This window comes from Armigeres subalbatus, chromosome 1, assembly GCF_024139115.2.
Source record: "Armigeres subalbatus isolate Guangzhou_Male chromosome 1, GZ_Asu_2, whole genome shotgun sequence".
NCBI lineage: Eukaryota > Metazoa > Arthropoda > Insecta > Diptera > Culicidae > Armigeres > Armigeres subalbatus.
The window spans coordinates 158,523,791-158,652,919 of NC_085139.1; the positions used below are offsets into that span (position 1 = coordinate 158,523,791).

At 42.2% G+C, this 129,129-nt stretch overlaps 3 protein-coding genes and 1 long non-coding RNA gene across 5 annotated transcripts; 2 read left to right on the top strand and 2 right to left on the bottom strand.

The window, feature by feature from the left end:
• Positions 1 to 15,504: 15,504 nt before the first annotated feature.
• On the top strand, positions 15,505 to 37,282 carry LOC134205407 (uncharacterized). Its single transcript, XM_062680636.1, has 8 exons — positions 15,505 to 15,688; positions 15,755 to 16,034; positions 16,100 to 16,511; positions 16,574 to 16,679; positions 21,621 to 22,105; positions 22,169 to 22,459; positions 36,875 to 36,948; positions 37,010 to 37,282. The coding sequence occupies exons 4-8, from the start codon at positions 16,593 to 16,595 to the stop codon at positions 37,075 to 37,077; spliced, it is 1,005 nt and encodes a 334-aa protein (XP_062536620.1). The 5' UTR covers positions 15,505 to 15,688; positions 15,755 to 16,034; positions 16,100 to 16,511; positions 16,574 to 16,592; the 3' UTR covers positions 37,078 to 37,282.
• A 54-nt stretch (positions 37,283 to 37,336) lies between these two features.
• Positions 37,337 to 75,686, bottom strand: LOC134205406 (excitatory amino acid transporter 3-like). Its single transcript, XM_062680635.1, has 4 exons — positions 74,836 to 75,686; positions 38,286 to 38,643; positions 38,019 to 38,224; positions 37,337 to 37,487 (listed from the first exon to the last, which is right to left on the bottom strand). Exons 1-4 carry the CDS (start codon positions 75,549 to 75,551, stop codon positions 37,337 to 37,339), a joined length of 1,431 nt encoding a protein of 476 aa, XP_062536619.1. The 5' UTR covers positions 75,552 to 75,686.
• A 10,367-nt stretch (positions 75,687 to 86,053) lies between these two features.
• On the bottom strand, positions 86,054 to 112,946 carry LOC134205409 (excitatory amino acid transporter 3-like). 2 transcript variants are annotated; one of them, XM_062680639.1, is made up of 5 exons: positions 112,799 to 112,946; positions 88,790 to 89,540; positions 88,342 to 88,733; positions 86,723 to 86,894; positions 86,054 to 86,650 (listed from the first exon to the last, which is right to left on the bottom strand). In XM_062680639.1, exons 2-5 carry the CDS (start codon positions 89,494 to 89,496, stop codon positions 86,476 to 86,478), a joined length of 1,446 nt encoding a protein of 481 aa, XP_062536623.1. In that variant the 5' UTR covers positions 89,497 to 89,540; positions 112,799 to 112,946; the 3' UTR covers positions 86,054 to 86,475. The 2 variants fall into 2 exon arrangements, with proteins under 2 accessions (XP_062536623.1, XP_062536624.1); XM_062680640.1 differs by lacking the exon at positions 112,799 to 112,946 and adding an exon at positions 112,304 to 112,688.
• An 8,899-nt stretch (positions 112,947 to 121,845) lies between these two features.
• Positions 121,846 to 122,905, top strand: LOC134205412 (uncharacterized). The gene is made up of 3 exons (XR_009978133.1): positions 121,846 to 121,964; positions 122,582 to 122,694; positions 122,769 to 122,905. It is a non-coding gene; the product is annotated as an uncharacterized LOC134205412 (long non-coding RNA).
• Positions 122,906 to 129,129: the final 6,224 nt, after the last annotated feature.

Below are 129,129 nucleotides of genomic sequence, written 5' to 3' on the forward strand. Positions count from 1 at the left end.
GAAACCCACGTCAAATGTGGAGGATTTTGTAAAGCGATATTTCACCCTAAATGCACCGGTCTTTTCTGCCGACGCGCTTGAGATGGTGAAGGATATCAATCAAGTTTTTGGTTCTGTCCATCGTGCACCTCGTTGATGAAGGATATGCGTTTCCGGAATACCGTTCAAGCTGCCCAGGAGGCTGGACATGAACAAGCTTCTAATTATCATGGGGATATTTTGGCGCAGCTTAGAGTCTGAGATACTGACGGAGCTGAAATCTGAAATCCAGACGAATTTTACCAAATTATTGAATTCTAACTTGCTCACCCTGAAGGCAACAAACAGAGTTATACTGGAACCCCGGTTTACGAAGAAACGGCGCCTTTTCAGTATGACTAACGATTCTGTCCCAGTTACGAAACCTAATCTCCTGCTCGGAACCGGCAGCACTCTTTCGCCCTCATCAGAAATCAAGACAGTCCCTAAGCCCCAGCCTAAATTCTGGCTTTATTTGTCGCGGATTGCACCAGACGTTTCAGCTGATCAAATTGGCGAATTGACAAAAAAGCGTCTTGAAACCAATGACGTTCAAGTAGCTCGTTTGGTGCCTAAGGGGAGAGACATAAGTTCGCTATCTTTTGTCTCATTCAAAATTGGAATAAATGCCGAATTGAAATCGAGAGCGCTTTTGAGTTCGACATGGCCTAAAGGAATTCTTTACCGAGAATTTTGCGACGACAACTCCAGAGAAAATTTTTGGCGACCAAAGCCTCCACCTGCGACCAACGATCCGCTAGGCATTCCGGCGGAAACAGAAATGGTGATAATCGAGTGATCCTAGCAACTTCCTTCAGCATTTCACCGGGACGCATTTTTGCCGCTAGTTTCATGGAAGACCCCAATCCCCTCAACACAGTCGAGCCCCTCCTGCCAGCGACCTGCAGCCGTCCCGGTCCTGTGTTTGAGACCGGAGAGGGGGTCCTCCAAAATCGTCCTTCAGGCAAGTACGCTCCTATTCAAAACATTTTGCTTCCTGAAAAAATCCTTGTTTCCAGTCGACTATCAACTGAACAACCGCCTTCAATTCTAACCGTTTCGACAACTGCACGCAAGCGTACTACAAGTTCTATGGATCAACTGTATCCTTTGGACACTGTATGCAATCACGTGAACCGCGAAATCTCTACGACCGAACCCACTGCTGTGTGCGAATCTATGGAGTCATCTGACAAAAGAAGTTGTCTTGGACAACTGAGCAATCAACGACCGTTATTCTGCTGTACATCGGGATGCACTCTTGCCCCTAGCTACGAGGAAGCCCCTATCTCTCTCATCGCAGTCGAGCCCCACCCGCCAGCGACCATCAGCCATCCCGGTCCTGCGTTTGAGTTGAGAGACGGGGTCTTCCGAACTCCTCCTGCAGGCAATGGAACTTCGTCAAGCCGAACCAAGTCTGCTGCTAACGGAACACCGGGACGCTTCAGTGTCACAAGTCCTAAGGAAGCCCCTATTCCTCCCATCGCAGTCGAGCCCCTCCTGCCAGCGTCCAGCAGCCGTTCCGGTCCTGCGCATGGGAAGGGAGACGGGGTCTTCCGAATTCCTATTACCGGCAAGTACGATCAATCAACCACCGCCTCTCTTCCTGATATTATCCCGATTTCCAGAGCAACAACCCCCCGTCCGAAATCGCATGTTACTATGTACTACCAGAACGTTGGCGGAATGAATGGTCTAGTGGAAGATTATCGACTAGCAGTCATGGATCATTGTTACGATATCGTAGTTCTGACCGAAACTTGGCTAGACTCTCGCGCAATTTCAAGCTATATGTTCGGCACCGGGTACGAGGTTTTTCGATGTGATCGCAACTCGAATAACAGCAGGAAATCGACAGGAGGTGGCATCATAATCGCTGTAAGTTCTAGGCTGAAGGCATCAGTAATCGAAGAAGATTCGTTCAACACCGTGGAGCAGGTTTGGGTATCTATTCAGCTCGGAGGCCGTAAACTATTTGTTTGTGCGGTGTACATTTCTCCAGACCGAACTCAAGACTTGGAACTCATCGACACGCACTGCCGATCAGTCTTCTTTGCGTCGGAAATAGCGTCTCCCAACGATGAAATCATCGTTCTGGGCGACTTCAACCTCGCAGGAGTCGCGTGGGTTCCAACTCACAACGGTTTCCTACGCCCTGATCAGGAGCATTCCTCGTTTCACCCGGGAGCTCTCAGGTTGCTGGATAATTACAGTACTGCAACGTTATCTCAAGTTAATTGCATCCTGAATGAGAATAATCGCTTGCTGGATCTGTGCTTCGTCGGCGGTCGTTACACCGCTCCATTTATTTCCACTGCACCATGATGACGTCTGTGACTATGTTGGTACTTCAACGGCTGTGTCATATGTTTTCGCAAGGCGAATTATTGCAGTATTGCCGAAGTGCTGTCTAACTTGGATTGGCAGAGTATCCTCGACCCGGCTGATGCAAATATCGCTGCACAGACTTTTTCTCATGTCTTGGCATATGTCATTGACAGACATGTTCCAAAAGAAGATTGCCCATACCGACTCTAAGGTTCCGTGGATGACAAATGACCTCCGTTCGTTGAAAAGGACAAAAAAGGCCGTCCTGAAAAGGTTCACAAGGTTCCACACTCTTCCCTTGAAGCACCATTAAGCTAGGCTGAACAACGAATACAAACGGTTAAGTCGTTTCTATTTTAAACGTTACCAGCGGAGGATACAGCAACGGCTTAAAACCCATCCGAAATCCTTTTAGAACTACGTAAACGAGCAGCGTAAGGAAGTAGGTCTCCCATCGTCCATGGTCTACAATGGAGACATGGCCTCAACTCAACAAGAGATTTGTAACCTATTCTCGGCCAAGTTTGCTAGCGTGTTTGTCAATGAGCGCCTCTCCAATGACTCCATAACCAGCGCAGCGGGTAATGTACTCTTAACGAATCAAACGCTAAACGCTGTCGATGTAAGTACAGATGCCATAGCGAGAGCAGCCACGCGACTAAAAACGTCGTACAAATCGGGACCTGACGGTGTTCCGTCGGTTTTCCTAAAAACGAACATTTCCTGCCTTCTGGATCCACTTCATCGAATCTTCCAGCTCTCCCTCTCTAATAGTGTATTTCCGTCCTGCTGGAAGACAGCTGAAATGTTTCCTGTGTACAAAAAGGGAAGCAAGCGCGATATAAATAATTATCGAGGAATCACGTCGCTATGCGCTGTATCGAAGTTGTTTGAGCTGGTCATCATGGATTCTCTAAATGGTCACTGTAAACATTATATCAGTACCGATCAACATGGCTTTATGGAAAAACGTTCTACAGGTACGAATCTACTGTGTCTTACATCATACGTTACAGACAGTATGCTGGCTTGTAATCAAACAGATGTAATTTATACGGATCTAACTGCAGCATTTGATAAGTTGAACCACAGCATTGCGATCGCCAAGCTTGACAGATTGGGAATTGGAGGCAGCCTACTTGCATGGTTTGGTTCGTACCTTACTGAGCGCCAGCTGACAGTTGCTCTAGGCGATTGTCGCTCGGAAAGTTTCTTTGCGATGTCTGGCATACCGCAGGGTAGTCATCTGGGACCGTTGATATTCCTTCTCTACTTCAACGACGTGCATCTAGTTCTTAAAGGACCGCGATTATCATTTGCTGATGATCTTAAAATGTTTTTGCGCATATGCTCAATAGCCGATTGTCACTTACTACAAGACCAGATCGATGCTTTCGCTCATTGGTGCGATCTAAATCGACTTGTAGTTAACCCGAAAAAGTGCTCGATCATAACTTTTTCTCGGAAGAAACAACCGATTACCTTCAACTACTGCCTGTTCGGGACGACTATTGAAAGAGTGCACTGTGTGAAAGATCTCGGTGTTCTATTGGACTCCAAACTGACATACTCGGATCACATTTCATATGTTGTTGATAGAGCATCCAGGTCTCTTGGATTTGTGATCAAAGTGACAAAGACTTTCACAGACATCTACTGTTTGAAAACACTGTATTGCTCTCTTGTGCGATCTACGTTAGAATACTGCTCTGCGGTCTGGAGTCCAAACTATAATAATGGTGTCGAACGCATCGAATCCGTTCAACGTCGATTTATACGGTACGCACTCCGCAACCTTCCCTGGAGAGATCCGCTACGACTTCCTCGCTACGAGAGCCGTTGTCAGCTGATCAGCTTAGAACCTCTGTGTATCCGAAGGGATGTATGCAGAGCATTAACCGTCGCCGATATTTTGCAAGGAAGAATAGATTGTGACACTCTTCTGCGGCAAATAAACATCAACGCACAACCCAGACAACTGCGGAGTAACCTAATGCTAAGACTTCCTTTTCGTCGCACAAACTATGGGCTGCGTAGTGCTCTCCATGGTTTGCAGCGTGTTTTCAATAGAGTGGCGTCGGTGTTTGATTTCCACTTGACGCGAGATGTCCTCCGCCGGTTCTTCACATCATTTTTCACCGACCAGAACAATTGACGCACATAGACTATAGTTAATGTATTTGTGATTGTATTGTATTTTAATCCTTGACAATGTTTTTAATGTAGTGATGTGATATTGTATTTATATATATTTTTTTTAAACCATCATTGGGGCTGTATCAAGTCTGTTGATGTAATAATAATAAATAAATAAATAAAAAGTCCATTTTACACTATTTCGAGAAAACAACAAAAAACTGTTTTTTGAACAAATTTGCACCAAATCTTACATTTTCTTCGATACAGATCAATAGTTTTTGGCAAATCTCAACAGCCTGGGGCATTTTCAGTTCAAAAAATCTAGGCAGTATTCCACAATTGCTCTTCAAAGTACGTGGACATATGTAGTTTCTCAAACAAACGAAAAAAAATTCATAAATTCCTGAACGAAATTTTTTTTTTCGTTTTTTTTGCCAGAATACGTATTTTTGGACGAGGATTCAGAATATATCAAAATCTCATTTTGGCCAAAAATGTTACATATGCAGTTTCTCAAACAAACGGTTCAAATGTAAAAAGCAGCAGCAGCAGCAATAGAATGCCAAAAGATTCATTTGTCATTTGTGCTAAAAACTTGCCATTTTGGTCATTTTCACTGCTTTCAGTACAGTACAGGAATAAAAATGCAAAAAATGTCTTTTTTTAACTTTATTTGAGTGATAAAAAAATGTCTCATTCAACAACGGAAAAATGTATTCACTGTTAATTAACATATATATTCTGGTGACAAGTTGTTTTAATATTTCGATTTAAGCTTGAAACCCATTCTATAAAAAAAATAATTGCAATATGCGCAGAGTTAGAAGCTGCACACAGGTAGGTGCGTGCACGGTATCATATCACATTAGGATCCCTTTATTGCGTCTGTAATGATTCACAGTGACTCGGCTGCTTGGCAGACTGAGCACCCGATCGTATTCGGTGACATATTTAAAAGGCTAAGCTCTATAAACATGGATGAACTGACGTGGCTCAGGTCCTCCGTGATTTCATATCCACTGGGAATAAGGCAGAATTATAACAACTGTATTTTTGTGTCTGTTGTGTGATTAATTACTAATGCTTTTTGGGCCGGCGAGTGAGAGCGGCCCAATTATTTTATCTACCTCTTTCCAGACGGCCGATGATGAAGAAATAACTTCAAAGAAAGCTCATAGTTCCGGTATATGCAATGGTATTCATAGGTAACAACTAGCAACCCTATAAGCAGAGACCAGCGGAGTGAAAAACCGTCGGAATGGCAACGTATGAAAATGCATGAAATCGCGAAAATGATAATGGCAGCACTTGAACTTTTTGCTTGCTTCTTATGGGTGCAAAAAGTAAACAAGTCGAAATGGAACCGCTTTTGACGGTTCGATTGGAAACAAGATGGTGTCTTTGCCGATCTCTTATTCTAGTATTTCTAGTAACAACCACCCACATACTCTGTGAATTCTCGGGTACTTATTCAAAAGGACGTATGTGATTTTGTAAACAAGATTCAAACGTCCATTTGTCCGATCTGAGAGCCCTTCCACGCACACCATCACCATAGACAGATAGGGGGAGGCTTCGGCTATCTTTTGGTGGTGTTGGTTTGCGTGGGTGTGCCATCAGTTCAGACAAATCGACGTTTGAAACTTTGTTTACAAACTCACATACGTCCTTTTGAATAAGTACCTGAATTACAGATAAGTGTACCGTTTATATTTTAATTGCACTGAGCTTGTTCTAATCTGATCAGTGATTGAATTGACTTGCCACATATTTAGACACATCGTTAATAATCAATATCAATAATACGATAGAATATTCCAGTGGATTACCAAGTGCAAGAGTGAGTGTATAAATTATGATTTTATGGCAACATATCACTACGAAACGGGACCTTTCGGAGCCTAAAATAGATCTCGGTCCGGTTGCATCTAAGAAGATCTTAGTACAGTGCCCATCGGACATGTTGCCCAGTAGACGTATCGCTCAACCAATATTACCACACGCAGAAAAATATATTGTAAACTGAAAAGGATTTCGTATCGATTCAACAAATTTTATTGTTGACTCACGGCTTACCAGTAATTCTTATTGATTTGAAAAAATATGATCAGTTACTACGAAAATAAATTTTGTTGTTTCTAAAAATGATTCACCTTAGCTACATGCCAGAAACAAAATTAAATTTTGTAGAAACAAATATTGTTTTTTGTCGGCGCAAAAATTCTATTTGTTGTTTCAAAAATATTGTATTTTTCATTTCTAAGCCTGGATTTTTTTACATTTCAGTTGTCATTGTTTTCTTATAAAAACATAAATTGTTTTACTGCATTTTTTGTCCTGAATTGCATTATATGTCATACTTCTGTTGTAGTATTTTTGCCTCCATCCTTCACACTTAGAATAAATTCCCGACTTCGGTAATTCGATTACCGAATTCTCAACAGGTCGGTAATGTCTTCGGTAAAAATGAAAATCACCGAAAGATTTGTAAACTGCGAAAGACGACATGGTTGCCAAATTTACTGACGGTTCGGTAACATTTACCGAAAAACTGAATCAGATCTGTAAATTGCATTGAGCGATAATTTTCCAAATTTTACTGACAAAAATATTGACTTTGTGGATAGTTTTGTTTTATTATCAATAAAGAAATCATTTTATTGATCTATTTTCTTCATACAAACATAAATTTGGTAATTTTTGTAATATGGAAAAAAGTTGCTCCAGTTGTTTGCTACACATTGGTAACGGCTCCATTGGTGAGACAGAAAACATATGTATATCAATACAATCCAGAACTTTGTAATATGGAGAAGCATTGGTACAAGCTCCCGAATGCCGCTTGCAAGTTCCTACGACGAGAATAACTGCAGACGCGCAAATTTTCCGTCCACGAGTCACTTGTATCAGGTCCATCGGAGCGCTTCCCAGCGCTAGCCGGAAATATCCTGCAGGATGTAAAACCATGCAACTCAGAGTACCAATGTAAAACATAAAGAAATCAATATCTTACCAGCATAAAGTTTAACACACCGGTCAATGGATTATGCTATGCCATAAACTTTTCATTTCTTTAGGTTGTCCCAGAATGTTTTCCAAATGTTTTACACTTTGATTTTTCCCGCACGACCGAGCGCGGACAACGAACAACGCGAAACAAAATATCGATTCTGACATTTTATGCTTTGATGAGCAGATCAACAGCTCCAATTATCGAAACTCAGTTAAATATATCACCGACTTTGGTGCTCCAGCAAATTCGCAGAATTATTGGTAATTTTGTTTACCGAACTCGTTAAATCAAAACCAATTCACAGTAATTCGGTAATTTTGATTACAGATACGAATAATTGAATCTGAAATTACCGAAAATAATGTGAACTTCCAAATTACCGTTCGAATCTGTGAAAAAAATCACCGAACTCAGAGCATCTGTTTAAGTGTGTTCGTTCTAAAAAGAAAGCAATAATTCGTTAGACGAATTAGCTATTGTGCTATAAATTTACCTTTTAAGCGAACAGGAATGCGAGAAAATGTTTTCATCTTCAACCATTTATTTTTATGAGTTTCACCTAAGCACGAATCTGAAGGAAATATGAGAATAAAATTATGAAAATTCTGAAAAGGTACAAAGTTGAAAGCACAATAATTTATTAACTTACCTCGGAAACTTACACACTTGTGTTGCATCATTATTTCTATTTGTCAATTTTTATTATAAATAATAGTAAAACAGATTTTTTCTTAACGTCTCACATTAATATATGATTCTTTTGTTCAAACATGGCGGAGGCCTTTTTTTTGTTCAAACAGGCAGATTTAAAAGTAAAATATCCTTAAGTTGACAATGTAAATTATTGTTTCTACAAAATTGATTATTTGAATCAACCTTAGTCGAAAATAGAAATAGCGACGGATAGCAAATTTTGTTTTCGATTTCAAATTTTGTTGATTCAACAAGTTTGGTGAATAAATGTAAAAAAATATGTTTATTAGTTTTATGCATTAACAGTTTGTTGATTCTACTCATTGTAATTTTAGTTTCAATGAAGCTATATTTCTCTGCGTGCAGGTTACTGAGGAGATTTGAAGCCAATTTTGTTACCGTAAGAAGGAAAGTCCGAAATCCGAACATTGACTCTGATCACTACCTCGTTGTCTGTAAAATTCACGATCACGGTTGTCAACTGTATCGAACGTAAGGTCACAACGAACGATGCGTTACAATATCCAGCGATTGTCGGCGTAAGGAGTATCGGCTGAGTACCGCCAGAAGCTCGACGAACGGATAAGTGCAATCAACGTTAACGACAACATCAACGATCTATGGGAGTCGATCCATGGAGCGGTGAGCACAACAGCACGAGAAGTGGTAGGCACAGAAGTGGAATGTCACAGAGTGACAGACGAGAAGAACGTTGCCAGAAGCCGGATTTTGGTGTCGGGTACCCGATCGAATAGAAATCGGTACCCACCGCAGGAAGAAAAAAAGAGTATGATGAACAAGTGATTAGCGAGGCGCAGTAATGAATGGAGCAGAATGATATGCGGAGGTTTTGTGAGACGACCATGTGCAACGACCAAGAAGGGAATTTGCTAACAGATAAAACAGAAGTGGCTGCCAGGTGGAAGCAACACTTCGAGACTTTGTTGAATAGTGGAAGTGACTGTGCATCGGTTCTTTCGTAACACTGGTTAGACAGACTGGGTGGGTGTGTTACGGTGTAATATCTACCATGGTCACATTGTCAGCTACAGGCAAGTCCTGACCCAACGAATACCTTCCACAATATCCAACTCCGTGATACTTATGAGGGTGTCGCTGAGTCGGGGGCCTCTCGTTAAGTAAGTACTACATCAACACTTCCTTCCCCTCATGCTTTTGTGATTTTAATCTTAGATTGAAATCGAGGAACACACCCACCTTGATTTCAGATAGCAATCTGGATTAAGAATAAGGATTTCAAAAGAAAAACATGAGTATCACTAGTGTCCAATCTACGTAGTACACCGTAACTATGCTATGCTAGTGGAAGTGACGGTGCATCGGTGAACAGAATAAATATTAGCGAAAATGGACAAGCTGTGGAGTCGCCTACACTAGATGAGGTTAGGAAAGCTATTAAAGAGCTGAAAAAACAACAAGGCTGCGGGGAAGGACCAGCTTCCGGCTGAACTTCTCACACATGGCAGTAAGCAGCTTTATGAAGTTCTGCACAATATTATGTCGAAAATATGGAAAGACGAGGAATTGCCTGCTAGCTGTTTTTTTTTCAACAGACATCCTGGGTTGACCAGGAAGTGTGGGGTTAGGGATCACCGAGGGCGGCAGCAGGACTGTGCACAACGCCAGTGCACAACGCACCCTCGAGGTTAGCTGCGTGTCCTTGCAGCACCGAACATCGTAACTCGCTTTTTTAGAAGAACACCATGGTATCGTGCCAGCACGTTGCCGGCTTTCCAGGTGGCCTTACCACGCCCTATGTCCTCGGAAGGTGGGAAGGGTCGACTCTGCACGACTGGTATCAAGAATGATGATGCCGCGTGCACCCCAAATTGACCTTTCTGCGATAGGGCCTATTCGCCAGCACACAGAGGGACTTGCCGGCGCGGTGCCTACGCCTGCCCCAGCCTTGACGAGGATCCCTTTCCGTCCTCGGGCTCGGAACCCGCCCGGTTGACCGACGCCGCGAAAGCGATGATTCCATATTGTTCTTCGCGCGACCACTTGTTCGATAAAAGGATCGAGTTCGGCCACAGAGCATGACCACCGGTATGACCCATGAAGCCGACTCCGATCCCTTGGACCACCTCTTATTTGCGCCTGAACTAGCCATCCTTGAGTCCACGCGCCACCTTCTGTGTAGCTCCGAGACGATTTGGGCGATAGCCGATAAAACGGCGTTCCAGCCAACTTCATCTTTACACATCCTCCAGGGTTAGTGTCCAGACCACATGTGGCAAGCATCTGGTCACGCATTGCGCGAAAACGTGAGCACACGAAAAACACGTGTTCCGCCGTTTCCTCTAAACCTGCGCACACCAAACACTCGGGCGAGGCCGAGCAAGCCAGATGCCTTACCTGCGCTGTGATTTTGCAGCACGCCGGGCACTTCGAACCCCCCCCCCTAGCAGCACACATGTTCCACATAAGTTACTGCTACTTATATGTGACCGGATTCAGTCACAATTAAGTTGCTGCAACCATTTTTGTCTGACTTGTGCTGCTCGGGCCATGGGGTGCTTGCTGTTCACAGCTTTGCTGGAACAAATCAACCAATTGGGAGGGTTCGTGCAGCATTGTGCCTTATGTCCCTCCAATCCGCAGCGTCGGCAGAGGTTGCTTCTGTCAGGGCCTTTGCAGTCCCAATACTTGTGCCCCGGTTCCAGGCACTTGAAGCTAACTTCGGGTTGCTCGTATATGCCCACAGGGCATACCGACCATCCCACCTTGACGCTCCCTTGACTACCTTGGAGGCGTCCGCTGCAGATAGCCGAACCAATGCTACCTGCGTCCCTGCCGGACCTTTCCGTAGCCGAACGGCTGCGGTGGGCGTCTCCACTTCACACTGTCGCCGCAGTGCCGTGACGAGCTCTTCGACTTCGGTGATCTCGTCCAGGTCTTTAACCCTTAGATTTACCTCCGTAGTGAGTGCCCTCACCTTGACCGTCTCGCCTAGAACTTCCTCCGCCAACTTCTTGTAGGCGGCGCCCTTTTGCGAGACGCCCCGCTTCAGCTCGAGGATCATCTCGCCCATCCGGGTACGTCTTATTCGACGTACATCGGCGCCGAGTTCACCGAGCTTGACGTCACTCCTCATCGCCTTCAAAACGTCCGAGTACTTAGCCTCGTCCGCCGTGATGACTAGGGCATCTCCCCTGGAGCGATTGGCGACTACCCTAGACTTCTTGCTACCCTCATTCGCCTGGGCCTTCTTTTCGGCCCTTGACGTCTTCGGTTTCCCCTTGTTCTTGACCAGGGTCCAGGAGGCGTCATCCCCCTCTATTTCCCTGGTCTGGTGCGGCTGAGAACTTTCAGCCTGCCGTAACCCCTTACCACCGTCTTTCCTGAGTGGACGGACCTTTTCAGGTCCTTCCTCCCCCGGTTTTGGAGGTACCTGGCCGGGGTTCAGCTTCCCAGCACCACTACCCTTGTTCGGGGTAGTAACCCTCCGCGTTTTGGATCGGCCCCCAGGGAGCTCATCCCCTGGAGACTGTCTTCCCTGTTTTTGTGTCTGCTCCGTTGGAGCAGTCACCCCCGACGTACCCGCAAATACTTGAGCCTCAGTCTGGGTAGAATTTGGTACCACCGTCTTCGCTGGCACGCCTTCGGTCGATTCGACCTTGCCCGAGTCCGCGAATCCTTGGGCCTCAGTCTGGGTAGACCTCGACTCCACGGATTTCACGGGTTTACACTTGGCCGTCCCGACCGCCCTCTCCAGCTTGGCGTCCAGCATCGACTTTCGAAGTTTCTGCAAGCTCCTCTTGAGGTCCTTACTGATATTATGCTTTGATGACGCAAAGTCGATGATGGCGTGGCGTCCAGCTGTTCCGTCGCCACCTCGAAAGCCGAAAGCCCATCGCGTTTGTGGTTCATCGCCTCCACAAGCCATGGGCCGTCAATAACCCCTACCGGCGTTTTTTTAGCCGAGAGAAAGGTTGAGTGACTCATGCTGGCGCTGCGCACTGAGCTGCCGACTATTGCCTCTGGCCTCCTAGGCGGAGACCTGAACAACCCACCTCTTGCGAAGGGGTTGTCGCCTACACTACTACCACTAATTGAAGAATTGACTTGGTTTTCCATTTTGGTCCCACGAGTTGCTCGGGAAGAGAGGTCCACCACGCCAGAGCCCAGCATGACGCGGTAAGGGACAATTACTGTGGAGGGTGCCCAGGTACCCTACAGGCTCCGTTAAAGGCCTAGCTTATTATTTCACCCCCCTGGCAAGCATCCCCTCGGCACGGGTCGCTTGACGCCTTGAGATTAGGGGTTAGGGACGATGGTCCCGGTCTAACTCGCAGTGGCCATGGGGAGGGGTCGTCAAGCCCTTGGACAAAGTCCCTGCTGCCCCTGCTAGCTGGTTGGACGGCCTCATTTGCCCTTTCTTTAAGAAAGAGTACATCAGGAGTGCGTCAATTATCAAGCAATAACCCTCCTTAATTCGGTGTACAAAATTATGTCCCGTATTCTGTTCAACATATTGAGATCACCTGTCATAAGACGAGTTTATACCATCCCATTGTACTTGACTCGACTTGAGTCGAGTCAAGTACGAGACACTGAAGACGGCCTTACTGTTGAGGTCGAAATACGTATCTGTCAAGATACAATTAAGTGGTGGAATTCAATGGGATGGTATAAACTCGTCTTATGACATGTGAAAACATTCCACTAAAAAGCTCAAAATAATTTTCTTATCATATTGAGACCGCTTGAAGAGTCCTTCGTCGGCGAATACCAAACAGGTCCATCGGGATTGATCGCCGTGCCGTGGAAAAGGGAGACAGCGAGGATAGGACTCACGATCAAACGACCATGCCGAGAGTGGCTTGGTTCGATTCCCGGTGCCGGTCTACGCAATCTTCGGATTAGAAAAAAGTATCATTGTGCTAGCCTCATGATATACGAATGCAAAAATGGTAACCTGGATTAGAAACCTGGCAGTTAATAACTGTGGAAGTGCTTAATGAACACTAAGCTGCGAGGCGGCTCTGTCCCAGTGTGGGGATGTAATGTCAATAAGAAGAAGATTGCCGATTTCACTTTTGAGTTTGAGAAAAAGATGACTCTTATAAAGTGCAAAAAGGGCAATACTACTCTGATTCTTCCGGTGGCTTTATACGGCCATGAAACAAGGACGTTAATGGAGGCTATTCGGAGAGCTTTCGGAGTGTTTGAGCGTAAGGTGCTGCGAACAATACTCGGCGGTAAACAGGAGAACGGTATCTGGCGGCGTCGCTTGAATAACGAGTTGTACCAGGTGTATAAAGGGTGGATATTATTAAGTTTTTACAACACGGCAGACTACGGTGGGCTGGACACGTTGTTCGTATGCCGGAAGAACGTCAATTGAAAATAATATTTAGTATAGAACCAGGAAGAGGCCGCATGCTTCGTGGATGGCCTCGTACACGATGGCTTTATGCAGTTGAAGAGGACCTTAGGGCGACTGGAGGCGATTGGTCCATAATCGAGTCCAGTGGAGAAGGATTCTCCATTCTACGTAGGTTCATCGAAGAGCTGTAGTCCATCAAGTATCAAGTAAGTAAGTAGGAAAGTATAGGTAGCTATAAATACCGATTGAAATACAGTCGACTCTCCACACCTCGATATTGAAGGGACCGTCGAGATAAGGAGAGATAGAGGAATGGAAGGAAAATTGAAATGGGAACTAGATCGAAAAAAGATCGTTACTATGAAACACGACAACAGAACAAATCTCATTTCTGTTTTAGATGTGTTTGTTATTGCCCCAAGGTGGTCTAGTCGGTCTAGTAGAAAAGATCGTAGTGTGCTGCAGATTAGCGGATTCTCTGTCACGCCACGAGAAAAATGTTAAACCGTGCACGCCCAGTGGCATATGAAAACTGAGGAGAATAGCGTGTTTCGACTTAAGCAAAGCGCAATACATGCGCATGACCCACCGAACATCAAATAGATATTTTATTATTATACGTCTCGAGAAAAACACAAATATTGCGGGTTCCTGCTGGTTGCCTCTCAGGTAATCGCAACAGTCACTAAATACAACAGAGTCAATATTAATCTTCCCCATCAAATGCACTTGTCATGAAAAACACTCTCTATGTGCTGTGACTCCGGTGGTCTCTCACTAATACAATCGAACACTGCTGTCATTTGGCAAAAAACACGTGGTTTTGTATTCAGGGAAAATTCTGGGAAAATTCTCCCTATCTTTTAACCCGGCGGCTATCTTGACGTTTACCTTTGCAGTCGAGCCTGCGAGCGACGACTAAAACACACACTGCACTTACTTGCTCGATGGCTACTGCAAACTCCGTTTCCTTATGAAATCCAGATACAATTTTGTTCATTAAAAACTACAATCAAAATAATATTTTTAAACCCAAAATGCGTTCTGAAGACTCACTCATTTTTCGAACATGATCAAATTTACAAAATGTCAATATTCGGTAGCTCAGATGATGTAATTTTAAAAACGTTTGTAGGACTAATCGAGGGACTAAAAGTTCCCCCAAACACACGCGATGCGACAGTCGCGACGCGATTCTATCGCTTGGCGACAGCGATTCTAACGCCGTTGGTATGGAAGTGTAAATAGAACATTGCCTGCAGCGACTCAACGATAAAATCGCGGCGACTAGTTGTCGCCGTCGCGGCGATGAAATCGCTTAGGTCTGGGGGAGCCTAGATAGCGAGTTATAGTCTTATCAGAACAGTTCGAAGTATCTAAGAGCCCTGTTAGTTTCCGGCTCAACCCACTTTTCTATGTACCAGAAGTTTCTCATTCCTTATAGGTGACCGTTAATAGGATTTTACCTAGTTTGTACGTAGTTCGTTCTATCATCAAACGAATAAATTTTATTGAGAATGAGCATCTGTGGCTTTAGGGAAACGTTTTGCATTAATTAATACGCATTGCCACCATTACTGATTTTTTTCGATTTTGAAATTTATTTTCCAAAGGGGGACATTGCAATGTCCGATCTGGCCAATTTTTAATAGCAAATAATGGGACCGCATTTCCTGTCGAATGCAATTTGTTGCGAGCAAATCGTAGGCCTGGTAGCGAGTCACTATTTTGAGTCTAGTCACTAAAAAGTCACTATTTGCATCCAAAAGTCACTAAAGTCACTATTTTCCGGAAAATGATCACTGAAGTCACTATTTTCGCATTGAAATCGCATCGAAATAAAAATCATTTGTACCTATACTATCAGATCGTGCGTGAAGAAAAATCGTATAGTCACAACAGCGACAACCTCTCTCTAGTTTCTTACCTGTATCGCATCAGCAGTCACTCGGTCAGCAGTAAACTTGCCAACGATCAAAACAAGCCGAAAAACTACCATACTGGGGAGAAGCCAGTTTGTTTTGATGGCTCTGTTTGGACGTATCGTGTGAAACGCGAAGTTTTGCACTTTATTTTCCACAAAAGTTATAGAATTATCAAAATAGGGTAATTGTTTCCTTATAAAATCCGCGCAATGAGGTCGAACAGTGAGTAACAAGAGTTTCGCATTGAAATCGCATCAAAATAAAAATCATTTGTACCTATACTATCAGATCGTGCGTGAAGAAAAATCGTATAGTGACAACAGCGACAAGCTCTCTCTAGTTTCTTACCTCTATCGCATCAGCAGTCACTCGGTCAGCAGTAAACTTGCCAACGATCAAAACAAGCCGAAAAACTACCATACTGGGGAGAAGCCAGTTTGTTTTGATGGCTCTGTTTGGACGTATCGTGTGAAACGCGAAGTTTTGCACTTTATTTTCCACAAAAGTTATAGAATTATCAAAATAGGGTAATTGTTTCCTTATAAAATCCGCGCAATGAGGTCGAACAGTGAGTAACAAAGTTTCGCATTGAAATCGCATCAAAATAAAAATCATTTGTACCTATACTATCAGATCGTGCGTGAAGAAAAATCGTATAGTGACAACAGCGACAAGCTCTCTCTAGTTTCTTACCTCTATCGCATCAGCAGTCACTCGGTCAGCAGTAAACTTGCCAACGATCAAAACAAGCCGAAAAACTACCATACTGGGGAGAAGCCAGTTTGTTTTGATGGCTCTGTTTGGACGTATCGTGTGAAACGCGAAGTTTTGCACTTTATTTTCCACAAAAGTTATAGAATTATCAAAATAGGGTAATTGTTTCCTTATAAAATCCGCGCAATGAGGTCGAACAGTGAGTAACAAAGTTTGAACACCAAAAATGGGAACCAACATAAGAAGACTCAACCGCTAAACACCCCCTATGAGAATTGGAACTATCTATGGAGCACAACTGAATACTGAATTAAATACGTCCAGCATCCAGGTGAATGAGATATCAAATGATTGTGAATTCAGAAATTTGTTTTAACCTATTGTTTTTCACAGGTCAAATTCAAACTGCACAATGTTGTTTCGAAAGATTGTAAATAGCGTTTTCTGGATTTGCTGCCTGCTGGCTCTGCTATTTTCCTACTTCGACAGAAGCTTGAAGGTAAATATAAAGAACATAATCATCGACTATTTCGTATACATTTCATTGCAGTCATACAAAAACATCAACCAAACAGGAAGCTTACATTCCAGATGTTCAAAATATCAATGAGAATCATCAACAAAAATTAGACCAACATATGGCTTGACTGCAAAGATGATTCTGTTATCGTATGATAAATCAGTAGAATCGTGGCATGCCCTACATTGGAGGAGAATAAGCCTGGGTCATGAATATAGAAAAAAATCGTTCCAGTATGGGTTCCAAAAGCCCAGTTAAAGAAGGAATCAATATTTTCCCTCGTCTTCCATGTTCCGAATGTTTGTAGCAGCCAGGAAATTTGTGTAAAATTATCTCGCAATATGAGGGGAACGTGCCACCATGTTCCTAGATAATTGAATGTTATTTTTCGTAGGAGAACAGGCATGAAGTATTCGTTCTGAGCTTTCCAAGGTCGAGGTCATTTGTTTTCTGGGTGAAATGGAAAAGGGACAGCAGTACAGCTATCGTCTCAAGTTATCCATCGTGCCAATAAGGTCCCAAACATACACGGAAGGAATAGGGAAATGAAGTAATATCGTTGTGTCAAAGCCCACCTTTCTTAATCTGAGGATTCACAGACTCGATCATTTCGTCCGTAATTGTCCTAGAAGGTGGAAGAGTCTAACTTTACTGATTTGTTTTTTATCGTCTAAAGTATGTATATCCAATAATGGCGTTAGCTATGATTATTTTTATAATTCATTGTTCATTCTCTAATAGTTAGAATCCAGAAGTGTGCGTGAAGATTTGTTTGGTGATAGTAAGAAAAATACTACAATCTAGAATTGTGAAATGTGCTCGAAATGTGACATTCTGTGTTTTGTAGGGGTAGCGGGGGTAAAGTGAACAGGCGGGGTAAAGTGGGTAACGGCTTGTTTATCCCCTGTTTATGGATTTCTCGTATTATTTTCCATGCTACACCATAAATCAAGCATTTCATGCTCTCCGAACTATTTCAAACCATGAATTATCTATTTAACAGCTAGATTTTAGCAAAATGCTGCGCCCTTTAGCAAAATGCTAGTTTGATGTAATTTCGGCACTGTTGAATTTGGCCCATGAAAACTTTGAGTTAGTAGTTGTAAACCAAAATATCGTTCACATCGTTAATTTTGCTTGTTATGAAGCGGAACTGGTTGATGGAAGATAGTTTTTTAATTTTTTTTATTAGTTCAGGCGTTATGTGAAAAAATATGTAGCTATGGGGATAAATTGGTCATGTCGCCTGGGGGTAAAGTGGGCAATGTTCTGTCAGAGAAATAGAGACAAACTAGCTCAAATTTCAACCTTAATCGGTTCGGCTGACAGTGGGATCATCAATCAGGGGTGAAGAAATGGGGTATCTGGTCATTTACGCTCCACACACACATTTTCGTACAATTTCTACATTCCTGAGCGAATATTTCCTTACAACGCACCTCGTTAATGGAAACATCCATATCTCAGATATTTGTCATCCAATCTGTGATATCCATATATCATTAAACTCAGTAAAAGCTCTAGTTTCTGTAAAAGAGTATAACAAAGGTCAACATTTCATCCTTTTTAATAATATAGGTGCACAAAATCTAGCATTTTTGACATGCCCTCAAATAATCCGGAATTTCTTCTGAGGCCAGAACATGATTTTTAACCCGTTTTTCAAAACTAGATGAATTTCCTGCCGAACCATGCCAAAACCAAGGGAACCCGGTAATATTTTACTGAGCAATAGTCAATTGAATATTAAAAAATATCCCACCCCATCATTTTGACCAAGCCCGGTACGTCTGCTTGTCTGTGATTAAACGAAGTGTTTATACATGTCAGGTAACATTTTGAATATTATTAAGAATATGTATTTGGTTTAAAATATTTTGATCGACTTATTTGCTTTATTTACAATATTGTTCACTTTACCCCACCGCCTGACCATTTTACCCCGCCCAAAACAAAATTGAACTTTTTTGGACTAATTTTAAATGATCAAAATTACATATTTAAATATTTTTTCAATTTTTTTCCACAACAGGCTTTCTTAACCAATAATATAAGCTTCGACACACCTGCATTGAACAATGCAATTTCTTGATAGCCACTTGATAAACAGCAGCAGTTCTTAGGGTGTCCAATTTACCCCCACCACCCCTACCTCTTTATTGGGTAGTGTTCACCGTCCGCAACAAATTTTCCGCACTCAAGCGCGGAACTTCCCAATGGATGGAAGTTTCTCGACAATCGTCAACCCGTCCGAAGCGGACAGGTTTGCCACCACATCAATTCGAGGAGGACAGGGATCTCTCGCAGACTTTCTGAGTGTGTGCTATGACAACAAGGTTTGCAGATAATTTGGTAGACCCGTTTTAGGACTTCTCGCTGTTGCTATTGTTGCTTAAGCCATGGGAACCGGCACATACATGTTCAACTCTATACTCTGTGCTTTAAATTTGTGACGTCACTATTTGCAGTCAACTCAGCTCTCGATAAACGGGCTCATGTACGCATGCTTCAGGAATTCGTGATGTCGGACCAACGCGATCGTCGGTGTATTCTCCAACTCTGATGTGGAGGATAATTCGGCTTCTTCAATCTAAGACTGGCATAAACAATCTCTCCAACAGCCCTTCTCGCCGCACGTCATATAAAAAAGTTTGATGAAACACCGGTTCGATGCGACCGGCGCTGACCTGCTGAGTGGGTTTGATGCTCCTGGTTGGCGATCAGTACTCAATGGAGTGATGGCAATTGCTTGCCTCGCGGGCTGTTTGATGGACCTGCTAGTGTACCTCGTTCACGTGTAGGTTTTCGTCCTCCTCGGACTGATGTAGTGGTGATTATGTTCGCTTCCGACGGGTTAACAATTGCTGAAGCTATGTTGGTAATTTTGAAAACTGAGTGATTCATTGAAGCAAATTGGGTATGCTTTCAACAATTTCTCCGTTGCCTTTCATCTAAGATTTCTCTGGAGTCTACACGTCTGCATATAAAGATATGTTGACTATTTTTAAAATGGTTCGTGCTTTGAATGACCCATGAAACCTAAATGGATAATCCTTCAACTATTGTTCCATTTTAGGGCATATAAGAATACCCTGATATAAACCGTCTATACGCGTAATAGAAGTTTCTCCGCAACTTCTTTTTCAAAATGATTCATCCTCCGACTGATAAATAGATCTCATTTGGCTTCAATATGCCTACAAAAATTGATCCACTCTAGGTCATTCAAAAATCCCCCGCGTATAGTTCGTTAAAATAAATAACATTTTATTGGTTACGAGTGTTGACTTGAAGGTCTATATTGTAGGTAATTCTTTGATGATCTGCATTGGAAAAAATATTTGAAGGCTCATTCAAGTTGTTTCTATGGGTAACAAAGCATATGCACCGTTTTGCAAAATTACTGACGAACAATGCAGATCTTAACTTAATGTCTGTACTCTAGGGAATTCTTGGATGACCTGGAATGGCACAATTGTTGAAGGCAGATCCAATTTGATTCCATAGCTTAGCTTAGCTTTGACTGACTACACATATCTATGGTTGCTACTCCGTGATTGACCAGAATCAGTGAAATTGCACAAAGAATCAACTGAATGATTGACTGGGACTCTTCAAGCATTCTCAGTGTGCAGGTTTCAGTGACTCTAATATTCAAATGATCAATAACGGCGCCGGCCACGTCCTTGTAGTCAGTTAGGAAGAGGGGAGGAATATTAGTAGGTAGTTTTTGCTATTTGAAGACCGTGTTTACCTCTGCGTCTCCACAAAAACCACAGGAAGGATTATTAGTTAGTTGGTAGGCATCGTTGGATCTGGATTCACTCTGATAAGCGATACGACCGTGCTTTATACACAGTGATTTTACCTAACCATGATTCGGCCGCACAAAGCAGAAGAAACTAACTACCTGTACACCGAGCAAGAACACGATCAAACGCATATCTATTGATTAACCTTCCGACCGCACAAACTACAACGATACAAAATCGTTCGACGTGTCTATGAACCGAGCATGGACAACAGTAACCATGCATGCCCGATGGCATATGCAAACTGTGGAGGATCGCGTTTTTGACGACCAAACCGACGTGCAGTCTTCTGTACTTACTTGCCCTTACTTAACCGGATCAAAGCGCAATACAAACGCATTATCTGACGAATATCAAATAGATGTTTTTTTCTTCCGCCCGCGACGAATAACACACGCACTGTACTTACTTTCCCGATGGCTACTGCAAGCCATAGAAGATCGCACTTGTCTCGACCGGATCAAAGCGCAATACAAACGCATTATCCGCCAAATATCAAATAGATATTTTTTTTCTTCCGCCCGCGACGAATAACACACGCACTGTCAGATCCAATTTGATTCCATAGATTATAAAGGGCATGAACCATTTTCAATAGAAGATAACCATTTTGTTACTCGTTTAGACCTTAGGGTCTAAATTACAGTGAATTCTTGGATAACACGGAATGCAGCATTTTTCCAAGGCGTGTAAATTTGATTGTTTAGATTATAGAGCATACACGATTTTGAAAAGAGGTAACATACCTTTGATTATGCGTGTAGATCTTTAATACTCCAGAGAATTCTTGGATGATGTGGGGTTGAATAATTAGTGAGGCCAAATTCATCCGAGCGATTTCTGCTACCTTTGAACTACAATCCAAGTAGAGTGTAGTACTACCCTCTCCAATTTGATCATCATCGGGAACTGTGACATATAGAGAAGGACGTAAAAAGTGGTTTGAGTGTACCTGGGTTAATCTATCACGTTATGCGGAGGGTTTTGTCATCATAGAAGAATGCCGAGAGGCAGGTCTTTTCACGTTACACGGGATACGTCTTGTCACATGTCACAAGAGCATGCCCTTATTGTCATCGTTGGTAACCATATTCTTTTTCTTTTCCAGCATCTCCTTCGTCGAGGCCGTGTGAAATCTTTGAAACATTCCCAAACCATCCACCATGCATGGAATATTTGCTTTTTCACAGCAGCCACAATATACCTCACTTTGTATCACAAACTGTTGATCCACCCGGAGATTGCTAATCAGAGCAGCAAATACTTTCCCCAGTACAACAACCCAATCTTTCTCACGGCGTGCGATGTGGCCAAGTTTGAGTTCGTAACCATGCTGCTGGTTGCTTTCCACGTGAACGGTGCCTTGGCTAGGGCGAAGCATGGCGACTACTCGGAGGCCATTTCAAAACTATTTTACGCGTCGCTGCTACTTTGTTGCTTTGTATTGCGCTTGGAGAACTATAGCGTGCTATTGAATCTCTACCTGGGAGTGTTTAACGCTATACAGGAGATGTTGCTGCTATTCTCGTTGCATACAAGCGAGAAAAGTGATAGTACTCTTAAACTGTATGTGATATTTATTTTTAGTTCTTGGTGAGTTATTTGTCGTTTTTAGTTTTAATTGCTTTAATTCACTTCTAATTTATCTATTTTTAGGTCCTACCTATTCCTCAACCTACTCCCATTTGAGTTCCTCATTCCCACGCTTTACGCCAACACTAAGGAACTATATCTGTACTTGAATCTCTTCTTTTGGCTGTGGTACTGCTCGTGTATCTGGAATTCTCCCATCCTTAAATTCCTCTATCATAAAATCTACCATTTGCAAGCGAACGATTGTATCGGTGGAGAGTCATCAGTGCGATGTATCTTATTCAAAGATTCACCCAATTTCCGTCATTATCGGTCCGTCAAGCAAGCGTACCTGGAGCTGAAATTGTTTCACGAGTAAGTAACTTTGAGTGTTTTGTTTGTAAAATAGCGTAAGTAATTAAAGAACTAATATTGGTATACTTGAATGTCGGGCATGTGGTAAAATCGGGTGATGTATGTAGTCTGGATGCTCTCTAGTCGCTTAAAAATGACCAGACAATTGCGACAAGGAGATAATTTTTCGTTCCTGTTATTTCATTGACTCCTTGGGCTCCGTGCTCTTGTCATTCGAAATCAATTTCGTGGTGAGCCAATCAGCTCTATGACCTTGCTCCCGGAACTATCATTACCGACAGGGATTCCTCCGGCGGTTCAATCTCCTTCGGAATCGAAGAAACTCACTTCCGTGAAGGCTGCTGCGTAATTATCAATGCTATTATAGATTCTTGGCTAGCGAGTGACCAATCGAGTGCCAAAGTTTGCCCAAACATTTCGGGTGGAGCAAAGAATCTGGTTGAATGACCCGATAACCTAAATCCTGAACACCCGGTTAGTTTTTTACACGAGTGGATTTTAGTTGATTACGACCTATAGCGTTGATGAAACTATGAGTTAACTGCCGTGAATCGCATATTTGTCCCATCTTTGCTGGGTTTCCTATTCATATGGGACAAATATGCGATTCACGGCAGTTAACCCCATGAAAAAAAATCACAAAAACGCAAAGAAAATTCAGGTGGTATTTAAAAAGCTGTGAAAAATCAGGTTAACCGGGCAATTAAAGAATACCAACAATGTAAAAAAAATTGGGTGTACTTCAACATCCCGACTTCCTCCTTTGTCTTTGAATCACTCAGCTCCCAGCTTAATCACAAACTACTTCCTCAGCACTTTGGCTCGTGCCATTCGGATTCGGTCGTGAATTACTAAGATTACTGGAATACTCCACTCCCTCAAAACCGAAGACCCGATTCCATCAAAGCTTGTTGCGTATCTTCTAGGCTTTTCTAGATCCACGTACGTCCGAAGCGCTTCTTTACTTCAACGGGTGACCGTTGGAGTGCCGAAGTCAGTCCAGAGATTCCGGGTGAGAGACGATATTTCGACGCGTCGCGAGCCACTCAGTCCTGGTGGTAAATCTTACCAACTCTGGCAAAAAGGCACCTGGCGACTTTATCCATCCGAAACCGATCTTATGCATCCTTGAGCTATTTATGTTTCCACCTTGATCGCGGATTACGCAGATAATCCCCTGCGACAGATCTATCGTATTCTGCTGGGAAGTTCCACATAAACGTCAGACAAAGAAAGGTTAGAGTAGAGTGGGGCAAGAGTGCGCGTGGGGTAAGAGTACGTTTTCGATTTTTTGAAGTAATAAAAAAAGATAAACTAGCAGCACTGCATCAGTTTGACAGGTATTCTGGCCAACTATTATCATGTGTAATTGTAAACGATTTGAATAAACAACAAGGGAGATATGGAGTTGGATAACTTTTTCGTCATTTTGCTAAAAATAATTGGAATTCCGCAACTAGTATTTCATTACCATATATACGTTCAATCAGGTGAACATTATACCACAGACAAACAGACAGAACACTCGTCAAATGTCCATCGTTCACTGATTTACTGGTCAATTCAAATAATCATTAGTTGGCCAATCGAACACTCGTGGCGCGCGCATCGTTTTTGCTCGAGTTTGACGTTTGCTCACTACCGCCATCTGGTTCGTGATTTGCCCAACTAACTGAAATCAACAGATGTCGTTAGTGTTTGAACGACGATGAATTTGATGAATAAATGTTCAATGTGTTATGTCTGTTTGTCCTTCCCCTCGGATATGTTACCTTGCCGCGGTGGGTCGGCTTACGCCATTAGCACTGATATGGCAACCAAAGACATATCCTGTCGTGGTGGTATCACATGTTGACTATTTTTATTTGGTGCCGCGTTACATATCTGGCATTGACGCACTAATTTACGGCATTTGCATGTGATCCAACGGATCTCGTGTCTTGGAGCCTTGAATGGTAGTGCAGCCAAGCAGATGCCTTTTCATCAGTGATAATGATGTGAGTTCTCTTCTTTTCGGCAATACTTTTCTGATGCGTTCCTGAGTCGTAGCCACGCTTACATTTAGCTAGCTAGGCATTTATTTAAAAACAAGACAAAATTCAAGACATTCGTAGGAATCGACTGCTGGATTCACTGAGTAGAAGTTTTTTCAAAACTAGGAACGTGGTGCCAGTTTTATTTTGTTATGCCCCACTTCGAAGAGCAATAATAAAAAATACCGCAAATTATAATTATGGTATATGAACAATCTTATGACGGCTTCATTCACGATAATTTTACTAATAGTAGGGAATAGGCGTGATGAAGCTTTACTTTACCACCGAAAAGTGAATCCTATAGCTGACTCATAACTGATCATTAGTACATGATAGATAAATACAGTTAGTTTGGAAACGATCAAGCTACTTATTAGAACATAATAATAGTAATACCTTGACAAAGGAATAACAATAAAATAGACTAAATGCATGAACAATTTCCACTTTTTACAAGACATAACTTACATTGTGTTTGATAGTATTGACACAGGATGAACCAATAACTTAGGCAAACAAAGTAATTCAAGGAACGCATACTTCATACCTTCTGACCATAAAGACAAGAATGACATCGTACAGATCAATCTATATGATTCGGCAATTGAGCCTCCAAAATAAACGAAAGATTAAAAAAAAATCTATATGATTAGGAATGAGATAATGGGAGAGAGTATCTATTAGAGTTGTAAATGTAATGTCTTTTGAGCCAGTTCAACAGTGTCTTAATGGACGACATGATCCTTGTACGGCTGGAAAACTGTTTCAAAAGTTATTAATTATTAACATTTTTATAAATCGGGGTTTGAACACTTTCTTATACTTGATAAAAAAAAACTTCCGACTCAGTTTCTTCGATGAAGCATTGGGCAACATGTTCCATGTGAGTTAAAAAAAACTGCTTCGGTCGATTTCGAGCGCGTACAATGACAATAGACGTCTAAATAGCATAAAAACTGACAAAATAGTTTGACTCTGACAAGAAAATGACAAAAATTACTTTAAACTATAACGATGTTAGTTAGCATGAGACCTGCCTGACTATTTATGAACGTAATTCCTCTGATTCAGTTGCAACAGCGTCTTCTTGGACGACAGGTTCCGTTACCGGCTGGCAAACTGCTTAAAAAGAAATTATGCAACGGTATCATCAAAGGCCGGGTGCAGAGGTTTCTACTCTATTCAGAGCCCCGCCAGTAAACCTTCAAAAAAAAAAAAAAAAAAATGTGTTATGTCTGTTTGTCTGTGATTATACCATTTCGATAACCTATTGTATAGAGTACTTTATGGTACAGAACACCAATCCGGTTGGTTTTCCAAGAAGTCAAAACCATTACTTGAATAATTTTTGGGACTGTGGGGTAAAAGTACGCAGGAACCGGTGGGGCAAGTGCGCATATGAATCTTCAAGTTATGATGTCAAACCCGTATCCCTGCCGAAATAAGACAACTTCCAAATCATAATGATCCACAACAAAGAGAAAAGGGACAGAATTCAGAAATTATCACAAGTTCTTAGGATAAGTTGAAGTAATTCGGTGTTAGAAAGGACTTAGCGAACAAAGCACTGAAGCGAAATAATGAAATTGTATTAGGACTTGTTGTACACCTAAACATAGTACGAAAACACAATTTCATCTAAATGATAATTTCATTTAATCAAAAGAAACATTCATAAATTACGCAACGTTTAGCTGGGAGGGGTTGTGAGATGTGTGACGATCCATATAATTTTTAGAGGATTCATACAAATAGTGTAAGATAAGGGGGAGGGGTGATGAAATAGCCAAATTTTACGTTACGTGATTGGTAGACCTTAAGGTGGTTATACAACAAAGCCACAAATCGGCCATCTTTTAAACCACGTGCTTTTTCTAGTGATTTTTCAAGAGCACGAATTGAGAGAACCACAACGCCCATGGGGATGAAACATTCGTAGATCGTTTGCTTACTCATGCTAAACAATCGACTTTAATTTCAGCATTGTACGAAAATTATTACGCTAGATTTGAACTTCTGATATTAGGAGTAGAAAACCGTGTGGTGAATTTGAAATTCACCACATGGCTTGATTGTATAATCACCTTAAGGAAAATGCCTTTGTATACGCCACACGAAACCTGATATATATTTTTACCTCTGTAGTTTTTTGTATATATAAAAAACAATGGTTTTTCGTATGAAAGTGCACATTTTTAGGACCCCCTCCCCCTTTAAGAGTTACGTAATCTTTAAACATTCCCTAATATATGCTCATTAAACATCAAATAAATGTTATTAACTCTTATTTGTGTTACTATATACTTAAAGCACATGATTGGATAAATGCGTACTCTTACCCCACCCGATGCGCACTTTTACCCCACCGGTGGGGTAAGAGTGCGTTTTTCACTTGTCTTGCAATAAGGGTTCTACTAAAACGAATCTCAATAATTTCAATATTTTTTCCACTAGGTAACATAAAGGAAGAGTATATGAATCATCGACACTGATTTGATATGCAGAAGCTTGCTTCATAAGGGCCACATGATCGATTGAAATCTAAGTGCGTACTCTTGCCCCACTCTACTCTATGTGTATTTCCACTTATTTGTCATGCGAATTCACATGCCCATAAAAAGAAGAATGCTATGGTCAAAATTTATGTTTGCTAAACATAAGTGCAATGGTTGATTTTTTGTCAGTGTACATACAATTATAATAGTCATGAGCCCAGATAATAGATCCCTCTGTCTTGTATATCCGTACTCGTACTATCATATTGCACTACTGAATGCGTTTCACAGATCCAGTGTTACCACCGCGCAGTAAGATAGCTCCGTAGAGCCTATTACCGACGTCCAACGTGAGCCTTCCTGTACGGAACCAGAATTATTCGTTTAACAGACCTCTCATATTCTCCATATTACCATCTACACTTTGTCCGCGGTTGCTCTAGCTTTCAGAGGATCTTGAAGTGTTGCGAGAATAGCTACCACTATTATTTTCCTGTGTCACTGTTCAGGGGGTGTTAGAGCTCCTCTGATCTTAGCCATAATTATACTGTAGGCATTTTCGCATGGGCATGAGATGCCGTTCTGGCACAACTTACTGGTCTTATTCAATGATAGCTTCGCAGTTTTGAGCACGAAATTCCGTTCTTCCATCGCCTTCACTGTGCCCACCACTTACATATCACGTGAGTCTAATTTGGGTACTCACCCTTTACGAACCATGTGAGACTAACTTGGATGTTTACTAACTTGGATTTATTGTCTTTATTAGAGAGACTTTCAGCCCGAGGCCGTGGATAAAGGCTTATTTGGGTGCTCACTCTAGCACACCCTGCCACTCCTCCCGACACACACTCTGAAATACCATGTGGGACTTACTTAGGCTCTCACTTTTGACATGTCATGCGAGCCTCAACATGATATGTCGAGGCTGTCGAAGGTCACCTTGTCGTCTATTACTACCCCAAGGAGTTTGAAACGTCGCTTTGATGCGATCGCGACTTCACCCACATGAATCATTGCATGTTGAACCGACTTGCGGTTGTTAACGATAACCACCTCCGTCTTATGTTGAGCGAGCTTCAGACCTCTAGCGCTCATAAAATCCGCCACCGTGCCCAATATTGAACATTGCGGAACTCCTGCGGTTATAGGAACGCTTCTCTGACCGGCATCGGTCTCGTATAATAGTACACGGTTTAGGAAATAGTTTTCCAAAGTCCGGTACAGGCCCACCGGCAGGCTAAGCCGGTGTAGCGAGAGCGCGATGGTATCCCAGCTTGCGCTGTTGAATGCGTTCTTCACATCAAGTGTCACTAACGCACAGTATCGAATACCTCACTTTTTCTGTTGGATCCGAACTCTGTTGGAATCGAACTGATTGCTTGACAGGCCGTTCGTACCCTCTGAGTACGGGATCAGCCTGTTGAGGTTGATCCTCTCTAGCAACTTGCCCGTCGTGTCTATAAGACAGATTGGTATATACGCCGATGGGTCGCCCGGCGGCTTCCCGGCCTTCGGCAACAACACCAATTTCTGCCTTTTCCATCTTTCTGGGAATCTACACTCATCTAGGCATCTCTGCATAGCTAGCCTAAACATGCTCGGGTTCGCTATGATTGCTGCCTTGAGAGCTTGGAACTCCATCAGGCTCTGGAGCTTTGTTCGTTACCAGGCATTTGGTCACCACAAGTAACTCTTTGTTCGTCACCGGAGCAAACATTTCGGCCGCACCCATATTGCCTTGCGGTGCAAGTGGCCATAAATTTGTGGCTCGGGACGTGAAGAGTACCTCGCCAACCTATCCGGGGACCGTTTGGAGGTGAAGAGCCCCCTTTGGTCTTGCCCATCACTATCTTGTAGGCGTCACTCCACGGATTTGCGTTGGCACCTTTGTATAGGCTGTCGAAACATGCTCTCTTGCTGCTCTTGACACAACACGGCGGTCAGCTCTTTCATCCTCGGTGCGGGCACGTTGCATGCATTGTCTAGCCTCGAGGCAAGTTGAATGAAGGGCCGCATTCTCGTCACTCCACCAGTATACCGAGCGTCTGCCATTTCTCGGCAAGGATTTCTTCGGCATTGTGACGTCGCACGTGTTATAGGACAGCTACCAACGCATCCCCGCTTAGACCTTCAGTGTTGGCTTCCAGTCCCTGGGTCGCGGTGAAAACTTTGATTGGCCATCCACCCACGGACCTGACAGGGATCCTCGAACCGGATGTTGGACGCCATAGTTGATCTTCAAGCGAATTGCTAGATGATCACTATGGGTGTACCCCCATCCACCCTCCAGTCCAAGTCTGGTGCCAGACCAGGACTGACAAACGTTACGTCAATCCATGACTCGACCCCGTTCCTTCTGAACGTGCAAGCGGAACCATCATGGACTAGCACTGCGTCGAGTTTCGCTAGCGCCTCTAGTAACGCTTGACCCCTTCGATTGGTGCAGCGGCTGTCCCACACCACTGCACAAGCGTTAAAATCTCCTGCTATGACGACCAGCTTACGACCCACTATGTCGGACGATAGCTTATCGATCATCTAGTTGAACTGTTCTAATGGCCACCTTGGTGGGGCAAAGCAGCTACAATAGAACACACCATTGATCTTAGCTATCGCGACACCCTCAACAGAGGAGTGTACCACCTCTTGGATCGGGTACCGTCCCGTCGTGCAAATAGCCGCCGTCCGCCACCCAATTGCCGTTATCGACAGGGACGTTGTACGGATGTTGGTCAGTTGCACAGTGGTTAAGATTCTGCTGTGCTACTATTCTGCTGTGCTGTGCACGGCTTCTTCTTGTTTGTCTCTCCGATGGGATACGAAGTTCCACCAATAACATGCTTGCTTTTTGTAGGCGCAGATAAGGCACTTTGGTGCCTTATCGCATTCCTGCGCTTTGTGCCCTTCCTATCCACAACGACGATACTGGGCCCTTACAGTTGTAGGACTTGTGCCCCGACTCTATGCACCGATAGCACCTGTCCACTGAAGTGCTGTTTGGAGTTTGCTTACTGGGCACACCGACCAGCCGATTTTTAACTTCCCACGCTCCATTTCCTTTTTAGCACTTACCTTCATCAGATTTGCTCGTAACAAGTTGCTTTTGACGAAGAATATAGTCCCATTGTTTTCCCATTAAAATTTACCGGCTTCAAAGTTATGGCCAAAATATAATAATTTGGAGTACTAGTAAAATTTTCGACACAGATTTTTAGTAGTTCGTCAAAATCATTGTGTAGAAAAAAACCCTGATTAATCCACCTAGCGGTGTTTGTGCCTTTCTGGTGCAAAAAAAAAATACTGAAAAATATGAGTGAGTGTTTTTTTAGCGTGTTTTGCGCATTTTTTTTTCTTGTTGGGGCGTAGAACCACTGCGTCCATTGAGTTGAACTTTTGTGGTATACCCCTGATTACTCTTAACTATGTATTCGCATCTTGTAGGTTGATCACCATTTGTCAAGTAAACAACCTAAGACGCGTCTTTTCCCAGTCCGGTATAATTGAGTTAATAAAACCCACTACCTTTCCAGGATTTGCAGTCCAAATATCTCCTGGTTGCATAAAGCCACTATTTAGAAATTTAGATCTACCCTTGTACAATGCATCGCAACTGCAAAGCAGATGTTCCGAGGTTTCACGTTCCATGTTACAGAAACGACAGATATCATTCTGAATCTGGCCAATATTTTTCAAGTGATATCTGCTCGGGCAGTGTCCGGTTATTAGGCCAGTGAAGGTGCAAAGAGCTCTCTTGCTGAGCTCCAAGAGCTTTTCGGTTACTTTAGCATTGGGAATTATAAATCTCTTTGATTGAGCACACTTTTCGGCAACCAACCAGTTGGTCATCAACCTTTGTGCTTCCCAGGATTTCAATTCCATTTTTATAGTACAGTATGATATACCGCAGAAAGGTTCTGGCCCAATAAACTGTGTGTTTGAACCTCGTTTTGCAAGCTCGTCTGCCTTTTCATTACCTTCAATGCCACAGTGTCCTGGAACCCAGTACAGATTTACGGAGTTCTCTTGGCACACTTTTCGCAATGAAAGAATGCAGTCCCAGACAAGTTTTGATGTACATTTAAAGCTACTCAATGCTTTGAGTGCCGCTTGACTATCTGTGAAGATACAAATATTTGCATATCTATATTTCTTCTCTACACAGATATTAGCACATTTCATTATAGCAAAAATCTCCGCTTGGAACACAGTTGGATAGTTTCCCATTGCCACTGAGATCGATATCCCAGGGCCGAAGATTCCTGCTCCCGTTTTTGTTCCTATTTTTGAGCCATCTGTGTAGAATTTTATGGAACCGTCCCGAACAGTGGGACCTCCGACTTCCCAGTCCATACATGATGGCTCACGTATGTAATAAGGAATGTCATAGTTCTCCACAGGTTTCATCCAGTCTCCACTCATATTCATCACTGGCCCATATTGAAAATTTTGTGAGATACTCAAGTGGCCCACTAAATCGCCTGACTTGAATAACTTCAATCGTTTAAGTTTTTGCATATTCTTTTCCGCTTCTAACTGCACGAATTCATACAATGGTAGCAAATTTAGAATTGCATCTAACGCTTTTCAACCACGCATCGCTCCCGTTATAGCAATGAACACTAACCTTTGCAGTTTTGTCGGCTTCTTCTGTGCAGTAGCCTCTTTTGTTTTTGGCCACCATACAAGCAGCATATGTCAGTTTTGGACGAATAATGGAAGTATAAATCCACTTTATCATTTTTGGTCTTAAGCCCCATTTTCTTCCAAATGTTTTAGAGCATATCCAGAAGGCACTAGTTGCCTTTCCGATTGCACACTCAATATGAGCATTCCAGTTCAGTTTAGAATCCAGAATGACTCCCAGGTATTTGACCTGTTCACTAAGCTGAATTTCTAATCCTCCAAGCTTTAGAGCTTTCAGATCAAGTTTCCTTTTCCTAGTGAATGGTACAATTACAATTTTTGACGGATTAATGCTAAGGCCTTCCTGAATACACCACGATTTGGTAAAATTTAGAGCCCATTGCATTCTTTCAGAAATGATATTGTCGAATTTCCCCCTCACTATGATGACAATATCGTCAGCAAAGCCTACAACCTCGAAACCTTTTTCTTCTAAGCTTCCTAGAAGATCGTCTACAACTAAGGACCACATTAGTGGTGAGAGGACCCCTCCTTGAGGGCAACCTTTTGTTGCCCATACTGTAAGAGACGAACTTCCCAGCTCTGAAGAGATTTCTCTTTTTGCAAGCATGGTGTAAATCCATTTGATAATGTTCGTGTCGAAGTTTCTTTTCTTCATGGCACGATCCATTGACGAATAAGAAGCGTTATCGAAAGCTCCTTCAATGTCCAAGAAAGAACAAAGTGCTATTTCTTTTACCGAAAGCGCTTTTTCCACCTTAGATACCACTGTATGAAGTGCCGTAATTGTTGACTTACCGGACTGGTAAGCAAACTGGAACTTAGACAGTGGATGTTTAATCATGTAATTTGAGTTGATATAATCACTCAACACCTTTTCCATAGTTTTCAACAGAACTGATGAAAGACTAATGGGCCTGAATGATTTAGGATGCGTCTTATCTCGCTTTCCTACTTTTGGTATGAAAATAACTTTTACTTTCCTCCATGAAGATGGAATATAATTGAGTCTTAGACTTGCCTTGAAAATCTCAATTAACGGCGGAATCAGCACTGATTCTCCGTTTCGAAGCATTGCTGGAATTATTCCGTCCGGTCCGGCAGATTTATAAGGCTCAAAAGATCTCACTGCATTCTCTACCCTGGCTTTCGTAAAGATATCGTCAGCCAAGGCTTGTGCAACATTTTTCGCATCATCAGACATTTTAGTTGTTCTTGCTGAATATTGACTTTCAAACGAACCACTTGTTGTTGGGTCTACACACATAATCGATCCAGGAAAATGGGTTTCCATAATCAACTTTAATGTTTCACCAGAAGTTTGTGTAAAAAATCCATCCTTTTTTTTCAGATTCCCTAGCCCATTAGTATGATCTTTTGCAAGTGCCCTCTGAAGTCTCGCGACTTCTGGAGTATTGCTAATATTTTCACACGTTTGAACCCACGATCTTCTTTTGGACTTTCTTATTTCGTTATTGTACTCAGTTTCTCCAGTTTTGAGTTCCACCACGGAACGTCCCTTTTAGAGGACGACTGTTTCGCAGGACAACTGGTGTAGAAAGCATTTAAAATCTTATTATTTACCTTTTGGGAAAAATATTCCAGTTCTTGAACTAAATCAATCTTTCCACCTTTTGTAAATGGGTCTGAATTTAAATATTGCTCATATTGTTCCCAGTTCGTTTTTCTAGCGTTTCTAAATGAAGTTGATGATCGTTTTCCCCAACTCCATTCAAACACAATATGTCTATGATCTGACAATGATGTTTCCTTGGAGACATGCCAGTTTGCAATTTTTTCATAAATCGCATCGTTGCACAGTGTCAGATCTAAGACCTCTTGTCTAATTGCATTAGAAAATTGCGCATAGAAAATAGTATTTTGGCCATAACTTCTGATCCCATAGTCTAATATAGTCAATTTTCAATAGCAAACAATGGGACAGGATTCTCAGTCGAATGGAACTAATTGCGGAACTAATTCGGCGAATGCTAAGTTCCAAAAAGTGTGTCTACAAAATTTTGTACACATACACACATTCACACACACATACATACATACACACAAACAAAGCCTAGCAAAAAATCACTTACTAATATTCCTACTGCCTTCCTAACTGACTGCAAGGACGTATGCCGTGATGCCGTTATTGAGCACTTGACCGTTTAAATCACTAAAATTATAACACTGATAATACTTGACCAATTCCAGTGAGCCGTTGTGCGGTGGACAACAATAACTCCACTCGATTCCCTGCAAAATTCTAGATCAAATTAATAATGTGGGGTTATTAGTAAGCAATTGGAGAAATATGAGAACGTGGGGCAAAATCAGCAAGACCTCAATTTCCAATACCGTGCAGTAGACAGAGCTCGCAAACACGATTTTGACAAAATTTGAGGGCAAATATGTCATGTTTTGTCGATTATTTGTAACTCCAAACTTGACGAATTACATAATAAATAAGGGGCCTTGTGTAAAACGAGGTCTTGCAGCTTCGTGCAGTGAACTTAACCACCTTTGCACGATTCCCCAAAAAATTCTACGATTTATGTCAAAATTTCAACGCAATCTGCCAGTACCGAACCGAGATATTGAATTTATTCGCGTTATGGACATTTTTTTCCCATTGTGATTGATTGTGATCATTAGCATTAGCATTAAGCAATTTGCACAAATTCGTAGGTGGTACAAGCTAAGACTATTGTATGAGAGTAGCATCACTTTCATCCGTTACCACAGATATTGATTTGGGACTAACTATCTCTTAGATGGAAGCAATGCCTCCAATAGTCGAGATCTGTTCTGGCCACGAATTGCGAATGCTGAGGAAGGGGAAGGATGGTGAGTTGGACACCTACTCAAGAAAGATGCAGAGAACTATACGACCTCTCATAGGTGCCACGGGAGGTTTTGGGATTGTGCGGGAGGTTATAACAGTAGGAATCGTTTTGGTAGAACGTGAAAACACAGAAAGAACTGAGATAGGAATTCAAAGTAGGAAAAGGACTGTCCTGGAATTGAACCCACGACCTTCTGCTTATAAGGCAGAAGCAATAGTCACTAGACCACCGAGCTCATCTCCCATTGTGATTGATTGTGATCAGTTGATTGATTGTGCCATATATATGTGTAGTAGAGTGGGGCGTCATGGTCATTTTTTCAAATCAATGGTTTTTCGAAGCCATTCTGGGTCCTGAATAACTGTGCTGAATTTGGGACCGATTGGTTGCTTCCCCGTGTTTGAAGTTTGTATGGAAATTAGTATCCCAAGTAACACCGAAAACATCATTATTAACTAAGATCTAATCATGATGTTGAATAAAGGTCGGGAAAATGAAATACAAAACATGTTATGTTCAAGCAAAGCTATGATAAGGTTTTTGCAAAACATACAGCAATTTGATCAAGAAGCAGTTTCATACTACATTCTCACAACTTGCTGATAACATGTAAATTTTTGACATTTGTTTGGTTTTTTGAGATGTTTCGTTTTACATTCTCACAACATAAAACATGTCTACAGGAAGATTTTACGAACAAGGTCATAACATGTTCATATTTTGGCATTTGTTTCGTCAGAATATATACCCTAACGATAGAAGTTTAACGTAATTTCAACATCTTTTAAGATCAATGTTATGAACGTTCTTCATCGACCCTGTTGTTTATCGACAACTCGCCATATTGTTTTTATTTTGCAGATTCGATAATTTGTTTATATATCAATTTCAAAATTATGCTTTGGCATAGTTCAATCAATGGCGCATGAATTTAGGAGAAGTAAAATGAAAATTTAGCCAATGAAACATGAGCCGCATATAATGTTTCGACCGAGACTTCGAAACAAATTTGATTTATTTATTCAGTTTGTATATGTTTATTAATATTGTTAAAATGGTGTTCATCATTTCATGCATGCTAGTTTTCATTCGTTTTTTGTATAAAATTTCTTTCTTTGAACGTGTTGGTCAGCATTTTTGTTTTGGTATTCAATTTGACAGAACCATGTTGAAAGTCGGTTACTGAAAACATCATTAGTACTTAAGTTTAGTCTTGTGAATGTGCAATCAAAAACAAGGTTGCAACTGAAAGATGTTGAAAATATCGATATTTTTTGCGCTGTTTGGGCTGTGTGAAAGTAATCAAAGCAGTTTTTCATACCAAAACGTAACAAACTATATGTTCGAAAGATGTATTTTTTACACTCATACAACAAACCGTGTTACTTGGGATGGGAGAACGCATATTTTTGCATTTTTACAATTAGAGGTTTCAGTTCATCGTAAACCAAGTGGCACATTGCGTTAAAGTATAACCCAAAGGATGCCGAAAAACTTTGCTGTAGAAGGCACGTTGCTGGAACGTCCACGAAAAAAGTTATAACGCTTCTAACATTGAGTGTTCAAACCATATGCAAAAAATCGTTTATTCTGCCAGCACTGCCGTACTACGTAAACCAATAATTTAACTGAGTGTTATTTCAAAATAATTGATCTTATAGGGCCTTAGAGCTAATATGAGCTATCCGAAATTCTTTCACAAAGGAAAAAATCCGGCAAGAAGGAAGATGGGTTTTGCCCTTCGATAATCATAAGTTGCCCGGTAGTGCTGGCAAAAACATTGATTTCTTGCATATGGTTTGGACAATCAATTTTCAAAACGTAATAACATTTTTTGTAGACCTTCCAGCTACGTACCTTCTTCGGCAAAGTCTTTCGGCATCTTCCAGACTATATGCTAACGTATTGAGTCACGTGATTGATGATAAATTGAAGCCGCTAAGAGCAAACATGTAAAAAAGTACGTTTTCCCATACTAATCTCCATGTAAATTTAAAACGCGATGCGGCATGCGAGGTTGCAACCAATCGAGCCCATATTTTGCACAGTTGATTGGGGTCCCAAAACGATTCAGAAAAACCTTGATCTCACTTGATCGGACGAAGTTTGCGTTTTTTCATACAACTGCGCCCCACTCTAATGCGTAGTCTAGTCAGTCAAAGCAAGCAAGCACGATCAGCACTCTCAGACTATGCTCGGCCGTGGCAAAACTAATATAAATTAAGCCTCGACGAATAGATCTGCAGTTCGCTTGATAACTTTTGATGAGAATGCTGTGGAACAAACTCAACATTTTCTCAGCTCACATACTATCATTTCTTTTCTTATTAACCTATTATTTATAACCATTATCGCTATCTTGATTAATATGTTTCCTTTTCCTTCATTCCCCAGTAAGAGCAAAATAAGCGGCACAAGACATAGAGATGGCGAGAATTCTTCAACCAAAGTACTTCAAACTATAAAATGTAAGTGGATTTATTTATCTCCCTTTTAAATTTAAATGTGTCGAGCATTTTCGCAATACAGGTGTGCTGGCGGTAAAGCGAAAACTAAAACGAATGCGAGAAAATCGCGATCAGTTGTGCGAAGACTGATGGTATTATCACAGATCTGTGGTATTATGCATAATTTCCACTATTTAGGTAAATATCTACGGAACGAACTACACCTCATCAGTGCAAACAGCTTTTCATGCCTTTGAACATAACCTCAATGCAGACGAGCCGGACATAGCTTAAGATTTACTTTACAGTTATTAGCAGAAATATGGAGGCTGAGTAAATAAATTATTTATAGCAATGTTCAGATTTTTTTTTTGTTTATATCACAATTCGTTTCGCTTCTTCGTTTATTTTAGATTTCCTTATTTTCACACACTGCAACATTCTCTGGAGATTTGTCATTATTGATGTCCAAGCTTGGAAGGTTTTTACTGTTGTAGTGTGATACAATGCCTGCTCCAAAACAGTCCCCTAGTACATTTACGGCAGCGCGGAATCGATTTCTGTAAATAAAAATATTTTGTATTACTAATAGAAATCACAAATACCATTTGGCCAATACAGAATGAATCTTTTGGTTGAATGGTATATGTGTACTAAAAATATTTTGGGTAAACAATTCTTAGGTTAAATTATGTAATATTCCTTTTCTAGACACTTTCTTCAGTCCACCAATAATCATCCAATTTTCATTTTTTAGTTTATATCTTCATTTTCCTATCTTTATTTTCTTTTATCTTTTCTTACCTTCATTTCGTTTTTTCTTGTCTTTTTTTTTCAGTTTCTTTTTTTTTGTTTCTTTGATCTTTCCTTTGTTATTTTTTTGATTTTCCTATTTTTTAATTTTCCTTATAAAGGTATTTTTTCTTCAAGCTACTTTTTTCTTCATACCTTTTTTAGTCTTTTTTCTGTTCCCCTTTCTTAGCCTTTATATTGTTCATCTTCTCTCCTATCTTCTTTTGCACATCTTACAATTAGACTACTGCTGTAGTATATCCTAAATGACGATTTCGATGTTGAGAAATGCTACTTACACTAGCCAATCGACCGCAATGATTAGCGAAACGTCTTCGCTGGGAAGTCCGATGGAATCTAGAACCATTACCAGCGTCACCAAACCACCTTGGGGAACAGCAGCTGTCCCGATACTGGCGGCAGTTGCCGTAATGGCGACTACTACGACCTGACTGAACGAGAGATCCATTCCGCGCATCTGTGCTATAAATATTGCGGCTACAGCCTGGTAAAAAATATATCATAGTTGTAAAAAGTACATACACTATAAGAATTCATTATCGCACCTCATATAACGCAGTTCCATCCATATTGATGGTAGTACCGATCGGTATTACGAACCGCGTTATGCGAGTATCGATGTGGTTTTTCTCCTCCAAACATTTCAGCGTGAATGGCATCGCTGCCGAACTGGAAGACGCACCAAAAGCTGTTGCCAATGCTTGGCTCATGTTTGCCAGAAATGGGTATGGATTTTTGCGAGTAAATATGAAATATATGGCCGGAAGCGTAGCCACTCCGTGGAATATTATACCGAATATAACCACGGCGAAATACATTCCAAGTTGGTTAAACACTACCCCTAGGTCATCCATCTCCAGGAATTTCGCCATAATGAGCGACAAGACACCAATAGGCGAGAGCCTGTAATGGACAAGTTACATGTTAAAATCTGTAAATTATGGATTTGAATAATTTGTGGAAATCGATTTATTTTCAGTACTGAATTGTGCGTACATCATCGATGATTAGAATAAATTTGTAAATCTCAAAGGAAAATAATGTGTTCACTAGTTTTTTTTAATCTACACTGGATTCTGTTTTTACACGATTTACATTTTCTCAATTTTCCACTCATCCCAAATGTTTAACGTTTATTAATTATCATGTGATTTTTCTTTGATTTATCCAGGATTTTTTGAAACATGTTGCAAAGATTTTGGTGGTAAATTGAAGTCACACGATCAAAAATACGAACGAAAAAAATCGTGTAAAAACAGAATCCTGTGTATTTAAATAACAATGGACGACAAAATCAGGAAAACATATTTTTTTGTTAAATGTCTTGGCTGTGCATATGCACAGCATATGTTTCGAAATGGACAAATTGATATGAAATTTGCGAAAAAGAATCCACGTGTCTTGGAGGGACTCGAACCCTCAACCTCCTACTCTCTAGATAGGCGTGATAACCCCTACACAACAAGACCACTTAAAGGTCACGTTTGCGGAAAAGCCATCAGAATCCGAGTACCAACCTCCACCGCGGTTAGCTCTCTTTTTTGCAAATTGAATATCTTTCGGATGCTTGATTTGTCCAATCTCCACATGTGCTTTACTATTGTATACCCACAGCCAAGCGAGTGCACATTGTTTATTAAACGAGAGGATCGCACTCCATGCCCCCCAGTAACTGTCTGGGCGGGACGGTATAGAATGCTAATTCAATCGCACTCTGCTGTGCCAAAGGCTTGCTTGGCTAAAGCATTTGATGAGTTTGATTGCCTTAACGTAAACGGTCGCGTGTACTCAGACGACTAATGACGGTGAAAGACCGACAATTGATTACAATTAATTGCATATTATTCGGCAACTCGGCCGTACGAAAACCATTTTTTTGTTAAATGTCTTGGCTGTGCATATGCACAGCATATGTTTCGAAATGGACAAATTGATATGAAATTTGCGAAAAAGAATCCACGTGTCTTGGAGGGACTCGAACCCTCAACCTCCTACTCTCTAGATAGGCGTGATAACCCCTACACAACAAGACCACTTAAAGGTCACGTTTGCGGAAAAGCCATCAGAATACAGAGTCAGACAGAATACAGAGTCAAATACAGAAATCAGAGTACGGCCGAGTTGCCGAATAATATGCAATTAATTGTCAGGAAAACATGTTGCCTATAAGTTGATTTTGTAGTTCTCGACCTCTGAAATTGATTGGCTACTGGCGTTTCTGCTTGATTGGGAAAATTCCGAGATTATTAAGTTACAAAGTAGGAAACGGTTCATCGCTTTAAAGGCGTTGAAATCACTTGCAAGCTATGCGTATTTGAAAAACTTGACGAATGTTATAAAAATCATATAACTATATGAATTTCTCGATTTTTTAAAAGTTTTCTTGTTGAAACACACAAAACTAATCCATTTGTATTAACACATGCAGGAAACACAAAGAAAATTCGAACACATAAGCATAGAAGTTTTTTGGGTCAAAAAGTTAAAACATCGTTTCTGAAAATTTTCTGATTTTGAATTGTGCCTGTGTTGCACCAAACCGTCGATTTGCTCAATATGGCACCAATGCCTTGGTTCAATCGCAGTATTCTAAAGCTAATCCATTTGCTTTCCATCACTCTGCTTCCAATGGGATGAGTGAGATAAGAAGTAAGGACACAGAGTTTAGAAGGTCTCTAAAAGTATTAGTCTTATATTATCATTGGTACACCACATATACCAGTGAAGGCACACAACAATATTAAGCTGGCAATAGGAAAATGATAAATCCAATTGGTCAGCAGGGATCAATTCCACCATTGCCTTATTCCGGGCAATGCTACGCTAATGACTTTATGTCAATGGCCCGCTCCCTTCAGGGGTATGTCAAGAAAATGTCATGTTTGGCGAAATTACGTTTTCAGGAAAATGTCATTTTTGTTAAAAAGGCAACAAAAAAGTCCACTTGAAGTGAGTTATATATCAAGAAGTTACGAGAAGTACAAATTGAAAATGAACTCCGGTGATTTTAATGATGTATTGTTCATACCAACGGTAGTTCACAATGAACTAACAAGCCATTCAAAAGAATCGGCTCATTTAAGTAAAAGCTTGGTTCAGAGCCGCTCACCCGAATGAACCGTTTTGTCTATCACTACTATGAATAATAATTTGTTAATCTCAGTTCTACACGTAGTTTTGTAAATCGGTCACAACAACGATCCCAACAAATCCTGTCCTATTACACTACCGTAATCTGAAAAAGTGACGTATACGTTATTTTCCAAAAATGGTGTTAACGAGTACTACTCATCGAACTCTTTAACAGAAAAATGGAAAGCATGCATGTTGTAAAATGGCTGTTACCTCATTTTTCCAGATTACGGCAGTACAAACTTCCAATGAATACTCGTGAAAGTGCAGAGGATTCCTCGGCTTTCATCCCAACGAGTTTCATTTCATCATTTTCCTTCCCATTCTTTAATTTACCTGCATTCGGAAGCAGCCGACGCCAGTATTTCCTTTCACAGAATATTGGATTACCAGTATCTACACACTGATAGATGTTTACTGAACCTGAGTTTCATCTGATGGTTCCTTGTGGAACAATAGCTAATCCGGCAATAATGGAGTAGCAACCGCGAGCGGTCAATCATGCTCATGCTCTAAAGGCGTTGAAGTCACTTGCATATTTGAATAATTGCTTGTTCATATAAGTTATTACGATATCTGAATGTCCTCATGAGTTCAGGCAACAATGTACCTCCCAGGGGAAATGATAGGTAGAGATTTTGAAAACTGTCAGCAGCATAAAAGCATATGGAGACGCATGGTACATTTGTGCAATGATTCATCTTGTGACTAAACTTTTTGTGCAAATTTTATCACATCCATTCGTTTTATTAATTAAGTGAGCAAGCGTGCAAGCATTTGTATGGAACTCGTATTAAGAGAAACCTGAACCTAATTGCATGTTCTTGAATGGTTCTCCGGAAGATCCGAAACATCCGTAAAATGGCCAATTCCAAAAGTTCATCCCAGAGCTTCTTGATTTTTTCGTAAGCATCAATTTTGACAAATTGTACGTGCAATCAATAGTAAAAATCTTCTGTGACCCCTAAATGTCCCAGAAACGGTCCTCCGATAGATCTGTAAAATCTGTGAAAATGACCAATTCCAAAAGTTCATCCCAGAGCTTTGTAATTTTTTTTCATAATAATATGTCCTGTCGAATTATGGATACATGCGATAATGAAAATCTTCTGTGACCTCCAAATGCCACCAAAACGGTCCTCCGGGAGATACGGAACATCCGTAAAAGTGGCCAATTTCAAAAGTTCACCCAGAGCATAGCGATTTTTTCGTAACCATCCATTCTGGCGAATTGTGAGTGCGAATTGTGAGTGAAACTCTTTTGTGGTCTACGAATGTCGCAGAAATAATCCTTCGGAAAATCTGGAACATCCGTAAAAGTGGACAATGCCAAAACTTCAGCACAGTGATTTTTTTCGTAACCTTTCATACTGGCAAATGAATAGGGAAAGAAGTTCGGTGGAGTTCCCGGAGCAGCTCCCCGAGAAATTATTTGATGAACTTATGGAAGAATTTGCGGAGAAACTCTCGGAATTCTCAGAAGAACTTCCAGAGGAATGTCTTTAGGAACTTTCCGAGGGATTACTTGATGAACTTCCGAAGGGATTACCGAAGGAACTTGTGGACGAACTTCCAGAGGAGCTTCTCCAGAGCTTTTGAGGAATTCAAGGAAGAACACCGCCACGCCGCCGTCACTGTCTAATGATGATCTGTTACGCTAATTGTTGGATTTGGCCTCTTTTACGGATGTTCCGGATTTTACGAAAGAATTTTTATTATTGATAAGAAATTTTTTTTGAGCTATCAGTGGAATGTCTTTTCTTGTCATCAGACGAGTTTGTACAATTCCATTTATTTCCACCACTTGATTGTACCTTTGACAGATACGTTCAACCTTAACAGTAAGACTGTCTTCAGTGTCTCGTACTTGACTCCTGGTATTCAACGGAAAGCAGTATGCTTAACAAACAGTGTTGGAAAAAGTACAGTAAAATGCTATGATTGTCTGATCGCTGTTATACTCTATCACAGAACTTATTAAGTAAAGTGACCAGACGTCCCGGATTGTGCGGGACAGCCCCGGATTCAACTTAGCTGTCCCGCATTGTCAGGTGTCCCGGAAAACGCCCCGCATTCCATGTCACATCCGTAACGTTTTGGGAATCTATGGAATCATTAGGAAACGAGATGTTTAGAAAATCTGTAAAAGACCGAACTATTTAGAAGAAAAAGAAAGAACTTAAGCAATCTAGAGGGTTTACTGAACTTGGAGAATAAAGTTTTGAATGTTTGAATCTAAATAATTTCCGTGATGTTAAACGGGGTCAGCGGGATAATTGATTCATCGTGTCGCAATCTCTTCACTCTCGTTACTAAAAATACACGGGGACAAAATCCGCAGACCAGATGACCAGGCTATCTCAACTATTAAAGACTAGTTTATTTGTGGACGCAGTAGCGCCCATGGCAAGTGTTTTTTCTCAATTAATTCATGCATTGAAAAAATCAAAATTTTCAACGTCTGTTGTCTGTGATTTTTTTAATCAATTGCTTTGTCTGTTTGTCTAAGGTTGTCACTGGTTTTGTTTTCTGCATCTGATAGTAAAAAAGAATTGAAGTATCAAATATTTCATTTTATGTGAGAATTTCCCCGCTTGCTGCGTCTGATTGGCTAGTCACCGGACAGACAAACAGGGCTATTATATATAGTATTCCATCCTAAACGATCAACAAAAGTTAAGTTGATTTGTCAGTCTTTGGATAACGCAGAAATCTCCGGAATCTTAATCAATCAAATAAACTAAAAGGAAGAATGTGGGAATATTAAGGATTTTTATTATCTATAAAAATAAAAATGTCTTGAGATATTTTGAGAAGTTTAGACAGGCTCCAGAATCTAGAAAAAAAATGAGAGTGAAATCTGGAGTATCCTTAAATCTGCAAAGATCAAAAAATCTTTATAATCAAGAAAATGCTTGAAACATGCGAAGATTGAAACAGACAATTTCACCGTCTTCAACCAACGACGGTTGTTCAATTGGACACTAACATACATAAGACAATGGACATCGGACAACATTCAGTAGCCCAATGAAGAATGTTTTGTTTATCGAAAACTTTTCCCGACTGAAACGGGAATCGAACTCTCAACTCATAATACACATCATATCACTACAAAATATGCTCAGACGACAGGCTAGATTGTAAATCAATTCTCATTTCAAATATATTTGTAAAAAAAAACCCAAAGATTTTAGAAATTTTGTTTCTATGAAATCAAGTGATTAACATCATAATGGATGGTGCAGGTTGATGGGAGAAAAATCTCATTGACGATTTGATACGCTATCAAAATATATAATTCATAAGATGTCCCGGATTGGCTTAAGAAAAATCTGGTCACTTTATTATTAAGCGATCTTTGCTGCCAAATCTCGAGAAAATTCTAATGAATGGACTCGAAACAGCATGTTTGATATGTAAGTTAAGACCTCTTTCGGTGCCTCTACAGAAACCTGATTTTTTTTATCTTTATTAGAGAGATTTGCAGCCCTAGACTGGCTCATCTCTATCTGAAACATAATAATTCAAGATATGGTACTTTGACATGAATGGAAGCTGCAGCTTTTTCCAGATCTTAGCAAAGCTCAATCAATTGCTTCTTCAAAACCATGCTCGAGTTCCAAAGAGCTGTATCACGCGTACACGTTTTTGAAATCATTCAGAACCTGATGAATGGAATATTAATTATAAAATTGTTAGTGTTCAAGAAGAGTATCTTCTTCTTCTTCCTCAATGGTTCTACATTTCAGCTGGAACTTGGTCGGCTTTTCAACTTAGTATTCTATTAGCATTTCCTCAGCTATTAATTGGAAGCTTTTCTATGCCCGCCATTGCATGAATGTGTATCTTGTGTGGCAAGTACAATGGATACGCTATGCCCAGGAAATCGAGAAAGCTTCCAACCCGAAAACATCCTTGACCGGACTGAGAATCGAACTCACCATCTTCGGATTGGCAATCCTACGCCTTTGCTCGCAAGCAAGGAGTATAATTGTCGCTAGTGCAAAAAAAAACAAGCAACAAAAGAGAATAGCGATAAGTTCTCATCTGCAGAGGATAAACACAGTACTGCATTCCATTTTATTTGCAACAAATATAGAGAAGTAATTGTTGTGAACTTTTCAAACTGCGATAATTTGTATATTTCAGAAGTAAAACACAAATCATGTCAACACATGGTTATGTTTATGTCCAAACATTGATAACTCTAGACCAACATTTGAAAAGGGCGTTTCAGCCAAAATTTATTCCTTCTGATTCTTCGTCTACATATACAGCTATATATATTGACAAAGAATCAGAAGGAATTAATTTTGGCTGTTACGCCCTTTTCGAATGTTCGTCTAGAACTGATACTTATCATAATCGAAGACCGACTAGGTACCTACTTCTCTAAATCAGGCATTGAAAGCGTGAGTGAAGCGGACGAGCATTGATCTAATTCAATCATAGCATCCTATGCCAGTGAGTGAACAGCCTTGCTCAGATGGATACCAAACAACGATTATGAGCGATCGTTGTTGCGTAAACAACGAGCAACAGAGTTCGCCAAGCCATACTTGGTATGGTATCCAGGGAAGCTACGACTGGAGCATTTGTGTTACGCTTGCTCTACTAGAATAAAACCAAAACTGCTTCTGCTTTATTCACTCTGTTTTCAAGTTACTGGGATGCAGGAGAGAAAGTATCAAAGCCTCCCATGCAGTGTACCAGAGTTCCATTCTCATAGCGGACTTAATTTTCCAAATGTCTGAAAAGATTTTTCTAACAACGTGTGGTAACAGCATTCATTGTTAGGTTACCAAGTGATTTGCCTCGCTCAGTTGTCTCCCATTGGTGAGCGATGAAGATCTTTAAACATTGAATCAACGAACGCCAATTTTCAATAATCTAGAGAGCATCAGCGATTAGGCCGCAGTAGAGCATCAAGTTGCCATGAATTTAGCCGATTTTTACTCATGATCTGATTTTTTTCAATGCCTGCTCTAAATGCGCAGCAGGCGATCATTGTCACATTCTGTTGCAGTTTGGGACAAACGCTTGTTGCAAGTTGAGTTTGTCCCAACATTTACAAGAGAGGACAATGCTGTTGTCATTGTTTTTCTTTTAGCCTTGAATGGCTACTGGAGACCCCAAGAGGAGTAACTTACCGTGACGTAATCCGAAGGATTGAATTCCAGTAAACCGTATGTTATGTCTTCGCTATTGGATGATATAGTTTTGAAACAAAAATACTTCCCCCATCCAGCTGGAGACTGCGTTTTCTCCTCGGTGGGTGGTTTTATTACTGGGGGTGGTACGATCACGTAGCTGCTTTGACTGTATGACGGTAACTTGAGCCATAATTCTCCCATACAGCGCTGTTACACCGAAGAGTTTATTCAAAGCGGAACTTCCGTCAAGGAACGCTTTGAGAGAGCATGAATGCTTTACCTACCAACGTCTATCTTATCTTCGATTTTATTTCGATCACGCTCGCTTCACCGAATTGTGGTTTGAAGCGGAATTTGATAGGTACCAAACTACCAAACCATGTTCTGCCAGCGAAGAACGCTTTGACTACCTTTACATCGCCGATTGCGGTTAGAGTGGGTGACCTACACATACAAAATAATGCGTGTTGGGTAACGGTACCAATAGTGGAGGTATTAGTAGATCCACAAAAGAATTTTTTTTTTAAATTATTAATTATGGGAAATTTACAGCTTAAAAATCTTAGTCAATAGATAAACTAATAAATTTGCTAACAAAAATGAGATAAATGTCATTTAACATCATTTTGTTTATTTATTACCAGACTACGGCCGGAGTGGCATGCTGCACATAAAAGTCTTCTCCTTTCAGCTCGGTCCATGGCTGCACTTCGCCAACCACGCAGTCTGCGGAGGGTTTTTTTTTTAACTTTGCATAAAATTGTTTATTTGTGCGATTATAAAACCTTATTTACATAGCAATTATTCTAAGCATTGAAATTCGAATTCTAAGGCAGATAATTCTATAGCGTTATTACATTGCATTATATAATTGACATATTGAATAAACATTTTCAGAATTTTTATTTTCTTCGATTTCGCAATTCGTTCTAGTTCTGGTCGTAGCAGGTCATCTATGGTAAGTCTACGCCATCCGTTGAGAAGTGACGAAATTTTTGTTTTGCAGCAGCCTCCAAGCGGCAGCGACACGAGGACATTCGCTTAATTTATGCTCCAGCGTTTCACGTGCGGCGTTGCAATGAAGACAAATTTCATTGTCTACTCTGTTCATGCGATACATCAGAACACGGTGCTCCAGCTTTGCATTAACTAGCAGGTAGATAGCACTTCTTTGACTCGACGACAGCAAGCGTGATGCAATGTTCCTCCAAATTTGAAGCCAGTTTGCTGTTGGGTGTTTCTGTGCAATTTTCGGTTCTTCTGTCTGCATAGTGTATACTTTATGGATGCTAACGGCAGATGGATTTTCTTGGATCAAAAGCGGAAGCGTTGGAAAATTTGCAAGAAAAGACTTTAGGCACGGACAATCGGCAGGTGGATTTGGATTGTTCTGATCAAGAAAAGATTTGTAGAATGGTATATCATCAATTTCGGATATATGCCTATTCAACATCAAGCTGCGTGATTTGAACAGAGGCAAATGTAGGTTCATTCCCCCTAAATCTTTAGCCCGCGCGAGCTGATGCATCGGAACTCTCGCTGGTAGGCCTCGCCATAGAAAGGTTCCCATTGTCGCCGTCAGTTTTGCCGTATGAACAGCAGCTATTGCAAGAACCGAGGACAAGTACCAAATCTTTGAAGTGATGAAAGTATTTAGAAGGGTCACTTTTTGATGGAGAGTGAGTGTGCGCATCGAGTGGAGGTACACAAGCCGAGAGAACTTTCCCACTAGTTCATCCCAGTTCAATTTGGTCATCAGGCGTATTGAGTTAGCGAAAGTGACTCCCAAAATACGCAAGGTGTTCTCGCAACGCAGCCACGGCACTGTGAGAGGCATGGCGTCAGTGTATCCCACAGATATCGATGACGACTTTTCCAGACTTAGTTTCGCACCAGATACACGTTCAAAACAACGAAAAGCATCTCGGATTCTTTCGAGCCTCTCTCTGCTGGTAGAAATCACCGACACATCATCGGCATATGCAACCACAAGATCAGGGCCGCCTATCTGCTCAATGCGTTTGATAAGAGGGTCTAGGTAGAGCACGAAGAGGTGCATGGAGAGAGGATCCCCCTGGCGAACCGATCTCTCGATAGGAAATGGCTCGGAAAGACGCCCGTTTACAAGCAGACGCGACTTTGACGAATCTCCTATTTTATTGAGTAGCCGAACAATATTCGGATCGAATCCGAGCAAGCACATGTTCCGAAATAAGAACTCTCGATTTACAAGATCGAATGCATGACGTAGATCGAAAGAGGCCAGAAGACCTCTCTGTTTATCTTTTTTGAGCCGAGCAATGCGATCCTTCAGTGCAAGTGTTGCCTGAAAAATATTGCGATCGGAATTGGAGCACTTTTGGCTGTTGCTAATCAAATGGTGCGTTTGCATTACCTTTTCAATTCGATACTTAATGATTCGAGAGAAGATTTTGTAGTCGCAATTCAATAATGAAATCGGTCTGTAGGCGTGTGCAGTCTGATCAATTCCCTTCTTCTTGACAAGCACAATTACTCCGTCTACAAAATCAGTAGGAAAATTACCTGCGAGCGCTTCGTTCATTACCAGCGTAAGTTCTCTCCAGATGACATCATATGTTTTTAAATAGAACTCACGTGGCAGCGAATCTCCACCAGGAGATTTGTTTGGGCTGCTTGATTTTATCGCTGTTAGGATGTCCGCTGGTGATATTTCATTCATGCAGCCTGCGTTCGCTGGATCGTTCTCCGGGATAATTCTATTGCATTCGAATGTGTTATTTATCTCTCCTTCTGTTCGATCGGCAGCATAGAGCGCACGATAGAAGCCGAGTAGATGTTGTTCGATGCCGTCTGGATCTTCGATGAGTTGGTTGTTTTCATCCCGTAGCTGGTTGATGGTTGTTTTTCTTCTTCGCTGCTCGCCTAGCTGGAACGTCGAGATCGGCTCACCTGCGATGTACGTTTCGTTGATTCTAGTAAACGCTTGCGAGAAGTTACGTTGAAGTGTCAACATTTGAGCCTTGACGCGGTTAATCGTTTGCACGGCATGGTTCTGATAGTAGTTATCATATGCTTGCCGTAGTTGCATGTAAAGCCGTTGGTGTTCCCGATGGAAATCGTTATAGGCGGCTTTTGATTTCCAACGAAAAAATGATTTTGTTTTGGGTTTTGCATATGATAACCACCATTCCATCCAAGAAGCATAGTTACGTCGTTGCCGTGTCCAATATTGCCAGCGACGTTTGAATTCATTAATGTTTTCTGCTGTTAGCAGATGTGGACGGAGGGACCAAAATCCACGTCCTGGCTCTCGACCAAGATAGGGGAGGCATATTCGCAATGTTACCGCTTTGTGGTCCGAGAACGAGCAGACATGAGTAACGATTTCTCTTAGGTTGCTACGAAGGCTCTGGCTAACGTACATTCGGTCTAAGCGGGCTGCAGAATTATGGGTGATGTACGTGTAGCCAGTCATGTTTGGACGGAGTTTTTCCCACGCATCGAGAAGCTGCAGTTGTTGCACAATAGCAAGAAGAGCGGGGCTATGATTGTGGCCGGTGGCATCCCGTTGTCGCACTACACAATTAAAGTCACCAGCTATCAATGTGTGCTCGGTACGATGACGCAGATAGTACGCGAGCGTGTTATTGTAGAATCGTTCCCTTTCGGTGCGTAGGGCCGAGCCAGATGGAGCATACACGTTGCAGAGTGTGGTGTTTTGCACCCTGAGAGCTATTATTCGGCCATCTAGACTTTTCTCGACGTTTGAGAACTGCACATGCTGTTTTATTGCTATAGCCGTCCCTCTTCTATTGTGATCTACGTTACACACAACGCTGTAGCCCGGTAGGAGCAGCTGCTCGTTTTCCACTTCTTGCAAGAAGGCAATATCGACTTCCAACGCCCGCAGAAAAGTTCGTAGGGCTTCGATTTTTGTCGGGTTTGTAATGGTGTTAATGTTTATAGAAGCGATATTGTAGCTGTTGAGAGCCATTAGTTCTGCATATCCAACTCCTCATTCGTTTCGTCACCGTAGTTGTGCCTGAACTTCTTGGCAGGCTGACGACTACCTCGGCGCTTGCTATTTGTCGATCCTGTTGAAATGTCGGTTTCGTTTCCATCACTGGTTTGTCGTGTGATCATGCGGCTCGATGATTGCAGATTCTGTAAGAGGGCTGGTGGTGGCATGACGCTATTTTGATCGGCTACTTTCGGCACGTTGGAAATCGGCACTCCATCGCTTGGTTTCGTTGCCGGTTGATTTGGAGCAGCCGGAGCAGGTTCGTCCCCGCTCACTTTTTTTGTCGATTGTTTTTTTTTGCTGCTGGCTTGCCTCCCCGGGCTTTGGACCGAAGAGTTTTGCAAATGAAGTTGTCGTCTTTGTTGTATTCGGTTTTGGAGCGGCAGCATTTGCTCCGATTTGCTTGGTCACGTTAGCGTACGTTTTTTGTACCAGCAGCTTTTTGTTTTGCACGCAGGAGATACCATTATGCACAAACTCACTACAGTAGCGGCAGGTTTGAAGTTGGCCGAAAAAGTGGACATTTGTTTTCTGGCCATCGATGGTGACGTAGCTTTCGATGTTGCGTTTGAGCATCATCCGTGCAATCCTCGTACCGGTTGGCAAACCGGCAAAACGGTATTTGCTCTCCCACACTTGTTCGGTGACCGAGAGCACCTCCCCGTACGCGCTGAGAAATTCAGCGATTTGTTCATTTGTGACATCTTCGGATAAGTCGGTTAGCTTCACCTCCACTGCTCCATCCTCAAGCGTTATCCGAAGCTTGTATACCTTGCCGTCCACCTCTGTTTCGTGCTTGTTGTCGTGTTCTGTAACAATTTTCTGCGCTAGCTCCTGGTCGATGACCTTCACAAATGCACATCCGAGTGCCCTGCTCGGCTGTAGTCGAACAACTTGTTCGTATTGTAAGCCCAATGCAGAACCAACAAAATCATGAAGCTCCTCGAAGGAAGGCTTCTTTGGCACGTTCGCATAATCGATGCGGAACGTGTTTTCGCGTCTAACACTCATCGCGACAAACACGCGGTATTTCAACGACGGGCTCAGAACGCGAAACGGTATATACTTAGAAAGAAAAAGCAATACGACTGCAACCGTGTGACTCCCAGTAGTAAAACGCAAACCACTCTACTTGGAAGTTGAGCACGAACTAGGGTTCGCAAATCGTCCTCCACCTAATCGATCCACCTTGCCCGCTGTGTACCTCGTCTTCTTATTCCCGTCGGATCGTTATCGAGAATCATTTTCACCGGATTACTATCCGACATTCTGGCTACGTGCCCGGCCCACCGCAGTCTTCCGATTTTCGCGGTGTGAACGATGGATGGTTCTCCCAACAGCTGATGCAACTCGTGGTTCATTCGCCTCCTCCACGTACCGTCCGCCATCTGCACCCCACCATAAATGGTACGCAACTCTTTCCTTTCGAAAACTCCCAGTGCGCGTTGGTCTTCCACGAGCATCGTCCAGGTCTCGTGTCCGTAGAGAACTACCGATCTAATAAGCGTTTTGTAGATAGTCAGTTTGATACGGTAGCGAACTCTATTCGATCGGAGCGTCTTGCAGAGTCCAAAGTACATACGATTTCCAGCCACTATGCGTCTTCGAATTTCTCTGCTGGTATCGTTATCGGCGGTCACCAGTGAGCCCAAGTACACGAATTCTTCAACCACCTCAATTTCGTCACCACCGATAGAAACTCGTGGTGGCTTATATTGACCTCTCTTGAGCCTCTTCCTATCATGTACTTCGTCTTCGACGTGTTGATGACTAGTCCAATCCGTTTAGCTTCGCTTTTCAGTCTGATGTAGGCTCCCTCCATCCTCTCAAAGTTACGTACCATAATATCAATGTCGTTGGCGAAACCAAATAACTGGACGAACTTCGTGAAAATCGTACCACTCGTGTCAATTCCTGCCCTTCGTATTATTCCCTCCAAAGCGATGTTGAATAGCAGACACGAAAGACCATCACCTTGCCGTAACCCTCTACGCGTTTCGAAGGGACTCGAGAATGCCCCTGAAACTCGAACTACGCACATCACCCGATCCATCGTCGCCTTGATCAACCGTATCAGTTTATCCGGAAATCCGTTTTCGTGCATTAGCTGCCGTAGCTGATCCCGATCGATTGTATCATATGCGGCTTTGAAGTCGATAAATAGATGATGTGTGGGCACGTTGTATTCGCGGCATTTCTGCAATACCTGACGTATGGCGAACACCTGGTCTGTGGTAGAGCGTTCACCCATAAATCCCACCTGGTACTGCCCCACGAACTCTCTTGCAATTGGTGTAAGTCGGCGGCATAAAATTTGGGAGAGTACCTTGTAGGCGGCGCTCAGCAATGTAATTGCGCGGTAGTTGCTACAATCCAGCTTATCGCCCTTTTTGTAGATGGGACACACGACACCTTCCATCCACTCCTGCGGCAGAACCTCATCCTTCCAAACCTTGGTAATCACCCAGTGCAGCGCTCTAGCCAGTTCCTCACCACCGTGTTTAAACAGCTCTCCTGGTAGTTGGTCAACTCCAGTGGCTTTGTTGTTTTTCTGCCGGCCAATCTCCTCCTGGATTTCCTGGAGATTCGGAGCCGCATGTCCTGCGCGCGTGCTCTTAGGTTCATTACCATACTGCCACCTGCCATATCGCCATTCAGGTGCTCTTCGTGGAGCTGCCGCCACCTTTGGATCACCTCATTTAACATCAACAATTACCAAATATTGCTTGCACCACTATGGGTACACAGGGGCCCTCCTTAGTCGTGCGGTAAGACGCGCGGCTACAAAGCAAGACCATACTGAGGGTGGCTGGGTTCGATTCACGGTGCCGGTCTAGGCAATTTTCGGATTGGAAATTGTCTCGACTTCCCTGGGCATAAAAGTATCAACGTGTTAGCCTCATGATATACGAATGCAAAAATGGTAACTTGGCTTAGAAACCTCGCAGTTAATAACTGTGGAAGTGCTTAATGAACACTAAGCTGCGAGGCGGCTCTGCCCCAGTGTGGGGATGTAATGCCAATGAGAAGAAGAAGAACTATGGGTACACTGTTCCTTTAGTGGCCGTAAAAATTAATTTTGGTTCCCATAGTGGTGCTATCCATTGGTTTCTTATGAGTCTCGCCACTAGTGGTACAGTTGCACCACTATATAGGTGCACGGGAGTAAATTTTGTTAAGGAAAATCATTGTGTTCAATAGTTTTTCAAGCGAAATCTAAAGATAAGTTGCATTTAATAGGATATTTAAAGCACGACGCATCAACTGAAACATTCGTAAAACGTATAAATACGATAAATCTTATTAAAACCCCACTACCTCCACTATTGGTGCTACCTCCACTAAGGGTACGGTTACCCTAGTATGATGCACGACAAAGCGTTCTCGGCTAAAAATTCCGTGTTGAAACGACATGTGGCGGTGACAAGTGGGTCGTTCCAGTATCGTACAGCACTTCGGTTGTCTCACTTCAAATGCCGCCTCTAAAAAAATCGTGAATATTTTCCGATTATGTTTGCCCGACAATTTTTTACAAAACATATAGCCAATGCACTATCCAAATATATTTTAGGATTATAATGACAAGAGATCTATTGAGAATTGGAATTTGGGGGACAACGTTCCCAAGTAACCACGAAGCTATAAATACTTGCAAATAATAAAGCCATTAAAATTAACATAAAGTGGAAAAATACCCTTTTAAGAACCGTAATATTGTTTAATTACTTTGGCATATTGAAATAAAGCATATCTAATTCATCGCTGCATTCGTACTGGTGACGTAGTGTATCGTTGTCTGACAGTTGATGAACAAATGCATCTTTACATCATTAAAACTGATCTAATGCCATTGGCGTTTAGTATGCTGATTGTGATTGATTAGATGCAATTATTAATGCTTGGTGGTTACTTGGGTTGTTACCAGTGCAGTGCGCAACGAAGAAGAGAAAGGTAGGAGGTAGCGCTATGGAAGTACTACAGGGGTTAGACAAAAAGGTTGAGATAGGTAAAAATAAGTCGAAATTCAAATCAGCATAACTTTGCGTATAATAATCCGATTTTGATAAAACCAGGACCATCAGAAGCGCACACTCTTCTAGTATACTGTCCCCCTGCAAAACCTGAGATTGGTCCTTGACCACCGGAAATGTTCCGGGTTTTCCGAGGGTATGTTCAAGAAGCATTTTATCCACTGCTTGTCATTTTATGTGACGTTAACTTTCATCATGTTTTATGCTTTCTCCGAAAACTAGAACTAATATGCCGGCCAATGGTGGCTGTAGATCGAGAATCCATCTAAACTACACAGAGATACGGCCAGGCCATTTTCGTAAAAACGGTACCAGGAACATGATGAAATGATAAAAGTTCGGAATAATGCAAATATGAGTATCTGACTTCATGGATTTGCGAGACGATGATTACAGAAACAGTTCCAGAATGATAGTGTCCACTGCCACCCTTATAGCAGGTTCCATGGGCTTTCCAGGAGGGGCCGGTTTTGGCACCATCTGGAACCATGCATATATGGTCGTCAAAATTCATGTTTTCCCAAGACGATGAATATAGGATCTTTATTAGCGATATATTGTGAGGACTGTAAGACTCTTTGGCCAATTTGTAACAGGTTCCGGAAGTTCTGCGAAAGTGACATTTGTTCATGGTGTATGGCCAATCCCGTATCGTTTTCACGAAAATGGCCATATCTCTGAGTATACCTAACGGATTTTCGATCTGCAGCCAGCATTGGTCAGCATATTAGTTCTAGTTTCTGGGGAAAACATAAAACACGATGGCAGCAAACGTCATATAAAATAACAAGCAGCAGAAAAAATGCATTTTTAACATACCCTCGGAAAACCCGGAACACCACCGGTGGCCAAAAGCCAATCAGAGGTTTTGCGTAAGGCCAGTATACTAGAAGAGTTTCCGCGTCCAATGGTCTCAATTTGATCAAAATCGGATCATTCAACGCAAAGTTATGCTGATTTGAACTTCGACAATTTTTTGGATATCTCAACCTTTTTGTCTAACCCCTGTAAGTTGTTACCGAATGCGTCAACAATGAGACACCCATGCATATAACCCTTAACTAATTAATAAAACTCAATATTTGTGAGACTATGCATGGAGTACCCAAAAGGCGGAATACATGGGTAAATTGTCAACTATCGCTGTATTCCGTCTCAATCGTGTACGCACTAACGCTGCTGCCACCCCTACCTTCGAGGCGAGTGGAAGATTGGAAGTACATCCGGGGCGAAAAGAAGGGAAGAGAGGAGGAGAAAAAAAAGCAAGACTGAAGACGGGGTATTTGGTCAGTGAACGCCGAGGAAGACAGTTGTTTTCGCGAGTGTCCAAGCAAAATTAAAAAACGTGGTGGAAGTAGACCCCTGAAGACCACAAAATACTCCGGACGGGAAATATTACCACCCGTTTCCCCAATCGAAGCTGGCTAAAGGGATACCGGGAAGGGTTCCTCAGCCGAGCGAAAGCGATCCTTAGCGGCCGTGCCTACGGCGGTTTAAGTGCATGACCATAGTGTAGTGGACCACTAGTGACGGTTCCGAGCCCAGCGCGGTACCTAGGCGGACAGACCTTTGTAGGGAGAGCACAACGATCTTCGCCCCCTCAACGCCCGCAAAAGACAATCCGGAACTGGGCAGTTCCGATATTCGTGGCCACACGTGTCCGTACCAGTTTTATTTTGGCAAGCTACACCTATCTCGGTCCCGCATCAAATAGAGGACAAACACCGGAAAGTCCATTTTCCCACGCTCGCGGCAGGCTGGCCCCTCGTGAAATCGCCGAAGGCAAGAGAACTCTTCCTCGTGCTGTTGGAGAAGTTTGGCACAGGACGCTCATATTCCGTCACTACGGTGACAAGCCGTCCCGGCGTGGACCGCACGACAATTCCAGAACCATCGTCAAGAACATCGTCGACCGGGCGCCAAGCCACCAAGAAAACCCTTCCTCGTGCGTTTAGAGGAGTTCGGCATAGGACGGTCACACTCGTCACTACGGTGGCAACCAGTCCCGGTGTGGACCGCACGACAATTTCAGCATCATCATCGACCGGGTGCCAGGCGACCCGGAAACCCTGTATCAAATCGGCCCTGCCCCTTTCTTGCGTCAAGCAACCAGGAGTTCCCGCTTTCCCAAAATCGAAACCGACCCCCCCCCTTTCCGGGCCAAGGAAGAACAAACAGGAGTGACCATGAGGAACGATATCATCTATTTCGCCGGCGGGTTCCCGCTATACACAAAAGGTATGAGCTCAGAATTGTAAAACGGCCGCAACGATAATTCTAACCCTAACTAACCCTTAAGAATGAAAACATAAATAAATAAAAGTATGTAAAATGTAACAAATCGGTTCCTTTCTTTAAGCTACTAGCCCTGAATTGCATGGTATGGTCTTGGATCATTGTTGTTGTCCGCTGCTCCACTTTTGTCTCTGTGCGTCCCTAAGCAGGTTCAAGCCGACCCTGAGAACCCCGAAACGAGGTGAGCTAGTTAGGGACGTTAGGACGTCCGCTCCACAGACGTGAGGACGTCGAAGGAGTTTGTTTCAATTGGCGATCCACGTAAAGTTATAAAAATATTCTTCAACTAATTTACGAATATTTTTGCACCTGCTTGGGGAGACCCACGAATGGTTTGTCGTGGTTTATCTAGTGGATTTTCTTAGTGACGTCAGTGAAGTGATTTGTGGCTGGGGGAAAGTTTGTTTGATCTCTTACTGCGCTCTTACTAGTCCGAGTCACTCACAGCGATAAAGGCAATTTTTTTGAAAGGCTTCGGATTTGATAAACTAGTATATTAATTGAATTTGTATCATATTTCTTAGTTTCACTACATTATTTTCTTTCTATTACTCTGAATTGAACTTATTATTGAATGTAAATATAGGCTAGGTTTTTTCTCTTTTTTTCAATTTATTCACTGAATTTACAAAAAAAAAACTAGAATTCGAGATGGCCGAAGGTGGCTCAAGCTTAGGAATTAGGGAGGAAGACTTAAATAGACTATTCTACGACATTCGCGTCGATCATCTTAACGAAGATGAACTCGATTTTGAGTTAGAGATTAGGGATATTGTATTTGGACATGATGAAACGATGTGCCGGAAAAGAAGAGTTTTAAGGGAAAGATTGAAGCAGGAGAAAGCAGAAGAAGGACTTGAGAAGTGTTCGTTGAAACGGAATCCGATTGAGGAGGTAGTGGCTTGTGAGGAGAAAATTCGGTTGATAAAGGCCTCAGTTGAAGGCTCAACTAAGGATGCACCACCTAGGTGCCAGTCAGCTCTGCTGCACTTAGGAAATAGGGTAAGGCTAGTCAAAAGCTGCATTGCACCAGAAGAACAACCACAGCTTAATGAAATTCTAATGACAGTTCTGTCGCTGCTGTGGGAGTTTTTCTATAAGAAAACTCCAAGGGAACAGCTGGGTTTGGACTGGCTTTTCAATGATCGGGTTACAACCTCGACCGATCAGATAGCAACGCCACGTCAGTCATCGGTTGACGATGATATTTTCGGGTCACTTCAGAGATTGGGATTGATGGGGTCGGAAGATACGCAAACTAATGATGATGTCAGGGAAGGTTTATTGAAGCTCGAACACGAACTATATCTTTTAAGGAAGTTTAAAGATGTTCATTCTAACCGGCATACAAACTGCAGTAGTGCAGCAAATACCACGGGTAGCAATCAAACTATCTGTACAGGAACAGTGCCGAAAGAATTAGGGGCAGGGCGAGTGACCCCCACTAGGCAAGTGGACTTCTCAGAACCATCCTGGTCACAAGAGACACAGGCAAGTAGGGGTTCAATACAAGTGACCGATTTTGGTCATTGGAAAAATTGTGGTATAAATATGGGGCACCAAGATACTTTCGCTAGAAGTACCGTTGGTTACCCAGCAATTAATACGGTAACGAATCCTACTTTAGTGAACACGGTACCGAGAATGGCGTCATCGATCAACCCTAGTTCTTATTATAATTTACCGACAGGTACACTGGCCTATCGTTCGCCCCCGCCAATCAATTCTTGGTTTCCCTTAACCAGTGTTCAGGAAACCCCACGCCAAACATCTTCGTTTACTGTTTCCGATTTTTCGGGAGATAAGTGGAAGCTAGCACCGTATGTTCCCAGGGAACATGCCTTCACCCCATCGCGGTCTTCATCCGAATACACCCCGTTGTCATGGGGACCGGACTGGATTCAAAACCCCCTACCGAGTAATAGGACAGGACCAGTCAATAATCAGAGGTCTTCTAGCATGGTCAGTCAGGTGCACAGCCAAATCCCAGCATCGATGGTAATAGGTAACATGACAAACACTCCTCTTCCCGTTTGGGGCCCAACTAATAGATCGTATAGCCGTAAATCCCTACCAGTGTCAAAGTGGAAGGTCGAAAAGTACGCTGGCACTGACCAGGGACTCAAATTAAACGAGTTTCTGCATTTGGTTTTCCAGTTGGCTCTCTCCGAAAATATTTCGGAACCGGAACTTTTCGATTCTGCCTTCCACCTGTTCACAGGTCCAGCACTTAGCTGGTACATGTCCATGCGATCAGCGGGAAGATTGGGCAACTGGGCCCATTTAGTAACAGAACTCAGAAAAACTTTCGCTCATCCGGAGCTAGATTCGCTAGTCCGGAGTAAAATTTATCAAAGACGACAGCAAAGGAACGAAACATTCCAAGAGTTCTATTATGAGATGGAAGGAATGTTTCGTTCAATGATAAACCCCATGACTGAAGGAGAAAGGCTTGATATTCTCAGAAGAAATATGCGAGCGGACTATAAGAAGGCTTTGCTCTGGAAACCCCTTGCAAACCTTTCGGAACTATTGGAGGCTGGTCATATGATAGATGCCTCCAATTTCTCACTGTTCGCAAAAGTATTTGGATCTGAGAAAACCACCAATCTTATTTCAGCGGGAAAACCATCACTTGAAGAAAATAAATATACAAATCGTTCGTCGAATTCAAAACCCCAGGAAAAATATTTCACCAAAAATAAAGAAATAAAACCCCACCCACCTAATAAGGAGAATAATGGTAAAAACGAACCCAAAAACCCAACTCCATCTAGTAAACCCATAGGCCATGAGCCCGCCCGAGAGGGAGGGTCAAAGCCATCGAGAACCCTAGAATACTTAGTAAGTGGCTACACGCCACCACGAAGATATGAGTGCCTAAATTGTCGCCAAGCTAATCATAACTTAGAACAATGCCGAGGCTACAAGGGCGGTTTGTTATGTCTGGTATGTGGCTTTAAGGGCTTCGAAACCCAAAATTGCCCATACTGCAAAAAAAACGGGCTTCAGGCGATCGAAAATCGCCGATCGTCGAGCCCGTCGTTACACGCGTAAACTCTTACCCGATTGGAATCACCCCTTCCGAGTGGTGGGAACCTGTATCGGAAGAGTGCTATGATTATATTTCGCTAAATATTTCGCTATCTCAACTGAATGACAATAGGCCATACGCGGCCATTAAAATATATGGTATTCCATCTAAAGGTCTGCTTGACTCTGGCAGCTGACCATTATCAGCGTAGAAATTTATAATAAACTCCGTGGAGGCAAACTTCAACCTTTGAAACGGCCTACTAAGATTCACTCAGCTAATGGGTCTGAATTAAGAATTTTAGGTCAAATGTTCATTCCATTCAACTTCCAAGGCAGTTTAAAAATTATCCCTACTATTGTAGTACAAGACCTTGTCGTTGATTGTATTCTAGGAATGGATTTTTTGGCGCAAGTTTCGTATATGGCCCACCGTACAAAGCTGTAACGTGTGCACCTTAGACGAAGTGCGTCTCGAAACCATTTCACAGTCCCTTCTCAACGAAAATGAAAGCATTCATCTGGAGGAGACCAAAAACTATTCAAAGTAGCGGTCGCTGACGAACTTTCAGTGACTCCGCTGACAGAACATCGGATCGAAATATCGGACGAGTGGAAAGGTAAACCTCCAGTACGGCAGTACCCATATACATTGTCCCCAAGGTCCAACAGAAGGTCGCGAGGAACTCGATCGAATGCTTCATATCGGTATAATCGAACGAGCCCATTCTGACTGGTCATCTAATGTGGTGCCCGTTAAAAAACCGTCGGGAAAGGTGCGCCTTTGCTTAGATGCAAGGAAAATAAATGAACGAACAATTCGAGACGCATACCCCTTGCCCCATCCAGGACGAATCCTGAGTCAGTTGCCGAAGGCGCGGTATTTAAGTACCATTGATCTTTCCGAAGCATTTCTCCAAATACCTTTGGAGAAAAGCTCGCGTCGGTATACGGCTTTTAGCATACAGGGCAAGGGTATGTTTCAGTTTACTCGTCTTCCTTTCGGGCTTGTCAACAGCCCTGCTTCTCTATCCAGATTAATGGACAGGGTGCTGGGGCACGGGGAGCTCGAACCGAACGTCTTCGTCTACCTAGACGATATAGTCATCGTGACGGAGACGTTCGAAGAGCATATTCAGCTCTTACAGGAAGTGGCTCGTCGTCTAACCCTAGCAAACCTTTCTATTAATTTAGAGAAATCTAAATTCGGTGTTAAAGAGTTGCCATTCCTAGGATACCTGCTGTCCACGGATGGTCTCCGGGCCAATCCTGAGAAAGTACGAGCCATAGTGGAATATGAGAGACCAACCACTATAACTAAACTGCGCCGCTTCCTAGGAATGGCCAACTATTATCGCCGATTTATCGACGACTTTAGCGGGATCACTTCCTCTTTATCGGACCTGTTAAAACCAAGTCCAAAATCCTGGGCTGGAACAGAAGCCGCTGAAGAGGGGTTCAATAAAATCAAAGAAAAATTGATTTCTGCTCCAATTCTTTCTCCTCCAGATTTTAATCTAGAATTTACCATCCAGACAGACGCCAGTGACGTGGCAGTGGCCGGAATCCTAACTCAAAAGCAAGGTGGACAGGAGAAAGTTATTGCTTACTTCTCGCATAAAATGACAACCCCACAAAGGAACTATCATGCATGCGAGAAGGAAGCTTTAGCTGCTCTCCTGTCCATCGAGGCTTTTAGAGGCTACGTTGAGGGGTCACACTTTACCCTAGTGACCGATTCATCTGCCTTAACCCATATAATGACGGCCAAGTGGAAGACGGCATCAAGATGCAGTAGGTGGTGTCTGGAATTACAGCACCACAATATGACGATAATTCATCGAAAGGGAAAAGAAAACACGGTACCAGACGCCCTCTCTCGTGGGGTATCCACACTAGCCGTTAAGACAGGTAATCACATTTCTCGTCCTTCCGAGGATGCTAATCCTATGAACTCGGACACTCATTGGTACGAGCAAATGCTGGATGAAATTGTTCTGAATCCGGAAAATAATGTCGATTACCAAATTAGGGAGGGAAAACTGTATCGATACCTTTCCACTCCCGGGTTAATACACGACCAGCGGTTTGACTGGAAAGAGGTACCGGCTCCTCAAGAGCGGTCAGCGGTTTTAGAAGAAAATCATGACAATTCCCTGCACCTGGGTACCGACAAAACCTTGGCTCGAATCCGGCAGCGCTATTTTTGGCCAAGGATGGCTATCGATGTTCGACATCATGTGCAAAATTGCACAGTATGTAAAGAAACCAAGGGAGCTAATGTTGCACTGTGTCCTCCTTTAGGAGAGCAGCGCATTACCACCCATCCCTGGCAAATTATAGCTCTTGACTTTGTTGGCCCACTTCCTAAAAGTAAAAAACAAAATCAGTATATCTTTTCTGTAATCGATTTGTTTAGCAAATGGATTATGCTGGTGCCTTTTCGAAGAATCGATAGTGTCGTCCTCTGCACCACTCTTCGTGACCAGTGGTTCTTCCGCAACTCGGTGCCGGAAGTGGTTATAACCGACAACGCGTCATGCTTTCTTTCGCGGGAATTTCGTATGCTAGTGGAACGATTTGAGATCAGACACTGGCTAAATTCAAAATATCATTCCCAGGGCAACCCTGTGGAACGTGTTCACCGCACAGTAAATGCAGCAATCCGCACCTACGTGCGGGAGGACCAACGTTTATGGGACAGTAGGATCTCAGAAATCGAGACGGTTCTTAACAATTCCTTACACACAGCGACTGAACTCACGCCATATTTTGCCACACATGGATACGAAATGTTGATTAAAGGACCTGACCATCGGCGCGGTGACCCGGAGATTAGTCAATCTCCCGAGGACAGGTCTAAACAACAGTCCGACCTGTATGGCAAGATAAGCGATTTAGTAAAAGAAAACCTCAAAAGGGCTCATGCTGAGAGCCAGAAAAAATACAACCTTCGGCACAGAAGATTCGGAAAAGAGTTCCAGGAAGGACAAATGGTGTTCCGCCGGAACATGAAGCTTTCCAGTACCGCAGACCACTATAATGCCAAATACGGTCCACTATTTCTGCCTGCTCGGGTGCTGAAGAAAAAAGGGTCGTCGTCTTATGAGATTGCGGATCTCGATGGCAAATCGCTGGGGGTTTGGCCGGCCGAGCATTTGAAACCGGGATAACGGCTTCTAATCCATATTCCATCACACCGATCACATTTTAGGGCTGGCGGGTTGGCGAAGTTTGTAGATTTTTTTTCAAAAAAAAAACATCTTTGTAGGAAGTTTGTGCCCCGTAAATCTTTAAACGTACAATGAACTTTCAGTGGTAGGTTTGTTTTGGTTTAGGTTTTTTCGGTTTTTTGGTTTATTTTTAGCAAACTGAAGTTGACGGCGATGACCGCGGCGAAGGCGAATAAGAAAATGAGTGCGTTCAATGAAATTAATCATATCGCCTCACAATGACCCAAGTATCCCAAAATAAAATATGTTTTCAGGGGATTTTGGAATGCGATTTTAGGTGAACAATAGAATACTTTCAATGCAGAATCAAGACCCATATGGGCGCCGGCAGTGCGAAGCCGTACTCTCGGATGCACAACATGATAGCTTTGGGGGAGTTGATAGTAACTATCATCGCTCAACTGCGACTCGTGGGGGTGCAGGCAGTGCGAAGCCGTACTTGCGGATGCACAACATGATAGCTTTGGGGGAGTTGATAGTAATTATCATCGCTCAACTGCGACTCGTGGGGCGCTGGCAGTGCGAAGCCGTTCTTCCGGATGTGCAACATGATAGCTTTGGGGGAGTTGATAGTAACTATCAGCGCTCAACTGCGACTCGTGGGGGCGCCGGCAGTGCGAAGCCGTACTCTCGGATGCACAACATGATAGCTTTGGGGGAGTTGATAGTAACTATCATCGCTCAACTGCGACTCGTGGGGGCGCCGGCAGTGCGAAGCCGTACTTGCGGATGCACAACATGATAGCTTTGGGGGAGTTGATAGTAACTATCATCGCTCAACTGCGACTCGTGGGGGTGCAGGCAGTGCGAAGCCGTACTTGCGGATGCACAACATGATAGCTTTGGGGGAGTTGATAGTAATTATCATCGCTCAACTGCGACTCGTGAGGGCGCCGGCAGTGCGAAGCCGTACTCTCGGATGCACAACATGATAGCTTTGGGGGAGTTGATAGTAACTATCATCGCTCAACTGCGACTCGTGGGGGCGCCGGCAGTGCGAAGCCGTACTTGCGGATGCACAACATGATAGCTTTGGGGGAGTTGATAGTAACTATCAGCGCTCAACTGCGACTCGTGAGGGCGCCGGCAGTGCGAAGCCGTACTCGCGGATGCACAACATGATAGGTTTGGGGGAGTTGATAGTAATTATCATCGCTCAACTGCGACTCGTGGGGGCGCCGGCAGTGCGAAGCCGTACTTGCGGATGCACAACATGTAAACCGATTGGTTTACTATTTTTTGTACACACAGTTGATAGTAACTATCATACTGAGACCCATATATGCGAATATGAGTATGAATGAGCTAAAATAGACCAACACAAATTTTTGCTTTAGGGGAAAGCTTCTTAGATGTCGACTAAGCGTGACTAAACAGGACGGCAGGGCTGTATGATTCAAGTATCCCAAAATAAAATATGTTTTCAGGGGATTTTGGAATGCGATTTTAGGTGAACAATAGAATACTTTCAATGCAGAATCAAGACCCATATGGGCGCCGGCAGTGCGAAGCCGTACTCTCGGATGCACAACATGATAGCTTTGGGGGAGTTGATAGTAACTATCATCGCTCAACTGCGACTCGTGGGGGTGCAGGCAGTGCGAAGCCGTACTTGCGGATGCACAACATGATAGCTTTGGGGGAGTTGATAGTAATTATCATCGCTCAACTGCGACTCGTGGGGGCGCTGGCAGTGCGAAGCCGTACTTGCGGATGTGCAACATGATAGCTTTGGGGGAGTTGATAGTAACTATCAGCGCTCAACTGCGACTCGTGGGGGCGCCGGCAGTGCGAAGCCGTACTCTCGGATGCACAACATGATAGCTTTGGGGGAGTTGATAATAACTATCATCGCTCAACTGCGACTCGTGGGGCGCCGGCAGTGCGAAGCCGTACTTGCGGATGCACAACATGATAGCTTTGGGGGAGTTGATAGTAACTATCATCGCTCAACTGCGACTCGTGGGGGTGCAGGCAGTGCGAAGCCGTACTTGCGGATGCACAACATGATAGCTTTGGGGGAGTTGATAGTAATTATCATCGCTCAACTGCGACTCGTGAGGGCGCCGGCAGTGCGAAGCCGTACTCTCGGATGCACAACATGATAGCTTTGGGGGAGTTGATAGTAACTATCATCGCTCAACTGCGACTCGTGGGGGCGCCGGCAGTGCGAAGCCGTACTTGCGGATGCACAACATGATAGCTTTGGGGGAGTTGATAGTAACTATCAGCGCTCAACTGCGACTCGTGAGGGCGCCGGCAGTGCGAAGCCGTACTCGCGGATGCACAACATGATAGCTTTGGGGGAGTTGATAGTAATTATCATCGCTCAACTGCGACTCGTGGGGGCGCCGGCAGTGCGAAGCCGTACTCGCGGATGCACAACATAACAGCGGGGGGGAGGGTAGGAATGAACATCGCTCAACTGCGACTCGTGGGGGCGCCGGCAGTGCGAAGCCGTACTTGCGGATGCGCAACATGATAGCTTTGGGGGAGTTGATAGTAACTATCAGCGCTCAACTGCGACTCGTGGGGGCGCCGGCAGTGCGAAGCCGTACTCTCGGATGCACAACATGATAGCTTTGGGGGAGTTGATAGTAACTATCAGCGCTCAACTGCGACTCGTGGGGGCGCCGGCAGTGCGAAGCCGTACTCTCGGATGCACAACATGATAGCTTTGGGGGAGTTGATAGTAACTATCATCGCTCAACTGCGACTCGTGGGGGCGCCGGCAGTGCGAAGCCGTACTTGCGGATGCACAACATGATAGCTTTGGGGGAGTTGATAGTAACTATCAGCGCTCAACTGCGACTCGTGAGGGCGCCGGCAGTGCGAAGCCGTACTCGCGGATGCACAACATGATAGCTTTGGGGGAGTTGATAGTAATTATCATCGCTCAACTGCGACTCGTGGGGGCGCCGGCAGTGCGAAGCCGTACTCGCGGATGCACAACATGATAGCTTTGGGGGAGTTGATAGTAATTATCATCGCTCAACTGCGACTCGTGGGGGCGCCGGCAGTGCGAAGCCGTACTTGCGGATGCACAACATGTAAACCGATTGGTTTACTATTTTTTGTACACACAGTTGATAGTAACTATCATACTGAGACCCATATATGCGAATATGAGTATGAATGAGCTAAAATAGACCAACACAAATTTTTGCTTTAGGGGAAAGCTTCTTAGATGTCGACTAAGCGTGACTAAACAGGACGGCAGGGCTGTATGATTCAAGTATCCCAAAATAAAATATGTTTTCAGGGGATTTTGGAATGCGATTTTAGGTGAACAATAGAATACTTTCAATGCAGAATCAAGACCCATATGGGCGCCGGCAGTGCGAAGCCGTACTCTCGGATGCACAACATGATAGCTTTGGGGGAGTTGATAGTAACTATCATCGCTCAACTGCGACTCGTGGGGGTGCAGGCAGTGCGAAGCCGTACTTGCGGATGCACAACATGATAGCTTTGGGGGAGTTGATAGTAATTATCATCGCTCAACTGCGACTCGTGGGGGCGCTGGCAGTGCGAAGCCGTACTTGCGGATGCGCAACATGATAGCTTTGGGGGAGTTGATAGTAACTATCAGCGCTCAACTGCGACTCGTGGGGGCGCCGGCAGTGCGAAGCCGTACTCTCGGATGCACAACATGATAGCTTTGGGGGAGTTGATAGTAACTATCATCGCTCAACTGCGACTCGTGGGGGCGCCGGCAGTGCGAAGCCGTACTTGCGGATGCACAACATGATAGCTTTGGGGGAGTTGATAGTAACTATCATCGCTCAACTGCGACTCGTGGGGGTGCAGGCAGTGCGAAGCCGTACTTGCGGATGCACAACATGATAGCTTTGGGGGAGTTGATAGTAATTATCATCGCTCAACTGCGACTCGTGAGGGCGCCGGCAGTGCGAAGCCGTACTCTCGGATGCACAACATGATAGCTTTGGGGAGTTGATAGTAACTATCATCGCTCAACTGCGACTCGTGGGGCGCCGGCAGTGCGAAGCCGTACTTGCGGATGCACAACATGATAGCTTTGGGGAGTTGATAGTAACTATCAGCGCTCAACTGCGACTCGTGAGGGCGCCGGCAGTGCGAAGCCGTACTCGCGGATGCACAACATGATAGCTTTGGGGAGTTGATAGTAATTATCATCGCTCAACTGCGACTCGTGGGGCGCCGGCAGTGCGAAGCCGTACTCGCGGATGCACAACATGATAGCTTTGGGGAGTTGATAGTAATTATCATCGCTCAACTGCGACTCGTGGGGGCGCCGGCAGTGCGAAGCCGTACTTGCGGATGCGCAACATGATAGCTTTGGGGAGTTGATGGTAACTATCAGCGCTCAACTGCGACTCGTGGGGGCGCCGGCAGTGCGAAGCCGTACTCTCGGATGCACAACATGATAGCTTTGGGGAGTTGATAGTAACTATCAGCGCTCAACTGCGACTGGTGAGGGCGCCGGCAGTGCGAAGCCGTACTCTCGGATGCACAACATGATAGCTTTGGGGAGTTGATAGTAACTATCAGCGCTCAACTGCGACTCGTGGGGGCGCCGGCAGTGCGAAGCCGTACTTGCGGATGCACAACATGATAGCTTTGGGGGAGTTGATAGTAACTATCAGCGCTCAACTGCGACTCGTGGGGGCGCCGGCAGTGCGAAGCCGTACTCGCGGATGCACAACATGATAGGTGTGGGGGAGTTGATAGTAAGTATCAGCGCTCAACTGCGACTCGTGGGGGCGCCGGCAGTGCGAAGCCGTACTCGCGGATGCACAACATGATAGGTTTGGGGGAGTTGATAGTAATTATCATCGCTCAACTGCGACTCGTGGGGGCGCCGGCAGTGCGAAGCCGTACTTGCGGATGCACAACATGTAAACCGATTGGTTTACTATTTTTTGTACACACAGTTGATAGTAACTATCATACTGAGACCCATATATGCGAATATGAGTATGAATGAGCTAAAATAGACCAACACAAATTTTGCTTTAGGGAAAGCTTCTTAGATGTCGACTAAGCGTGACTAAACAGGACGGCTGGGCTGTATGACCCAAGTATCCCAAAATAAAATATGTTTTCAGGGGATTTTGGAATGCGATTTTATTTTAGGTGAACAATAGAATACTTTCAATGCAGAATCAAGACCCATAGGGGGCCGGCAGTGCGAAGCCGTACTCGCGGATGTACAACATGATAGCTTTGGGGAGTTGATAGTAACTATCATCGCTCAACTGCGACTCGTGGGGGTGCAGGCAGTGCGAAGCCGTACTCTCGGATGCACAACATGATAGCTTTGGGGGAGTTGATAGTAACTATCAGCGCTCAACTGCGACTCGTGAGGGCGCCGGCAGTGCGAAGCCGTACTCTCGGATGCACAACATGATAGCTTTGGGGGAGTTGATAGTAACTATCAGCGCTCAACTGCGACTCGTGAGGGCGCCGGCAGTGCGAAGCCGTACTCTCGGATGCACAACATGATGGCCGTGGGGGAGGTGATAGTAACTATCATCGCTCAACTGCGACTCGTGGGGGCGCCGGCAGTGCGAAGCCGTACTTGCGGATGCACAACATGATAGCTTTGGGGGAGTTGATAGTAACTATCAGCGCTCAACTGCGACTCGTGAGGGCGCCGGCAGTGCGAAGCCGTACTCGCGGATGCACAACATGATAGCTTTGGGGGAGTTGATAGTAATTATCATCGCTCAACTGCGACTCGTGGGGGCGCCGGCAGTGCGAAGCCGTACTCGCGGATGCACAACATGATAGCTTTGGGGGAGTTGATAGTAACTATCATCGCTCAACTGCGACTCGTGGGGGCGCCGGCAGTGCGAAGCCGTACTTGCGGATGCGCAACATGATAGCTTTGGGGGAGTTGATAGTAACTATCAGCGCTCAACTGCGACTCGTGGGGGCGCCGGCAGTGCGAAGCCGTACTCTCGGATGCACAACATGATAGCTTTGGGGGAGTTGATAGTAACTATCAGCGCTCAACTGCGACTCGTGGGGGCGCCGGCAGTGCGAAGCCGTACTCTCGGATGCACAACATGATAGCTTTGGGGGAGTTGATAGTAACTATCATCGCTCAACTGCGACTCGTGGGGGCGCCGGCAGTGCGAAGCCGTACTTGCGGATGCACAACATGATAGCTTTGGGGGAGTTGATAGTAACTATCAGCGCTCAACTGCGACTCGTGAGGGCGCCGGCAGTGCGAAGCCGTACTCGCGGATGCACAACATGATAGCTTTGGGGAGTTGATAGTAATTATCATCGCTCAACTGCGACTCGTGGGGGCGCCGGCAGTGCGAAGCCGTACTCGCGGATGCACAACATGATAGCTTTGGGGGAGTTGATAGTAATTATCATCGCTCAACTGCGACTCGTGGGGGCGCCGGCAGTGCGAAGCCGTACTTGCGGATGCACAACATGTAAACCGATTGGTTTACTATTTTTTGTACACACAGTTGATAGTAACTATCATACTGAGACCCATATATGCGAATATGAGTATGAATGAGCTAAAATAGACCAACACAAATTTTTGCTTTAGGGGAAAGCTTCTTAGATGTCGACTAAGCGTGACTAAACAGGACGGCAGGGCTGTATGATTCAAGTATCCCAAAATAAAATATGTTTTCAGGGGATTTTGGAATGCGATTTTAGGTGAACAATAGAATACTTTCAATGCAGAATCAAGACCCATATGGGCGCCGGCAGTGCGAAGCCGTACTCTCGGATGCACAACATGATAGCTTTGGGGAGTTGATAGTAACTATCATCGCTCAACTGCGACTCGTGGAGGTGCAGGCAGTGCGAAGCCGTACTTGCGGATGCACAACATGATAGCTTTGGGGAGTTGATAGTAATTATCATCGCTCAACTGTGACTCGTGGGGGCGCTGGCGGTGCGAAGCCGTACTTGCGGATGCGCAACATGATAGCTTTGGGGAGTTGATAGTAACTATCAGCGCTCAACTGCGACTCGTGGGGGCGCCGGCAGTGCGAAGCCGTACTCTCGGATGCACAACATGATAGCTTTGGGGAGTTGATAGTAACTATCATCGCTCAACTGCGACTCGTGGGGCGCCGGCAGTGCGAAGCCGTACTTGCGGATGCACAACATGATAGCTTTGGGGAGTTGATAGTAACTATCATCGCTCAACTGCGACTCGTGGGGTGCAGGCAGTGCGAAGCCGTACTTGCGGATGCACAACATGATAGCTTTGGGGGAGTTGATAGTAATTATCATCGCTCAACTGCGACTCGTGAGGGCGCCGGCAGTGCGAAGCCGTACTCTCGGATGCACAACATGATAGCTTTGGGGAGTTGATAGTAACTATCATCGCTCAACTGCGACTCGTGGGGCGCCGGCAGGGCGAAGCCGTACTGGCGGATGCACAACATGATAGCTTTGGGGGAGTTGATAGTAACTATCAGCGCTCAACTGCGACTCGTGAGGGCGCCGGCAGTGCGAAGCCGTACTCGCGGATGCACAACATGATAGGTGTGGGGGAGTTGATAGTAATTATCATCGCTCAACTGCGACTCGTGGGGGCGCCGGCAGTGCGAAGCCGTACTTGCGGATGCACAACATGTAAACCGATTGGTTTACTATTTTTTGTACACACAGTTGATAGTAACTATCATACTGAGACCCATATATGCGAATATGAGTATGAATGAGCTAAAATAGACCAACACAAATTTTTGCTTTAGGGGAAAGCTTCTTAGATGTCGACTAAGCGTGACTAAACAGGACGGCAGGGCTGTATGATTCAAGTATCCCAAAATAAAATATGTTTTCAGGGGATTTTGGAATGCGATTTTAGGTGAACAATAGAATACTTTCAATGCAGAATCAAGACCCATATGGGCGCCGGCAGTGCGAAGCCGTACTCTCGGATGCACAACATGATAGCTTTGGGGGAGTTGATAGTAACTATCATCGCTCAACTGCGACTCGTGGGGGCGCCGGCAGTGCGAAGCCGTACTTGCGGATGCGCAACATGATAGCTTTGGGGGAGTTGATAGTAACTATCATCGCTCAACTGCGACTCGTGGGGGCGCCGGCAGTGCGAAGCCGTACTTGCGGATGCGCAACATGATAGCTTTGGGGGAGTTGATAGTAACTATCAGCGCTCAACTGCGACTCGTGGGGGCGCCGGCAGTGCGAAGCCGTACTCTCGGATGCACAACATGATAGCTTTGGGGAGTTGATGGTAACTAGCATCGGTCAACTGCGTCTCGTGGGGGCGCCGGCAGTGCGAAGCCGTACTTGCGGATGCACAACATGATAGCTTTGGGGGAGTTGATAGTAACTATCATCGCTCAACTGCGACTCGTGGGGGTGCAGGCAGTGCGAAGCCGTACTTGCGGATGCACAACATGATAGCTTTGGGGGAGTTGATAGTAATTATCATCGCTCAACTGCGACTCGTGGGGGCGCCGGCAGTGCGAAGCCGTACTCTCGGATGCACAACATGATAGCTTTGGGGGAGTTGATAGTAACTATCATCGCTCAACTGCGACTCGTGGGGGCGCCGGCAGTGCGAAGCCGTACTTGCGGATGCACAACATGATAGCTTTGCGGGAGTTGATAGTAACTATCAGCGCTCAACTGCGACTCGTGAGGGCGCCGGCAGTGCGAAGCCGTACTCGCGGATGCACAACATGATAGCTTTGGGGAGTTGATAGTAATTATCATCGCTCAACTGCGACTCGTGGGGCGCCGGCAGTGCGAAGCCGTACTCGCGGATGCACAACATGATAGCTTTGGGGGAGTTGATAGTAATTATCATCGCTCAACTGCGACTCGTGGGGCGCCGGCAGTGCGAAGCCGTACTTGCGGATGCGCAACATGATAGCTTTGGGGAGTTGATAGTAACTATCAGCGCTCAACTGCGACTCGTGGGGGCGCCGGCAGTGCGAAGCCGTACTCTCGGATGCACAACATGATAGCTTTGGGGAGTTGATAGTAACTATCAGCGCTCAACTGCGACTCGTGAGGGCGCCGGCAGTGCGAAGCCGTACTCTCGGATGCACAACATGATAGCTTTGGGGGAGTTGATAGTAACTATCATCGCTCAACTGCGACTCGTGGGGGCGCCGGCAGTGCCGAGCCGTCGTCGCGGAGGCACAACATGATAGCTTTGGGGAGTTGATCGCAACTCTCAGCGCTCAACGTCGGCTCGTGCGGGCGCCGGCAGTGCGAAGCCGTACTCGCGGATGCACAACATGATAGGTTTGGGGGAGTTGATAGTAATTATCATCGCTCAACTGCGACTCGTGGGGGCGCCGGCAGTGCGAAGCCGTACTCGCGGATGCACAACATGATAGCTTTGGGGAGTTGATAGTAATTATCATCGCTCAACTGCGACTCGTGGGGGCGCCGGCAGTGCGAAGCCGTACTTGCGGATGCACAACATGTAAACCGATTGGTTTACTATTTTTTGTACACACAGTTGATAGTAACTATCATACTGAGACCCATATATGCGAATATGAGTATGAATGAGCTAAAATAGACCAACACAAATTTTTGCTTTAGGGGAAAGCTTCTTAGATGTCGACTAAGCGTGACTAAACAGGACGGCAGGGCTGCTCACAATCTAGAAAACACACTCAATGTAAATGAGTCAATGCTTGGGAACAAATCAGGAAACTTTCAATGGTTGTACCCAGTTTGCAAAAATAATTAATAGTTCATTGAAAGATAATAAATTACCACTGAGGCTTGAAGAGCCTCAATGGAGGGAAGGTTCGCAAAAGACGGTAGGCGTCTTGCGGATAAACATAGGATAAAAATAAGAATTAGTTTAGACAGTTAGAATTATTATACCATGAATAAAAGCAGGAATGACAGACTTCGGAATGAGTTAGGGCCCACTGAATGTAGATGAAAAGGATGAATGAATGAGTATTACCTAGTTTCTAAACGTTAATGAATCACAGGATCTTAAAGGGTAGTAAGCTTATCCCTGGGATCCTTAAAGGAAGTTCATTTTTTTCCTTTGAAAAGAGTGTAGTGAAGGAGAAATATATAGTTGTAGATACCGGACATTACGTCAATTAATAACAGCCTTTGTCAAGAAAGTTCATTTATCAAGTGCAGTGAATGCAAACGGGTACGAGCATTTAAATATTATTAGATCCAAACCGCCTCCCTACCATTGAATTACCAAACTGGTGTCCAAAAGAACGTTGACTGATTACCCGCAGTACCTGGTCATATGAGTGGAAAAATTAAGCCTTTACGAAGGCTCAATTTTTCCCCCATCAGAGAAGGCAATTGTTACCGAATGCGTCAACAATGAGACACCCATGCATATAACCCTTAACTAATTAATAAAACTAAATATTTGTGAGACTATGCATGGAGTACCCAAAAGGCGGAATACATGGGTAAATTGTCAACTATCGCTGTATTCCGTCTCAATCGTGTACGCACTAACGCTGCTGCCACCCCTACCTTCGAGGCGAGTGGAAGATTGGAAGTACATCCGGGGCGAAAAGAAGGGAAGAGAGGAGGAGAAAAAAAGCAAGACTGAAGACGGGGTATTTGGTCAGTGAACGCCGAGGAAGACAGTTGTTTTCGCGAGTGTCCAAGCAAAATTAAAAAACGTGGTGGAAGTAGACCCCTGAAGACCACAAAATACTCCGGACGGGAAATATTACCACCCGTTTCCCCCCCAATCGAAGCTGGCTAAAGGGATACCGGGAAGGGTTCCTCGGCCGAGCGAAAGCGATCCTTGTAGCGGCCGTGCCTACGGCGGTTTAAGTGCATGACCATAGTGTAGTGGACCACTAGTGACGGTTCCGAGCCCAGCGCGGTACCTAGGCGGACAGACCTTTGTAGGGAGAGCACAACGATCTTCGCCCCCTCAACGCCCGCAAAAGACAATCCGGAACTGGGCAGTTCCGATATTCGTGGCCACACGTGTCCGTACCAGTTTTATTTTGGCAAGCTACACCTATCTCGGTCCCGCATCAAATAGAGGACAAACACCGGAAAGTCCATTTTCCCACGCTCGCGGCAGGCTGGCCCTCGTGAATTCGCAGAAGGCTACAGACCTCTTCCTCGTGCTGTTGGAGAAGTTTGGCACAGGACGCTCATATTCCGTCACTACGGTGACAAGCCGTCCCGGCGTGGACCGCACGACAATTCCAGAACCATCGTCAAGAACATCGTCGACCGGGCGCCAAGCCACCAAGAAAACCCTTCCTCGTGCGTTTAGAGGAGTTCGGCATAGGACGGTCACACTCGTCACTACGGTGGCAACCAGTCCCGGTGTGGACCGCACGACAATTTCAGCATCATCATCGACCGGGTGCCAGGCGACCCGGAAACCCTGTATCAAATCGGCCCTGCCCTTTCTTGCGTCAAGCAACCAGGAGTTCCCTTTCCCAAAATCGAAACCGACCCCCCTTTCCGGGCCAAGGAAGAACAAACAGGAGTGACCATGAGGAACGATATCATCTATTCGCCGGCGGGTTCCCGCTATACACAAAAGGTATGAGCTCAGAATTGTAAAACGGCCGCAACGATAATTCTAACCCTAACTAACCCTTAAGAATGAAAACATAAATAAATAAAAGTATGTAAAATGTAACAAATCGGTTCCTTTCTTTAAGCTACTAGCCCTGAATTGCATGGTATGGTCTTGGATCATTGTTGTTGTCCGCTGCTCCACTTTTGTCTCTGTGCGTCCCCTAAGCAGGTTCAAGCCGACCCTGAGAACCCCGAAACGAGGTGAGCTAGTTAGGGACGTTAGGACGTCCGCTCCACAGACGTGAGGACGTCGAAGGAGTTTGTTTCAAAGTAGGAGACGTCATCCGGTGTTTGAGGACGGACACACCCATCACTGCTGGTAGTAGCTTAGTTCTGGCCCCAATGCCCCCAATTAGGGTAGTTCGCCAAATGTTGAACGGCTAATTTCTTCGCCTATTGTTGAACGCACGTGCATTTCTTATGGGAGTTCAACATTTGGCTGTTTTCCTTAGTTATAACGTTATGAAAAAAAAAAATGAATTATTATTATGTTCGTACAAGATGCAGAATAGAATAAAAAGATTAATAAAAAAAACTGTAGAACAAATTATTTTCCTTTGAAATTTTAAATATATCATTTTTATAATCCTGAGTGTACGCTAAATTCTATAAGTATCAAAAAATTCGCCATAAAAGTCCATGCTGTAAATGTAGCTTACCAAATAATCCAACCGGTGATCTTCATAACAGCATGGGAGAGCTGCTGGACAAACTTAAGAAGAATTTCCGCTTCCTGTTTAACAGCGCTCAATGCAACGCCACAAACGATTGAGACGGTTACGATACCAATCAGATTAGTGCCATCCAAGTAACGACCACTTATATCCCACCTGTTGAGATCTGTCTCAGTGGGATTTGTTTCGGGAGGTGTTAATACGGTTTGGTACTGTTCGATACAGGCCTGTACCAAATTCGGCGGGATAATGTTCCGTATAAGGTCCAGCAATGTGTCCGCCGTCGTGATGTTAGTTTTGGAAGTACTTTCCGATATTTGGTCGTCGCCTGATCGTTTTCCGGGTTCGATGGTAACCACCAAAGCAATGCCCTCCAAAACCGCAATGACCGTCGTGGTCATGTAGTACACAATGGACATGCCTCCAATTTTCTTCGATAGGCTCATTTCCATTGATCCAACCGCCGAGACAAGTGACGTAACAATTAGTGGTAATATTATGGCCTTGATCGCTCGCAGGAACAGATTGCCGATGAAATCAACATACATAACATTTCGCTGAGTCCAGACGCTTCCATGTTCACCAACGTTTCGCAAACCAAGTCCTAGGGCTACACCGATTATTACCCCGCTTATAGTAAGCGTAATTAATAAATTTTGTTTCAAGAACCGCAATAATGATGCCTTATTTATGCTAACCATTTCCAGTTGCGCTCCCGTAACAACTTAAACACGATAGAGCAAACGGATCTAGGAAATATGATTTTTAGTATAATGGACAAACGGTCAAAACCTAATCAACCACTTCAGACCCGCACGTGGCAAGGTAACAATAGGACTGTGTCGATTCCTCTCTTCAAATCTCATAGTCACATTGAATCAAACTGCCAAATGCATGGTTTTCTCTAAAACTGTTCGCATCGAAATTATTTATGTAGAGAGCAGGATATGAGTTCTCTGAGTCCAGAGAGAAATCAAACAATCTTTCCCTTCTCATATCTGCCTACATTTATGACATGTGGCGCAAATATAGTGCGTTACGCAAATAAAGTGAATTACTAAAACCTACGTTCAATTGTGAACAGTATTGTGCTGTTCCATTCAGTGATAGATAGTATCATTCGTACTCCTTCCATGCCTCAACGCGTAGGAAAGAGTTATAAAAACAGCAATATAGTTAAGCAAATATGGGGGGCACTGCCTTATCATGGTTTATAATTTTCCAAAGAATTTTATCACCCGTAAATACGTGTTTTAAAACAAGGTTCATTAGTTTATTAGTAGCTACTCTGACATAAATTTGTCTCTTATTGTTGTTCTGTTTTTGACATTGTCACTATATGAATTCCTAATAGAGTGTGTTTAGAACACAACACAACACGTAAGCAGAACACAACTAAACACCGCAATTAATAAAGACACAAAAAATCGAACTCGTGTGTCGAACCCACCATTTCCAAAACGTTGAACATTAAATCCCGGTGCATTGGTTGACTGTATTTAATATAAAAATGTGCCTATCTCAGTTTGTCGAGATAACCATTGCGGTGTTTCTCTACGCATCAGTAGCAGCTTGACATTGGAATAGTAAAGCAATCTATGATGATCTGGACATTTCCAGCGCTGTTTGATTGTATCTAGAAGAAGCTGGGATTTCCAAGCTGAACCGGAGATATGAGGTTGTGGGAGCAAAATTTAAATTCTATTTTTTCTTGTTTATCCTCTTCTTCAATGGCTCTACTTTCCAACTGGAAGTTTATCTTATTTTCAACTTAGCGTTCTATTGGCATTTCCTAAGTCATCACTATTGTATAAATATCTATCTAGTGTTGCAAGTACTTCGGATCGATGGTTCAACTCGCCATCGCCTAAGTCATGGTTTTCCCAAACCGTGGGGCTCAACCCCCTGGGAGGGGGGTGGGGGGGTTCATGGGCTGTTCCAAGGTAGGTCGCGGAAGACAAATCTTGATTCATACTTTTGTCCATATTATGTCCCACCAATGTTTACCAGCTTTTAAACAAGGATCTATCACATTCAACTAAGTCAACCCAAGTAACCAAAAGTTTCTTTAAGAGTAGGTTTTTCGCTTAATCAGCTTCACTCAGATGCTTAAGCGTGAAACGAACTCTTAAAGGAACTTTTGGTTATTTGGGAATGGTCTTCTTTTGCTATTCGAGATTTCAGAAAATACAATGAAGTAGGGGAAGAGGTTCCACTTTTTTAAATGTTAATATTATCAATATGATTGAGATTTTTTACAATGTTTGAATGGCATCAGCTAGATATATTGTTTAACTGTTGCATGATGTAAAAATACCCATGAAAATCGTTACATACAAGACATTCAAGCAGTCTATGCTTAGCTAGGGCATATTACCCCTCCTTCTCCGCAGTGTTGGTAAAATCTCAAATTCTCTTGCATCATTGCATGATTTTTACGCATTCTTCATTGTAAAAAGTATTGAATTTACTTTTTTCGCTTAAAACAATGACTCCATATGTAAACAAAATATAGGGTAAGATGGTATAATATGCCCCCCCTAAGGCAACTCCTTGATAACTTTTTATTTTTCAACGCAATTTATGTAAACTTTGTGTTATTTGGTAGTCCAGGAAGTCGCAAATGCATTGCCCGTGAGTAGTCATATAAAAATATTACAGATAACACGTAATAAAGCTTTTTTAAAAAGCCGTGAAAAAATGAATTTCAAAAAGTGCCTGGGCAATACGCCCCACCTCAACCAAAGACGTTTCATAGCCCTTCATTAGTATTTTATCAATCCCATAATAAAAAGGCTACAAATCCTTATGCGCTTGACATTAAAAAACCAACATAAGTCCATTCAAGCAGGTGTGAATTACATTTCAATATTTTCCATACAATTTGGAAGCAACTGCTGCAGGCTCGCTGCGCTTGTGTCCAGTTGGTAAGGGCATATCGTCCTGCCTACACTGGGGCGTTTTGCCCAGTGAAACATGTTTTCGAAAATCGTTACATTTTTGAATATGGAAGCAATTTTATATCTTATTAACCACTGAGAAAAGTTATTTTGATGCCCAACTGAGTGTTCCAATGCAAGTTTTGCGGACAGTATGCCAGAGTCGCTCCATAATGTTGAGTAAACAAACATAAAAAGTTACATCAAAACTGCAACTTTTTGTATTTTGCTATTATTTTCATTGTGTAATACAAAAATACTTCCACATTCACATAGTATGGTGGGTTTACAAATACTTATAGGTACCAACTGATTTTGACCCTTAATTAGTTATAGTTTTCTAGAAATCAAAGGGGGGCGTTTTGCCCAGGTGGGGCGCATTATACCGTCTTACCCTACATCTTGACTGCGTTTTGACGCTTTTTAGAGCGAAATCATTTTCGGCGAGTGAGCGAAGCCATGCGATTCTGTCCGAGAAATTCAAGCGCGATGCTTTCCCTACAGAATCGTTAGCTCGTGCATGAAATCTCGATGAATGAGATTTGAGTATGATTCTATCAACACTGAGTACAATACAATCCGAATCCAACCCAAATCCAACCCTAATCCAATCCAAATTCAATCCGAATCCATTAAAATCCAATCAAACCCAATCCAAATCCAGTCCAAATCCAATCCGAATCCAATCCAAATCTAATATAAATCCAATTCCAATCTAAATCTAATCCAATTACAATCCAAGTTTAATCCAAATCCATTCCATTCCAAATAGAATCAAAAATTGATTAGATTTTAGCAACGGTGGGGTATTAAGAGTCACTTTTTAGTGACTTGGTCACTATTTTGAGCCTAGTCACTAAAAAGTCACTAGGGGCTGTCCACAAACCATGTAGACTGAAATTTTACATGTTTAACCCCCTCCCTCCCCCCTAGTAGACTTTCGTAGACTTTTACGAAACCCCTCCCCCACCCCCTTAATATCTACGTAGACTTTTCCAAATTTTACAATATATTTCATATGTGATTTGACAATCAAAATCGAAATCAAATTTAATCCTCTGTCCACAGCTCCTGAAACCAAATCTCCTAATTGACTTGGAGATTTAATTTCTGTTGAATTCGACTCCTCCTAGAAGTGTGCACCTCGCTGCCGACACTTTTGCATCGGCGCGCCACTACTTAAAATCTGTTACGCATCACGCCAGTTTAAATTAGTAGAAAACCGAAGAATTTTCAAAATTTCCGTGAAGAATTATTACCCGAGGTAATTTTAAGTTTTAATGGACATTCCGAAATATTTCCCGTTGAGTTTTGGAATGGTTTCCTACGTTCTTGCAGATTTGGAACAATTTCCAGAGGATTTTTTTTATCCTATAGACATTCCAAAGACTTTTCCGGATAATTTGCAGTGGAAATTATAATGAATTTCGCGTAAAAATTTCGAGTATTTTTTCATAAAAATTACAAAAGCTTTCTTACAAAAACTGCAAATTTTTTTTGCGGAAATTCAAAGAGTTTTTGGCGGGAAATTCAAATATTTTTTCGTGGAAATTTTCAACAGTTTCTTTAGAAATACCTAATATTTTTCATCGATTATTCTAATGAATTCGCATTAGTAAGTCGTCGTTCATACTATTATTTAAGTGAAATTCATTAGATTATTTCGATAAAGTCTTGCGAAAAAATCAAACAAGTGAACTTTGCATAGCTTCTGTATAAATTGTATTCCAAAAAGAAATAAAAATAAAAAAAAGTCTACGTAGACATTTGGTATACCCCCCCGTCCCCCGTAGACTAACGTAGACTTTTTGGAAACCCCTCCCTCCCCCTCAAGAGTCTATGTGGTTTATGGACAGCCCCCTATTTGCATCCAAAAGTCACTATTTTCGCACCGCCGATTGTAAAGAAAAGTTCAAAATAAAAATTATTTATACCTACCATTATCATCAATTAAATCAAATGTGAATCTGTTAGCAAAATGTATAAAGTTTGATAAATTGCACCAAAAAAAGCTGGAAATGAATTGTGAAAATCGCCAGGTTGTTTGGAATTCATGTAAACATATTATCTTCTCCATGAATAAAGGTTGTTAACCCTTTATAAGGCAGTGGCAACTCTATTGCCAACAACACATTATATTTTTTTCTATTTATTAACAAGAGCTCTACTTATTATTTCCTATGTAGTGGCTTTATTTGCTTCCTAGTAACACCCCAGATGAATTTGAGCCATAAAAAAAAATTGAAATGTTAATTTGAGAACAGTTTTTTTTACGAACAGATCGTTAGTTTCGAGTGGAAGAAGGATTTTCAGTTATAATTCGTTAAAAAAACGACAAAGATATATTTTTTCCCGTTGGTATTAATTATTTTGAATCTCCTGTGTTAGATTATTACGTTATTAGCGTGAAAAAAGCTTTGCCTTTCTGTATATTTGTTTTTTGGATTTTTGACGAAATTGTGTTTTTTTCCCAAGGGTTCCCCCTTGGGAACAAAAACGCAAAAATTGTTGTTTTCACTTGTAATGCGTTTTCCGACTAGGACTCTTCACCAAAAAATGTAACGTGCCTTGATTTGACTGATTTTACGTAAAACCTAATTTTTAAAAATCTTTTATTTATTTTTGTTGTAACTTGTTTTCTCGCTTGCCAAGCAGTGGCAACTATATTGCCACCAATGTTGTCCCGCTTGCCGGGCAGTGGCAACTATATTGCCACCAATTTTTCAATGTTTCTGAACTGTTTAATGCATGACAAACATACATTTGAGTTTAATACCATGTCAACATTGTGTTCTATTGCTTTTTTTGTTAATTTATTGTTTAGATTCGTCTGCCTTATAAAGGGTTACTATACAAAGTGTCGAAAACAAAATTGAGGAGTACTGGAACCAGGTTTTTAATTTAAAAAACTGTGCGTAAATACCCTAAGGTGACTGAAATTCAGGATACAATAATAGTCTCGAAAACAAAAATTGAAAAGCAGGATATGTCAGAAGTAATTCTGCACTGAGGAAACTGGACGTACGAATTTCAAGCAAACGCTTTATGGAAGTTTGCCACAAGAAATCAAAAGGCCGTCTTATGAAAGATGATTTAAATTTAAAAAAAGAAGCAATGTGCGGCAGAGTGGGTTCGAACCATGGAAGTCGGGATCAAGAGGCCTGTATGCAGACCACACAGCGAAGCTTGGACAGACATACGTTTAGGCAACTCCGTATATAAAGCGCAGAATTGTTACGACTACGCGGATTTCGCGATTTTCGTGGTTTCTACGTTTTTTTTTTTTTTTAAATTTAATAATTTTCGATAATAAAATGTTGTTGAGAAGGAACTCTACGTTTAAAGTCTATGCTTACCCAATTTTTGGATATTTCTAAGCCATAATGCATTATTTATACTCTTGAGCACTCGATTAACAAGCATTATAAGGGTAAAAACTTTACTTGTGGTCATTTTTCATAGTTTCTGAAAATCCATTTTTTTTTGTAAAGTCAGTTTTTAAATTTATTTTGTCTTTGTTATCGAGACTTTCTGACCACCAGGAATTTTTTTTGACATCATTCCGAGATATTTCTTTGTTTCTGCTAGATTAACCCCTCTACGACGAACCACACAGCGTGAAACATATACCATAATTTTTCGATTTTTTTTGTCAGGAATTAGTTTAAAGTATTGAAGGTTTTATATTGTTTTCATAGCATTCATCTAGAAAGAAACAGGGTCTATACAAAAATTTGAAACAAACAAAATGTTCCTTGTTCCTTGTAGAGACAGGATTTTTTAGATTATTCTGAAAGTAATTCCAGTTGAAATTTTTTTTCAACAATTCGATGAGACTCTTTTTCAGTCTGCTGAACTTTGCTCCAAAAAATTAGTTTATTTTATCTTGGAGGAACTTTTACTGTAATTTCTGCGATGACGGCATAAATGTTTGTGTAAAATTTCGTAAGAATTCCGTCTTGAATTTGAGAAATAATTTTCGGAAGGAATTCTCAAAGCGATCTCCACCGGAATTTATGAAAAAATCGCCTTTAATTGATGAAAATTTTTCATGGATTGCCGGAGAAGTTTTTACAAGAATTAACGTTGCGATTCCCTGAAAGACAGCAGAAATATCTGCAATATAATCCGCTTTGAATTTATGGTATGAAAGAAGTTCCGGAAATTTTTGTGCTGATATCGGATTTCTGTTGGAATTTCCATGACGAGCTCGGTGGTCTAGTGGCTACCGCTTCTGCCTTATAAGCAGGAGGTCGTGGGCTCAATTCCAGGCTCGTTCCTTTCCTTCTTTGTATTTCTATTCTAATTCTTTACGTATTTCACGTTCTACCGAAACGATTTCTACTGTTATAACCTTCCACACTAACAATTCCAAAACCTCCCGTGGCACCTATGAGAGGTCGTAGAGTTCTCTGCATCTTCCTAGTAGTAGGTGTCCAACTAACCATCCTTCCCCTTCCTCAGCATTCGCAAGGACGTGGCCAGGACAGATCTCGACTATTGGAGAAAACATTGCTTCCATCTAAGAGATAGTGGTTAGTCCCAAATCAATATCTGTGGTAACGGAAGAAAGTGATGCTACTCTCATACAATAGTCTTGGCTTGTACCACCTTCGAATTTGTGCGAATTGCTCAATGCTAATGCTAATGCTAATAACGGATTTCTGTTGGAATTTCCGTCCGAACTCCTGGAGAAAGATTTCACAAGAATTGAAGTATGTACCGCACAATTTCTTTAATGTCGCGCGGAAATGACGCGTATTTAGTCTCATGATATACAAATGCAAAAATGATAATTTGGCTTAGAAACCTCGCCGTTAATAACTGTGAAAGAGCTTAATAAACACTAGGCTGCGAGGCGGCAATGTAATAGATCACATAATAGATCAACACCATAAGCAGGTAGCAGAAGACTTCTCCTACGTTTTAATGGTGTTGGTTTGCGTGCTATGCGTAGACCCGACCGCATTGCGTAGGCAAGAGCATGCAACTCGAGTTCAGTTCAATCAAAGTTAATTGCCTATTTTCCGGATATTGGACCACCCGCTCTGTTTAGAAAAAGGTATTAGAGGTAACTACTTTTCTTCGATGGAACTTGAACCCACGACCCTCAGTACGCTAGACTGGTGTTTTTAACCAACTAAGCTACGAAGCACACACAACCTCTACTTGATCAGTGCGCTGATGAAGAATGTGTGTAGTCCCCAGACATTAAAAATACTCACGCTCACTCTAATGTTAATGTGAACTACACATGTGGAAGCGTTGGTATGGGAAATGAATTGTGTATACTTTGACTATGCGTCCGATTTGGGAATCTCTGGCTCATTCAGTAGCCGCTAAGTTGCGAAGGCCGACAGAGTTCCTTTGTAGCTTAGTTAGTTAAAAGCACCAGTCTAGCGTACTGAGGGTCGTGGGTTCCAACCTCCCATCGAAGGAAAGTGGTTACCTTCAAAGCATTTTTCAAATCAAAATCTTCCACATAATCAGGGATTGAATCCAAAAGAAAATAAAAAAGACTCTCACTTATCATCTCTGTATATGTATACGATATGTGGTATACCGTGAAAGACTTTTTTCGCAGGCTGTCATGATAAAAAACTGATTCGGGAAGTTATATACATCAAGATAATTTTTTTTATTTACAAACCTACAAATGCGGGGAGCACCGGTTCTGATTATAGGCACTATAGGTTCCATAAACGAGCGCAGGAACGGTTGCGTCATTTCGATTAAGTGTGTTTTTCCACTTTTTCACAGTGTACCACGTGAATTTGACGTCACACGCTCCGTTGCTTGAATTGCAATCGTGACGTCATGCTCGTTTGGCTACACTAACTGACAGTTCGTTTGGCTACACTCGCCTTCGCCTCAGCTCGTCTATGGAACCTATAGTGTCTATAACTCTATATTTCTGATGATGCATTTCAACTTGTTCTATACAGCTGTGCGGTCCTCAACACTAATGCTACGTTTAGACAAGGCAAGTGAATTGAGCAAGTCGCTTGAATCGGACGCGAATGGAACGTGTAAACTTCTTAATTCAATTCACTTGAACGAAAAGAAAGTTGAACATGTTCAACTTTTGGCAAGTCAATTGAATTCAACTGAGTTGTTCAATTCACTTGCCCTGTCAAAACGTAGCATAAATGAGCGTCAACAAAGCAAGAATCATCACTTCTCTGTGGGGCTGCCTAGTGCCTATCCGATTCTGTTTTTTTTTCGCACTTATATGTAAATTTGTTAAGATTCGGAACAGTTTTTGCCTTTCTTTTATCCTTGTTCGTTATACATTAATGCTACGTTTAGACATGGCAAGTGAATTGAGCATGTCGCTTGAATCGAACGCGAACTGAACGTGTAAACACCTTAATTCAATTCAATTGAACGAAAAGAAAGTTGAACATGTTCAACTTTTGGCAAGTCAATTGAATTCAACTGAGTTGTTCAATTCACTTGCCCTGTCAAAACGTAGCATAAGAGCGATTTCTGCAAACCCTGCAGATAATAATGCTGTCCAATGAGCAGCTCGAAGTAGCTCGAAGTTGTTCCCGTCCTGCTCGTTCTTTTTTGTCAACAAACGGGCATGAGCGTGACAGGAACAACTTCGAGCTACTTCGAGCTGCTTTGATGCATTATTATAAAAAGAGAGCGAGGTAGAGAGTCAACGTGAACAAAATGGCGTCTCAATCGCAGTTTGAAAAATCGTTCCTCAAGATTTGGATTTGCTTTTTTTTCTCTTTATTAAAGTGTTTTTTTAATTTTAAAATTAAGTTCAACACAGACTTTGGATTTGCTAGAAGATAAGCTATTTATTTTTGGGCGATCCCACCATCGGCATCGGCAGAATTGCTGCCGGATATTTTATTGCAAACGATGGTGTAGGTCGTGCGGTCGTCGTCGTCGTTAGCATCAGTAGCGTTCAGATTAAATTTTCTTGTCTGAAGTACTAACGATTGGCTACCAGGCTTCGGAATTCTCACTCATATGAATAAAAACCTGCGATTAATCCATTTAGCGGAGTGTGATTTTTCATGGTCCCCCTGTGAGGAAGTATTCTCACACAACATTTTTATCCGGATAGAATGGCTGGTGATAAATTCGTGAGCGCCGCCGGATCGCCCGGATAATTTAATTTTAATCCGCACAAATTTTCCTTCTCGTCGCCTCATCAGATAAATTTTACAAGCATATTATATTTACAAAAATTTAGGACCGCAACGGGATTCGAACCCAAAACAATTTTAAAATGTTCAGACTAAAACCATGCCACCACGTGAACTGATTGAAAACGAAGGGAAAACTGCTGTATTGAACCTTTTGCTTATCGTGGCGCATCGTCAGCTTCAATCAGCTTGGAGAGGCAAAGCAAGCGGCATTTGATTTTCGCGAAACATGGGAAGAAGGATAACAATTTTTCGCACCATCGCTTGTGCCGGAGTTTATCGCACTGTAATTTATCCGGATAAAATGCATGGTGGAGTGATCAGTTGTCGCGTGAGTGAGTGAGAAATCCGAACCCTGTTGGCTACCATTAGTGAAACCAGTATAATCGCTTGGTGACAGGCTGTCACTGACAGCAGAATCAAGAAACGAGTTTGGAATAATAGTTAATCCCAGACACTTCACGCAAATTCTGTCGAAATTTGTATTAACCTTCGCGCTTTTTTCTATTTTTATTTTTCTGACAGCAGAATCAATTGCCAGACGGATTAAATTTGTTGCCAATGTTGCCAATCTTCCAGAAGATGGGAATAGCATTTGACAACTTCCGATCTTTTAATTAAACAATTTTGCATACAAAACAACAATGTTTGTATTTATATAAATACTTTCAAATTAAAAGTTTTATTTTCACAGTAAATTTTTCGCTAATCATTTTTACCAAAACTGATCAACTTTTCCAACAAAAGCTCGGTATGTATTCTTAAAAACACAATTTATTTTTTCTCTGTGTATGGCAGTAGGTAGTTATTTTTGAGCAGGTATTTTTTTTTTGTCTTTATTTAGGAGATTTTCAGCCCGAGGCTGGCTCATCTCCGCTTTGAGCAGGTAGTTATTTGTATTGTTTCTGGTCCAAACGGATAAAAACAGTTGTTAAAACTACTATACGACGGCCAATATCTTTATTTACAAAATTAATTACAACATGTTAACATCATATCAATCGAATAGTATTCAATATTAGTCCATTTTTATTTAGCTCAAATGCTAATTCTTTTTCAAATGGTTGAATAGTCGGATAAATGAAAAAAATGTTGAAACATGTTTTGAGGATACAATTTATTACAAACAAAATTATATACCTATAATATTTTTTTTAAAAACAATGTTCAATTCGCTTAGCATTCTCTTTTGTATAAGCTTCTTCATTCAACATGATAAAATATATAAATTATAGTAATAGAATTACTTCTTCTCCAAGGTTAAGAGAAAAATATTTTTACAAAACTGAGGATAATGTGTCAGACCTCTAGTTTATAAATGAGAGTAAACTAATAACTTTGAAGTTCTATCTTTATAATCTTTGTTTTATATAAATTGAGGTTATGAGGTTCGACTTTATTTCCCTATTGTTCTGTTTTTCACTAATTATTATATTCGGTACTTCAAAACTCCATTTTATTTGAAGAAAATTTTGGTTATGAGAACCTTGTACACTGGAGTCCGTCTGCGCCATTGTCGCTTACAACCTTTCTTCGAATAATACTGTCTCAGCACTATGTGCCATTGAATTGCGCTGCGATTTCCCATTGACGTCACGAGATGATATTGTGGATAGTTCTTTTTGACTATAGTGGGCAACAATGGCCGCCCCAAAGCTATCTCCCAGCACATTTACCACAGTACGGAAGCGATCCCTGAAAGAAGAAAAAAATAAATCGAAAAAAGAATTTTTTTTCACAATGGATTTATATGAAAATGGGTCTTACAACAACCAATCTACGGCAATAATGAGGGATACATCCTCGGCAGGCAGGCCGACTGTGTCCAACACCATAACGAGGGTGACTAAGCCGGCCTGAGGAATTCCTGCCGCGCCTATACTTGCTGCCGTAGCCGTAATGCTGATAGCAACAATGTTCCCGAATGAAAGACTCAGGCCTGGAAATAGAATAATCGTTACATGTTAGGACACACAGAAATTTATTGATGAAATTTCAAATAGTGATAACAAAAAGGATAACTGTTGAACAATAGTCTTCACAAAAACCGGAGCCATCATTTAGGCCGCATCCAAAACGCCGTGTGGTGCAGAAGGCCAATGGCTTGTGGCTCGGGACGGCAAAGGGTATCTCGATAATACTCACTAACCTATCCGGGGACTGTTCGGGGGGCGAAGAGCCATCACAATCCTGTAGGTGTCACCCCACGGTTTTTTTTTTAAACTTTATTACCGTGTTTTTTTTTAATCTAGATTAAGTTTAATACCGTACCCCACGGATTTGCGTTTGGCACTCTCGCACAGGTTGTTGAAACACGCTGCTCTTAAGGTTACTTGCGGTGCCACTCCAATTGTAGCGACCCTAAACGCCATGCAATAATCATCATTTTCTTCTATATTTAAAGTATGTCAAATAAACGAACGAAAGGAAAGATTGGACAGGTTGGAACCTGTCCATTTATGTTTATCAAATATCCACCGCTGTTGAAAAAAAACAACGGATATTTAAGTATAAGCAAAACTTGGCGAATAAGCTGGCCTAGAAATAGTAGCTGACTGAATTATTAAATATTTGTTTATTTAGAGAGTACGAATGCTCTCGGAGCAGAATGTCACATGAGAGTAAATGTAGGTAGCATGCAACATTCTTCAACATTATTGAAAAAGAGAGAAAAATTGTAAACAATAGCCAGTACATAGTTATAAATAACGTTTTTGTAAATAAAGAGAGGAGTCGGATTTTGGACTTGGAGTTAGCAAGTCACATCAGAATTGTTCAAGTGTTTTATTTTTCAAATTGTGATGACTGTTTTCCAGAAAACTAACCGCTCGAGCTCGCGCACAATATCTTTGTAGTTGTACCATAAAAAAAACATCAACTCAAGATTTGTAGTCGTGAGAAACTTGATTACCTATCTACAAGGCAGACAAAAATAACCCCTTTTTTGTCAACGTCCAATTACCGTAAACATTGAATTTATGTGTACGCTTTCAGTCTGAGTTGAACGCAGGATTACTCAACACGATTAATAATGGCATAAACTAACGAAATGTGTGCTATTTTTTCATTATGCTAGCTGTTTATGTTCACATCTTGCGACACTGTTGTTGTAGGTTACCTGCATGCCAAAACGTCCGTCTCTAAGACGTCGAAGTTCCGCTCAACTTCTGTACCACCACACTGCGTTCTGACGGCAGAGACGATGTCGTCTGCAACCGTGACCTTTTCCAGTTGTTTGCACTGGAGTATCACTTTCGCCCCCGACGACCTCACTTCGATGCCGTCACTCAAGTCCTCCTGAGTCAGCTTCTTGTAAGCCCACTCGCTTGTGCTCCACGTATAAGGTAGGGGAGTTTTGTAGCAAAATGATATTTTTATGAACCTACCTCTCAGTTGTGCAATAAAAATGGCCGCCACTGCTTCGTACAAAGCCGTTCCATCCATGTTGATGGTTGCTCCAATGGGCAGTACAAATCGTGACACACGTGGATCGATGTGATTCTTTTCCTCAAGGCATTGCATCGTCACTGGTAATGTAGCCGAGCTGGATGAGGTTCCGAATGCTGTAGCCACTGCTTGGCCCATGTTAGCCACGAACTTGACCGGGTTTCTACGGGTGAAAAGGAAAAGTAGCAAGGGAAGTATAACAAACCCATGGAAAACTATTCCACCGGCAACCACGGCAAAGTATAGACCAAGTTTTCCGAAGATCTCTCCAAGATCGTCCATTTCCAGCAGTTTTGCTGTAATCAGGAATAGCACTCCAACAGGAGATAACCTGTAACAATCAATCAGTTATATCGAATTTAGATGAATTTAAAAGTATGAACTCACCATATTACCCAGCCAGTAACCTTCATGATCGTATGTGACAACTGCTGGAAAAACTTCAGTACTAACTGAACATCTTCTTTCAATGCACCGAGCGCAATTCCGAACACTATGGAAGCCACCACCAGTCCAATGATGTTCATTCCATCGCCGAACTTTCCTCCAACAGCCCAAAGGTTCAGATCCGTTTGCGTCGGATCGTTTTTAGGCGGTGTCAAAACAGTTTGGTACTGCTGCAGACACGCTTGTACCAGATTTGGGGGAAACATGTTGCGCACTAAGTCTAGCAGGGTATCAGCCGTCGTAACGTTTCGCACATCTCCCTTTATCGAGCCACTCGATTCTTCGGCTCCCTTACCAGGCTGAATGGTTACAACCAGCACAATTCCTAATATAACTGCCATTACTGTTGTTACCATGTAGTACAACACAGCACGACCTCCTATTTTCCCTGAAAGCGACAAATCCAGGGAACCAACGGCAGCTATGAGGGACGTAACAATCAGAGGTAGTATCAAAGCTTTCAGCATCCGGAGAAATATATCCCCTATGAAGCTGATGTACGATATCTCTCGTGGGGTCCATTTTTCACCATCTGCTGGAACCTCTCTCAACCCAATACCAAGCACAATACCAACGATAACACCCCCGATAGTCAGAAATGTTAGTAAATTCTCCTTAACGAAGGCATTCAACTGGTCGCGTCTCATCTTATCGCGTTTCTCCTATAGACCCAGTAATGAGTCATGTGAATCTGGAAAACAGAACAGACATTCAAGTTTTAGACAGTCAAGTGCCCTACTTCAAATGACACGCGATCGACAGTTGTTCAAATATTTATTTATAAAGGGATATTAAGCAAGTATTGATGCGGCAATGATCAGAATTTACAAGAAAATCAGTCTTATCTTTGAAGCCAATGAAGTGGATAGATTAGAAGGAAATAACTTCCGCTGTTTCAAATCACAGGCGGCATTAAATTAAACGCAATTATTCAGTAAGAAAATTGTACTGCTGACATATAAGAATCTTCTTATGATTCAATTTTTTTATTCTGAGAAGCATAATTCACATTTATTTGGTTGCTGCAACTCAAATGTGACTAAATTTGGTTCTATATGAGTTACTGCAAATTCTCTTCAACATGTGTGCTGCTTGGGATGCGCATTTAAAAATGGATACGAATTGTGAGTTTTGTGAATTTATTACCTGCCGTCTTCAGCTATGCTGCATATAATATAGATCTAACTTATACTAACGATAATACTTCTAAATCAAACTCATCTAGTTCGTTCAAAAGTTTAAAACATTTCGCAGATGATTAGTTTGAATTACGGTGAATCGTCCAACAAGATATTGTCGAAACCGTTCAACTCTAGCCACCACTGCTATTATTTCGAGTTCGTAACTATGATAAACCGCCTCCGTCTTCGAATTCTTCTTGCTGAAGAACCTCACTACTGGCTTCCATCCCTCGTTCACTTTCTGCAGCAAAGTTCCAGCTACGCCAACACACGAAGCATCGGTATGCAATTGTACTTCCATCCTCTGGTCATACAGCACCAGCAATGATTGCGTCACCAAAAGTTCTTTTATTTTATCGAACGTTCTCTGTTGCTCTACTCCCCATACAAATTCAACTTCCTTCCATAGCAAACAGAACAACGGTTCAGCCACAATGCTGTAGTTCTGTACGAAATTCTGCCACCTCTTGTGTTTTGCTTCCCCCCGGTCGCACACCTTCGGCACCCAGTTCAAATACCAAGAACTCATCATAACTTTCTGTTTTCTTAACTTTTCAACTAGGTACTTTATTCATTTCCCTTTGAAATACTGCACACACATTTGATAATCCAAAAGGCATACGGAAGAAACGATAGTGTCCGTCTACCGTTGAGAATGCAGTGCAGTTTCGACTCTCTTGCGCAAGTGGTATTTGGTAGTATCCACGATATAGATAGATCAATCGTTATGAACACATCTGCACCAGCCAACTTTTGCAAACACGATTAAATATCGGGCATAGGAAATTTATCCTTGATTGTACGCGAGTTGAGTAGCCGATAATCAATAGCAACAGCTCGTGTCAAGCCAAGACGTTCTCTGAACCGTATGCGTATTCCAGCATCCGAGGTTTATGGCCCGTTTACATATGAGCTAATTCTAGCGGACAATGCACTATCCGACAATACTAGCACGAAATTAGCATAATGTAAACGCTTATTAGCGAGGACAATTCCTGTTTACATTGTGTTAATATCGCGCTAGTATTGTCGGATAGCGCATTGTCCGCTAAAACTAGCTCATATGTAAACGGGCCATAAACAATTACAATAGCGTCTCACCAACCGGCACAGACATTTATTGTATTCATCTGGACCATCGCTATTAATCTGATCTTCTCTTAATCTCGTCCACTTTTGATTGTTAATGGCCCGTTTACATATGAGCTAGTTCTAGCGGACAATGCACTGTCCGACAATACTAGCTCGATATTAGCATAATGTAAACACTATTAGCACATGACAATTCCTGTTTACATTATGCTAATTTCGCGCTGCATTGTCCGCTAGAACTATGTAGCTCATATGTAAACGGGCCATAAATCGATCGCATATGCATATACATATGTGCAACTGACGATTCAACACTACTATCCCGCGGGTGAGTTTCACGTGAGTGTGGTAGCTCCGTTTGCGCCACATCAAGTTCAAAACGCACATCGTCTTTACGCTTCACCATCACTAATGGCCCGTTTACATATGAGCTAGTTCTAGCGGACAATGCACTATCCGACAATACTAGCGCGATATTAGCATAATGTAAACAGGAATTGTCTTGGCTAACAAGCGTTTACATTAGGGTAATTTCGTGCTAGTATTGTCGGATAGTGCATTGTCTGCCAGAACTAGCACATATGAAAACGGGCCATAAACCGCAATCAATGATGTGTTCGCCGAAATTAAATCTACTGGTAAGGCCACTCCATCGACCTGTAATTCTGCACACACTTTGGAAGAAACATTGATTTTTTTCTTCCCGAAGCCTCGAAGTACTTTTTGACTGGGTTTTTATTTCACTGACGTTCTTTGCAAACTTTTCCTGAATGGTGGAAACTTTTCCACCAGTGTCAACCAACGCTTTTGCTTTGGAATTGCACCTTTCGCTTCCCGTTTATGGCCCGTTTACATATTCACTGTCCGACAATACTAGCACGATATTAGCATCATGTAAACAGTAATTGACCTCGCTTATGGCCCGTTTACATATGAGCTAGTTCTAGCGGACAATGCACTATCCGACAATACTAGCACGAAATTAGCATAATGTAAACGCTTATTAGCTAGGACAATTCCTGTTTACATGATGCTAATTTCGTGCTAGTATTGTCGGATAGTACATTGTCCGCTAGAACTAACTCATATGTAAACGGGCCATTATGGCCCGTTTACATACACGATAGTTCTAGCGGACAATGCACTAGCCAACAATACTAGCGCGATATTAGCACAATGTAAACAGGAACTGTCCTTGCTAATAAGCGTTTACATTATGCTAATATCGCGCTAGTATTGTCGGCTAGTGCATTGTCCGCTAGAACTAGCGTATATGTAAACGGGCCATTAACCAACGACGTGGGACAGTCTTTTTTCATGTGACCATCTTTTTTTGCATACATGACACATCACTCTTGTGCAACAGCGCGATGGCACTGAAAGCATAGCTCGATCGGGACTATCGATCCATCGCAGTTCTTCGAGTAACTTTGGTAACATTGGACACTTTTCCAATAGTCATTCCTGATCGTTTCACATATCGACGAAGTCCACTTGTTATGTAGGTCACCGTAGTTTCTTCTTCAAACCCAGATATGACCACGAAAAGCCACATGGCGGGAGGGAGAGGTTTAGCTCCCGAACCATGTGGTTTAAAAAAATATGCTGAAAGCTCTTGGATCTTATTTCCATCCAAAAACATTGAACGATTACGACCCAATTCGAAATTTGCACATAGTATTTTGGAATGTAACACACGATTTAAAAAAAAAATCCGCCACGCCACGCCACCGCCGCCGAAGGTTTTTTTCATCACACCGCTGACACTTTTGCATCAGCGCGCTGCTGCTACTGTGCGGTGCACAACGTCACGAATGGGACGGAAACAGACCCAACAATGTGCGGTGCACAACGTCAAAAACGGGAACGGGAAACGGACTCTTCCTTCCGGGGGTGCAGTCAAAATTCTGCTACAGGCTAACACTCAACATGCCCGAGAACAACATGTAATCCATGTGCAAACCGCGAACCGATATCCACAAAAGATTACCGGAAGGGTCTTATAATGGATCGGCTCGCTTGGATACTATGTTGTTTCTTGTTGAGGCTCCAGCAGCGGGGATCTTGACTGAGGAAAGCAACAGATTGTCCGTACTCCGTGTGCAGTCGAAACGGTGTCCTCATTGGATTACCACTGGTGGGGTCTAATGTGGATCGTATCGAAAGGACAATTCTTGACTGTTTGCTTCATCTGACGATGCCCCGATGAGCGGCATAACGGGTGGACTGTATGGTAGTGGATCAGAAGCAGCGATCGGCTTTCTAGCAACGGCGCAGTCGGAACTGGATCGGGATGGTGGTCTGGTAGCAGAATAAAACTCCGGGTTCGCTCTTCCTCTCGATGTTTATTCGTTGACAGTCAAATACAAAATTCAAATTCTGCACGAAAGTGCCTGGTTATTTATAGTTAAATTGTTTGAATGTGTGTGTGTCAGATGGACATTGAACTAATCTCCAAGCTCCACCCATTACTATGGCAACGCCAATGTAACAAAACAAAACCTAACTGTTCCTGGTGGGCAGAGCTTGCTTTGTTAATTGCCTACAAACAAGAAGCAAGATTGCATTCAAATTTATTTTTTGTTTACGGTTTAAGGGAAAGGCACTATTTTAATGTACACAGACTAAACTAATCATAGGTTCTAATCAATTATAGCAAATTTCATATATAGAGATAACACACAAAAGTATAAACAAAAATAACACGTTCGGAACTGAACAGCTACAATTTCGTAAAAGTTCATTTTTTACAAAAATCCAGGTAAAATCTTAAGAAGAAACTTCAAAAGAATTTCATGTGGAATTTCAGGACAAATCCCATAACGAAATTTCCTGTAAGAACTTTGAAATTACTTCATACAATCCTGATGAAGTGCTTAAATTCCGAATGACTTTTAAACGAGTGTATAATTTTTTGTTGCATCTACCTGCCTACTACAGAGGTCAAGTACGACGCCATCCAATTTTCGACAGTCACCATGAGATTGTGCTTTGTTATGTGGTGAAAACTTCTCTCAATGATTAAACATGCATTTTTATTAAGATATGATATGATATGAAAAGTGAAATATTCTTCAGACATTCGGTTAGTTGCTGTTAGTAGTTGTAAATGCTCAACAAGGTCTCAAGAAGCATAAATCATTTCTTCTCAGAACCCCCATTTGAAACGAACGAATTAGTTTTAACTGCCGGATTCCGTGCCGGAAGATCCTGTGTGGACGATATTGTCACGCTCCGCATCATTCTGGAGCAGGTCAACGAATTCCAAGAGTCCCTTTGCTTGGTATTCATTGACTATGAAAAAGCTTTCGACCGTCTCAATCACGAGAATATGTGGTGCGCCCTTAGACGCAAGCGGGTTCCTGAGAAAATCATCGGCCTCATCGAAGCATAGTACGAGGCCTTTTCGTGTAGAGTGCTGCACAATGGGGTCCTATCCGACCCTATCCGGGTCGTAGCTGGTGAGAGACAAGGATGTATTCTATCACCGTTACTGTTCCTCATCGTAATCGATGAGATTCTGGTAGATGCGATTGACCGTGAACCAAACCGCGGGCTGTTATGGCAGCCTATAACCATGGAGCACCTATTATTTATTTATTATTTAATCAGACTAAGGCCGAAGTGGCCTGTGCGGTATATAAGAGTCTTCTCCATTCGGCTCGGTCCATGGCTACACGTCGCCAACCACGCAGTCTACGGAGGGTCCGCAAGTCATCTTCCACCTGATCGATCCACCTTGCCCGCTGCGCACCTCGCCTTCTTGTGCCCGTCGGATCGTTGTCGAGAACCATTTTCACCGGGTTACTGTCCGACATTCTGGCTACGTGCCCGGCCCATCGCAGTCGTCCGATTTTCGCGGTGTGAACGATGGATGGTTCTCCCAACAGCTGATGCAATTCGTGGTTCATTCGCCTCCTCCACGTACCGTCCGCCATCTGCACCCCACCATAGATGGTACGCAGCACTTTCCTTTCGAAAACACAAGTGCGCGTTGGTCCTCCACGAGCATCGTCCATGTCTCGTGTCCGTAGAGGACTACCGGTCTAATTAGCGTTTTGTAGATTGTCAGTTTGGTACGGCGGCGAACTCTATTCGATCGGAGCGTCTTGCGGAGTCAAAGTACGTACGATTTCCAGCCACTATGCGTCTCCGAATTTCTCTGCTGGTGTCATTTTCGGCAGTCACCAGTGAGCCCAAGTACACAAATTCTTCTACCACCTCGATTTCGTCACCACCGATGCAAACTCGCGGTGGGTGGCTCACATTGTCTTCTCTTGAACCTCTTCCTATCATGTACTTCGTCTTCGACGTGTTGATGACTAGTCCGATCCGCTTAGCTTCCCTCTTCAGTCTGATGTAGGCTTCCTCCATCTTCTCAAAGTTACGTGCCATAATATCTATGTCGTCGGCGAAACCAAATAGCTGGACGGACTTATTGAAATTGTACCACTCGTGTTAATCCCTGCTCTTCGTATTACCCCTTCCAAAGCGATGTTGAATAGCAAATACGAAAGACCATCACCTTGCCGTAACCCTCTACGGGTTTCGAAGGGACTCGAGAATGCCCCTGAAACTCGAACTACGCACATCACCCGATCCATCGTCGCTTTGATCAATCGTGTCAGTTTATCCGGAAAACCGTGTTCGTGCATTAGCTGCCATAGCTGGTCCCGATCGATTGTATCATATGCGGCTTTGAAGTCGATGAATAGATGATGTGTGGGCACGTTGTATTCGCGGCATTTCTGCAGTACTTGGCGAATGGTGAACACCTGGTCCGTGGTGGAGCGTTCGCCCATAAAACCCGCCTGGTACTGCCCACGAGCTCCATTGCAGTTGGTGCTAGTCGACGGCATAAAATTTGGGAGAGTACCTTGTAGGCGGCGTTCAGCAATGTGATTGCGCGGTAGTTGCTACACTCCAGCTTATCGCCCTTTTTGTAGATGGGTGTCGTTTGTAGGTGTCGTCTTCCATCCACTCCTGCGGCAAAACTTCCTCCTCCCAAATTTTGGTAATGACCCAGTGCAGCGCTCTAGCCAGTGCCTCACCACCGTGTTTAAATAGCTCTCCTGGTAGTTGGTCAACCCCAGGGGCTTTGTTGTTCTTCAGCCGGCCAATCTCCTCCTGGATTTCCTGGAGATCCGGAGCCGGTAGAATTATGTCCTGCGCGCGTTCTCCCAGGTCCATCACCATACCGCCATCTTCGTCTGCCACATCGCCATTCAGGTGTTCTTCGTAGTGCTGCCGCCACCTTTGGATCACCTCACGCTCGTTCGTAAGAAGGTTCCCGTTTATGTCCTTACACATATCAGGCTGTGGCACGTGGCCCTTACGTGAACGGTTTAACTTCTCATAGAACTTTCGTGTGTTATTAGCGCGGTACAGTTGCTCCGTTTCTTCACGGTCTCGATCTTCCTGCTGGCGCTTTTTCCTCCGGAAGATCGAGTTTTGTCTGTTCCGCGCCTGTTTATATCGTGCCTCGTTCGCCCTCGTGCGGTGTTGCAGCAATCTCGCCCATGCTGCATTCTTCTCTTCCACTAACTGCTCACATTCGCCGTCATACCAGTCGTTTCTCTGATCCGGGGGCACCGTGCCAAGTGCAGCGGTTGCGGTGCTACCAATGGCGGATCGAATATCTCTCCAGCCATCTTCAAGAGACGCTGCGCCTAGCTGCTCTTCCGTTGGAAGTGCCACTTCCAGCTGCTGCGCGTATTCTTGGGCTAGTCTACCATCTTGTAGCCGCCCAATGTTAAGCCGCGGCGTCCGACTTCGACGCGTGTTGTACACCGTCGAGAGTTTTGAGCGCAGGCATACTGCAACGAGGTAGTGGTCGGATTCAATATTCGCACTGCGGTAAGTGCGGACGTTCGTGATGTCGGAGAAGAATTTACCGTCGATTAGAACGTGGTCGATTTGGTTTTCCGTTTCTTGGTTAGGTGATCTCCATGTGGCCTTGTGGATATTGCGGGGAAAGAAGGTGCTTCGGACTACCATTCCGCGGGAGGCTGCGAAGTTTATGCATCGTTGGCCGTTGTCATTCGATACGGTGTGCAGACTATCCGGTCCGATGACCGGTCTATACATTTCCTCCCTTCCTACCTGTGCGTTCATGTCACCGATGACGATTTTGACGTCCCGCAGTGGGCATCCATCGTATGTCTGCTCCAGCTGCGCGTAGAACGCTTCTTTCTCGTCGTCGGGTCTCCCTTCGTGTGGGCAGTGCACGTTGATGATGCTATAGTTGAAGAAACGGCCTTTAATCCTCAGCTTGCAAATCCTTGCGTTGATTGGCTGCCACCCAATCACGCGTTGGCGCATCTTACCCAGCACTATGAAGCCGGTTCCCAGCTCGTTGGTGGTGCCACAGCTTTGGTAGAAGGTAGCCGCTCGATGCCCGCTTTTCCACACTTTCTGTCCTGTCCAGCAAATCTCCTGCAGCGCCACGACGTCGAAGTTGCGGGGATGTAATTCATCGTAGATCATCCTGTCGCAACCTGCGAAACCTAGCGACTTGCAATTCCATGTTCCAAGCTTCCAATCGTGATCCTGTATTCGTCGCCTAGGTCTTTGCCGATTATATCGAGTCGCATTATCTCTTATATTGTTCGTAATGATTGGTTTTCTAGGCGGCTTATTGGGCCTGCGCAAACCTCCTGTCTCGTCGGAGGGCCGTCGTGTCAGGGCTGTTTAGCGTCCCACCTAACACCAGGACTTGGGCTTGTGCGCTTTGAGCGGCACACGGTCGCTTTGGTGGGGCCTACTTGCGGATACATGCAGCTTTTTATAGAGGTTTAACAGGGCCCACTGTCAAACCCCACCACATCCTAGGCAAGCCCCACAACTCGCAGATGGCCTGGGGAGGGATCGTCAAGCCCTTGGACATAGTCCCTGCTGCCCTGAGCACCTGGAGCACCTAAACGACTTCGAATAAGTAAGCTCAACGACCTTGCCGAGCGCAGGTTTAGTCATTAACGTCAACAAAACCAAATCGTTAAGAAAATTATTTTGAGCTTTTAGTGGAATGTCTTCACTTGTCATAAGACGAGTTTGTACAATCCCATTTAATTCATTGATCTTTATTCAACAACCGCGTTTGTACCTGTCGGTAGATTTCCAAGCTTAAGAAATATTTGAAAAACAGGCAGATAAATGAGCGCACCAAAAACGAATTTTCAACTCTAACGGGAAATCTGTGCTTTTATACGCTAGCGAAACATCGTGTGTATCAGTGGAGAACACTTAACGGCTGCAGGTGTTTATAAACAGATGCCTGTGGTATATAATTCGAGCCTTGTGGCCTCACAACAGGATCTCAAACAACGAGCTCCATCGTCGTTGTCACCAGAGGCCGATAGCAACAGAAATTCGGGATCGGAAGTGGGGCTGGGTCGGCCACACTCTACGTAGGGGCGGAAACGAAATCTGTAAACAAGCATTAGACTGGAACCCAGCGGGACATCGCAGCAGAGGCAGACCGGAGGTGTACAGGATCCATAAGTAAGTAAGTGTATTTTCTTTTAAGGGACATACACTCAAATGGCAACGATTACGTTGTTATCGATCCCAACAGCATCAGTGATGGCCATCGGCAGTGGTTACTGTAGACAATTTATTCGCCACGGTAGCGTATATAGCCATTCAGCGGTAGAAAGTTAAATTAGATTGCTGATTCCATTACAAAGACGCATAACTGAAAATAAAACAAACATTTTCCGATAATCTACTTTATTGAATATGAGAAAGCTGGTTTCCCGAGCACGCGTCACTCAGTTAATGATTGAAAGTGAAAATTTCTCGCAATGTTGTGAACTCTCAACAAAGTTTCAAGAAGCGTAAATCGGTTCTTTTATTGAAGTGAAATAAAATTAAATGGCTATGATTTCCTCGTTAGCTATCCCAACGACATCAAAGATAGCCGTCGGCGAAGGCTGCTATAGACAATTTTTTAGCCGTGGTAGCTGCTGCAGCCATTTAGCGGTAAAAAGTGATTTTTTTCTTCAGCTTCGGATAATCATTTGGTTGCTGTCAGTGGTTGTGCCGGCGCATCAAGACGCGTCCTTTCATGATCCCCATTTTGATCCGAAGATAGTGTTGATTTGAGACGAACTATATCTACAAATTGAAAGCGGAAATTATGGCGCGGGTAGCAGTCCCAGCAATCGTCTGTAATCATTCAGCAGTATAAAGAGAAATCTTTTCGCAAATTCAAGCATCAATTTCACACACGGCAAATGAAACCCTTCTCTTTGTATTGTGACGACCCCAACTACTTAAATTAGGGGGGTCCCGTAGCGTAGTTGGCTACACGTTCGCCTTTCAAGCGAATGGTCATGGGTTCGATTCTCAGCCCCTCCACCAAAACCCTCGTCAGTCGCCGGATGCGCAGCCTATGCGGTGGCGTGACTTGAGTGATGTTTCTACTGACGACGAATTTTCTGCAGAAACCACTTCCGATGGATGAATTTTCTCTTTGCTGGACATGTTCGGTAAAACAAATTCTCTTCTGTGCATAATGGTGGTCCTAACAAAGGACCGGATGATTTTAATTGTACCACGACCGATGTCCGATGATTCGTTGCTACGAACGCTGGACGGTTCACGCTCCGTGAAATCTCAACCGCAAATGACCCGCTGCTGCTTCTGCCACGACCGCCACACACACCACCGAACGCCCATGCCACCGAACCGTTGTTTCTAGACCGCTACCAGACGGTCCACGCTCCAGCAGCACGGTTCGCTCGCCGTGAAATCTCGAACGAAAATGACGCGCGCACGTGAGACACGACTCTTTTTATGCACAGGGAAAATTATGCGGTGGGCCAAAAGTGCGTATGTTACAGCAATCTGATGTCCGTGTTGGGGATGCATGAACGGAATTGATTAGTTCTGAAATTTTTACCAGACGTGAAAGAACTCAAATTTTCAATAGTTTGACGTTGATAATCAATAGTTTTAAAACAATTAGCGAATTGGTGGAAAGTTTCCGAATCTATTGATAAGAAAATCCCAAAAAAATCACCAATAGATAAAGTTGCTATTAACGTTTGACGTCATTTGGCACCCTGTGCCCGAGGCTTCCCCTTAGATAGTTCGGTAGCTGGAATTGTCTTCCAATCATACCGGTGGTCTGAGAGCTCATTATTGAAGACATGTTTCTCAAGCTAATCTCCGTCAACTTGAAAGTTCCAGTCAAGCTAATTTTATTTTTGACATTTTTTTTGCATACATAATGAATATTTGTAAAATAATTTTGGAAGAAATTCCTGAAATCATTAAAAATTACCTGGAGAAATCTCCAAAGGAATTGAGTTTTCGATAAAATTACTGGAAAAGTTTCTGAAAGGATACATTTACGATGGAATTCGTGAAGGAAGTTCCGAAAAAAAAATTTGTATTGATTTCCGGAATAACTGGAGAAATTCTCTAATGATTATCTGAAGGAATTTCCGAGTAATTTTTCAAAGGAACTCTTGGGAGTATTTCCTAAACTTTAAAAACGGTTGACTGTTGGCAGAATTCTGTGACAGTAAGGACATGGTGATTGGGGGATCGCTCTTTCCCAATCATCCAGTGTACAAAGTCACTTGTGTCTTTCGTGATTTACGTACGGAAAATCAAATAGACCAGATCTGGATTCAAGAATGTCTTTATAAAAACCAGCACTCAGCGAAAACATTGTAGCTTATGAAACCTGGCGGAAAATTAAGTTTTAAGATTTAATTTTTATTTAGAAAATAAATGTTGGTCTTCTAAGGTTTGTAAGTTTTGTTATATGTACCATTTTTGCATAAGTATGCCATAAGGCTAACGCCACAGACAAACAGACAAAACACATTGAACATTCACTCATCAAATTCATCGTCGTACAAACACTAACGACATCTGTTGCTTTCACTTAGTTGGGCAAATCACGAACCAGATGGTGTTAGTGAGCAAACGTCAAACTCGAGCAAATGCGATACGCACGCCACTTGTGACCGATTGGCCAACTAATGATTATTTAAAATGATCGGTAAATCAGTGAACGATGAGAATTTCATGAGTGTTATGTCTGTTTGTCTGTGCTAACGCGATTATATTATAATGCGCGTCCAATTCGCGTGTCAAGTAAAATGTTCAATTTACATGATCCGTGTAACGGAAGATTTTGCAACATTTGCATTTCAATTATTATGGATTCAAAGTGATTAATTTTCCCCTGTATTACGGTTAACCATTTAGTCAACAGTTGCTAGGTACTACACTCGGCATCATCAACTGCTTATTAGAATTCAAGAGAATAACAAAATAACCGCTTATTGAATAACTGAAAGTGATGTATCACGCTTTGAAAACGGTCAATGGGAAAGATGACACATGCCATTGCAATAATCAGATCCCAACACTTTGCAGTCGAGGAACTAGTCAAATCAGAGTATCAAAAATACACGATGACCCCGGTACAAGCACTCGCAAACTTTCACTTTTGTGTTCTCGCCATTAATAGTGGCCTGCCGAGAATGAGGAACAAATGGATAAATCATATAACAAAGCATACTGGGATCGAACACAATCTGTTTGTAATCTGTTGAATGCTGATGGAGATATTTTTTGCATGACTGTGAGTAGTAGTATCGCTTACTAATGTTAATTGATGCATAAGTCATAGTATAGAGCAAGCAAGTTGTACCTGTATACGAAGCTGAACTGAGTGCTTCTCGTGAATTAGAATGACTACCGTAAAGGGTTATTATTGCGAAAGACTTGACAGACGTATGTGGTCTCCTAAATTCATAACTGCTAACAGAGCTAACATATAAACAGTGATAGTATGAATAAGATTATTATTATAATTTACATAAAAGTCAATTATAATCAATTCTACTACCAAACATCGTTATCTTTACGGTACACCTAAAATAAAACACAGGAAATGAATGGAACAATTAACCAGTTGTTAATCGTTCATCATCGAAGCGTTTGGGTCCGTTTCGCTGCATTGCAATAGCATTGAAATTTCCAGTCCATCACTGCTTGTGAAGTCACCGTCGTCGTGAAGCACTAGCAGACAACGGGTGAGATAACTTGTTTGAAGGGCTTGTTGTTCTCGCTTTTGTAAGCATGTATCCCGTTCTTATCGAAGGTCAGTTTTTGAAGGAATGAATAATATTAAATACATAATTTGGTGGTACACTGAACTGGAATTTAACGTTTTACTGCTTTAGTCAACAGAAAAAGCAACGTCGAACCGGAAATGTGGTCATATTTTTCAAATATCTCAGTTTGTTTTTCGCAGTATCGTCTGCAAAGGTTTCTTTTTTCTACTTACTCTCTTCAAATTGCAATAATGAGAGACACTTTTCATTAAGTGCCCTCAATCTTGAGTTCAAAAGTTACGTCATTTTAAGTATTGGACTACAACACAACAAAGTGACTGAACAGCAAAAATCTGATTTGCAGTTTAGATTATATAGGGTAAAGCTATCAGTACACTGTTTGTCATAATGACAAATATTTGTCAAGTCAGCCTGATATCCATGTCGATTTCTGGTCAGTCTGACAGATATCCGGATAAACTTGACAAATATTTGTCATCATGACAAACAGTGTACTGAGGGCTTAACGAGAGATAATGTTAGCCCTGGATGTAACGTTGGTATGTTCCAGCATAACTTCTGCCCATTGACCGATTTCAACCAAACTTGGAACACACATTCTTCATCTTAAAGAGACGACGATAGGGGGGTTAGGGTTGTTCTTTGGTGAATTGCTTAGTGTATTGCTTAGTTGTTGATCAACTCAGTTTAACTTCCGAACCCCTTGGCAGATTTCAACCAAATTTGGAACACAAATTCTTTATATTAAGGAGACGAAGATAGTGGGGGTCAGGGATGCGCTTTGAAAAAGAAGGAGGGTGTGGGGGGAGGTGTATTGCTTGGTTATCGATTAAATCAGTTGAACTTTAAAAGTTAAGACGAAGATAGGGGGTTAGTGGTCATACACTAATTACGTAAGCACTTATAGGGGGAGAGGGGGTCTGCCATTTTCTTACGTTCCATATAAATAAAAAATGATTTGTATGGGAAAAATCTTACATGGGTTGGGTTGAAAAACCCAGAAAAAATGCTTACGTAATTAGTGTACGGGATGCTCTTTGGAAAAGGGGGAAGGTGTGGGGGGAGGGGTATTGCTTAGTTATCTCTCCACTCAGTTTAACTTATGAACCCCTTGGGAGATTTCAACCAAATTTAGAACACAAATTCTTTATCTTAAGGAGACGAAGATAGGGGGTTAGGGTTGCTCTTTGGAAAAAGGGGAGGGTGTGAGGGGAGGGGCATTGTTAAGGTATCGATCAACTCAGTGAGTAATTACTGAATTTAATATTATGAACAGCATCAGAAAAATCTTTCATAAAAAGCATGCATTTGCTGGGTATAAAGCAATGATAATTGTTACCCTTCATCGGAATCATGGTTTGCCCAGTGAAAAGCAATAAATAATGGATTTCCTTCTGGATGGTGGATGTGATTGTTTATTTAAAAGTAGGCATTTGCCAGGAATAATGAAATGGTGGGTCCCTTATTTTAAAATTTGCGTTTGTCCGAAATAGACATCGATGGATATTTTCCTTCTTTAGAAATAGACGTTTAGCCGAAATAAGGCGAGGAGTAAGGCTATTCAAACCTACGATCCCTTCTTCAAAATCAGTCAATGTTTCCAAAAGCCTTCTTTTAATCAAATGATGAAGCATCAATAAGTAAACACAATTACCCTGTTGACCAATTGGTTTTATCATTTTCCGATTGTGAAAAATAAAAAACTGCGAGCCAAACTGGCAATTCCGAGCAAGGCCGGGTACATAAAGCTAGTATTTAATTATCATTCTATTGACACGTCACACCGCATCTGATCCGACAGTCTTCTTACGTTTATGACAAAATTGCTGAAAAAGCTGTGTGTGGATGCCAGACATAACTAAATACTCATCCTACTCGGTTGGCATTGCACAAAAACAATGCGTGTGAAAGAGTTGGTTTTAAAAATAGATTGCGAGAGTTCGGCTATGTGCCTGGTGTTGGAAATTTGATCTCATCAGTAGCCTTCTGAGCTGCGGAGGACGATGGAGGTCCTTCGTAGCTTAGTAGGGAAAGCACCTGTCTAGCGTACTGGTTTCGTGGGATCAATCCCCAGCGAAGGAAGTAATTACCCTCATATACATTTTTCAAACTAAATCTTTCACATGTTGTGTAATTGACCTTTCCCGTCGAAATTTTTTATTCGCTCAATCGATTCTTTGGCTTATTTAATTGAAAGCTTTCCTATGCCAGCCATTGCATGTGTATGTATCTTGTGTGACATGTACAATGAATACAATATGCCCAGGGTGTCGAGAAAGGTTCCAATCCTTTGCACGAAGGACTGCTGAGGACCCCTTTGTAACACTTAGAATAGAATATGCATGCGCACTAGAGTGATTCAAATTTTGACTTTTTCGCTCCCCTGTGCTTAAACGATTGTTTTTGCTACTTTAATAGTCTTCCCAAATTTTTAGCTAATTTGGATGTAATTTGGTTGTGCACGTGCCGTTTGAAGGTTATATGAAAATTACTATGAGAAATGCCACTTATGTAAAGGATCGTTTCGTGAAGCAGCCGAGAATCTATTTGAATATATTTAACGCATCGCCATCATAGAATAGATCCTACGTTGAAAGTCAGTTGTTGTTGCGAAGCAATCTGACTTTTGTGAGCAAAATTATAAAGAAAACAGAAATGCTCATTATTGATATTGATGTTATTCTTTTGCGTGTTAAATTGAATTTACCACAATTCAGTATTTCCCCAATAACTTTTGTTGCCAGCATCAAATCGTTTAGCAACAACGACGATATTTTCCCTTGTTAAATTTCCTATGTTGCTAACGTATTCATACATTTTTAGAGCTAAATGGGCAATGATAGGGAACGGTTTTCCGCAAAAGTTAGTGTTTTCATAGTAATTTTCATACAAGCTTCAAACTGCTTGTGCTCAGTCAAATTACATCCAAATTAGCTAAAAATTTAAGACGATTATTAAAATGGCAAATGTCATCGTTTAAGCATAGGGGAGCAAAAAGTCAAAAATTGAATCACTCTAATGCGCACAGTATAAGTTCTCCAAAAATCTCTGAAGTAAGACGTTTAAGTATTTTAAATAAAAAGGTACCTACATGTTCCTTGTAATGTATAGTTTAGAATGTGTTCATAACAAATGTTTTCAGTAATCCAACAAAATTCCTGAAATGCATTTGACGCTTCAAATCGTGTAAATTTGGTAATGACATTTCGCTTCCAGCCTATACCAACCAACAGAAGATGTTCTCACCAAGGACAATAGCGACAAACTTTTTCGGTAGTTTATCCCTTCACAGAAACGCGCTTAAATTTGCCAATGCTGTCGTGACCGGACGAGGTTTCTAAGCTTGACCGTTCGCCGCAACAATACTCAGCAAACTGATTTCCGTCGTCGATTCGTTCTGACACGAACTCGAGAAAACCAAAAACATTTGTGCGTTAACATCAGCCCCCTGAAACGGCTGTCATCTGCATACAATATGATTGAAGCCGAAAACTTGGTGATAGCTGTCAAGCTTCGGCTTTAAGCACGGAACACAGTGACGCATGCGACAATATCGCTCGAGGAGAGATTTAATTCGAATAAAAAATAAATAAACAGTATTTTAGGCTCGATTTTAGGCTGTTGTTAAAAGAAAAAGCGCACCGTCTAACCTTAAGTTTAATAAATTTATTGCAATTATCCCTATAGCTGAATCGTTCATTTCAGATACACATGTTTCGCTATAGCGCAAAAGTTATCAGCACTGTATTTGTTACAATAACAAATACCAAATTATTAATAATAACAAATTTGTCAAGTCTGCCTGATACCCATGTCGATATCTGAACAGTTGTGATAGATGTGAAGGAATTTGGCAAATATTTGGCATTGTGATAAAGAGAGGGCCTTTAATTTCTAATGCATCGTTCTGTAAATGTTCTGTTCTGTGAAAAAAACAATTTTTTTCAAGTAGAAAAAATTAGGCAAACCAATTAACTGAGTGATCAGAAGTGATTTATTTTTCACATGTGTCCAAAACGGTCCGATTACACTTTCGTTGGTCATATCTCGTTGCGGCAGTGTAATTTGATGTGTCGCATGGTATGGTTTTCAGAAATTTTGATTTGGTCCTCTGGAACCGGATAGTGGCTTACCGGAAACTGTGCCAGAGTGGTCACATGCGATTACACTTTCGTTGGCCATATCTCGTCGCGGCAGTGTAATTTGATGTGTCGCATGGTATGGTTCCCTGAAATTTTGATTTGGTCCTCCGGAACCGGATAGTGGCGTACCGGAACTTGTGCCAAAGTGGTTACATGTGACCAAAACGGTCCGATTACACTTTTGTTGGCCATATCTCGTCGCGGCAGTGTAATTTGATGTGTCGTATGGTATGTTTCTCTGAAATTTTGATTTGGTCCTCTGGAACCGGATAGTGGCGTACCGGAACCTGTGCCAGAGTGGTCACATTTGTCCAAAACGGTCCGATTACACTTTCGTTGGTCATATCTCGTTGCGGCAGTGTAATTTGATGTGTCGCATGGTATGGTTTTCAGAAATTTTGATTTGGTCCTCTGGAACCGGATAGTGGCTTACCGGAACCTGTGCCAGAGTGGTCACATGTGTCCAAAACGGTTCGATTACACTTTCGTTGGCCATATCTCGTCGCGGCAGTGTAATTTGATGTGTCGCATGGTATGGTTCCCTGAAATTTTGATTTGGTCCTCCGGAACCGGATAGTGGCGTACCGGAACTTGTGCCAGAGTGGTCACATTTGTCCAAAACGGTCCGATTACACTTTCGTTGGTCATATCTCGTTGCGGCAGTGTAATTTGATGTGTCGCATGGTATGGTTTTCAGAAATTTTGATTTGGTCCTCTGGAACCGGATAGTGGCTTACCGGAACCTGTGCCAGAGTGGTCACATGCGATTACACTTTCGTTGGCCATATCTCGTCGCGGCAGTGTAATTTGATGTGTCGCATGGTATGGTTCCCTGAAATTTTGATTTGGTCCTCCGGAACCGGATAGTGGCGTACCGGAACTTGTGCCAAAGTGGTTCCATGTGACCAAAACGGTCCGATTACACTTTTGTTGGCCATATCTCGTCGCGGCAGTGTAATTTGATGTGTCGTATGGTATGGTTCTCTGAAATTTTGATTTGGTCCTCTGGAACCGGATAGTGGCGTACCGGAACCTGTGCCAGAGTGGTCACATTTGTCCAAAACGGTCCGATTACACTTTCGTTGGTCATATCTCGTTGCGGCAGTGTAATTTGATGTGTCGCATGGTATGGTTTTCAGAAATTTTGATTTGGTCCTCTGGAACCGGATAGTGGCTTACCGGAACCTGTGCCAGAGTGGTCACATGTGTCCAAAACGGTTCGATTACACTTTCGTTGGCCATATCTCGTCGCGGCAGTGTAATTTGATGTGTCGCATGGTATGGTTCCCTGAAATTTTGATTTGGTCCTCCGGAACCGGATAATGGCGTACCGGAACTTGTGCCAGAGTGGTCACATTTGTCCAAAACGGTCCGATTACACTTTCGTTGGTCATATCTCGTTGCGGCAGTGTAATTTGATGTGTCGCATGGTATGGTTTTCAGAAATTTTGATTTGGTCCTCTGGAACCACATACCGGTGATTCCGGTCCCGGAATAGTGGACGTAGTTGTCAATATAAGTCTATTGATTCACAGATATCGATTCCTGGCAATCATATATTAATATAATTGTCGATTTGAGCTATTTTTATTAGAATACTATTGACTACAATTAAAATATGACCTTCGATAAATGGAAATATGCGAGGTGTCCCCTACATTTCCGGTTATTCCTCCGGACGGGAATCTACGAACCGGAATTTCGTAACGGCATTTGAAAGTGCTGCTATTCCCCTTTGTAAAACTATATAAATTCCAAAAATCGGCCCACGGCATCATAAGTTATGACCAAAAGTATGGTCGAAGTGTCGTCCCAGTCTTTTAAGGGTTAAGGTCAACTTTTACAAAGAACCCATATTTTTTGAAGCCTCTAACAATTTTTTAAATCGAAAACAAAAACCGAAAAAGTGCTGCACGTGTGAAGCGGCCTGGAAAATTCACTCGATGTTCGTTCAAAATCGGGCCAATCTTAAAAAAACAGCACTTTTTAAATTTTAAAAATAGTTAGAGGCTTTAAAAAATATGTATTCTTTGGAAAAGTTGACCTTGAATAAGCCAAGGAATCGACTGAGATAATAAAACGAGATGCAATTTTTGACGGGAAAGGTCAATTGCACTAATCGAGTTTCAGACATAGTAATTAATTTCCACTCCGGGAGGCTAATACCAGGAATTAACTTATTCTACAACTACGAGGAACTTATTCAACCGTCTAAGACGAGTTTATTACTCTCCATTTAATTCCACCAATTATTTCGATATCTTTGCAGATACGTATTTCGACCACAACTGTGTGGTCGTCTTCAACGATCGCAGCAAGCATCGAACGCGCGTGGATGTGTTTTTCATTTTTAGCTGTCTAATTTTTTGTTGATATTTTTTTCAATTCGGCTGGAAAAGGGCTTGAAGAAAGATTTTGTAACAAAGTTTAGTGTAAGGTATCAGGAAAGTGATAGTTTTTTTAGTGTTTTACGTTCCATAACAGTGATTCGGCTAAAGTGATTTTTTTTACGCATAAAATCGCTAGATTTCAAGTGGAGTTCGCGCGGACCGATTTTGTTGTGCTGTGCGGAAACCAATCAGTCGTGTTGTCGTGATACACGAACAGATAGTTCACGCGGGATAGTTTGTGTGGTTGAAATAAAAACGTTGTTGGATGTAGAACGCTCGCGCGATTATCGAAACATCATATTCTGTTGTGCGGGCGAATAAATTAGAAAGAAAGTGGAACCACCAGTGCAGGTGAGCTTAAGGTTGGTTGGGAAAATATGGTAAGCTTTATTGTAAAACTGTGATTCAAAAATAATGCTTTCTATCACTAAATACACGCCAGAATCAAATAGATTAAATTTTGATTCAGGAAGTGTGAATACACTTCAGATATCATTATGATATGTGGGTGTAATCATGCGTGGCTTATTGTACACGAATATAGCTTCGGAATGCATGCGTTCTTGAAATGGGCTATAGGAGTTGCAATAGAGCTATCACCTTCTAGCTCCCGGATCTAAGATTCTTGCAATTATATAAATAAAATGGTTGCACGAATATTCTATCCATAATGCCACTGCCAGACAGTGGGAGTTAGATTGTAAACACACACACACACACAACTGTGTGGTCGTCTTCAACCTTACTTGTCTCGTACTTGATTCCTGGAGGAACTTCCGGGGGAATTCCTGGAGGAACTTCAGGGGGAATTCCTGAAGGAACTTCCAGAGGAATTCCTGGAGGAACTTACTTGTTTTGTCTTCTTTGTCCTATTTGTCTTTTTTGTCTTATTTGTTTTATTTATCTTATTTGTCTTATTTGTTTTATTTGTCTTATTTGTCTTATTTGTATTATTTGTCTTATTTGTTTTATTTACACCAGCACTACTGTTGTTACCCAAATCCTTTTCAATCCTCATGTTTTCATTTTGTAAAAGCAGCTGGAGTTGGTTTATTTTGATCTCCTCATTGCGTGATTGGTCGGCGCTGCTGCTGTTCTCTCGCCGAACCACTGCATGAGTGATACATATCTTCCCCATTGTTGCCAATTCCTTTTGTTCTCCGTTTACGGCAAATTCTGAAGCAATTGTAAACTGCATAATGAAGAAATAATTTTGGCGACACTGACAGCGTCATTCTGGCGGGCTGAATTGGGCAATTTTCTCTCTCAGAGAGTGCTACCACGAGCTTTTTTAACGAAAAACCCTTCCCTCAAACCTTAAGGCCATGCCCATGCGTATGATTTTTTATTTAGAAATCACCAAATACGATGATCAAGCCCCTCGAATCATTATGGAGTTCGAACCAATTGTTCTACTAGGTCAACTTGGTTAGGCTGGAAATGTATAGCAACGCATCACGTCCATACAGGTCCTTCGGGGCCATGAGTATGATTTTTGATTTAGACATAATCGATGATCTTAGCCCTTCACACCGTTCGAACTAATTGTTCTACCAGGTCAACTCGGTAGAAAATTGACAGCAACTCATCAGGCCATGCGTATATGCAGTTATGCAGTACTATTGGATGTATAACGTTTTCTATCATATGCAAAATAGTTTTAGCACGTTTTCCAGAAAAAAAGTAATCAAATCGTAGTTTCGGAGTTTTATTGTGCAATTTAAAAAAAAATCCCCCAAGATTTCATCAATGTCTCTCATAGATGGTTAAAATTGGGTTTCATTCCACTTTTTATTTTGAAATTGTGTGAGCTCAATTTTGAGAAAAATCAACATATTTTTACAACATAAATTTAAGAAAAATGTGTATCTTAAGTAGATAAAAAATAAAAATTGTTCATTTCAAACACCTACGATGCAAGATCTACTCATAATCTATGTACTGAGATAACAAAACCCGAAATCGGCAAAAATACGGCCATAAACTTGTGCTTATATTTTTCGCGAGAAAAAAGGGAGAACAATCCACCTACTTTTTGAGGCAACATCTTAAAGAATTCCTTCCCAAAACACAATAACTAGAGAGAGCACGATCTCGAAGATGAAATCCGTGACAGATCTTATCATAATCGCTACTCATTTGATTGGAAAATAGATGACCATCCAGCTGCATGCCGATTATGCTGAACTTAGTGCTCTTGGGGCCTCCTCAGCCTGACGGTAAGCCGCGCGGCTACAAAGCAAAACCATGCTGAGGGTGGCTGGGTTCGATTCCCGGTGCCGGTCTAGGCAATTTTCGGATTGGAAATTGTCTCGACTTCCCCGAGCATAAAGGTATCACCGTGTTAGCCTTATAATATACGAATGCAAAAATGGTACATTGGCTTAAAAACTTCGCAGTTAATAACTGTGGAAATGCTAAGTGAATACTAAGCTGCGAGGCGGCAATGTCCCAGTGGGGGATGTGATGCCAATAAGAAGAAGAAGTGATCTTGACCCAAAGACAGGGTTTTAATTCAAAGGAGAATCGATTGGTAGCATACCCAATTGCGGGGGGTACCGGTTTTGATGATGCATTTCAACTAGTTTTACACAGCTGTGCGAAAAAAAAATGGTCCCCAGCATGAAATGAAAGATAACAAAGCGTATTATCAACCCCCATCGGTGGGGGCCACCTATCCGAATCAGTTTTTTTTCAACTTGTATACAAGTGCGATAGTTTTGTTTTCATGGCTTGTTACGATTTGAAGAGGTGTTTGCCTCTCTTTTATCGTTGTTCGTTATCTTTTGAGAGCGATCTCTGCAAACCCTGCCCAATGACCAATCCGTTCCCATTACATAGCGGCTTCGAACCAATGCACAATAGCTTCATTTAAGCAGATTCTTTTTTCTTCAATTGCAGACAGTGTTCAAACAATTTACAATTAATTTTAGAATTTGTAAAATTGAATAATATTTGGAAATTTGGAAATTTTTGTTGTTTTCTTGAAATTGCGTATATGTAATGGTATGCAATTTCTTGAACAAATGATTCAAATATAAATTAATAATCTGTACCTGAGAATCAATACTGTATGCATGCCGCAACATAGCTATGATGATACAGTAGTTTCTGTAATAATATAATGTTGTTATATTGATGAGATTCTGCCACGTTTCATACTTATTATTTCCTATAAAACAGCCAAATATTATCTAGAATTTAATTTAATTAACATAATTAAGCACCAGTATAAATCCAAGTGGGAAAATAACATCTATATATTTAAATGACGGTTGATTCCGGAGATATTTGTATACTGATTAACTGATTCATAAACACGGAATTTCCAGTCCATTATCTGTGTTTTAGTTCACCCTTTTCTAGAATTATGTGTCACTATAGATGACAACATCGCCATTCACACTTTCAATGACTTCTGTTGTTTAGTTTGGATAACGACACTGAAATCGTGAAACTTCGGAAATCCACACCGAACCTAAATTTATTATAATTCCAATCGCTTCGTCTAGCGTTCTATTCACTTCTTATTTTCCTTTTATTAATTTACCATGCACTCTGCACTTATACCAACGGGAAACTTTCACTTTCTTGGTCTGGAAGGGCTAGGAACTCTGCTCGTTAGAATCACGATACGGAACCGGTCATAGGCTCAGAATTGCCGAAAAGCATCATCGCTTCGTTGAACCGCCCGCTGTATGCTCATTATCATCGCTACATAATTGACAAGGTGTCTAAAACAGAACGAGGTCGGCCAAACGAAACAGCAGGAATCTTTCGGCAGTTCGCACAAACTATTAATTCTCAGGAATTAATCACTCATTGAATATGAATTTATTAGCAGAAATCCCCATAATGGTGAATTAGTGTATCTTGAGTGGCAAATGATTACGCAAAGAAAAGTATTGTCCTTAATTTACGTTCTCTGTTCTCGTTCCTAAAGGGTATTGAATTATTGAGACTGATTTGTGGTTTTGCTACGTAAAAATCCAACTAAGCCCCACTTGACGGTAAATACTCTCAATCGGTAGATGTGCTCTCTCACCCAGAACCAACGCGTGTCACCGATCAACAGATCACCTCACGTTTATGTTTTATACTGTTCACTACTAGACGCGGGATCAACGGAAACTTCGAGCCTAACGCGTGCGCACCTGAGAAATGTTAATTCCGAACTGAATGCTTTTAAGTTTTACGTTCTAACCGCGTTTAGGGCGCCAATCACCAATCACAGTGGTCTGGAATTTTGAAAAGAAGGAACAAATTTGTTCATGATGGAATTGTTGTGATGCATGATTGGAAGATGCATCAAATATTTCTAATAGGCAGTTGAATAAGCGACAGTTCAATCGATTTTATACACCCAAGAAACAAATCTAACAATTCTCGCTTAACTTTTCAAAAGGTCCTAAGTAACATTTTTTCATGATTTAATTTGAGTATTGCAATCAACAGATAAACATGAAATACGTTTATTGCATTATTCAGATTAAATCATGAAAAAATGTTACTTAGGACCTTTTGAAAAGTTAAGCGAGAATTATTGTATAAAATCTTGGAATATAGAATTCTCTAAGTTTTTTATACAGATATTGTATTAAAATTATACAAATCTGTAAGATTTCAATACAACAATTTTATTAAAATCTTCCGAAATTGTATATGCCAAATTATTATACAGTTTCTGTAAGGTTCTTATGCAGAACTGTATTAAAATATGCCATCCGCTGCGCTGGTTGGGTGTAGGTATCTAGGCCTCTTCAATGGCCTTACATTCCAATTGAAACTTGGCCCTCTTCTCAACCTAGTATTCTATTAGCATTTCCTCAGTTAATAATTAATTAATATATATCTTGTTTGGCAAGTACAATGGATACACTATGCCCAGGGAGTCAAGAATGTTTCCCACGCGAAGACATCTTAGACCGGAACGAGAATCGAACTCGCCATCTCCGGATTGATAATCCTACGCCTTTGCTCGCAAGGCTAACTGAAAATAGAAAACAAAAATTTCGAAATATCGTTTCGCTTCTGTTCCAAACTTTGGCGATTGTTTCTTATCAGAATCAGGCCTGGGATTTGTCACCTTCATACACAAAAACCATGCGACAAAACCAAAAAGAAAACAGTCACATCAAACTGGACAACACAACCTAACCAACGTAGCTCGATACATCGTACTACTGGTCTCTCGCTCCGACAAGACATTTTGAATCTTGTCACATACTTATTTTGTTACGATATATTTGTCGTGTGACGCTTTCCATCGGGACTAAGGTTTTGCACAACCAGACGGATTAGAATAGTTGTCATGGTTATTGACAAAAAAGTTCGTCATGTCACCTTTGAATTTTGTCGCGACAAAATTGTTGTCGTTGTCAGCAAAATGTTGTCATTATGAATTGATGACAAAATGTGGGGAAACCACTGAAATGGGTGTGGTTTCTGGCTTTTACAGCAGTTGAAGTCGAGCTCATTATAAAAACGGCTAATATGTACGGCCTAATAATAATGTGTCGAATTTTGGTGATTTTAGTCCAGCTCCTCCTGTTTAACCAAAATGCGTCATTTAATTACATATCTAAAATGTATGTTTAAAAATCACGAATGGTTGGAAATTATCTATATCCGGAAATCTTTTAAGTGGGCCATTAACACTCGAGCACACAAGCTGTTGTATTTTGAACATCATAAACCAAAAAACATATCACGCTGTACATAGCATGAACAAGCCCGCATGAGCGTTTCATGACCGTACACTTATTACGTAAGCACTGGAAGGAGTACTATCATTTTCTTACTTTCCATATAAATAAACAATAATGTGTAAGAAAAAAAATTTACATTGGAGGGGGTTTCGAAAAACACAGAAAAATGCACCGTAATAAGTGTACGGCCCCACAACAGCGCGTGGCTAGCGATTAAAATTTAATACTCCGCCCAAGTTAACGTGCAGTAATTCCAATCAATCAAAAATATATCGAATTTTCCTTAATTGCCCCTAATGTAGGATACACGCTTAAATAAAATTCCGTATTTCTCTTATACATAAAATATTGCAGTGTACCGGTTAAAATCCACTGAAGTCGATATTTACGCGGACGATTGATTGTACTGCGTAAGTCAAAACCGGGTAAATTACAAAAACCGCAAAAAACTTTATCAAAAATCGCTGTTTCGTATGCTCCGATTTTTTTCAAATCCACGTGAACAAAATCGGTTAAAAAAACAGCATCAATGCAAAACCCGCTTGAAAAGTACGAAAACTCCATAAACCGCGTGAAAAGCGAGCAAACTTGCGCTGCGTAAAATGGTTCAGTTATTCTACACTGGAGGATCTTTCTCTGTGCAAGAGACACTTGTTTTTTTTTGTTTATGTATTATTATGTACGTAACAACGCAAAAATTGAATAAAAATGAATCTGATTCAGAATCAAGTACATACACCCGATTCTGTTTTTACACGGATTGTTATGTTACTCTAACGTGCTGTTCCGTGAAATCGAACGGCGAAATCAGGTGGATTCGATTTACTTCGACTTTTCGAAAGCGTTCGACTGCATACCACATCATCATGCCGTCAATAAGTTGCGACACATGGGCTTTCCAGACTGGGTAGCGGACTGGATTTTATCCTATTTGACTGGCAGAAAAGCTTACGTTCAAACAAACTCTTCCCGATCCGAGGCCTTCAACATTCCTTCGGGTGTTCCGCAAGGCAGTGTGCTAGGGCCTTTAATTTTCGTTCTCTACATAAACGACCTAAGCCTTCGAATCTCATCTGCAAAACTACTGTTTGCCGACGATCTCAAAATCTGCAGAGTGATCAAATCATTACTAGACTACGTTGCTCTGCAGACGGACATTGATGAACTTCTCCGTTGGTGCGATGAAAATGGGATGTGCATCAACATCAAGAAGTGCAATGTGATCACTTTCTGCCGATGCCTATCTTCAACTACCTTCGCCTATACCATCGATGGAATGGAACTGGACCGTGTCGCTTCAATACGAGACTTGGGAGTCGTAATGGATTCTAGACTGCGTTTCAATGAGCATATTTGTACAATTACTGCTAAAGCTTGGGCAGTTCTCGGATTCATTCGTCGTAATGCATCGCAGTTTACAGACATATATGCATTGAAGTCACTGTACTGCGCCCTCGTGCGTAGATCCTTACCACACTTCGCAAGTCATTCGTATTGAACGTATTCAAAAATCATTCATCCGTTTTGCACTTCGTCACTTACCGTGGAATGACCCTGCAAATTCACCAGACTATCCTGCTCGCTGTCAGCTGGTGGATCTTGAACTTTTGTCAAGAAGACGGTTGAAACTAAAAAGATTATTGGTACACGACATCCTCAAAGGATACATTGATTGCTCGGATCTTCTCTCGGAGACCCAACTCATCGCTATCCTAGTCGTAGGTTACGGCAGAGTGAATGTAAATAAGAGTGGCGACACTGTCAGAATTGGAACAGAATTCATCTGTCATTCCCATACAAAATCGTGTTCCAAACGAGCAGGAGACCTGTCAAATGCGGCACATGTCGCCACTCTTAATTACATACACTCTGGGTTACGGCACGCTTCACTCATCGCTGTCCCCGTGCACTTGACAAATTATGGGTATAACAGCCCTTTAAGTTCCTGTTTCAGAAATTTCAACGTTGTGTGTGATATGTTTTATTTTTATATTTCTAAGCATTGTTTCAAAACTAGGATTAAGAATGTAGTTTAATTTTAGTCTGTACGATACCATCGAAGACGATTCAATAAATAAATAAAAATAAATAAATAAATAAATAAATATTTTTTTCCCCGCCGTGTAAAAAAAATCCCATACAAAATTTTTGCGAAGTTGCTCCATTTTGCATGATTCGTCGAGAAATCATAAAACTTTTTTTACACGGATTTTCAGATTTTGAACTGAAAACTTTTTTTACACGGAACGCAACCCCCGTGTAAAAAAAGAGTCGGGTGTATATTACTTTATACCGTGGGGCATCGAAATTCGTACACTTAAGTAAAAGATATTTTAGTTACCAGATAAAGATTGTCGCTGTCGTCGCTGTCCGGAACATCTTTTGCTGGCGAGGATAGGGAAGCTAAATGTCAAAGAAGGAAAATCCATACGCTTTGGCAGCTTGATACCTAACATGTTCCGGACAGCAGAGCAAAGGGAACCGAAGCGACAATCTTTATCTAGTAACTAAAATATCTTTTACTTAAGTACTAAAGTCACTAGATATGAAGTCTGGCGAAGGCACTGAAGGGGTCGACCGCATATCAGCCGAGATGCTCAAAGCTGACCCCATGACATCTGCTCAACTACTGCATCGTTTATTTCATAATATCTGGGACACCGCAACTTTCCCGGTCGACTGGATGCAAGGTATCTTAGTAAAGGTGCCCAAAAAGGGTGACTTGACTGTATGCGATAACTGGCGAGGCATTATGTTGCTGTGTACCGTTCTCAAAGTTCTATGCAAAATTATCCTAGCCCGGATTCAGGAGAAGATCGATGCGACTCTCCGGCGGCAGCAAGCCCGATTCCGTGCCGGAAGATCCTGTGTGGACCATATTGTCACGCTCCGCATCATTTTGGAGCAGGTCAACGAATTCCAAGAGTCCCTTTACTTGGTATTCATTGACTACGAAAAAGCTTTCGACCGTCTCAATCACGAGAATATGTGGGACGCCCTGAGACGCAAGGGGGTTCCTGAGAAAATCATCGGCCTCATCGAAGCACAGTACGAGGCCTTTTCGTGTAGAGTGCTGCACAATGGGGTCCTGTCCGACCCTATCCGGGTCGTAGCTGGTGTGAGGCAAGGATGTATTCTATCACCGTTACTGTTCCTCATCGTAATCGATGAGATTCTGGTAGATGCGATTGACCGTGAACCAAACCGCGGGCTGTTATGGCAGCCTATAACCATGGAGCACCTAAACGACTTCGAATTGGCGGATGACGTTGCACTACTCGCGCAACGGCGCTCTGATATGCAGAGTAAGCTCAACGACCTTGCTGATCGCTCCTCCTCAGCAGGTTTAGTCATCAACGTCAACAAAACCAAATCGTTGGATGTAAACACGGTGACTCCTTCCAGTTTCACAGTAGCCGGGCAACCAGTGGAGAATGTTGAAAGCTTCCAATATCTTGGTAGCCAAATGGCGTCAGACGGCGGTACCAAGATCGACATAGGCGCACGGATCAAGAAAGCAAGGGCTGCCTTTGCGAGTTTAAGAAATATCTGGAAAAACAGGCAGATAAGTGAACGCACCAAAATACGAATTTCAACTCTAACGTGAAATCTGTGCTGTTATACGCTAGCGAAACATGGTGTGTATCAGTGGAGAACACTCAACGGCTGCAGGTGTTCATTAACAGATGCCTGCGGTATATAATTCGGGCCTGGTGGCCTCACAACTGGATCTCAAACAACGAGCTCCATCGTCGTTGTCACCAGAGGCCGATAACAACAGAAATTCGGGATCGGAAGTGGGGCTGGGTCGGCCACACTCTACGTAGGGGCGGAAACGAAATCTGTAAGCAAGCATTAGACTGGAACCCAGCGGGACATCGCAGCAGAGGCAGACCCAGAGGCTCATGGCGGAGAAGCCTCAATAAAGAAATAAAAGAAGTCGACCGAAATCTAACCTGGCAACAGGTTAAAGCGATAGCCGGGCATCGCTCAGGATGGAGATCTTTCAAGTCGGCCCTTTGCACCACCGGAGGTGTACAGGATCCATAAGTAAGTAAAAGTAAGAAGGCACTGACAGGTCACCAATCGAACTATCATTTGGTTGGGGTTTTGCCAAACCGCACCAAGCGGCTTTTGACTGACTTATGATATTTTGTTCTTAAAAGGCAAGCGGAAATCATTGTACATATATGATTTCATACATGCATTTGTTGTAGCATATTCTCAGTAATGGGAATCAGGGATATCCGATACGATTTGTGATCAATTAAATCTGTTAAACGAAAGCTTGGGCAGAAAAATGTGAAATTTTTAGTTGCCGCTGGGTGCGATTTGGTAGAACCCTGGCCATTTGTGGGATCCAATCGAAGATGACGCTTCAAATGGGCTTGAAGGGAGAGTATTGAGATAGTGCTGACAAATAGGGTTACTGCTCCTGGACTTCAGCTAATAGCTCCGATATTCATCCCACGGAAAACAAAGCAACGAAAAGGAATTCGATTTGTTTCTCATTTTTGTGATATTTTCAGCACGTATGTTACCAAAAAGAAGCGATGAAATTGATGCCGAATTGCTTTGTTTCGCGATGAGATGAATATATGTTCAGTGAGATGGAAAACGGAACAGTTCCCCTATATTTGAAAATTATTCCAATAATATAAAGTGCTAGAGTCCAAAGAAAAGGGTAAAGTAATTTGATCTATGGGATTTACTAGTTGAGCAACATTTTATTTGTTTTTTAGGAATATAATGTGAAAAAAGTGTGTTTGCTTTGTGAAACCAACTTACAAAAGCTAATAATCGTGCGGCAGCTTGTATTTTCTCAAGGGTTGCCAAAAACTAACAAGATTGTTTTCTCATTAGAAAATCTAACCGTTTCCACTCCGCCAGACTTTATATCTAGTGACTGTACGAAGCACTTCAGTGTATGAAAAAGTCTTCAGAAAATACGAATCGATAGAATGTTCGTCAAAATTACGAACATAATCACCACCTCACGAATCGAAATCCGTTTACCGTGGACGGATTTCGAATCATATAGGATCATACTATCATAATAATATTGAAATTAAAGCAGATCGAAATACCAAACTATCACTGTGAATAGTTCAATACGCACCTGTGTAGCAATCGCTTTGGTTTTTATTCTGTTGATCTTACTCTATTAATTGCAATTTTTTATTTAAAGCTCAAATTACCGTCATCCAGTCATTGACGAGAAAAACAGCCACGTGCTCGTACCACCCTCCAGTAATAAAAACACCCACCGAGGAGAAAAAGCAGTCTCCAGCTGGATGGGGGAAGTATTTTTGTTTCAATCCAATTGACTTCTCCAAATGAATGGAGGTGTGCGTGACTTCGCAGTATTCCTGTCAATGTGTGCTGTCTTCCTCCAAAAGTATTCGTGATATTTTTGCCGCAACAAGATTACCACCCACTTTTACTTTATATATTCTATACAGTGACGTTAGTGTGCGAAAAACAGCGCTTGGAGAACTCAATAGTGAAAACATACTTATATCCGGTGGATGCTTCATTTGGTTGTATTTCGCTTTAGTTTTCAAAAAAAACTGACTTTTGCAACATTTTCGACGATCGACGATTTATTCTCACGCTCTCTTACATATAACAGAGCGTGGTAGTAATTTGACTCCTTGCTTCCTACCTTGCACCTATAATGTCTTCTTCTTCTTCTTCTTCTTATTGGCATTACATCCCCACACTGGAACAGAGCCGCCTCGCAGCTTAGTGGTCATTAAGCACTTCCACAGTTATTAACTGCGAGGTTTCTAAGCCAGGTTACCATTTTTGCATTCGTATATCAGGAGGCTAACACGATGACACTTTTATGCCCTGGGAAGTCGAGATAATTTCTAATCCGAAAATTGCCTAGACCGGCACCGGGAATCGAACCCAGCCACCCTCAGCATGGTCTTGCTTTGTAGCCGCGCGTCTAACCGCACGGCTAAGGAGGGCCCCACCTATAATGTCTTGTGTATAACTTCTCACATTCCATTTATCAATTCTCATATTCCTTTTCTTGCTTTTCACTTCTCATTTCTCACACAGAGTATCTCGCTTATTACTTCTCACATTCTACTACTTGCTTCTCGCTTTTCACTGATCACATCTTATTTGCTACTTCGTTGGCGAATACCAAGCAAGTTTTCGTGAGGGCCGATCAACGACGGATCAAATGTTTACCCGGAGACAAATCCTTGATAAATTCCGGGAGTACAACTTGCAGACACATCATCTGTTTATTGATTTCAAGGCGGCGTACGATTCATTGAAACGGAATGAATTATGGCAAATTATGCTTGAACATGGTTTTCCGGCAAAACTGATACGGCTGATTCGTATAACGTTGGACGGATCGAAATCAAGTGTAAGGGTTGCGGATGAAATATCGACGTCATTTGTTACCTTAGATGGATTAAAGCAGGGTGACGCACTCTCGAATCTACTGTTCAATATTGCGCTCGAGGGAGCGATTAGGAGAGCTGGTGTGCAAAGAATGGTGTGCTGGATATTATTAAGCTTATACAACACGGCAGACTACGGTGGGCTGATCACGTTGTGTGTGTGCCGGAAGAACGTCAAGCGAAGATAATATTTAGTAATGAACCCGGAAGAGGCCGCAGGCTTCGTGGAAGGCCGCGTACACGATGGCTTTTTGCAGTTGAAGAGGACCTGAGAGCGCTCAATGTTCAGGGCGACTGGAAGCGATTGGCCCAGGATCGAGTCCAGTGGAGAAGGATACCCCGGTTAAAAATTTACAGTAACTTGTATGACATATCCTATTGAAATACAATAGATGGTGTGGCAAACAATACAAACTATTGTATGCTTATTGTAAAATGTTCACGGTTGTAAAAGATCTGTATTGTACGTACATTAAAATAACAATATATTTAAATGTTTCCGATAAATTCTATTATATTTTTATTGTTCGCTTATGTTTAGTATTGCTCATCCAAAAACTAAACAAATTTTAAAAGTATTCGGTTTGAATTATCTGGAAATCCGTCTAATGTTATTGAATTAATATAATTTTGGAATATTTCATGGATTTATCATATTGATGAAATAACAATTGAAAACAATAAAATTACAATAGCTTTGTTTGTTAAATAAATAAAAATGTTATACCGATTCTCAAGTATATATTTTCATATTGCAGGTCTTGTTGCAGGTCTAGAAATGTTATGCAATACAAATTTGATTTCAAAAAAAATTAAAGGGAACAAAAACTTTTGCTTATCATTTTACTCGGAGAATGGCTGGATTCATTTGAGCGTGTACAGTTTTGTTTATATTTAGTGAAGAGATGAAAATAATGAAACTGTATGGTGCAGAAAGCGTATTTTTCATTACAGTTTCTGCTGCTGGGCAAGCGGTAGATAACTATGGCTTCTGTACCGTGGTATAAGTATCTGAAGTGTTGAAGCACGTTAGAGCATTATTACTGGGCGCGAGTATTTTGATCACCCTCACTGAACTGTAATTTTAGATTAGTCACTCTTTTTCGCATCGGTCACTATTTTCGGTATTTTTGGTTATCATTTTGGTGGCTGCATTCCGTATCGGTGACGTTCGACGTTTGATAGTTCATCAAATAGTAGCGCTGTTATTTGGTCAATTTAGTCACCTGTCAGCTGCGCTACTGTTTTAGGGTCTGTCTCAATTGGATAATAAACTGAAATTAAACTTAAATGTGACATTTCAATAATTATCAAATAACCCTGCTCGCAGAGCAAGATTACTTTTGACAGATATAGAATCATTTTCCATCGATGTCCTATTGGAATTGCTGGGTAGCACCAGCCATTCTTATTACGGGGTGATTTTTTAATTTTCGAACTGTCACTTTTAAGTTTAATTCTCCAAATGAGACAGACCCTTAGCAGCGCGTTTAGTAGCGACCGGTAAAGTGTCAAGTAATGATACTGCGCTGACAAACGGTTTATACTCACCACCGGTAATCGTAATCTTATATGTACTACAAAAGTTCAATGTACATAATGAACGAGTTCATCCCGAACAAAAAATAAATGAAAATTTTATCATCATAATACCTGATGACATGCCTGGTAACATGTATCCTTGTTCCTTTACAGAAATTGAGCTTATGATAAATAAAATACTGCTGCTTGCTGGTCACTGATTCAAGATCGTTCAGTGGCTACCATTGGCCAATCTCACCAACGGGATACAATAAGAACTGATGCAGGTATTTTTTCTTTTCTTCTCGACGTATTTTTTCTAATAAAACTGACATTCTTTTATAATTTACATTTTTCACAGGTTTATATCTATATGTATTGTCTATTCGGAACAAAGTTAGTACGCCTTTTAAACCGATGTTGGATTTTTCTCCAGATACAGGCAACCCACTTAACTTTGGAAGTAGTGCGCTGGATCGTCTAAAGATATGCTAAACAAACGAAGGAAAATAAAATAATTTGTAAAACAATTAATTGTATTGTATTTTTAATGTAATATTGGAGTATACTGTATTCTAAATCCTATTGTATTTCTATTGTAAAACAATAGAAACAGTAATTGAAAACATTTAAAACACAATTTTTTCTATGGAAAATTTTCGATTTATTGTAAAGAAGATTTATTGTAAAGATACATAACAACCCCCCTTTTTAATTGTAAAAGTCCCATTTACCATTCATTCTATCGTGGAAAACCTTTATTTCTCATGTGATTTTATTGTCAAAATTCCATTATATTCAATGATAAAAATTATGTTTTAAATGGTGTTGTAACAATAGAATTAATGATATTTTAATGATATTTTTTATCCGGGACTCCATTCGGCGTAGGTTCATCGAAGAGCTGTAGCCCATCAAGTATCAAGTAAGTACTGCTTGCTTATCGCTTTTCACTTATCAATTATCATTCTTTCTTCTCGCTTCTTCCATCTCACTTCTCACTTCTCATATTTCAAATCCCAGTTTATAATTCCCGATGGATTATAAAACTATTGAGTGCTATTTAGTGGCATTCCCAATTCTTATTTCTCACTTGTTGTTTCTCACTTCTCACACTTCTCACTCATCACAGTCAGGTTATTTAGGAAATTTTGTAATGGTCCTTACATAACATTTTCACATGGACCTGTTAGGGAGATCACGGCATCATCTGCAAGTTGTCTAAGTGTGCATTATGTCCTTCCAAACAACTGTCAATATATTTAACATATAAATTATAAAACAAGCAAGGACTTAAACCAGTGGTCCCCAGCATGCTGAATATCAAGGGCCGCACAGCAATTTTAAACTGTTGAAGCGGGCCGCAGTACATTTGCAACATTTGATTTTCATTCCATATTTAAATTTCTCTTCTCATTCTTGGCAATACATCCCCCACTGGGACAATGCTGTCTTGCAGCTTGTGTTCTCTTAGCACTTCCACATTTAATAACTACGAGGTTTCTAAGCCAAGCTACCATTTTTGCATTTGTATATCATAACGGTAACAAGACGATGCTTTTACGCCCAGGGAAGTCGAGAAAATTTCCAACCTTAAAAAATTCCTAGACCGGACCGGGACTCGAACCCACCCACCTTCAGCATGGTCTTGCTTTATAGCCGCGCAACTATCCGTACGGCTCAGGAAGTCCCCTTTATTGAATTTTGGGTTTTCATCAAGGTTTTCAAATTTGTTTTGTATTTGATCAAAAATCTTTTATTTTTGTCAATCTTTTACGAATAACATTCTTGAAAAGACATTTTATTCTACAAATTTCATCGCGTAGCTGACTTTTAGTTGTTTTTGTGGTGGCAGACTTAAGAAAAGAAAATTCTTTTCGCAGCAACAGAAACATTAGATCAGTAGGTACAAATTATTCTAAGCTACTTTTCCATAAGATATGTTGACCGATTTTAAGATTATGACTTTATAATTTTACGCACGAGGATTATTGTTCACTATAACTTGTTGTGGCAAAAAAACGACTACATGTTTCATACGTGTTTTTGAAACTAGTTGAACCTGCCATCAGTGTTGAATAGAAATTGTGTAAATCTGCTCTCCGAACTATTAACCGTGTTTTCATGTCAACGTTTTTTATTTGTGTTGATCATTCAACAATTTATCAGTTGAATATTTTCCTAATTCCAACTTATTTCGCAGCTTGAAAGCATTCCTGGTACGGAGAAGCAAATTAATGATAACATTATTTTTACCTGAAACTCCCCTTTAAACAAGCTTAGATTTTAGAAAAATTACATATATGCTATTATCATAACCCGGAGCAATAAACTCGTAGTTTGTTTGCTGTTGACCTACACAACATTTAAGAAGTGATAAATTTCATTAATAATTTCAACATCAATAATTATGTGAACTTGGCAGGTTCCCAGAGTACAACGAACAAATGATTACGATGGAAAGATTTTCCTATTATGTATGGTTTATCAATGGGCCACATGTAGTATATTTTCTGAAGTACTTCGCGGGCCGCAGGAAAAGGCTTGGAGGGCCACATGCGGCCCGCGGGCCGCACTTTGGGGATCACTGACTTAAACAGTATTTTTGTAAGTTGTCAGAGTGCTGAGAGTAAAGTTCATATGTTTCACTGACAACAAATTGTACATATAATTATTTAAAATAACGGGTAATCCACTACCGTAACGTAAATCCGACTGTACAATTTTGGTACAGATTTTTCATATAAAAGCCCATTTTCCGTCATTGCAAACAATAACGTGTGTAACTCGTTGGAAAACTCGATTTTTCAGCACTTCTTATATTTTTCCTGAATAAAGGCAAGGCTGAAAAAATCATATTTTTGCAATCAGTTGCACAAACTACTATTTTGTCAATGAACCAACATCCTTAGTCCACTTAATAAGTCATGATAAATCCACATGAAGCTTTATTCAATTCTGTACTTCCTTCATTTGTTGACCACGAATTTCACAAGTTATTCTGCGATTATGGAATGAAGAAACCACTCCAGATAATCCTGATCTTGATTCCATGTTTTAAATTCGGTCATGATTTCGTGAATTACAGTTTTAGGGCCGATGCATACGTAGCGTTTTTTCAATGCTGTGTGCACTTAGCTTTAAAAATACGCAGGTCTGCATCGGGAAAAAGCGGTAACGCAGCGTCGCCGCACCGCTGCACACCTTTGTTATTTTACCGCTTACCGCTGCGTGCACGTGGCGTTGAAAAGACGCTACGTGTGCATCGGCCATTAGTCATTCACAACGGCTTCCAGTGGATTATGCCATCATTAGCCAAAGCGCGTAAGCATCGGCAAAAAAGTAGAAGCAGCAAAACATTGTCTTAGAAACACAATTTTGATTGTGGTATGTTTCAATTTATAGGGGGCCCTCCTTATCCGTGCGATAAGACGCGCGGCTACAAAGCAAGACCATGCTGAGGGTGGCTGGGTTCGATTCTCGGTGCCGGTCTAGGCAATTTTCGGATTGGAAATTGTATCGGCTTCCCTGGGCATAAAAGTATAATCGTGTTAGCCTCATGATATACGAATGCAAAAATGGTAACCTGGCTAAGAAACCTCGCAGTTAATAACTGTGGAAGTGCTTAATGAACACTAAGCTGAGAGGCGGCTCTGTCCCAGTGTGGGGATGTAATGCCAATAAGAAGAAGAAGATGTTTCAATTTCAGCACGGTTTGAATTGTTACAATATCCGAGTGAGAGCAAATAACTTAATAATACCTAATTGACATTTGTTTGAGAAACTGCATAGCAGCAGTTTGAACAATAGTTTTAGGCAAAACTCAACCCTGGGGGCACTTCCAATTCGAAAACTGCAAGCAGTACTCCATAATTGCTTTTCAAAGCGAGTGTAAATATGCAGTTTCTCAAACAAACAAAAAATTCTTCATACATTTTCGAACAAATTATTTTTTTTCTGATTTTTTGTCTGAATACGTATTTTTAGAAGGGTTCAGAATATATAAAAATCACATTTTGGCCAAAAATGTCACATATGTAGTTGAATCATTTGTTTGATAAACTGCATATGTACACTCACTTTGAAAAGCAATTATGGAGTACTGCTTGCAGTTTTCGAATTGGAAGTTAGTATAGTAGTTTGTGCAACTGATTGCAAAAAGATGATTTTTTCAGCCTTGCCTTTATTCAGGAAAAATATAAGGAGTGCTGAAAAATCGAGTTTTGCAACGAGTTACACACGTTATTCTTTGCAATGACGAAAAATGGGCTTTTATATGAAAAATCTGTACCAAAATTGTACAGTCGGATTTACGTTACGGTAGTGGATTACCCGTTATTTTAAATAATTATATGTACAATTTGTTGTCAGTGAAACATATGAACTTTACTCTCAGCACTCTGACAACTTACAAAAATACTGTTTAAGTCCTTGCTTGCTTTATAATTTCTATGTTAAAGATATTGACAGTTGTTTGGAAGGACATAATGCACAGCGCCCTCATGTCCTCTTCAACTGCAAAAAGCCATCGTGTACGCGGCCTTCCACGAAGCCTGCGGCCTCTTCCGGGTTCTCTACTAAATATTATCTTCGCTTGACGTTCTTCCGGCATACGAACAACGTGACCAGCCCACCGTAGTCTGCCGTGTTGTATAAGCTTAATAATATCCAGCCCTTTATACACCTTGTACAATTCGTGATTCATGCGATGCCGCCAGATACCGTTCTCCTGTTTACCGCCGAGTATTGTCCGCAGCACCTTACGCTCAAACACTCCGAGAGCTCTCCGATCAGCCTCCTTTAACGTCCATGTCTCATGGCCGTATAAAGCTAAATTATTTTTTTACAAATTAACAATTTTTTTTTCTAATTTTTTGTCTGAATACGTATTTTTAGAAGGGTTCAGAATATATAAAAATCACATTTTGGCCAAAAATGTCACATATATGTAGTTGAATCATTTGTTTGAGAAACTGCATAAGTCCATTTTACACTATTTTGAGAAAATAACAAAACACTGTTTTTTAACAAATTTGCGCCGAATCTGTCGATTTCTCCGATACAGATCAATAGTTTTTGGCAAAACTCAACACCCTGGGGCATGTTTAGTGCAAAAAATCTAAGCAGTACTCCATAATTGCTCTTCAAAGTACTTGGACATATGTAGTTTCTCAAACAAACGAAAAAAATTCCTGAACAAAAATTTTTTTTTCGTATTTTTTGCCAGAATACGTAATTTTGGACGAGGATTCAGAATATATAAAAATCTCATTTTGGCCAAAAATGTTACATATTTCATTCATTTATTTAGTTAACATCTAAACAGATAACACTGAATCAACAATTTGACGCCACAATGCACGGTTCGAGGCCGCATCTCTCCATCCTCGGATACGCCCCACGCTCGCCAAGTCGTTCTGCACCTGGTCTGCCCATCTCGCTCGCTGCGCTCCACGCCGTCTCGTACCTGCCGGATCGGAAGCGAACACCATCTTTGCAGGGTTGCTGTCCGGCATTCTTGCAACATGTCCTGCCCATCGTACCCTTCCGGCTTTAGCTACCTTCTGGATACTGGGTTCGCCGTAGAGTTGGGCGAGCTCATGGTTCATTCTTCGCCGCCACACACCGTCTTCTTGCACACCGCCAAAGATGGTCCTAAGCACCCGTCTCTCGAATACTCCGAGTGCTTGCAAGTCCTCCTCGAGCATTGTCCATGTTTCATGACCGTAGAGGGACAACCGGTCTTATAAGCGTCTTGTACATGACACATTTGGTGCGGTGGCGAATCTTTTTCGACCGCAGTTTCTTCTGGAGCCCGTAGTAGGCCCGACTTCCACAGATGATGCGCCTTCGTATTTCACGACTAACGTTGTTGTCAGCCGTTAGCAAGGATCCGAGGTAGACGAATTCCTCGACCACCTCGAAGGTATCCCCGTCTATCGTAACACTGCTTCCCAGGCGGGCCCTGTCGCGCTCGGTTCCGCCCACAAGCATGTACTTTGTCTTTGACGCATTCACCACCAGTCCAACTTTTGCTGCTTCACGTTTCAGGCGGGTGTACAGTTCTGCCACCTTTGCAAATGTTCGGCCGACAATGTCCATGTCATCCGCGAAGCAAATAAATTGACTGGATCTGTTGAAAATCGTACCCGGCTGTTACACCCGGCTCTCCGCATGACACCTTCTAGCGCAATGTTGAACAACAGGCACGAAAGTCCATCACCTTGTCTTAGTCCCCGGCGCGATTCGAACGAACTGGAGTGTTCGCCCGAAATCTTCACACAGTTTTGCACACCATCCACCGTTGCTTTGATCAGTCTGGTAAGCTTCCCGGGAAAGCTGTTCTCGTCCATAATTTTCCATAGCTCTACGCGGTCTATACTGTCGTATGCCGCCTTGAAATCAACGAACAGATGGTGCGTTGGGACCTGGTATTCACGGCATTTTTGAAGGATTTGCCGTACAGTAAAGATCTGGTCCGTTGTCGAGCGGCCGTCAACGAAGCCGGCTTGATAACTTCCCACGAACTCGTTCACTAATGGTGACAGACGACGGAAGATGATCTGGGATATCACTTTGTAGGCGGCATTAAGGATGGTGATCGCTCGAAAGTTCTCACACTCCAGTTTGTCGCCTTTCTTGTAGATGGGGCATATAACCCCTTCCTTCCACTCCTCCGGTAGCTGTTCGGTTTCCCAGATTCTGACTATCAGTATGTGCAG

Bases quoted from the DNA above. Each gene is read 5' to 3' on its own strand.
- LOC134205407 (XM_062680636.1), top strand. From the start codon at position 16,593: ATGTTGTTTCGAAAGATTGTAAATAGCGTTTTCTGGATTTGCTGCCTG. The intron at 16,680-21,620 runs GTAAATATAAAG...TTTCTTTTCCAG, and splicing joins ACTTCGACAGAAGCTTGAAG to CATCTCCTTCGTCGAGGCCG. The intron at 36,949-37,009 runs GTAAGTGGATTT...TTCGCAATACAG, and splicing joins AGTACTTCAAACTATAAAAT to GTGTGCTGGCGGTAAAGCGA.
- LOC134205406 (XM_062680635.1), bottom strand. From the start codon at position 75,551: ATGGTTAGCATAAATAAGGCATCATTATTGCGGTTCTTGAAACAAAAT. The intron at 38,644-74,835 runs GTAAGCTACATT...TGTCCATTACAG, and splicing joins ATCACCGGTTGGATTATTTG to GCTCTCGCCTATTGGTGTCT. The intron at 37,488-38,018 runs GTAAGTAGCATT...TTTTATTTACAG, and splicing joins ATTGCGGTCGATTGGCTAGT to AAATCGATTCCGCGCTGCCG.
- LOC134205409 (XM_062680639.1), bottom strand. From the start codon at position 89,496: ATGAGACGCGACCAGTTGAATGCCTTCGTTAAGGAGAATTTACTAACA. The intron at 88,734-88,789 runs GTGAGTTCATAC...TGATTGTTACAG, and splicing joins GTTACTGGCTGGGTAATATG to GTTATCTCCTGTTGGAGTGC. The intron at 86,651-86,722 runs GTAAGACCCATT...TTCTTCTTTCAG, and splicing joins ATTGCCGTAGATTGGTTGTT to GGATCGCTTCCGTACTGTGG.